This window comes from Pongo pygmaeus, chromosome 21, assembly GCF_028885625.2.
Source record: "Pongo pygmaeus isolate AG05252 chromosome 21, NHGRI_mPonPyg2-v2.0_pri, whole genome shotgun sequence".
NCBI classification, from domain to species: domain Eukaryota; kingdom Metazoa; phylum Chordata; class Mammalia; order Primates; family Hominidae; genus Pongo; species Pongo pygmaeus.
In genome coordinates this window covers 58,466,435-58,610,613 of record NC_072394.2, presented here as the reverse complement: position 1 = coordinate 58,610,613, position 144,179 = coordinate 58,466,435, and positions in this window count along the sequence as shown.

Here is a 144,179-nt window from a genome sequence, read left to right as displayed (position 1 = left end):
AAATAAATTCTTGATGTCTTAGGTTCCTTCCTTATCTAGAAATGATTAACATAATAATAGTACCTACCTCACAGCCTGGTTGTGAGAATTTAATAAGATGTGAAGACATATGTGAAGCACCTATCATGGTCCCTGGTGATTGCATTAGTTGTCTCTTGCCATGTAACAAATTACCACAGACCTTGCAGCTTCAAACAACACAGTTTATGAAGGCACAGACTAGGTAGGTCCTCTGCAAAGCCACCATCAAGGTATCAGCCAGCACTGGATTTTCATCTGAAAGCTTGAGTGAGGAAGGATACACTTCCAGGCTTACGTGATTATTGGCAGAGTTCAGTTTCTTGCTGGATGTCAACTGAGGCCAGCCTTAGTATCATTATACATGGGCCTCTCTTGAAATGACCTCATGCTTCATCAAAGCCAGCAAGGGAGCTAGTCTCTTTCCAAAGTGGGAATTACAATCTTATATGATATAATTGCGTGATCATTTCATCCCATACCTTTGCCATAGTCTATTGGTTAAAAACAATTCACAGGTAGGCTAGGCATGGTGGCTCGCACCTGTAATCCCAGTGCTTTGGGAGGCCGAGGCAGGAGGATCATGAGGTCAGGAGTTCGAGACCAGCCTGGCCAGCACGGCGAAACCCCGTCTGTACTAAAAATACAAAAAATTAGCTGGGCATGGTGGCAGGTGCCTGTAGTCCCAGCTACTCGAGAGGCTGAGGCAGGAAAATCGCTTGAACCTGGGTGGTGGAGGTTGCAGTGAGCTGAGATTGTGCCACTGCACTCCAGCCTGGGTGACAGAGTGAGATTCTGTCTGAAAAACAAACAGAACAATTCACAGGTCTTGCCTACACTCTATGATAGGGATCACACAATGGTGTAAACAGCAGAAGGCTGCAATAATGGGGGCCATCTTACAGTCTCCCTACCACATACATAATAGGTACGTTCTTACTTTAGGAAATGAATTTGGCAAGTGGGAAGCATCTGAAGGACAGGGGTGAGCTCATTTTTTCTTTGTATCCCATAGCACAGTGCCTTGCACATGGTGAGTTCCCATTAAATACCATTTGGACAGATGACAAATGTCCATTTCCAAGAATTCTTTCTCTGTTCAACTTAGGCTAGTGGGGCTCCAGAGAGGGTCATATTAAGTCAGTATAGGCTCGGTTTGCTGTAGTAACAAAACAATCTCAAAAATCTCAGTGGCTTAAATAATATAAATATGACATTTAAATAATATTAAATATAGCATTTAATATTATTTCTTGATAAGATAAGTAGATCGCCTACACACTCTTTAAGAACATACTGTAGAGGATACACAGCAATACTGTATAGGATAATAGTTATCCTATACAGCATATTCTTAAAGAGTGGGTAGGGGATACATTTCTTATCTTCACTCAGGGGCCTCTATCTGCTAGAGTAGCCATTGTCTAGAATACTTCCAGTAACTATGACATAGGAAAATGGGGGAGCTCTGAAGGATCTTAACCTGGCAAATAAATAATTGGTCCCAAAGTGCCTCATTTTACTTCCATGCTTATTGGCTAGACCTAATCTCATGGGCCCATCCACACCAGGGGACAAGGCAGTAAAACCTTTTCATGCACTCATGATGGAAGGCATAGAGCCAGGGGTATTTGGTGCCTATTACTGTTGACCACCCTAGATAATGTATAAATAAACCAAGAAAGAATGTTCCTAACTACTTAAATCTATGTAAAAGTGGCCTGGACATTCTCCATGTGCCATTCAGGTAGACTCACTCTCTACCCTTCTTTTGTTCTGTGCCCCGGGAGTATAAGCTCCTTAATCTGTGGCTTCTGGTTGGTTCAACCAAAAGAAGCACCTGTAAAAGATGGGAGGATAAAAAAGAGAAATTTGGGCTACTGATTTTCATAGTTTTCTTTCTCCTCATCTCTGTTTACAGCTCAAATCAGGCAGCACTTCTCCTATAGCTAGGGTTTTTAGGGGGTTCTACTAACTCTTAAGGTGGCAGAGTCCTACTTCCTTTGCTGGTGCATGGGGGCTTCACTGTCCTTTGTTCCTTCTGGAAATGCTGCCCACAGCTTTGCAAATAATCTTCATTGAATTCTCTTCCATCACCTTTGATTGGACTGTTATCTAGAATTCTGTCTGATTACTTTGACTTACTGCCTTTTGGCAACAACAGAAGGAGGCAAATACTTTATCTTTCCTGTGGTTGGATTTTAGGCATATGATTTAGGCATTAAAAACAAAATAAACACTGGCTGGAAACAGTGGACCGTCCAGTCAATCTTAGATCTAGTTTTTTATGGTGCGATTCCTGCTGAGCAATCTCTTATGTACTAGCTTCTCTGATTGTTTTTATGAGGCACCTATTTTCCTGACAGTAAACTCTAGTCTTTTTATATCTAGACTATCTGTCTAACTTCTGCAAGCTTGTAGCCAATTGGAAAGAACTAAGAAGGTTAAAGTGGTATGGTCAATTGCATGAATGACCCCAATTCTTCATGTCTCCCTGTATTCATGCCTTTTGCAGCAACTTTGCGGTTCACTCCTCTGGAAGAAAGGAACACATTTTGCTGCCCCTGGGCCCTGGGTCAATCTGTGTGATTTACTTTGGTTAGTGAAATGTTTGTAGGCATGCAACCAAAGTATTTAAAAAAATGCTTACATGATTTGTCTTATTCTCTGATACCTCAGTTATGAAAATTACATTTGGGTTGGCCTGCTAGTCCAGGGAGAGGAAGAAAAGAATGTAGAGCAGAGCCCAACTGCCCTCATCTATTTCAGTCTCATTCAGCTGAGCCCAGAAGTGTGAGTGAGTGAGCTCAGCTGAGGTTCATAGGGTCACCTGGCGGGGCTGGAATCCACCAAACAGTGAGAAGAAGCAGAATTACTTGTTGGATGCAGAATTACTGGATGCAGATTACTTGCTTGGCTATCATAAACCGATCCAAATGGTGGCGAGAAACAAACTGGTGTTTCGTTATTCTTCTCTTCACTCTACTAACAGGTATTGTATTAGTCTGTTCTCATGCTGCTAATTAAGACATACCCAAGACTGGTGTATTAGTCCGTTTTCATGCTGCTGATAAAGACATACCCAAGACTGGGAAGAAAAAGAAGTTTAATGGACTTATAGTTCCACATGGCTGGGGAGGCCTCACAATCATGGCGGAAGGCAAGGAGGAGCAGGTCACATCTAACATGGATGGAGGCAGGCAACAGAGAGCTTTTAAACGTAAACTCCCATTTTTAAAACCATCAGATCTCATGATACTCATTCACTATCACAAGAACAGTGCAGGAAAGACTCATCCCATAATTCAATCACCTCCCGCCAGGTTCCTCCCATGACACATGGGAATTGTGAGAGTTACACTTCAAGATGAGATTTGAGTGGAGACACAGCCAAACTATATCCACTGGATAATTTATAAAGAAAAGAGGTTTAATTGACTCACGGTTCCTCATGGCTAGGGAGGCCTCACAATCATGGCAGAAGGCAAATGAGGAGCAAAGTTATGTCTTACATGGCAGCAGTTAAGAGTGCGTGTGCAGGGGAACTCCCATTTATAAAACCATCAGATCACATGAGACTTATTCACTACCACGACAACAGTATGGGGGAAACCACCCCCATGATTCGATTATCTCCACCTGGCCCCACCTTTGATATGTGGGGATTATTACAATTCAAGGTGAGATTTGGGTGGGGACACAGAAAAACCATGTCAGTTATTAAACACATACTCTGGAGTGGAAGGCATCGGGGGAAAGAGCCATGAACAGGCTCAGGCATTGTTCCTAACTTCATGTCTACTTCTTTCTCAGCTTGCTCACTGCTATTCATACTTCAGAGTTTAGAACAATTACGAATAAAACCAAGACTTGCATCATATTCTCTCACATCATCCTGCATTTTCCCCTAGTGGCTGTGTTTAGTCAAGGTGTTTTTGATGGCAAGGGAAAGAAATCCAATCACATTGATTTAAGGAAAAAAAACATATTGAGTGGTGTAACCGAGAAGACTAAAGTTAGATAACTTCAGGCCTAGCTGGATTCATGTCATGAGGACTCCACTGATGGACATATTTCCAGCCTGCTTTCTTCTTGGCCATTCATCATTCTTATGTTGGCTCAGTTTTCAGGGAGACCTTTGGGAGAGCATTTCTGCACCAATAGTTCCCATGATAGTCTTGTCACTGGATAGATCTCGGTCACCTGCTCATTTTGGAACTAATCACAGAGGTTGGTGGCAATGTCTAGAACATTTGTGCACCCTTAGAGCCTGGGAAGAGCCCCAAACCATACCACCTATAAGTGGCTGAGGTAGTTTACAAAATGAAAGAAAAAGAAAAGGAAAGTGCTGGCTGCTATTTGTAACAGTAAATAAATGCTGGAGATGCAAAATCAGGAGTCCACTGGAGTAGAACATATCCCAAATTGAATTATTTAACAATTAATGCATGCCCCTTTATTATATTTGTCTCTGCCACTAAGACTACAGGCCTCACAAAGGGCAATTATCTCCTATTAGCTTCTATTTTGCCCACCTAATGGTCCCCAGCATCCTATACAGGCTGGTACATAATAGGGGATCAATAAATATTTCTTGAATGAATAAATGCAGCTTATAGTTTGTGGGGAACAGATTAAAGTAAAATGTGGTTAAACTCAATGAGTTAAACTCAGATTTTGAATGAAAAGAAAGGCAGAAAAGTGTTTATAGTCATGAAAGCCCTACATTGGAATGAGATTTATACATGACTATTTAAGAATCTATAAGCTTTGGCCAAAAGTACATCAGCTCCAAAAAAGCAGCTCCTTTTATATCTCCCTCTTTATCTTGGTGTTACAACTTGCAGGATATAATAGAAAAGATAAGTGTTCTGAGACAGGTGAGATTTGGCTATTTAGGCACACACATACACATCTATGAACAAAAAGACACATGTGGTGTGGAGGGTATTGTAGAACCATCTAGGGGAAAATATTGAGTCCCTGTCTCATCTATTCCTTTCGGACTGTTCTTGTTTATTGAGTCCATTGTGGCATGCCAATATTATAGGTTTTAAGAAGAGCAGCAGCCATTGAAACCAGCACGAAGGCTGGGCTGACTGTGAAATTCTAGAGCTGCTAGTTTCAAGGGCGTGGAGAAGAAAGGGTGCGGGGAAGAGCTGATATTGGGAGGGAAAGTTTGCCCTTTGCAATGGAAAGGTTATAATGTGTGAAAATATGAGTTCTCTTGTCCAGAGGATTTCCAGGGAGAGCTGTCTTCAAAATCAGAGTACCTGGACAGATCATCCCCAAAGTAAACAAAAAAAAAAAAAAAAAGTCAACAAAGCATCATAGGCCATCTCTCATCTTTGCTCCTTGCAGCTGTGCTGATATAACTAAACCAATCTCGGGCAGAATACAAGCCATGTTTTCATCAATTCACTAGAAATAATTCCCTAAAGATAAATTATATAGACTACTTATACTCTTAAAAAGAATATTGTCTTAAAAATAGAATAGCATTTTTCTCCCTTAAAGATGCGCAACATGCATATCACTCAACAATCAACTGTCCAGACTGTACCCTTTGATGGCATCAGGGGGTGGTACAGAGTGTGGTTAAGAGAACAGGTTCTGGAGCTACAGCTGAATCCAGTTCTCCTTCTTACTCACTATGTAATCTTGGCCAGCTGCTTCCTCTCTCATGCTTCAGTTTTCTCATCTGCAAAACAGGAATGATAATAGTACATATATAGAGTCATAAAGATTAAGTTAAAAAAATAAAGTACTTATAATAGCACTTGGCACATAGAGTTTGCAATGCATGGTAACTATTACTATCACATTCATACATGTAATAAGAGAAAAGATGTTTAGGATTTTCCACTATTCACTTTTGATCAAATTTGGTCATCTCTTCCTCCAATACAAGAATAGATGGTAAAGTAGGTCAAAGTGAGGGTGGTGGGATGGAAGCCCCAGCAAACATTATTTGCACAGAGAAATGCATGAATTCATCTCTCCCTTCCTATACGGTTTGGGCAGTCGTCATCTTTCCCTCAGTTGATGGCAGCAGGCACCTCACCAGGCTTCCTTCTTCTAATCTTATCTCCTAGTTCCATCTTCTAAGCTTCTACTGCTGCTTTATTTATCAAACATTGTAATTATGTCACTCCATTACTGAAAAAATCTCACATGTTTCCCAGGTGCCCATCAGTTGTAATTCCAAGCAGATAGCCTGGCACCTCACATTATTTTCAAAGTGGCTCCCGTCTCTCTTTTTTGGTCCTGTCTGCAGCCATCCTTCTCCCTGCTTCACATGCCCTTACCTGAAATGGACAAACTCTCATTCTTCCATATCTTTGCCCTTGGTGGTGTTTTTTATTTTGCCTGGAATGAAAAACAAAAACAAGATAACCACAAACCCATCCTTGTAAATTAAAATCTGAAGTCTTCCGAGAGTAGCCACAACCATGAATGCAGTCTTTACTTTGCCCTTACCTGAAAGAAGTCCTGTTAGAAAAAAAATTATCTATACCAATATCTCTAGAGAAGTACCAATTATGATGAGCAATTGATTCCTGGTTAAACCAAGAAAATAATTTGAATATATAATAATGGAAATAGAGATTATCCCAGAATGCTTACTACACACCAGAAACTATACAGTCTTTTTCATGCATAATCTCACAATCTTAGGAAACAGGTACAGTGTGGTCTCATTGTATTCATGGTTAACTTTCTGGTATTCAACTGTGAGCACTGTATGGGGTGAGTGGGGAAGAGAGGAGAAGGGTGGGTGTGGGGGGAAGAGAGAAAAAAGAAATTTAAATTGTGCAGCTGATACTGCCAGCGATTCTAATTACTGCATTTGTATCTCAAATGAGCATGCAATGGAAGCTTATCTTTCAGTCCATTTAATCATCTTCAAGAATTTTATGCATCTTTCTAGGACTTAAATATTTATACATTCCATACAGCATGGTTTCTATTTGTAAACTGCTGCTTTAGTTGGGAATCAACCAAAGAAACAGCAATTTGTTGCAGCACGGGAGGGAAAATCTACATTGGACTTGATGGGAGAGGTTCTTCATAGGTGGGGGACCACATGGTTTCTCATCCAAACTGAGGCAATTTTGAAAGAGGATACTTTCAATAACTGTGCATGGATGAAAGACATAGAGTTGGACTGTCTCAGTCAGATTGGGACCTATGGTCACCATTTATACGTACTAAAGCAGTTTTCAAGGATAACTATGTTCATATTTGGCTTTCACCTAATGAATTTAGATTAGAACTTAAGCCCAACACAAAATGATTCCTCCATGCTGTTCATAATTCCCATCAGATAAATGAGGAAACTAAGTGTTAGTGGGACGAGGAAGCTTAGACATAGAGTGATAATATTATTCAAGGCAAATTATTGAGCACTTGCTGTGAGCAAAATCCCATTGTATCTCAATTCTCATTGTAACTGTGAGAAGTAGGCAATATTGTCCCTGTTTTACACGTAAGGAAGCTAAAATTTCAAGCAGTACCTTTGTCAAAGCCAGGCAGATAGGAAGTAGTGGAATAAGAATTTGAATCCAGGGCAGAACACAGCTGGTGGTTTACGACTTGTTTCATACTGCCTCTTATAGGAATAACACCAAGGACAACCCCAATAATACTTTGTACTTGTTTGAGACTCTACAGTGTAGCAGTGTACTTCCCCATGACATGCCTTCTTAAAGCCTTTCATCAATGCTGTATGGTAGCCATGGAAGAAATCATCAGTCTTTTGACAGATGAGGATGCTGTGGTCAGGTCAAGTCTCTTGTCTCAGTTGCCCAGCTAGGAAGCTCCAGAACCAAGACTAGGATCCAGATTTTATTTCTAGTCCAGTGTACTTTCCATTTTTCAGCCTAGAATAGAGGTTATGGAATCCTCTGGAAGCCATGTAAGAAAGGCATGGATCATACCAGGACAGGAGAGCTTAGCTCAACTAGCTTGGTCATTGGGTACTGAGGGTCCGTAATGTTTTCTGTTCTTGAATTCATGGCTGAGTAGGGAATTCAAGTCAGTCCCAGTTGTATGGGACAGAAATCCATAGTCAAGAGCCTAGCACTAAAGGGAAGTCAGCACTGGTGCCTGCCTCTGCCCACGTCCATAGAGTCTAATGTTTTCATCCAAATCTATCTTTTCAGGAACCAGTATATTCACAAACAACTAAGAGAAGGAGTATTGGTAGAGTGGTTGAGAATGAGGGCTCTAGACAGAAAGACGGACCTTAGTTTAACTCTCAGCTCCAGCATTTGTGCCTCCATAACACTGGGATTTCAATATCATTGTAAACAGATGCCAGTTTTCGGGGGCAAATGAAGAGTCTGTGTTTGGCCATTAATACCATAAAGACAGTGGTTCTTATGATTTCTCTCCACCTGAAGTTTTTTGAGTCATTTTGCATGTAAAACTTCATACTTAGTCCAACTTATACAATTTATGTAGTTATCCATTTATTTTGGAAGGGGGTACTTGACTGAGATTTGCATAACATTTGTCTGGACATTTTTGTACTGTCAATTACTACCAGTGAAGGCTCACTAGTCAAAATCAATTTAACCGATTTAACATGACAGAGTACTATTTTTCTGAGCTTAACAAGAAGGTAGATCTAGCAAGTCTAAAATGGGGCACTGAGAATCTTGATCACTGACACTATTATGTTTTCCCACCAGCAGGGAAACTGGGGCCACCCTAACAGAACCTAAAATAGTGGATCAATAAATGGCCAGTCTAGTCCATGCACAGGAGCATATGGGGTGCCTGAACTATTTATAGTCCTTCTCTGTCATTTTCTTCTGGAATTAAATGTCAGTGGGACATTTAAGGGAATCAATTTACATTTTAACATATTAGTTGAAAGGCAGGGAGATTCAAGGCAAATTTTGGTTATAATTTACTACGTTAAAACCTGAAGAACTGTGTTCAGGTTCTTTCCCTTAGAAGGATCTTAAAAACATATTTTATGAAGTCATTTGACTTCATTGACTTCTCTGAGGTCCTGTGTATCTGTAATGACAACAGAGTCTATGGCACAGTTCCCAAACTCTGCACTTATGGTGCTCAGGGCTCCTGCGGTGACCTCTTGGGAGTGGGGCCATGTTTTAAATGTTGGCACCATGTAAATTAATAGGCACGTATAGCCCATTAGCAATCAATTGTGGTTATTCAAAAATAGAATTATTATTTAAAAATTTCAGTTTATGACCAAATGTGGTGGCTCATGCCTGTAATCTCAGCCTTTGGGAAGCTGAGGCAGGAGGATTGCTTGAGCTCAGGAGTTCAAGGCCAGTTTGGGCAACAAGTAAGACTTTGTCTCTATTTAAAAAAAATCAGTTTATGTGATTTTTTTTTCAAATGGTTAAGATTTTTAGAACATAAAAATTTAATAATTTGTTTGGACCTAGTTACTTAGTGAATGGAACTATTAGATATTTCTTTTGGCCTATGGGTTCTGTGACAAAATTACTGGCACCTAAGGGGATGGAAAAAGCTTGGGAACCTCTGTCCTACAGTGGGTCAAGGGTAGCATCATGAGAAGATCAGACTGCCCCACACATTTGCTTAGTACCCTCCTGTGGCTTCCCACTGTCCCACTGCACATAGCAAAACGATGCAAACTCTCTCCCATGAACTGCTAGACTCACCAGGCCATGGCTCCTACAGAGCCTTCCTGTAGCTCTCCTTTTCATGCATTCCTCTGGCCACACTGGACTTACTTTTGCTCCTTTAACAGACTCAATTTTTCCTTTTGCTTCTCCTTACATGCTATGGTTTGAACATGTTCCCCAAAAGTTGATGTGTTGAAAATGTGATTGCCAATGTAACCATATTAAGAAGTGAGGCCTTTAAGAGGTGATTGGGTCATGAAGGTAGAACCTTCATGAATGAATTAATGCCCTTATTGTGGGAGTGAATGAGTTTTCTTGAGTGCGAGTTGTTATAAAAGTGAGTTTGAGATGGTATCTCATTGTGGTTTTGATTTGCATTTCTCTGATGGCCAGTGATGATGAGCATTTTTTCATGTGTCTTTTGGCTGCATAAAGGTCTTCTTTTGAGAAGTGTCTGTTCATATCTTTCACCCACTTTTTGATGGGGTTGTTTGTTTTTTTCTTGTAAATTTGTTTGAGTTCATTGTAGATTCTGGATATTAGCCCTTTGTCAGATGAGTAGGTTGCGAAAATTTTCTCCCAATTTGTAGGTTGCCTGTTCACTCTGATGGTAGTTTCTTTTGCTGTGCAGAAGCTCTTTAGTTTAATTAGATCCCATTTGTCAATTTTGGCTTTTGTTGCCATTGTTTTTGGTGTTTTAGACATGAAGTCCTTGCCCATGCCTATGTCCTGAATGGTAATGCCTAGGTTTTCTTCTAGGGTTTTTATGGTTTTAGGTCTAATGTTTAAGTCTTTAATCCATCTTGAATTAATTTTTGTATAAGGTCACAATAGCAAAGACTTGGAACAAACCCAAATGTTCAACAATGATAGACTGGATTAAGAAAATGTGGCACATATACACCATGGAATACTATGCAGCCATAAAAAATGATGAGTTCATGTCCTTTGTAGGGACATGGATGAAATTGGAAATCATCATTCTCAGTAAACTATCGCAAGGACAAAAAACCAAACACCGCATGTTCTCACTCATAGATGGGAATTGAACAATGAGAACACATGGACACAGGAAGGGGAACATCACACTCTGGGGACTGTTGTGGGGTGGGGAGAGGGGGGAGGGATAGCATTAGGAGATATACCTAATGCTAAATGGCAAGTTAATGGGTGTGGCACACCAGCATGGCACATGTATACATATGTAACTAACCTGCACATTGTGCACATATACCCTAAAACTTAAAGTATAATAATAATAATAAAAAAAATTAAAAAAATGTCAGTCATAATAGCAACATTTAAGTCTCATTCTTTTGAGTTCTTTCATTGTCACATAGCTTTTCTAGTGCATTGGCAATAGAAAGCAGAAAGATGTGTTGATTTGGAATTATGTCCATCACGTTTCCTCTAGCTAAAAAATCTGTTAACTTCTTCTGGATCAGGGATCAGCAAACTATAGCCTGTGAGCCAAAGACAGCCTGCAGCCTGTTTTCCTGAATAAAATATTATTGAAACACACACACAAAAAAAGAAAAAGTGAGTTTGGCTTGCTCTTGCCACCTCTTTCACATATGCCGACTTGCCCTTCTGCTTTTCTGCCATGCTATCAAGCAGCACGAGGCCCTCACCAGATGTGGCTGCCTGATTTTGGACTTTCCAGTCTCCAGAGCTGTGAGCTAAACAAACTTTTTTCTTTATAAGTTATCCAGTCTTGGGTAGTTTGTTGTAGCAACAGAAAACAGACTAAGACCCTATACCTGGAATAGCCTTTCTCACTCCATATTCTCAAGGTGGATGCCTTTGAATACTTCAAAAATCGGTATGACCTCTCCTATCTAAAGTAGGTAACCCCCTCCATGCCCCCATAGCTTTCTGCCATCCACATATGCTATTTTTCCTATAGCCTTTAATAATGTTTGTAATTTAATTTTTTTGCTTGTTTATTTTTCCCCCCACAATGTGGACTATAAGCTTCATAAAGGCAGTGCTCATGCTGATACTTTTCACTTTTTGCCTAGTTAGGACTTTGTTCATAGTAAATACTCAAAACGTGTTTGTTGAATGAATATTCAAGGTCATATCAGGATCCCCAGTCTGTCACATAGAAACATGACTATACAAGAGTTATTTTAAAGACTCTTATTCAAGATCTGGTTATTAAAGAACTAGGTCTCTCCTCAAAGCAGGCCTGCAACATCCAGTTAGGTCTCATACCTACTAAAAGTAAAGTATCTGTGTCTTATTTAAAATTAAGAGATGAAGAAAAGATGGCTCTCCAATCCAACCTTTCTGCTCCTTTGCTGTCCATCAACACAGGACATGTTCCTGCCTTAAGATTTTTGCTCTTAATAAATCCCATTTATGCCTAGTGTTCCATTACTGGAATGCTAAGCATGTGGGAGTTACTTATATTCTACTGCTCAAGGTCATCACCAAGTCTGATTGCAAAAATTCAAAAAATTGCAACCTCAGGCGTAAATGGGTTAATACTCCTGCCTGTAACACACTTCCCTCAGATATTGCAATGACTTACTTCCTCACCCAAGTCAGACCGGTTCCATGAGGCCTTTTCTGACCACCTGTAACTTCTGTGATGTCAGATATGATTTTCCTGGCTGTGCTGTCTACAGAGGAGGGAATCTGAGGGAGCCTGAAGTTTAGCCCATGCTCTGCCCTTCGTTCACTCTTGGTGAAGGGCAGGAAAGAGAGAAACACCTTTTTCTAATTGATGCACCCAGGTGCCGGAGGGGCACCTTTGCATAATTCAAAGATGCTATCTAGGCTAGCTGCAGTCTTGTGGCTTATCTAAATGCCAACAAACTTGTTGCTTGCATACTATCTTTCCCTGTAGAGTGTAAGCTTCAGGATGGCAGGGATTTTTGTCTGCTTTCTTCACTGCTGTATCCTCAGCCTTTAGAATAGCACCTGACATCTAATAGGTGCTCCCAAATATTTGCTGAATACATGAATGAATTTAGGTATTTTTTTAAAAAAAGCAACAAAAACAAAGCTAAACTTTAGCTCTTGGATTTAAGTCTTATTTCTCCACAGTTAGTTTAGTTTTTATTTCTAGCTTAGCTGTTCAACTGTTATGATAAATTCACCAGGATCCTGGGATTTATTTGCCACATGGTTTTCATCTCACTTCACTTTCATTTAGAGATATGAAAATTGGCTGCTGCTTTTCTTCAATTCTTTTTCTTTTTTTTGAGGCTTCTCTCTTTTTCTTGCATCAGATTTAATGGAAACTCTAATAACGGGATGAAAATATCACCAGGTTATTTTATTGGGGCATAAGCAACATAAAAGACCCACACCTACATATAACTCAGATAAACCTGAAATTCCATCTCAAAGCCTCACATGGAAAATAATTTCTTTTCTAGGGCTCCCCCAGGGTTCTTTCTTAAATACAAGTTTACCAGGAAAACCTTGACTTAAGAATAAATATTTTCCAAGCAGCTTTTGGTGTCTGGCTTAGATGAGTTTTCCGAAGCTGAACTATTCTTGAAAAAGCCAAATTATTTGGATCAATCTTTATGCAACATTTTCAAATTGGCATTAATGGTTTTGTTTTTGGGGTCTTTTTGCATAATTTATGGCAACTCACATGTTTAAATATCTTAGTGTACACTGGTGTCGGGGAGTCGGATGCCGCTTTAATTATTCAGCATCAACCACCCTGAGACTGAGAAAGCTATTAAAACTAAAATTCATTGCTGGCCTGGACTGATGCTACTAAAATTGAAAGATAATTCCCCAGTTCTGGCAGCCTTATGGTTACTATTAAATTTCCTCCCAATGAAGAAAGGTGTAATTCTCAAACCCAGCTGACTAGAGACAGGATTACCTTGCAAAACCAGGTCTGAAACCCATGTGGTCTAAATCCTCCTAAACTGATTACCTTGGTGTCTTTTAAGGTTTTGGTACTAATTTAATTGACTGCTGTGTGCAACCCTAGGAAAGAGGGTACAAAATCCATTCAAATTCTCACTGTTAAATAAAACCTGCTAGCAAATTACTGGCAGTGGAGAGGGTTGCAGAGCAACAATCACCAGCAAAATCCTCATTCAAAGTAGTTGCCCCCAACCCCATTCCTTGATTAAATTAAAACATTTTGGCTTCCCCATTGGGTAGCCCAGTTATCATGTTTGGCCACAAGACACCTGATTTTTATGTTTTATTTCAAAATAATATTCTGCAGCAGTCATATCTGTAATGTGTTCATATGTGGTTGTTCTTGTTTGATTCAATCAATGCCATCGATTTTCCTTTAAATGCAAAGATTGCACAGTTCAGCTTTAATTGCGGATCTGGTTGCAAGGGCTGTCAATTGGAGGCAGGCTGTTCTATTTTTCTCCTAATAAATCACCTTTTACTGGTGAACATTGGCTGGGTTGGACCTTCCTCTGTTAGCCTGTTCCCCCTTAATGTCATGCACTGAGGTCTGTGAACCTGTAAGGGAAAAAGTGCACAGGAGCAGTTGATTGAAGACATTTTAGTACGGCTTTAATATCTAGGTTACATGTTTTATTATGTCTTAATAAAGGAGTTGAAGAGAAAATTAAGCTAAAGTGCCCTGGGGAATACTTTCAAGAGGGTGTAACCATGTTTGAGGGCCATGAATGTTTTGGGCTCATTAGTAGAGACCCATCTTCCCTTTCAGGACCTTTCCTCATAATTTACCAATACTTGCTTTATTTGGATCCATTTATTCACTGATATACTGATTCACTGATCTATAGGCAGACCCAGGTGACTTTAAATACTGACTCTAAGTCTTGTTAGCTCTGTGACCTTAGCCAAGTCTTTTCATCTGTGTTACTAATTTATCAAATGGGAATAATAACTACCTCCAAGGCTTTCCTAGGATTAACTAAAATAACGCATATGGAGGGCTTAGGATGATGCCTGGCAAATAGGAAGCATATCGTTAACACTAGCCTTATTGTGATATGGTGTCAGTGGAAAGCGAAGAAGTGACTGGTGTAGGTTTTATCCCTCAGTTGTTGAGCACTTACCTGGTGGTTCCTGTGTCTCAGGCACAATCCTATGTGCTTAACAATCACTCACTTAACCCTCATACCAATCCAACAAGGTAGGTACAATTATTATTATCCCCACTTTATAGGTAAGAAAATTGAAGCTCTGAGAGGTGGAGACCTGCCCAAGCTCTGATGACTGGTGCGGAGGGCCCGGTCATTCCTTGTGTCCATACTTTTTTTTTTTTTTTTTTTTTTTTGAGATGGAGTGCAGTGGCGTGATCTCAGCTCACTGCAAACTCTGCCTTTAAGGTTCAAGCAATTCTCCTGCCTCAGCCTCCTGAGTAGCTGGGGTTACAGGCACATGCCAGACTTATTTTATTTTTATTTTTATTTTTATTTATTTGTTTTTTTTTTTAGTAGAGATGGGGTTTCACCATCTTGGCTAGGCTGGTCTCGAGCTCCTGACCTCGTGATCCACCTGCCTCGCCCTCCCAAAGTGCTAGGATTACAGGCATGAGCTACTGCGCCTGGCCCCTTGTGTCCATACTTTTTAATGTTCTGCTATGATATTCCCTGCTGGGAAACCAGATACCTTTCCTTCACTTCAGATCTGGATTTGGGCATGATAGTTTCTGGGTACGAATTGTTACTTATGTGAAATGCCTAGAGCTGTCACTCCTTGTTCTCTCTATCCTGTGTTTTGTTCCTAAGGAAGTTCATGGGGCATTAGGTCTTTGGAGGTCCTTGCGTGGATGTTGTTCATTCACTGACTTGTGGAAGGGCAGCTGTGTGAGATGGGATGGCTAAAGTTACCTAGAGATGTGGAACCCTGAACAAATTATGGCATTGGTCTTTGATGTCTATTGCTTCTCCCCTGCTCTGTGCCATGGATTTCTCTCCTGGTGCTGTCATCTTCCTCTTACTTCATTTTGTCTTTATGTTATTTCATTATCTTTTTCACTAAAACCCGGATTTGGTAAAGTTTCCTCTCCTTCCCTCCTTTGCTCTCCCTCTTCTTTCTTCTTTCCTTCCCTTTATCTCTTCCTCCTTTCCTTATTTCTTCTTTCCCTAATACATAAGGAGCTTTTATTTTGTGCCATGCACCTTTTTAGGTATTAGGTATGCAGCTCTAAGCAAAATATCCATTCATTCACTCACTTGACTATTTGAGTCCATGTTTCGTTCCATGACTTATGGGAACATAACAGTCAATATACCATCCCCAAATCTTTCAAAGCCTACATTCTGGTGAGCCTACAGACAATAAAAAGGGGGACTGATCAGTGATACAAAGATAAATAAGGATATGTTAGGGGCTAAAGAGGGAAGGGGATGGTTCTTTTTTAGATGGTCTAGTGAGGGGAGGTATCTCTAAAGAAATAGCATGTTAGCAGTGTGTAAACTGTTAGGTGATTTATTATATAATATTCTATGTGGAAGAAACAGCGAATACAAAAGCCTCAAGTGTGAGTGGGCTTTGGTGCTTTGAGAAATACCACAGAAATCAGTGTGGTCATCTGCGGGCCATCTGATCTCTAATGCAACTACTTACTTCTGCCATTGTAGCATTAAAGCAGTGATAGACAGCACACAAACAGATGGTACAGCTCTATTCTGATAAAAGTGTATTTAAAAAGCATGCAGTGGGCTAGATTTGTTCAGATAACAAACTATAAGTTTGCTAATCTCTGGCATTGCAGTAGAATATTTAAGTATGATAATTAGATTGATCTGAAATAAACAAAAATCAGGAACAAAAGATTTAAAGTTTTCATTTACTTTTACCAAAGGTGCATTCATACCCTGAATCTTATAACCTCTCAATTCTGAATTAATTAATAATATTTGGCAGAGTTGACTTGAAAAAATTGGCAAGAAGTTAGGATTAATCTCTGTCATCTTTCTTTCTCTGTTCCTTCTTTGTTGACGCCTAGGTCTTCAGTACTCTTGAACCTACCCCAGTTTCAGGTAGCTGAGTTACATACAGTAGTGGCTCTATGAATTTCTATATAGGATAGATTTAAGAGAAACAATTGACTTTAAAGAGGGCTTAAGGTGACTTGTCCTGAAATATGTATTCACATAGCAAGCTTATTATCTTACTTATAAATTTAAGGAGGTTCTAAAGGGCTAAATGGGGAAGCCCTTGTAAGCCAACTTCTAGCTGAAAAAGGGAAAATGATGGTGTGGCAACATTTTTCCTATTTGCATGCTAACAAGTTAGCTTGCTACAGTCTTAAGGTTGCTGTTGAAGACACAAGACTTCTGGGTCAGAGACAAAGGTTGGTTTATTATTCATGGCAATAGTAGTAGCCAAAGTATCAATATTTGTGCTGGTTCTCTGAGCTCTAATACCTGCAGAGTAACAAAGAGGGCTAGGTCATACCTGCACATGCAACCATGCAATGGGTGTAGATTGCATTACAAGAAAGAAATTTCAAGTCTAGGGAACACAGATCTTTTATAATAGGCAATGCCTATGCTTTGTGCCAATGGGAGACATTATCTTAATTATTTTGGTGATAAAACAGACCTGAACTTTTCTCCAGAAGGAAATATCATCTCTACATCCTCCAAGACTGTTTGCTACACAAAATCTTTGAAAGGATTATCTGTAACAAAAGCAGTCAGTGCTTCTGCTCACAAGACATGAAGAAATGCAAGAAGCTCGTGAAGAATTGTCTCAATAGTAGGCTTCACATTTTAGATTTTAATTAGAATGAAAATAGAGAGCTGAACTAACTGTGCTGTAGTGGTGGAACTTCCAGCAGCAGTGAGGAAGTAGATGCAGTGAACAAGATCCTCTCTACAGCCTTCTTGGGAGCCCCCTTCATGTTCACTTTGCTTCAATGCATAGCTGTGTCCAGAGTCTCTATCCACTTGTCTTGGTGGTTAGAATTATTTGTATTGTGTGAAGGGCTGTTTTCACACACCCTGAGTTTGGAGAGAAACCTTCATTGTAAACACACTTGATAAATGATGCCCAAACATGCCGAAGAGTTCCAACTAAGAATGAGTCACTTTTGAAGAATGCCTCTGTAAAATGTTTTGGGAAAATAGCCTTTCTTTTTCAACCTGGATATTAAATCATTACAGAGTTATCTTTCACTGAACATAATGTAGCTGTGCTGTTGTGTGGTCACCATGATTTTTACGGTTCCAGTGACATGGGCTGTGGTGTCTTATCACGAGCCATTAACATATCATGATTTTTGCGTAAGTGTAAGATAAAACTCAAGGAGTTCTCCTCTTCCTTCTCCTCCTCCTCCTTTCTTTTGGAAAGAAGGTGAGATTCCCTTCATGTCAGGAGAGTTATCTCTTAAAATTTCAACAGATTCCTGGGTCAGAAATGAGCTAGATTTGGAAATTCAAGGGCACAAAATGAACTTAGTTATTTTGACGTCTCAGTGCCTATGCTAGAAATAAGTAGAATACATGGTATATTGAAGAAGCTCAATAAATGGTCGATGCAGTAAGTTGTTCTTGGTTGGTGGTAAACAATCATGTATTAAGCTGTTATCAAGTGTAAGCATGAATGAAATGCAGATTGGAATAAGAGAAAGCACTTCCCTAGGAAGGCACAAAAGATAATTGCTACAGGAGTAATATATATTACAATGGTGATTCTTCGATCACTGATCCAACAAGCACAAATTTTGCACCTACTGTGTGCAAGGCACTATGGTGCTGGAGAGTCATGGTGAGCAAGAGATCATGGCTTCTGCCTTCTCAGAGCTTAGAGTTTAGTGGAAAGGGAGAGACAATGGGATACTGGGAGGATGTGGTTGGAAGTTACATTAGTTAAGGAAAGTTTCTCTGAGGGAATGACTTGAAAGACTAGAAGAGCTGAGTTGTATAGGAATTGAGCATGAAAAGTCTCCAGCACTTGGAATAATCTTGGTTTGTTAGAGGAGCAGGGATAAGAACAGTGAGGCTGGGGCAGAATGAACAAACAATAAGTGGCATAAAACGAGGTTGGAAAGGGTGACATTGCAGGTCATATGGGTTATTAGGCCCATGTCGAAAACTTGGAGTTGACTGCAGGAGCATGGAGAGACATTGGAAGGTTTTAGCTTGAGTCTTGCTTCACTTGACTTATGTGAAACATGGCACATACCTACTCTCAACCCGAAATCATACTGTAGGTATTTAAATCTGACTGTGGCAGAGACTGCACACAGCCTACTAAATATTTGTTCTCTGTTTTATCTAACTAAAAGAACTAAATTTAGCTATTCACAATGGCACTACATATGAGTAGAGCTAAAGTCTATATTTCTCAGATTCCTTTGCTGCTATGGCTCTGTCAATAAATGAGATATAAGTGGAAGCATTGTGAGGAAGGATTCCTTTAAGAACCTCATCTGGGGGATAATGTTTTTGCCTTACCTTTTTTTTCTTCCGTCCTGTTCCTTGAAATACAGATGTGATGGTTTGAGTTTCCAGAGCTGTCTTGTACAATGAGGTAAACTTAGTGAAGTAAGCCATGCACTGGGATGATGGAGCAGAAAGAAAGCAGGAGCCTGGTCTATGATAGCTGGAACTACTTACCCACTCTGGACTGTCTACTTGTGAACCGATACTGCATATTTCAGTCATTGTTATTTGGGGTTTTTCAGCCAAATTCAATCCTTATTTATATACCAGCTCTGTAACTAGCCCATGGGCTCCATATGCTTCATTTTTTTCTTCTCTGTGAGTTGAGGGAAATAATAATATCTACCTCATATATTTGTTATAAAATGAAATGTGTTGAGTGTAAAGTGTTTAGGACATTGCCCGGCAGTTAAATATCTATAGATATCTAGATATCTACAGATATCTAGATACTATCTAGATAGATATCTGTATGTTTTTTATAAAAATAAAATGTGTTGAGTATAAAGTGTTTAGGACATTGGCAGTTAAATATCTATATATCTATATCTATGTCTATAGATTTATATCTAGATACATATCTCTAGAAATCTATAGATATATTGATAGATATCTATAGATATCTCTATCAATAGAGATATATAGATATATATCTATCTATAAATATATATCTAGATATCTATAGATATATACCCATAGATGTATATCTAGATATATGTCTCTAGATATCTATAGATATAGATATATTTTTTTAATGGAGTCTCGCTCTGTCACCCAGGCTGGAGTGCAATGGTGTGATCTCGGCTCACTGCAACCTCCACCTCCTGGGTTCAAGTGATTCTCTTGCCTCAGCCTCCCAAGTAGCTGGGATTACAAGCATGAGCCACCACACCCAGCTAATTTTGTATTTTTAGTAGAGATGGAGTTTCACGATGTTGGCTAGGCTGGTCTAGAACTCCTGACCTCAGATAATCTGCCCACCTCGGCCTCTCAAAGTGCTGGGATTACAGGCGTGAGCCACTGCATCCGGCATGCATGCATGTATATGTGTGTGTTTATATATATGTGTGTGTGTGTGTATGTGTATATATGTGTGTGTGTGTGTGCGTGTATATATATATCTACATCTATATATAAAATATATATATTTGATAGTCTCTCTCTGTTGCCCAGCTGGAATGCAGTGGTGCCATCTCGGCTCACTGCAACCTCTGCTTCCCAGGCTCAAGCGGTTCTCCTGCCTCAGCCTCTTGAGTAGCTGGGATTACAGGCATGCGCTACCATGCCCAGCTAATTTTTGTATTTTTAGTAGAGGCGAGGTTTCACCATGTTGGCCAGGCTGGTCTCAAACTCCTAACCTGAAGTGATCCACCCACCTCGGCCTCCCAAAGTGCTGGGATTACAGGTGTGAGCCACTGCACCCGGCTGAAATGCTAGCTAATTTTATTAAGTTTTAGAAAATGCTGGTTCCCATGGGATTGACTTGGAAGGAGGCAAGGGTAGAAGTGAGGCAAACAGGTAGGAGGACTGGGACAGTACCCAGCACAGAGAAGATGTTGGCCTGATCTAGAGTTGTGTTCAAAGTGTCCTTAATTCTTCCTGGGGGTTTCATGCAAGGCTCCCCAAAGGAGACATTTGAAGAAAAGGTGAAGGCATTTTGAGAAGAGTGGAAGGTGTTTGGGGGAAGAAGGAGTTGCTGAAAGAGTGACATTGTGGAATTACCGCTGAGTATAGTAAACAGCAGGTTCTCTGGTGGAGTGGCCAGGGTGATATATGGAGAGGTGGGAGAGGATGCTGACCCTCCTGCAGGTGAGTCAAGGAGTAATACATATGTCTCCCCAAGAAGTTGGGATGTTATCTTTGGGCCAGGGCAGATAGTGAAAGGTTTTTGAGAAGAACAATGACTATGTTATAGTATATCATAGAACAATATAGCATAACATAGCATATTAAGGTCTATAAGTGTATATGTCATATATTTATACATATGTATAGTCATAAGCTACATAATGACATTTTGGTCAATGACTGACCATGTGTATGATGGTGGTTCTGTAAGATTGTAATACCATCTTTTTACTGTGTCTTTTCTATGTTTAGATTCACAAATGCTCACTATTGTGTTATAATTGCCTCCAGTATTCAGTACAGTCACATGCTGTACAGGGTTGTAGCCTAGTACTATAGGTCATACCATCTAGCCTATGTGTGTAGTAGGCCACACCATTTAGGTTTGTGTAAGTGCATTCTATGATGTTCCCACAAAGACAAAATCACCTGATGATGCATTTCTCAGAATGTATCTCCATTGTTAAATGACACATGACTGTATGTGTACATAATTATAATGGTAGTTGTCGGTCATGTAGAGGCTGAAGGAGATGTTTGCTGGATTTGAAATAGGGAAGCCAGTGTTGTTATAAAGTCATTATTAATGATCAGGCAAGAGATGTGAAGAGTTTGAAATAGAACGGTGGACCACAAGTTTGTACAGCAACAAGTGCAATAGTTTGGTAGTTAAGAGCATGAATTCTGGGGTCACAACATTCTCAATAAGAAAAAAAAAAGATGAAATCTACAGAGTTAGCCTGCATATAGGCCCTTACATGTGGTTTACTGGCTTTATTGGTTATTATTATTATTGGTTCAGTTTTAATTAGTCAGGGAGCTTCTCACCTTGGAATGTCTCCTGAATGAAGACAAAGGATCCCAGAATTAACTTACCTGGGGTCCCAGAGTTTACCTGGAAAGACATAGCTTTACTCTCAGGAAAGTCCTCACCTCAAAGCAAGGCAAGGATTGGGGACATATAGCCTGATGTTCATTATTTGAAGCTATTTATCTAGTTATGAGTTTGAATCTATTGAGCCCTTCCTCACTCTTTGGCCAGAATGATACTGTGTCCTCAGGGATGGTTTAACGTACATAAGCCAATAAATGTGATACACCACATAAACAGAATTAAAAACAAAAATCACATGAAAATCTCAATAGTCACAGAAAAAGCCTTTGACCAAATCCAGCATCCCTTTATGATTAAAACCCTCAGCAAAATCAGCATAGAAGGGATATAACTTAAGGTAATAAAAGTCCTCAATGACAAACCCACAGCCAACATTATACTGAATAGGGAAAAGTTGGAAGTATTCCCTCTGAGATCTCAAACAAGACAAGGATGCCCGCTTTCACCATTTCTATTCAACATAGTACTGGAAGTCCTAGCCAGAGCAATCAGACAAGAGAAAGAAATAAAGGGCATCTAGATTGGTAAAGAGGAAGTCAAACTGTCACTGTTTGCTGATGATATGTTTGTATATCTAGAAAACCCTAAAGACTAATCCAAAAAGCTCCTAGAACTGGTAAATGAATTCAGCAAAGTTTCAGGATACAGAATTAATGTATACAAATCGGCAGCTCTGCTATACATCAACAGCAACCAAGCTGATAATCAAATCAAGAACTCATTTTACAATAGCTGCAAGAAAAAACTCCACAACTTAGGAATATACTTAACCAAGGAGAGGAAAGACCCCTGCAAACAAAACTACAAAACACTGCTGAAAGAAATCACACATGACACAAACAAATGGAAAAACATCCCATTCTCATGGATGGGTAGAATCAATTTTGTGAAAATGACCATATTCCAAAAGCAATCTACAAATTCAATGCAATTCCCATAAAAAATACCAACATAATTCTTCACAGAACTAGAAAAGACAATCCTAAAATTCATATAGAACCAGAAAAGAGGACACATAGCCAAAGGAAGACTAAGCAAAAAGAACAAATCTGGAGGCATCACGTTACCTGACCTGAAACTATACTACAAGACCATAGTCAACAAAACAGCATGATACTGGTATAAAAACAGGCCCATAGATCAATGGAACAGAATAGAGAAACCATAAATAAAGCCAGATCTTTACAGCCAATTGATCTTCAACAAAGCAAACAAAAACAAAGTGGGGAAAGGATACCCTATTCAATGAATGGTGGTGGGATAACTGGCAAGCCACATGTAGAAAAATGAAACTGGATCCTCATCTCTCACCTTATACAAAAATCAACTGAAGATGGCTCAAATACTTAAATCTAAGACCTCAAACCACAAAAATTCTAGAAGATAATGTTGGAAAAATCCTTCAAGACATTGGCTTAGGCAAAGAGTTCATGGCCAAGAACCCAAAAGCAAATGCAACAAAAACAAGTAGATGGGACTCAATTAAACTAAAAAGCTTCTGCACAGCAAAAGAAACAATCAGCAGAGAAAACAGACAAACCACAGAGTGGCAGAAAATTTTTGCAATCTATACATCTGACAAAGGACTAATATCCAGAATCTAAAACGAACGGAAACAAATCAGCCAAAAAAAAAAAAAAAAAAAAATCCCATCAAAAAGTGGGCTAAGGACATGAATAGACAATTCTCAAAAGAAGATATACAAATGGCCCACAAACATATGGAAAAATGCTCAAATCACTAATGATAAGGAAAGTGCAAATCAAAACCATAATGTGATACCACCTTACTCCTGTAAGAATGGCTGTAATAAAAAAAAATAGATGTTGGCATGGGCGTGGTGAAAAGGGAACACTTTTACACTGCTGGTGGGAAGGTACACTAGTATAACCACTATGGAAAACAGTGTGGAGATTCTTTAAAGAACTAAAAGTACATCAACCATTTGACCCAGCAATCCCACTACTGGGTATCTACCCAGAGTAAAAGAAGTCATTATACAAAAAAGATACTTGGACACACATGTTTACAGCAGCACAATTTGCAATTGCAAAAATATGAAACCAGCCCAAATGCCCATGGAATACTACTCAGCCATAAAAAGGAACAAAATAATGCCATTTGCAGCAACCTGGATGGAATTGGAGACTATTATTCTAAGTGGAGTAACTCAGGCATGGAAAACCAAACATCGTATGTTCTCACTCATAAGTGGGAGCTAAGCTATGTGGATGCAAAGGCATGAGAATGACATATTGGACTTCGGGGACTGGGGGAAAGGATGGAGGGAGGGTGAGGGATAAGGAACCACACATTGGGTACAGTGTACACTGCTCAGGTGATGGGTGCACCAAAATTTCAGAAATCACCACTAAAGAACTTATTCGTGTGACCAAAAACCACCTGCTCCCTAAAAACCTATTGAAATAAAAAAATTGTACTGTGTACTTCATCTGCATGAAGTCCTGTACTCCTCAAAATAATCCCATGAGGGTGTGCTATGGTCTGAATGTTTATGTCCCTCCAAAGTCCGATGCTGAAATCCTAACCCCCCAGGTGATAGTATTAGGAGATGCAATCTTTGGAAGGTGAGTATGTCTTGAATGTTCTGCCCTCATGAATAGGATTAATGCCTTTATGAAAGAGACTTCAGAGAGATTCCCTGCTCTTCCCCTATGTGAGGACACTACATGAGAAGATACAGTCTATGAACCATAAAGTGGACCCTCAGCAATCAGTAAATCTGTCAGTGTCCTGATCTTGGACTTCTCAGCCACCAGAATAAGATATAAATTTGTGTGGTTTACAAGTCACCCAGATTGTGGTATTCTCTTATAGCATCTTGAATAGACTAAGACAGGGTGGTACTACTAGTACTGATATTTACAGATGGTGGAGTTGGGGCTAGAGAAGTTAATTACTAGTCATAATGCCATAATCAATAAATGGGGAAGGCTGGATTGAAACCCCATGGCCTGCCTCCAGAGTCGTGCTGCTTCTCTATTACTCAAGTTTTTACTTTATCACCAAAACACAGGTGTGTGAAGAATGCACCAGACAATCTTCATCTCCCTTGAAAATGGAACAATATTCCAAGAAGCAAATTTTATGATAATAGATCCCAGTGATGTTCAAGGTTATTGGAATTTTATCAGTTACGGTGAATGAAGGGATATAGTTGCTTCCTGAGACTCTTGTCTTAAAGTACAGAAAATCGAGGTGTATCAAGGCCAACAGATCAGGAGATGATTAACAGTGAAAAGGTAGTTTGTTCATTGTGGAAGTCAGTGTGGCAATTCCTCAGGGATCTAGAACTAGAAATACCATTTGACTCAGCCATCCCATTACTGGGTATATACCCAAAGGATTATAAATCATGCTGCTATAAAGACACATGCACACGTATGTTTATTGTGGCACTATTCACAATACCAAAGACTTGGAACCAATCCAAATGTCCAACAATGATAGACTGGATTAAGAAAATGTGGCACATATACACCATGGAATACTATGCAGCCATAAAAAAGGATGAGTTCATGTCCTTTGTAGGGACATGGATGAAACTGGAAACCATCATTCTCAGCAAACTATCGCAAGGACAGAAAACCAAACACCGCATGTTCTCGCTCATAGGTGGGAATTGAACAATGAGAACACATGGACACAGGAATGGGAACATCACACTCTGGGGACTGTTGTGGGGTGGGGGGATGGGGGAGGGATAGCATTAGGAGATATACCTAATGCTAAATGACGAGTTAATGGGTGCAGCACACCAACACAGCACATGTATACATATGTAACAAACCTGCACATTGTGCACATGTACCCTAAAACTTAAAGTATAATAATAACAAAATTAAAAAAAAAAAAGGTAGTTTGTTACAATCCTCATGCGAGGGGCATGTCATGCCATGGGAGGCCTTGTGGGGGAGCACTAGGGCTGATCAGAGGCAGAGGGAGAGGAGAACGGTGGGTAGAGCCTTTGTTGTGGTTTCCATGGGAAGCGACAGGGAAGGCAGGGTCAGCAGGGTCAAGATTGGCTAATTTGAATAATTTCAGCAGACCCTGGGCATGGAGGCTGTCTTTAGCTGTCTGATACCTGGCTCTGGGGTAATTAGGGGAGGTGAATAGTGGCCTGAATGATGTGATCCTGATAAGAGGGATTATGGGAGTGTGAACTCTGAACTGGTGGGTTTGCATTTGAAAACATGCCCCAGGAGGAGGACTCCTCCCAAGGAGGAGAGGTGTTGATGATGAGGGAAGTAGGAGACCAAGGCAAGGTGACTTGGGCATATCACCTTGTTGTCCAGAACAAGTGGTGTCAGCATATGCACATAGGGCAGATGTTAAAGCATGGAGCTTACAAAATCTAGAAACATAGTTAGGAAAGCCCTGAAGAAGAGATGTATAAAGGGGTAAAACAGTGGACTGGGGAACAAAAGGAGGAAACATAGAAGAACAGAGTCATGGACTTGACTCTTCTAGCCTATCCACGGGATTGTGTGCTTTCATTTTGCTTTACCAAGACCCAATCTCCTATTTATAAAGGCGAGACATTTTACTAAACCAATACTTACCAAGATACGGGACATATCACTAGTGCTGCATTAGATGGCTTCAGGCAAAAAACAGACATGGCATTAAACAACATTACATCATACAAGGTCATTTACCTTCCAGTTTCTTTCAGTCTTTCTAATTGCCCCATGGGGACAGTCTCAATTTAGCGCTGCTCTGCTGTTAAACAGCTCTTTAACCCTTGCTACTTTCATTTCAACAAAAAATAGATTTCAGGCTCAGATACTTTGACAGGCTTCTGGTGGCTCCAGGCATTCCTTGGCTTGTAGGTACATCCCTCCTATCTCTGCGTTTCTCTTCACATGGTCTGCTCTGTGCATCTCAGTGTCCTCCTGTCTTTTAAGGATTGGATTTAGAGCCCACAACATATTCAGCATTTCATCTTGGGATCCTGAACTAATTATATCTGCAAAAGCCCTATTTCTAAATAAGGTCACATTATGAGGTACTGAGTGAACCTAAGTTTTGCAGGGACACTACATCAGCAACCAAGGAAAGCCAGGAATCTGACAAATTAAGTAAGAAATGTCATGAGACAGGCCTGCATGGGCACTGTGGGTGGCAGCTGGCAGTGCACCACACACTGCAGTGTGGGCGTCTCAGAAATTCATCCTTTTGTCTTTGGTTCTTTCCTTGCAAGGCTATGAGCCAGAATATAGGGTCACTTAGAGTTAGATGGGGAGCAGAAATCTGTATCCTCCTTCAGCATACATTTGAAAAATCAAGACCCTGCCCTGTAATTTGGACTTCCTCGTAAAGGAAGGATTTTCAGAAGTTTCAGTATTAGGGTTCTCTAAAGGGACAGAACTAATAAGACATATGTATATATAAAGGGGAGCTTATTAGGAGAATTGACACACACAATCACAAGGTGAAATCCCATAATAGTCCATTTGCAAGCTGAGGAGCAAGGAAGCCAATCTGAGTCCCAAAACCTCAAAAGTGGGGAAGCTGACAGTGCAGTCTTCAGTCTGTGGTCAAAGGTCCAAGAGTCCTAAAGCTGAAGAACCTGGAGTCCAGTATTCGAGGGCAGGAAGCATCCAGCATGAGAGAAAGATGGAGGCCAGAAGACTAAACCAGTCTAGTCTTTCCATGTTCTTCTGCCTGCTTTTATTCTGGCCGCACTGGCAGCTGATTAGATGGTGCCCACCCAGATTGAAGGTGGGTCTGCCTTTCCCAGTCCACTGACTCGAACGTTAATCTCCTTTGGCAACACCCTCTCAGACACACCCAGGAACAATACTTTGCATCCTTCAATCCAATCAAGTTGATACTTGATATTGAACATCAGAGAAGTCAAATATGCAAAAAACGACAACTGTGTACAAGAGCTAGTAATCAGCTAGCTTTAATATCTTTTTCCTCATTAGCTCTATTTTTACCATTGTGTTTTATTCATGTGATACTGTTTTTTCACTTACGGTACTACTTTGTAAATTAAATTTATTTAGGTAAAAAGTAGTACTGTTTTACAAATAGATATGAAGTTGACAACAGTATAGAGATGCTATGTTGCTACAGCCAGATATATAGTGATACCCAGATATGATAAAATTCACAAAGGTTTTAGGGGAGGGAGGAATGTCCACAGCCCAAGCTGAACTGGAGTATTTCCAGCCCAGACATTTCCAGACCTTATGATTCTTTGCACTCACAGCTATTTGTTTAGAAAGACTTAGATGTCATGAGCCTTGAGGTTATATATCTATAACTCAGCATTTCACAAAGAACTGAGAACAGATAATTCATAAGCTTCAGAGGTTTCAGCAAAGCACTGCAATGCTTGTGTGTTTTAGGTGAGTTTTTCAGCCAGTGCTATTTTAACAAATACCAGGAATTCTATTTGGACTGGCTCCTATATCTTCAACAACCTACTGGGCATTGTCACCTGTATATCTTGTTGTTACCTCAAATTTAGCAGGTGGAGAAACAAATTCATCATTATGCCCCCCAAACTTGTATCTACTCCTGACTTCTCTGACATACACGCTCAGCCTGCCAAGCCTGCAGCCTTGGAGAATTCCTGACTCACTCTTCTCTGGCATCTCCTAAAGTTATCCACTCACTGCATCTTATTGAATTCTCCCTGGAGGGTTTCTTGTATCTTTCCTTTCCTTTCAGCTGTTACCGTCTTATTCTAGGCATGTACCTGCTCTTTTTCTATAGCTGGGGTCTCTAATCCTCCCTTCATGTTACTGCAATGTACCTTCAGTTTGGTTACAGCTGTCTCTTGTCTGTTATCAGTAGTGCCAAGAGGTAGCTGGGGTGAAATTTAGCCTCTTTATAATTTCTAACAGCCCCACAATCCTAAATAAGCAAATGGTCTAGTCCAAAGAGTGTCCTTGCTCAAGAACTCAAGAGCTCAAGAACAGTTCTCTTGCACAACCTTCCAAAAATATCATCACTCTTCCAGTTTTCCTACATGGGTGTTTTGGAGCCAGCCTTGCCTCTTAGTGTTCTTTGAGTACACCACACTTAGGGCTTTCTCCTTCCATCCCAATTTTCTTCCCCTTTCCATTTGGAATTCCCTTCTATTTCTTGATCTTTGTTCTTAATAATCACATGAAGACCTAGTATAAAAAGAACATTAGCTGTGAACTCTGAAGAAATAGGAATATTTTGAACTTCGCTCTCATTGCCATTTGTTCCTGGAGAGTATTTTTAAGACAGAAAATTTTGAGTGGCTAAACATTTGCATTTTTTGTTTATTTTTTCCCATTCCTTCCCAGTTAATTTGCATTAGGATGCATCTGTTAAGCAAGCATACCCAAGGCCCAGGACTAGTTACAGCCCTTGGTAAACAAGGTAGGAAAGGCAGAGAACATCTGTTTGCCTCTAGCTGGTAAGATTTCTGAGGTTTGGTGTGGGACGCCAGCTGTCTTGCAATGTCCCGATTTGTCACTGCTTATGGAAAGATGCTAATGCTCCAAAATTGACTAGAGCTGGCAAGGATAAGATGGAAGGAGACAGCACTTTGGACCAAGGGCAGAGATGGTAGCTGTAGCCTGTTTCTTAGGAGAAAGATTCCTTCCCTCTTTTCAGCCTCAAGAAGATACAGCGCATCAGGGCCTGTGTTGGGAAGGGGAAGAACAAACAGGCATGGACTTGGGAGTTTGGAAACTAAGATCTCTGTGATTGTGTCTCATATTAATTCTGAGTTGACCTGGGGAATTTCTGGCACTCCTCGTTATGGGATACACTGGAAAGATAATAAAATTTCCTGCTATTTGGCAGGCAAATGGGCTCCCTTTTATTAACATTACTTCAGGAACCTAAGGGCCATCACTCTAGGTGTTTTCAAGCAGTTTTAACTAATTCTGACCTGTCTTAGGTTGGTATACATTTAAGCTTCTCCATGATGCCCTTTCTGGATATTCCAGAATTCATTGTTTCTTACTTCTCCAACTTCTGTAACTTTGCCACTCTTATTCATGAGTAAACCATTTGGCTGGCCTATCCCACCAGAAGTCCCTCTGGTCAACTCGACGTGACCAAAAACATATAATTTAGTACTTAAATCGAGTACTCAAATGTACTGGCTTATGTTGTTAGTTTCATTTTCTCACTGTGCAGAGTTTGGTCTCTTCAAATAAAATACGACTTCTTTAAGGGCAAAGATGATGGCATTTGATCCCATGCCTTTTACAAAATACTCCCTACTTCTTAGCGAAGCGTTGAATACATAGCACAGAACTCAATAAATACATTTCTAATTCATTTACCCTACAAATAATTTTTTCTGTCTCAATTGTATCTTAGCCATTAAGGTCAGTACTGGGTCTATAACCATAAACAATACAGAGAAGATTCCTGCTGTCATGGAGGACAAGAATAACAAGCAAAAGCACACATGAATCGTATAATTAAAGTTTGTGATTTTCACTCTAAAGAAAATAGAGTGGCTGTTCCAGCCAGGCGGGGTGGCTCATGCCTGTAATCCCAGCATTTTGGGAGGCCGAGGCTGGCAGATCATGAGGTCAGAAATCGAGACCACCCTGGTCAACATGGTGAAACCTTGTCTCTACTTAAAAAAAAACACAAAAAATTGGCTGGGCGTGGTGGTGCCTGCCTGTAGTCCCAGCTACTCAGGAGGCTGAGGCAGGGGAATCACTTGAACCCAGGAGGTAGAGGTTGCAGTGAGCCAAGATAATGCCACTGCACTCCAGCCTGGTGACAGAGCAAGACTCTGTCTTTAAAAAAAAAAGAAGGAAAAAAGAAAAGAGTGGCTGTTTCAATAGGCAGGGCCTGGATTAGAGGGTGTGGCAAAGGAAGGCGCTGCGTGGAGGTGCTATTGAAGACAAGTTCTGAAGTGTGAAGAAGACAGAAATGCAAAATTCCAGGGCAAAGAACATGTCTTAGGAAAGAGGTTGTTTCCTAGGGCACAATGGATGGTTCGTGCAATTAAAATGTGTTGTTGAGGGGCCTGTCATATAAAGTGTGGGAGTTATGCAGGCTCTAGTCCCACAGGGCTTGCAGACCCCAGGGAGGAGTTGGGAGTTTAATCTAAATGTAGTGGAAAGACCTAAAGGATGAAAATCAGGAGCGTAGCATTGTGAAAAATAGTGGGGGATGGCAAGCATGAAATGCCGAGGATGGTGAGGAAGGTGCTCCCATAGACCAGGTGAGAGGTGACGGTGGCTCACAGCTGGTTGGTGACAGTTCAGATGAAGAAAAGTAGATGGATTTGAGAGAAAGTTTGTGACAGTTCAGATGGAGAAAAGTAGATGGATTTGAGAGAAAGTTTGGAGGTAAAACAAATAGAGCCTGTAAATATGGGGAGTGGGTAGTAAGACAATATGTTTGGGATGCTGGTTTCATTTACTAAGATACAAGAAAACTGGAGGAGAGAGATTTGGGAGAGCAAAATCATAAAGGTTTTATTTTGGACATGTTAACAGTTTAAGATGCATGTGAGTCATCAAAGTAAAGATGGTGCAGGGGCAGTTGGTTATGTGAATCTAGGGCTCAAAAAAAGAGATCTGAACTAAAAATACAAATTTGTGTAGCTAAAAGATGTTATCTGAAGCCATGAGAATGGGCAAAATCAGCAAAGGGGATAGAAGAAATTTCTTGTGGTTTTGAAACCACATACATGAATGCAAACTGATTCATGTGCTTCCAGGCTCTGAAAGAAGGGTTTATGAGAGTGGAGGCCTCGTAGAGTTGACAGCATGGATTAAATGGCAGACCTTGTGGGGCAGAGATAGCTAAGAGCCTGATGGGTGGGGTGACCCGAGAGAAGGTGCAATTGTCCCCATGTTATGAGTCCCGAAAAACCGTATTTTGGAGACAATGCTCTGTCTCACATAGGATATTTCCACCATTAAGGTCACATTTCAAGGATTTTATGCAGACTATGGATTTAAACTGGGTGGAGGTATTAGATGAAAAACAACAAAATTCATCAGTGTCATTGTGAAATTTTTTTTTGAAGAGAAAAGAAAGTTGATGATAATTTCCCAACAATATGCAACGATTGTGCCAAACCTGTTTTTTTGTGTGGCAGGATCATTCAACTGAGTGATGATATTTTGAAGAAAGATAATTGCACTGTGTGTATGGGACACAGCCAGTTAAAATAAAAAAAATTTAAATCATAAAAAAATTCCAGTCATTTTGCTTATTTCTCACCCCTTTGTTTTATACCTTGGGAAGTGGCTGAATATGTCTTTTTCCTATTTATTCCTGTTTATTTTAGCACTGTGTAGTAGGATCAGTTTACTTTTAGCTTGAAGCAGTGCGAGGTTACTTTCAGCTGCCTCGAGTGTTTCTTTATTGTTAATTTTTAATTGCGTAAGTAATTCATGACCAAAATTTTATCGTTAAAAATTAAAACAGCAGATACAGCTGGCTTCTCTTTTGACCCCACACTCAATTCAGTACTTATACTGTGGGTTTGGTATGTGTCCTCACAAGACTGTTTAAAAGTACATATACATGTATTATTTGGAAAAAGACTTGCCTGTTCTATGGAAATGTATATATTGTTTCATTCTTTCACACAAATCATTGCCACTTTTTTTTTCTGCTCGAAAATAAGTCTTATAGGTCTTGCTGTATCAGGGCATACTGAGTTAATGTTCATTGTTCTTTTTAAATTGCTAAGTAGCATTCTATAAGCAGAGATGTGCTTCACTTTGCCATTCTCCTACGGGTGAGTCTTTACATTTTTTCTGAGTTTTTACTAGTACAGACGGGCTGCCTGGAACGTCCTTGTTTTTTTTGCACTCCATGTGGGCTTCCCTAAAGAACTTTCCAATCAATATTTTATCTCAGAAGAGTTCGATTTGTTCCCACAGATTCAATCTTTTTTTTTTTTTTTCCAACTTTTATTTTGGATACAGGGGATATAGGGGCAGGTTTGTAACATGGGTATATTGCACCCAGGTAGTAAGCATTGTACCCAATAGGTAGTTTTTCAACCCACGCCCACCTCCCTCCCTCCCTCCCTCCCCCCATCTAGTAGTCCATAGCGTCTATTGTTCCTGTGTTTATGTCCATCTGTGCTCAATATTTAGCTCCCATGTTAAGTGAGAGCATGTAGTACTTGGTTTTCCATTCCTGCGTTAATTCACTTAGGATGCAATCTTAAGCTTTTGTCTGACTCTTTCTTTGTTTTGGATTTAGTGTTAGATGTGCTTGAATCCATTATACCAGTTAATCCTTCTGAAACCACCTTTGCAAAATTATGATTGAGACAGTGAAAGAGATCTAACTTAACTGACTCCAGCTTGCTTCTAACCTCCAAGCTATCCTTGTTCATTCCTGGGCGTAGGCTGAAGCAACTTTGGGAGAAACTTAGTTTACAGTGTATAATTTAAACAAAGATGATAACAGCCCTTTCCCGAAGCAGACCTCCTTCTTGCCTGGGGAGTAGACTGCCTTTGTAGGACCAATATTAGCCACAAGATTAGAAATTATGGTTTAGGAGTCATGCAGCTGGAGGCTACAAGATTCTGACCCTACCTAAACTGCTCCTAAGATTAGTGCTTGAGATATTTTGCAGACCCTGCACTTGATGGATCAGCTGACACCACCCAGATCAATAAACTGGCTCATCTGATATTGTGGCCCCCACCTGGAAACTGACTCAGTGCATGAAGACAGCTTCAACTCCTTGTGACTTCATCCCTGACCAATCAGCACTCCTGGCTCACTGGCTTCCCTCCATCCACCAAGTTGTCCTTAAAAACCCTGCTCCCTGAATGCTTGGGGAGACTGAATTGAGTGAGAATAAAACTCCAGCCTCCCGCACAGCTGGCTCTGTGGGGATTACTCTTTCTCTGTTGCAGTTCCCCTGTCTTGATGAATCGGCTCTGTCTAGGCAGTGGGCAAGGTGAACCCCTTGGCTTGGCGGTTACACTTCAGTCTCTTGTGAGGCAAGGACTGTGATCATGCTGGTTTTAGACGCGGGGACCAGAAGGTCCAGAAGACTGCATAGTTGTCTCAAGGGGAAATAGGGAGCATATCGCTGGGCAGTGCCTGTGGCCAGGTGGCCAGCAACAACTCACTACACTGTGTTGCGCCCATATGTGCTCCTGTGATCATCTTCTATAGTTATGGAGAAGGCAGCACTTAGAAGTCAAGCTCCTTGGATTTTGGTTTCAGATTCCTGCTCTTTCTTCCCCAAGGGTCTTGAGACTATCATGTCACATAATCTCTTACGTCTTCAGCTTCCTCATCTGAAAAGTGGACTCTGAGTAGCACCTTGGTCAAAAGGCACGTAACTCTCAAGTTACTGTAGGCATCCAATGATGAGCTTTGAAAGGTAAGAGGTGGCAAATATGCAGAGCTTCATACTGTACAGAATAGGATGAATGAACAAAGTCTGTATACTCGTGGAAATTGAACTCTGTGGCAGTGATGGCTAAGCATACAACCTTGAGAGAATGCCTTCCAGATTCCCAGGCAGCTGATCAAAAGGCCACAGTCATTCGTTTCTTTTTCTCCTCTTCCTCCTCTCAGAATTGCTAGGGCTTTAAACATCTCTAGGCCTTTTTATTAGTTTTAAAGAGATGATCTAAACCTAGAACATTTGCTTTATTTTGCGCCACATAAAAAACTAGTAAATGGAACTCCTTTCCCAATCATTTGGAAAATAAACATGGCTTGAGAATAGGGATGAGTATTGGAGTATGTATGTATGTATGTATGTATGTATTTATTTATTTATTGAGACGGAATTTTGCTCTTGTTGCCCAGGCTGGAGTGCAATGGCACGATTTTGGCTCCCTGCAACCTCTGCCTCCCAGGTTCAAGTGATTCTCCTGGCTCACCCTCCCAAGTGGCTGGGATTACAGGCACGCGCCACCATACCCGGCTAATTTTATATTTTTAGTAGAGACGGGGTTTTGCCATGTTGGCCAGATGGTTTTGAAACCCTGAGCTCAGGTGATCTACCCGCCTCAGCCTCCCAAAGTGCTGGGATTATAGGTGTGAGCCACCGCGCCTGGCCTGGAGTCTTTAATAACAACAACAATAAGAAGAAGAGTGTTTATTAAGTGCCTTCTAAGCATTGCAAACTATACTGAAGCTTTAAAGTACTAGGACTCTTAGCTGGAAGTTCCAGAAGCCATACGTAAACTATCACAAGCACAATAGGTAATTAATTGGCTCATAAAACAAAGAGTTTTGATATCTCTGCCTTTGGGCATGGCTGCATTCAGGATCTCAAACAATATCATAAGGACCCAATAGTACTCTCTTCAAGGTTTTGGTCTGTATTTCTCTGCTTGGTTTCTTTCTTAATCAAGTCCTCCCCTTTTGGGGTGATACAGCTATTCTGAGCTGGCTTCTTAATCTTTTGGTTTTTTAAACTGAGCATCCTTATCTTTCCAGAAGGTAGCAGAAAATAACTTGAGTTGGGCCTTATTTAGCCTGATTGGCCTTGCTTGGGTAATATAACCATCCTGAAACTGATCACTGTGGCCAGGGGATGAGTTGCTTTGATTAGCCAAGCCCAGGTTAAATGCCCATCTTTGACGCACAGGATGGAGGGTTAGTTCTGATCCCAATCACTTGATCTGAGAGCAGAAAAAGCAATTTGTAGAGGAAAATCAAGGGAAGTGGTAGTAACGTTTGGGTGGGCCAAAGTCTCAGATGCCCTGTATAAATTAGTATCAGGTTTAGTTCTCATGATAATTCCACACAGCAGTACCATTGTTCCTGGTTAGATAAAAAAGTGTATACTTTAAGTGGTCAACTTGCTTGCCTGGGGCTACCAAGCTAGTAATTGGAGGAGCTGGCCTTTGAGTCTGGATTTGACTGCACATAATGATTTTACTTTAACTCTGACACTGTTCTAGCATTCCCATCCTACCCCTGTTCCCCAACTTCCCCCAAGCACAGACTATGATGCATGTCTACAACAAGAGCTCCAGGACTCATCAAATTGCATTAGCATTGCTCCTGCCTAGTTTCTCTGACTGGCACACTCAGTGAAGCAGCAAAGGCAGGTTGGCTTGCAGTCTTATTAAGGGAAATCTTTACTAAATCAATCCATGGAGTCCACAAAACCATTGGTCTTTCCAACTTCCCATCAAGTGGCCTTGTGCTCAAGGGGAAAGCAATGGGCTTATAAATCACAGGAAAGGTTCCCTTGACATATTCCTCACAGCTGGAATATGAACGAAGTGTTGTTTACTTTGTTCAGCTCCACGATTAGTGAAAATCAAAATGTCTACAGATGCATTCACTGTAGTAAATTATTAGGTAATTAACCTTAATGCTCCCTGCTCTGAATAACTTACTTACTTCTGTTCTGGAGTTGTTGAGAGTATTTTTTCAGGCATCATAATATATGACCGCACTGCAGCTTAATGCTAAACACAACAAAGTTTAAATACAGTGGATAGGACTTAAAATGGAACAAATTCTGAAAGAGGAAAAAGAAGAGTGTTGCTTACTGTTGCAGGAAAAATACAGACTTATAATCTAAAGACTGAACTGACAAAATGGGGAAGAGAGGTGTTCTTTTTAAGCAATTTCAAACTCATACTTTCTTTTTTTCTACTAGCCAAGTTTAAGCTCTTATCATGTCATGCTTGAGCTATTTTAATAGAGAACTTCAAAATGGTCTTTCTTTCTCTCCTCTCTGATCCATTGTACTAGATTAATCTTCTTGAAGCACAGAACTTACAGCACCACCTGACTCATAAGCCCTCAGTGGCTCTACCTTGCCAATAAACAATATCCGACTACCTTCGTTTAATTTTTTATTCTTCCTCAATATAGCTTTCAAACCACCTCCTCTGTCTGGTCCACTTGCTGTCTTTGAGCATCCAGCTGCTGCCCTGAGCACCCTTCCAGGGTTGGTTGGGTTTTTTTTTGTTTTTTTTTTTGCTTTAGCTTATGCTTCTTCCTAGAGCTGGAAGGATGTAAATGGGTGATGGGTAAAAGCAAAGGCTCTGAAGTGAAGGTATATGGATTTTAAATCCTGCTTTGTCAGTGACTGAATCTGTGACCTTGAACATGCCAGTTACCCTCCCTGTGACTTGGTTTCCCTATTTATAACATGTGCAGGCTAATGGAAATGGCCTCACAGGGCTGTTGTAAAGATTAAGCGGCATAATGCATGAAAATACCTGGGAAATGGCTCAGTAGACTTTGCAAGTTTTATTCCTAGAAGGGTATACCCTCTCATTGTTTATATATGGGAGCCTCTCCCTGTTTTAATACAACCTGTTTTCATGTGTGATGATGCTGATAATACCCTTTTCTGTGCTTAGCTTATTTACCTCAAAACAATGCACCGAAATAGAGTTTGTTGTCTCTAGTCAAGAAGAAAGCTGACAATCAGAGAAGATGGGTATTTCATATAAGATCACACAAAACCTAGTGAGTAGCTGAGCTGGGATTGGAACCCATGCTTCCTCTTCTGAGCCCAGATACTTACTCTAAAGAGATGACCCCCAACAAAAATGCCCCCCTCCCCACAAACATGGCATCCATCACTCTTTGAGAACTTGTCACTAGCCAACACATGCCTGTTTCATGTGATCTTTTTTTGCTTGAGCACAATCATGGGGTCTGTTTTTGTTTGTTTGTTTGTTTGTTTGTTTTTTAAACATGAGCTCTTCACAACAACATGCCTAGTACCTTGCACATAGTGGATTCTCTATACCTATTTGTAAAAAATCATTGCTTTTCTTTATATGAACCATATATGGATGGTTAATATTGAAAAAGGATAGAAAATATTCAAGGTAGACCGAGACATATGATCTTGGCAACAAGGATCAAAATTATAAATGACAAGTTTAGGAGGGATTGAGAATATAAATGAAGCCAGTATTAACTTTTCTTTTCAGAAAAATCTTAGCAAATGTGATCTGCGTCTTTCTTTCCTCCTCAAATTATGTCTGTTATTTGAAAAATCCTTCATGCTAAAAAACACTTAGAGTCTCAAGACATCAGAAGGCACCTATGGGGTTATGATGAGAACATGCCATCAGGCCATAGTGCACACATTTAATGAGATTCCTTTGTCACTCTGCTTAAAGAGACCTTCAGGGTATGAAGGACATCCTGGGTGTGGAGTCAGGTGAAGCCATAACATTTGATTGAGTTTTAACTTCTATTTAGGAAAAATTTTGTGACCTAGAGTGTTTGGTCCCATGCAATGAGAGTTGTTCCCACTCCACTAAGATTGGCAGTTTTGAAGGTCAAAGGATGGTTTGATGAAAAAGAGTCTGCACTCTTCTGATGGGCAATATGGTGGTTTCATTTGATTTTGATTATGTGGTCATACTGTAATATGAAGACCGGGGTACCTACATTTAGACTATAGACATCCAGATAGGTGGCAAACCAGGAGTTCAAGTCTCTGGCTCTAGAATCACACAGGCCCAGGTGTGACACCAGATCCATGATTTCCCAGCTCTATGATATTTGTCAAATCATGTAATCTCTTCAAGCTTTTACCTTCTTTTGTGAATTCGGAATAATAGTGTCTACTCCAAAAGGTTGATATGCAACTAAAAAAAATAGTCAAAAATGTTTCAGGTGTTGAGTGTACACAGTGCACCCTCATTACTTGCGGATTCAGTATTCGAAAATTTGCCTACATGCTAAAACTTGTGGGTAACCCCAAAGTCGACACTAGCAACATTTTCACGATTATTCGCAGACATTAGGAAAGCAACGAAAGTTGAGTTGCCTGACATGCACATGTACATTCTCCAAGTTTTCTTTCTCTTTTTTTTTTTTTAAGACAGAATTTTGCTCTGTTGCCTAGGCTAGAGTGCAGTGGCATGATCTCAGCTCACTGCAACCTCCACCTCCTGGGTTCAAGCCATTCTCCTGACTTAGCCTCCCAAGTAGCTGGGATTACAGGTGCATGCCACCATGCCTAGCTAATTTTTTGTATTTTTAGTAGAGACGGGGTTTCACCATGTTGGCCAGGCTGGTGTCTAACTCTTGACCTCAAGTGATCCATCTGCCTCGGTCTCTCAAAGTGCTGGGATTATAGGCATGAGTTACCATGCCTGGCTGAAATACACATTCTCAGCTGAGGTTAAACAAGGCAATGTTCTGCCTTCTTGTTTCAGCACTTATACTGTAAACAGTGTTCATTTCCAGTCTATTTAGTGCCATTTTTTGGCATGTTTGTGCTTTTTGTTGGTGATTTTGATGAAAATATCCCCAAGCATAGCCCTGAAGTGCTCTATAGTGCTTCTAAAGACAAGAAGGCTATGATGTGCCTTATAAAGAAAATACACACATTAGATAAGCTTTGTTCAGGCATGAGTTATAGTAGTGTTGGCTGTGAGTTTAATGATAATGAATCAATCATATGTATTAAACAGAAACATATAACAGGGTTATATATTAATTGGCTGATGAATATATTGTGACTAGAGGCTCTTAGGAGCCTAGCCTTCTATTTCCTCTAGGAACAATGGTCCATTATTTGTTAATTCAGTGTTTATATCAGCTTTATGAAACATAACTACCATGAGTGATGAGAATCAACTGTAGTAATATCTCAAAGATTGATGGTTAGGATGAGGATGATGATGATTATTTTATTTTAGGAACATTGTAAACTCACAGATTTGGCTGCTTTCATCAGACTGAATTCTGCCTTTGAGTATCTAAAAATTGGTCAGTAAATTCAGTGCTTTTTAGATTTTAGCAAATCACCAATTACTCACATTTTGATCTCACCATTGTTCATCATCTTGTTAGAATCATAGTGTCCTTGGATTAGGGGCGTCCAGGAGCTATACAAGGGCTGGGTTCTGGCATCCTGGGAGTGGGCACAGCGTGGGCAGAGAGAGAGATGAAAGCTAGCATGAGCCAGTGTGATCGGAATGAGAGACGTCAGAATGGAGCAAGTGGCTTGACAAGAATGAATGACCAGGAGGAAGAGCTTGGTGAGAGTCCTACAAGGCTGAGCATAGTGACAGGGGCTTTTAATGGGGCAGCTCTGCCTTTGCTTATCGATGGGAGGGTTACTGATAATGAAGCTGAACAAGACAGGCCCATGTGATCATCACCTACTCAACGCTCTTTAAAAAAGTATTTTAATTGCATAAGGAAGATATAAATTCCCCATATAACAAATAAAACATCACACATAATGCTACCACCTCCTTTGACCCACTCTTCAACTCCTTAAAGGTAACTTCTATTAATTATATAATTCTAGATATCAGCTGTGTGTGGATATGCATACCCATAGAAATATAGATTAAAAAGTTTTTGTTTATATACATGGCATCATGCTATTTAATGTTGTCCTGAAATTTTTTCACTCAGTAATAATACCTATGTACTTCTGAGTTATTATTTCTCCATGCCTATTATTATATAGAACTATTATATGCCTCCTGTTTCCTTAAATAGCCACCTAGCATTCTAAACTACGAACATGTCTTAGTTTTTTCAGCTATTGACTCACCTATGGGCATTAGGTTGATCTATTATGTCTTTGCATGTTAGCTCTTAAGCCAAAGCATTCATTTTGATTCCTACTGCAGTAATTCCTTCATTTAGTAAGTTCTTATTGAGCATCAGGCACTGTGGTAGCTGCTGGAGACCAGCTATCACTGGCTCTACAGTCTCATGAGCAACTGATTCAGGGAGCAAAGGAGCACATTCTCAGGACAGGTATGATGGGTTTCTCCTTACACAGGGCTGGGTTCTGAGGCCGGTAAGCACACATGGCAAAAATCCCGAGGCATCAGAATTAGCCTTGAAAATCCCCTGAATTGTTTAAAGAAGAGCATTCAAGGTTTTCATGCAGTCTTTTATGATACAAGAGGAGATAAACAGGGAATTCTGAAGTATTCCTCTTGCTTTCAGGATTTATTTTCATTCTTTTAAATGTGAGGCCTCCATAACCTTTATGTAGGGGTGTGTGTGTGTGTGTGTGTGTGTGTGTACAAAAGAAATAATGAAATTTTGGTAAGTATTGGGGTGGCAGATGGTATGTGGCTATTAGATTCTCAGATTAGCTGTAACTTAGATTCACATAAATGATATGATTCCACTTTATAGAAAATGGCCACAAAAGCCAATGGCCATGTGATGGTTAATACTGAGTATCAACTTGATTGGATTGAGGAATGCAAAGTAGTGTTCCCGGGTGTGTCTGTGAGGGTGTTACCAAGAGATTAACATGTAGAAAAGTTGGAATCAAAGGTTCATCAGTTGTATTAGTCCATTTCCACACTGCTATAAAAAATACCACCTGAGAAGGTGTAAAGGAAAGAGGTTTAAATGACTCACAGTTCTACAGGGCTAGGGAGGCCTCAGGAAACTTACAATCATGGCAAAAGGGTAAGAGGCACATATTACATGGTGGCAGGTGACAGAGAGTGAAGGAGGGAAAGCCAGACACTTATCAAACAACCAGATCTCATGAGACTCACTCACCCTCATGAGAGCAGCATGGGGGAACCGCCCCCATAATCCAATCACTTCCCTCCCTCAACACATGGGGATTACAATTCGAGATGAGATTTCGGTGGGGACACAGAGCCAAACCATATCACCACGGAACTCCCCCAAATTTAGATAGCATGTGGTCACAAAGCTTTTATATGGATGTGGGTCTCATTTAAGTCCTGTCCTTTATAGCCAAGGCTAGCAATAAAGATAAGTCTTAAAGCTAATTAAGAAGATGATATTTGCATGGAGTTTGTATATTCAGAGCAAGAATACAATATGGATGGTAGAAAAAACAGAATTGATCCAGATGTGGTAAATTTTTACAGATTATCTATGATGTACCAAAGTGGTTCTGGGCATTTTGACTTATATTGCCTCACTGCAACTTCACCAAGAATTGTCCCCTTGATTTCAGATCTACTAATGTCTCCTATTCCTTTTCTAAAAAAAACTTACTCTCTTAGAATCTTATTTTCTATTTCCTATCTGCTCATTGCTATTTGGGGCAAAGGGAAGAGGAAAGAACTCCTTTAAAACTCCCTCCTAGCTCACTTAATGTGGTTACCTTACTATTGCATATAAATAATTTGGTAAAAAGAAGGAAGAAAAGGAAGAACCTTGCAAATAAGAATCTATAGTGACATGGTTTCTACATCTGTAGTTACATGTTGCAAATGCCATGAATCCTGCCACATTTTAAAATTATATAAAAGTTGTTTATTTTTACTATTACAACCACTGCACACTGTGCATTTATGAGTCTGCTTTTTTGTCTTCATCTTTGAGTATGACTGTAGGGTAAATATCATGTAGTAGTTTTGCTGGGACATAGATTTCATAAATTCTAAATTTTAACCGACATTGTCAAAATGCCCCCCAGTTTTATTAGGAGTCTGTGAGAGAAACTGCAGGCCCATGGTTTCATGAACACTTTGTATTTCAAACTTTAATTTTTTTTGTCAATCTGTTGGGTGTTTGTGCTGACTTCTTATTATGGGATGGTCAGGGGATGGTGGCTTAAGGGATTTAGCATTATCTGCAATATTTGAACTTTACAAGTAGAAGAAACTCATGCATTACTTATAAAATTTAAACTGCCTTTTAAAAAATATACTTTAAAATGCATCTGTGTCATTGATGTTTGATGTTGACCCTCATGATACGGTGGTGACCATCTGAGCTGTCAGCACCAAGATAGTGAGAGAGAAGCCAAGGGCAGGTTGAAGTTAGGAATGAGAATGTTTTTAAGCTGGTGGCCAAAACCTAGGCATAGACTGCAACTGAAGTCAGGGTCCTGCTGAGATGTGATACTGAGTCAATAGCAGAAAATCTGCCAAACTGGAAAAGCCAAGTGAGGAAATAAGAGTCTGAAAGCAAATCACCAAATCATAGCCCCAGAGTTTGATGAGAAAGCATGGCAAGGCAAGAGGTTAGGAAGGATGCTGGGGGTTCAGATAAATTTGTGTGGATGAAGCTTCCCTGATGCAATGGGGAGAGAAAAGTAGAAGAAACTTCCTTTAAAGCCTAGAGTCTCCTTTCTGGGGGATGCTCTCACTGGCTTTAAAAAATGATAGAGGCAGGAGGCAGACAAATGCCTAGGCAGATAGGGACAGGTCCCTGATGAAACCTGACCTTCAAGCCCAAAACAGTGCTGGGTAAATCCTCAGACCAAACTGAAACCCACCTTCCCATTTGGCATGCTTTCCTCTGATTGATCCCCATCCTTCATCTACTTTACGTATACCTCCCCTTTCCTAATTGGTTTACTACACTATTGTGCCCACCTTTGATGTCTTCACTTTAACCTTTTTTGCATACTCACAAACCAATTAGCATACACTCCCTATTCTGAGCCCACAGAAAGCCCTGGGCTCAGCCATATTGGGAACTCTCCTGCTTTCAGGTAGTGGGACCACCCTTGAGGTTCCTCCCTACTGAAAGCTGTTGCACTACTCAATAAAACTTCCTTCCTGACTCACTTTCTGAGTGTCTACATGCCTAATTCTTCCTGGGTATGAGACAAGAACCAGGACCTAGCTAAGCTACAAAGCAAAAAATCCTGCATCAAAAACACAGAACTCTATAGTAAGCAAATAGTATTACTGCTGTCTTAATAAATTCATATAGTGTCTCTTTTTATTCCTTTGTAGAACTGAAACTAATTTGTAATTAGAAATTTATGTTTTGTTTTTTAAGCCTCATATCTAGGGGTTGGCAAACTTCTATAAAAGGCAGCGTAATAAATATTTTAGGCCAGACAGTCTCTAGCTCAACTACTCAATTCTGGCATTCCACTGGGAAAACACTCACAGACAATACATAAGTGAATGGGCATGGCTGTGTTACAAAAAAGCTTTATTTTTTTTTTTTAAAAAGAGATAGGCTGGATTTGGATCATGGGCTATGGTTTGCTGATCCCTGGTCTAGTTTGTTAAATGGGGATAATGATAGTACTGATCTCTTTTGATTTGAAGATTGAATAAGAACATGCAAGTAACCTCCTGCCTTAATTACATTTGAGATTGATAATAATAAGCTTTATTTTTTGTATGTTATTAAATGTTTAATAAATAGACATGAGTTTTGTTATAATCACTGTAATTATTCTTTATAAGCTTGCTTAATGTATCTGCTCATGAAAATGTTGTTTGGGTCTGGTTTCTCATCATGAACTCTACCTGCTCAGGTCATTCATTTTTGTGAGATTCTAAGCACATAGAATTTTCTTCCCTGAGGTGCCCAAACGATTTTAATAAAGACTGAACATATTCCTTAATGCAAACCAATGATTCTCCTTGGTAAAAGAGGTAAGGAAGAACCAACTTTGCTAATTGTTCTTGGTCAAAGACATTACCTGGCATTTGATCTTCAGACAGGCCTCTTGCAGTAAATGCATTTCAAATTCAATTGGGAAGCTTAGCGATCTCATAGAAGCATAATAAAGGCATCACTTGCCCAGAACCCCTGAGGTTAGAGTGTCCTAGAAGGATTAAAAGCCATTTCACTGAATGTTCTTCTTCAAAGTGAATGAATATTCCAATGAGTACAGCTGTTTTTTTAAGTGGTAGCTTGATTTACTGTTTTGATAAGTCTGATGAAGTGTGTTTGAATATTATCAGAGATTTAGCAGGCATTCCAACTTGTTTGCACAATCTTCCCCAAATTGCAGGTATTATCCTATCATTAATACTGCTGTCACTATTTGGGCTAAGGCATGTAGTGGGTGCATTATAGTTGAGATAAAACTGAAACCAAATAAACAGATTAGTTAATTATCACAAGTGAATTTGCTCCAGAGTCATTTTATATCATATCAAGATGCAGAAGAAACAGTTAAAGGTGACTGGGTACCATGCTTTTGATTAATTAGATTTGAGCTTGATAATGTGTGGTGACAAATCTATATTGTTAGCATTTGGTATCTTTTGAGAACACAACAGAATGTCATGCCATTGGCCATGAAGAAGAGGGGTTCAGAATCACACAAAAGAGTATAATCTTCTTGACCAAAAAAAGTTGAAGTCCTTTTGATTCCAAAGTGAAAAATTGGGATATTTTTCTAGTTGTAGTTCTTCTCTTTGAAACAAAAGAGTAAATGTCTAATTAGGATGGTGGTCAGGAGGTTAAGCTTTGGAGTACCCAATTTTATTACAAGCTAACACTTAGCCATCGTGGTGTGACATAGTAGAGACTGTGGGCTTTAGGAATTGAAATATGTGGGATAGTACCCTAATTACTCACTAATTACTCATGTAATTAGTGAGTGTCCTCGAGTCTCATCTGTGAATAGAGTGACCAACTTGTCTCAGTTTTCCCAGGTCTTTCCTGGTTGGAGCACTGAAGTGCCATGTTCTGGAATCACCTCAGTCACAGCAGAATGGGATGATTGGTCACCCTGTATCTAAAATGAGAACCAAAACACTATTTTTACTGGAAAGAGGTCCCAGTGCAGACCCCAAGAGAGGGTTCTTGGATCTCGCACATGAAAAAATTCAGAGAGAGTCCATACAGTCAAGTGAAAGCAAGTTTACTAGGAAAGTAAAGGAATAAAAGAATGGCTATCCATAGAGGAGTCCCAAGGGCTGCTGGTTGCCCATTTTTATGGTTATTTCTTGATGGTATGCCAAACACAGGGTGGATTATTCATGCCTCCCCTTTTCTGACCATATAGGGCAAGTTCCTGACGTTGCCATGACATTTGTAAACTGTCATGGCACTGATGGGAGTGTAGCAGCACAGATGACCAGAGGATGCTCCTGTCACCATCTGGGTTTTGTTGAATTTTAGCCGGCTTCTTTACTGCAAACTGTTTTATCAGCAAGGTCTTTATGACCTGTATCTTGTGCTGATCTTGTATTTCATCCTGTGACTTAGAACGCTTTACTCTCTGGGAATGCAGCCCAGTAGGTCTCAGTCTCATTTTACCCAGCCCCTATTCAAGATGGAGTTGCTCTGGTTCAAACACCTCTAACACTGTCTTATAGGATGATTAAAAGGATAAAGGATAATCATGGCTCAGCAAAGGTCTGGCTTGGTGTGGTTGGGTGAATTACTTAACCTCTCTAAGTTTTCATTGCCTTATCTGTAAAATGGGATGTTAACATCCACTTGGTGGTGTAATTGTAATGCTTACAAATAGGGTGCAAAATAAACTATCAGGGTACATGGCATAAAACTAGCAAAAATAACTGGTAGCTATTTTACTATCAATAAAATATCATATTGGTAAGGCCTAAGGAAATTAGACTGACCTGGGGATGGTGTGTATGTATTTTGTGTATATTTTTTAAAAACGAATTTATACTTTCAACAAACGTGTCAAACACTGTCCTTTTTTTCATGAAGCTTTTAGTTTCCAGAGGAAGACAAATACTATTTTAAAATCACACAAAATAAGTGGAAAATTGCAATAGTAATAAGGCTGCAAAGGAGAATGGGGTGATGCTATGGGAGCATTTGGTGGAAAGATTGAACCTGGTCAGGAGGAGTTGGAGATGGTTTCTCTAACAAGGTGTTAGCTAGGTGGGCCAGGAGAGAAGCGATGACCATTCTGAGCAGAAAGAAGTATTCTAGCTGTTCAGGAGCTTGGTGAGAGAGAAGTAATCAAAGCATGCCAGAGGTATCAGGAGAGAGAGAGACAATGAAATGAAAGACTAGTGAGAGTGAAGCAGGCCATGAGGAGGGAGGGGTTTGTGTTAACTGCAAGAGCACAGTGGGAAGGCATTTACATGGAACCAGTTGCAAACAAACAAACGAAAACTGACCTTGAATCTAATCAAGACCCTAGATCAAATTACCAGGCTTCAGGAAATAAGAGGGACAGAAGAACAGGATAAATGTCACCACAAGGGAGCAACCAGCTGAATCCAGAATGGGGGATATTCTGCAGGACAAATGACATAGTCTGGCTGTCTCATAATGCAATGATCTGAAAATAACAGAAAGTAGGGGGGAAAACTGATATAGAATAAAAGGGCCTTAAACATCATGACAATGCAGTGTGCAGACTTTATTATTCAAACAAACCTGCTGTAGAAAGACATCTTTGAGTCAATCAAGGGGAAATATAGACACGTACTCATAGTGATATTAAGACATTATTAACAGTGATAGGTATGAAAATGACATGGTGGTTAGGCTTTTATAAAGTCCTTATTAAATATTCATATGAAATATTATAACATTGCAGGTTTGCTTTGAAGTTCTCTGACCATAAAAAGTGTAGAGGATGGAGGGTATGGATAAAATACATTTGGCAAATGGTTATAATTTTTGAAGCTAGGTGATAGATTTATGGAGGTTCAATACATAATTTCCTCTACTTTGTGTAAATGTGAATATTACCATAGCAAGAAGTTAGGGTAAATGGTGGTGGCAGAGAAATGATAACACATTCAGACATGCATGAAAAAATTTTCTCTGGCCCATATAAAGCATATGTTAGTTTAAATGCATTGATTTGACCAAATGGCAAGAGGACTCATTTTGGGGTAAGGAATAGCTGAGCAGAGATGGAAATCCTTATTTAATTAAGATTAAGATTAAGAAAAGGAGAGAATGAGAACAAAGTCTGGTTAGGTTCACTGTTCACCCAGAGAGCTTTTGGCATCCAGGCATCTCTTCGTATTTCTTCTGGAAGCACCAGCTCAATTTCCCTCTGGAATCTCAGCCCCTATAAATTAGTGGATGATAACCCTAGCTCCAGATGAGGGCATGTAACTCTTGGCCAATCAGAGCACAGCACTACCCTGGTTACCGCAGAGATTGGTTCAGATAAGGCAATTTGACTGTCTTTGAACCAATGAGAGTCAGACCTGAGACTTCCTGAAGCTCTTAGAAAAAAAATCCACTCATCTTCCACTGGGCTTCCTCAGCTTTGAGGATGTGAATCTGGTGTATCTGACAGTTATTTCTTTCCACCATATGGGAAGTCCCTGTCTGAGAAAAATGACCATTGAGAAAACCAGAATTGGGTATTGTAGGTAGCAGGAAGTTAAACCTTAGTGACATTATTTCAGACTCTGGATCCTGCCAGACCTGAAATTAGTTATTCTTGAACTTTTTATTAGATTTTTGAACTAATAAATCTTTCTCTTTTTCTTTGACAATTCAGATGTGCTTCTTTCACTTGCAACTGGATGAGTTATAAATGATATCAAGTTTTGAAAAGTCTTGTGACTTTGCCATATTAATAGTTATGCGTATCCCTCCCCAGAAGTAATTCATAACTTGTTTTAAAGCTTTCTCAATTTCTGCCAATTGTTTAGTTTCTATTAGATGATCAGCCAATGTTCCCCTTTCTCTCCACTATAAATCTTCCACAATTTCAAACTTACATGCTCACAAACTACTTTTTAATGACAACCTGGGTATTCTGTTGAAATCATTGCATATGGTAATTAGTAATCTGAAAGATAATTCTAGTTAATTTTAAATTTAAAATCCATCATGCAAAACGAGTCAGATCAGAGTGGAGCTACCAACAAAAGTAATGAATCAGAGTGTGAGAGGAGCTGCACACAACCCTGGAAATAAAAATGTGCAAATTTCTCAGGGAATGATCATTGTCTCCATTTTTACTTGTAATTATAATTTAATTATGAACCTACTTTTGCAACATTTTAAAAGTACATAGTTAGCATTTAAGTACTTTCCATATAATTATCTGTTATTGAACCTGCTCATTATATACGAGTTGCTGCATAAATTAATGTGCTTTGTGTTAAAATATTGTTCACTTCAGGTTGACTCAAAATAAAAAAAGACAAATCATTTCAGTGATACTTAGTGGCGCCCCAGTATTGCATAACAGCTTTGAACATGGCCATTTTAAAAAATGAAGTACAGATGAATTGTAGCTTGTTTTTCCTTTTTTCCTAAGAATTTATTTCTTTTCTACTATTTTTAAAATTTCAGTAGTTTTGGGGATACAGATGGTTTTTGGTTACATGGATGAATTCTCCAGTGGTGGATTCTGAGATTTTAGTGCACCCATCACCCGAGCAGTGTACACTGTACCCAATATGTAATCTATTATCCCTCATCCCCCTCCCAACCTTCCTCCCCAAATACCCAAAGTCCAATATATCATTCTGTATATTTTTGCATCCTCATAGCTCAGTTCCCACTTTATAAGTGAGAACACATGGTATTTGGTTTTCCATTCCTGAGTTGCTTCACTTAGAATAATGGCCTCCAGCTCCATTTAAGTTGCTGCAAAAGACATTATTTCATCCCTTTTTATGTCTGAGTACTATTCCAGGGTGTATATTTACCCTTTTCTTTATCCACCTATATTGGTCAGTGGGCACTTAGATTGATTCCATATCTTTACAATTGTGAATTGTGCTGTTATAAACACGTATGTGTTTTTTTCATGTAATAACTTCTAAGAATTCATTTCTTTCCCCATTGTTCCCCTTGAGACATTCTTAGAGAATATATGAAACTACTACTTCAGACACCTCCCTAGATCCTTCAGTAAAATAGAAAAAAAAGATTCACTGAATACTCCATTGAGAGCCTACTGTGTTCTCAGCTGCCTGTTCTAGCCCCTGATGGAAGGAATATAGGTGGGGGAAGAGTCAGCAGTGACATTTGAGCACCATCCCTATGTGTCTTTTCTAATTCAAACCTCCCGTCAACCCTGAAGGAATATAATAGCAAGACATATACAAATACTACTCCATATTACAGAGGATGAGACCGAGGCACACAGAGGCTGATAACTTGCAGAGGGTTGCATGGTTGGAGGAAACCAAAGCAGACTTGAGACCTAGGCAGTGTGACTCCAGAGATTGCACACCTAACAGCTGCAATGCCACAGCTCAGAGGGTTGGTAGAAGATGAGGCCAAGGCAGGGAATAGGAGGCACTGAGTGTCACAAAGAGAGAAGAAGTCCTCCTATTTGGCATGTGAATGGCTTTTTAGTACCTACATTCCAAAAAAGGAATTATAAGCCAATCTGGGGCAAGAGACTATTAGAGGACATCTGGGCATCAACCTCAATGGATCCCTTTCTGCTCTCCTGGAAAAACCAGGTAGTAGGTAGGATGCGTTTTGCAAATTGTTAAGTGCTACAGGAGAAAAGGGGTCAGTGCTGTCACTTCTGCTTGTATTTGTATGCAGCATTTTTTGGAATCCCTAGGACTTGAGAGTTTGCTCAGGTATTAAAACATAAAGTTAAATTCAAACCACTTTTGTTGCTAACTTCATTTATTCATGTGCATAGATCAATTAAAATTAAATGCTGCCATAATATTTGAACATTATCCTGTAAATAATTGTTGCATTTGGAGTTCTAAAAGAAAGGAACAATGCCTTTCAATTATGTTCAGGCCCATGTAATCTCTTCAGGTTCTTGGTGCTGGGTTGAAAGGCCATGGAAAGTGAAAAGAAAATTAACAGTAACATTTCTCAACTGTTTACTCTATGCTGGGCATTGTGAGGGGTGCTCACCAATGATGATCTTATTTAGAACAGATGCCCCCAAGGATTAATTTTGATCTCCCTTTTGCTTATGAGAGCACTGAGGCTTAACTAATTTGCCCAATTCAGTGGTGGGGCTGGGATTCATGTAGAGGGAGCCAGGTGAGGCCGTCTGATTCCAGAGTGAGCCTCCTGATCAATATGGGAGAAACAGAGGAATATGCCTCTTTGGGTATGAGGGCTGGATTAGGATGGAACCTTGGGTCTCCTCTTCTCCAAGTCACACAGGCCTGCTGCCTTCTTGTTCACAAAGGACCCCTGTGAGGCTGAGACCAAGCAAGAAGCACCAGAGGCTGTTCATTTCAGCACTGCTCACAGGGATAGTTACCGGGAGAAGGACACACACCAGATCATCAGTGACCACATTATAAGCCCAAACATATCATGCAGGAGACCTGGTGGTGCATAGGAGGCCCTGTATACCAAAGATGAAATGGAGTGAAAGCAAAACTGGGAGCCAAGTGGAATGAAACCCAAATCCAGACCAAGAGCTGCAGCAACTGCTCATATTCTCTTACCCGAAGAGGGAAGGTGTTTGCTCTGTAGCATGTGGGCTGCATCCTTTCTTTTGTTCCACCAGGTTCTCCTTCCTGTCCCCACCCCACGAAGACATGAATGCTCTTCAGGGTTCAGCTCAAAGTGCTCCTCTTCTCTGAAGGCTTTTTTTTTTTTCTTTTTGAGACGTAGTCTTGCTCTGTCACCCAGGCTGGAGTGCAGTGGCACGATCTCAATTCACTGCAACCTCCATGTCCCAGGTTCAAACGCTTCTCCTACCTCAGCCTCCTGAGTAGCTGGGTTTACAGGAATCTGCCACCACTTTCGGCTAATTTTTGTTGTTGTTGTTGTTGTATTTTTAGTAAAGATGGGATTTTTGCCATGTCGGCCAAGCTGGTCTTGAACTCCTGACATCAGGTGATCTGCCTGCCTCGGCCTCCCAAAGTGCTGGGGGTACAGGCATGAGCCACCAGGCTGCCTGGCCTTCTCTGCCTTTAAAAAATTCCTCTATTGTCTTTTCCTAAAGATTTCAGCGGAGACATTGATTATAGCCCCCAGCACATTCTATCATCATTGTGTGTTTGTGCTTTCCCGGGGGAAACATGGGCATGAACTCTGTCCCTCCTCTATTTGGGTCTGTGTCTACCCAGTACTGGTAGGTGCCTGCATTTGGTAAATATTCAACAGAGGGTTGAGTAAATGAATTTTCCTTCTGCTTGGTTTGTTCATTTCCTAATTTCTCCCACTAGAATGAAATATCACTGACAGTAAGGAATTTGTTTTATTCATCATGATCATCCCCAGGGCCTAAAACAGAGCCCTCAAACTGACATACATGAGGTGCATAATAAGTGTTGGGTGACAGAATCAATTATTCCTTTACTTCATGCATGGGTCAGGATGGGAAGTTTTAATTTGTTTATACCAGGAAGGGGCTCAGCCCGCTGAGTCACATTTAGGGGACAAACTCACCAATAAAAAACCAAAGGGAAGCATAAGCAACCCACATATCCATCAACAGAAGAATGGATACATAAAATGTGGTTTATCCATACAATGAAATATTACTCACCCATGAAAAGGAATACAGGAGGCTGAGGCAGGAGAATCACTTGAACCTGGGAGGCAGAGGTTGCAGCCAGCCGAGATCGCGCCACCACACTCCAGCCTGGGCAACAGAGCGAGACTCCGTCTCAAAAAAAAAAAAAAAAAAAAAAAATTAGTGATCCACGCTACGACACGGATGAGCCTCAAAGACACGGTGCTAAGTGAAAGAAGCCACAAAAGACTATCTATTTTATGATTTCGTTTATAGGAAATGTCCATTTTATATGATTCCATGTATGTAAAATCTATAGAGACAGGAAAAGGATTAGTGGTTTGACAGGGCTAGAGGAGGAGTAACATGAGTCACTGCTAATTGATATGAAGTTTTGTTTTTTGGGTGATTAAAGTGTTCTAGAATTAGGGGATGTACAACCTTGTGGATATACTAAAAACCACTGAAAAATTACAGTTTAAAAGTGGATATTTTGTAATATGTGAGTCACATCTCAATAAGGCTTTTATTTTTCTTTTAAGTAGAAGAACTAAAGGAGAAAACACACTTAATCGGAGCCTGTGAGAGTTCTCTGTTTCCTGGGAGCCATGCTCTGGAACTCTTCCTTTCAGGTCCTTAAGAGACCTCTAAAACTGCTTTGGAGAAGGATGCACCTTGTCACCAGCTGTCCTGCAGCTGAAGAAATGACAGCAGTGGTGTTTGCTAATTGCCAAGGGAAAGGGTCAATAAGGAATAGGGAGATTAGAGGAACAAAACTTTTCATTACCTTTTGAGTACTTATTCTAGAACTTTAAAAATATAATTTGATTACAAAGATAATATTTGCTTATATTTGAATTAATTATATATTATAGTGATATATATCACTATAAAATAAAGAATTATAGTGATAGATAATATCACTATAAAATAAAGAATTATAGTGATAGATAATATCACTAGAAGAGAATTATAGTGATAGATAATATCACTAGAAGAGAATTATAGTGATAGATAATATCACTAGAAGAGAATTATAGTGATAGATAATATCACTAGAAGAGAATTATAGTGATAGATAATATCACTAGAAGAGAATTATAGTGATAGATAATATCACTAGAAGAGAATTATAGTGATAGATAATATCACTAGAAGAGAATTATAGTGATAGATAATATCACTAGAAGAGAATTATAGTGATAGATAATATCACTAGAAGAGAATTATAGTGATAGATAATATCACTAGAAGAGAATTATAGTGATAGATAATACCACTAGAAGAGAATTATAGTGATATATCACTATAAAATAAAGAATTATAGTGATATATCACTATAAAATAAAGAATTATAGTGATATATCACTATAAAATAAAGAATTATAGTGATATATAATATCACTATAAAATATAGAATTACAGTGATCTATATCACTATAAAATATAGAATTATAGTGATCTATATCACTATAAAATATAGAATTATAGTGATATATAATATCACTATAAAAATGAGTTTTATATCACTATGAAAACGAGCAACTGTAACTGTGAGGTGCCTTCTACCATTCGGCCCAGGAAATGTATGTGATTATAAAACACTGATAGGATTGAACAATTAGTCCTTTTAATTCCAACACTTGAATACCTATGCATTTTGTCTAATTTTTTTTTGACTCAGAACTCAAGCAGGAGTAAATTTTCCCCACAGGGGACTTTTGGCGATGTCTAGAGACATATTTAGCTGTCACACCTGGGTGGATATTTAGCTGCCACACCTGGGTGGATATTTAGCTGCCACACCTGGGTGGATATTTAGCTGTCACACCTGGGTGGATATTTAGCTGTCACACCTGGGTGGATATTTAGCTGTCACACCTGGGTGGATATTTAGCTGTCACACCTGGGTGGATATTTAGCTGTCACACCTGGGTGGATATTTAGCTGTCACACCTGGGTGGATATTTAGCTGTCACACCTGGGTGGAGGTGCTGCTGGTATCTAGTAGATGGAGGCCAGGAAAGCTGCTAAAAATACTACAATGTACGAGATAACCCCATAGTGTGCACACACCCACCCACCCACACGCACACACAAATAATTTTAGTTCAAAATTTTAATAGTGCTAAGGCTGAAAAACTGTCCTAAAGCCATTATCAACTTCCTGGTCCAAACTTCCATCATCTCTCAACCAAACCATTTCAATTGTTTTCCAGGAAAACTCTCTCCTTTCACCCCATACCATTGCCAGAACAACTTTCTAAAAACACATATCTGATCATTTTTCATTGCCTGTTGTTTTAGTTTCCCATTGCTGCTGTAACAAAACACCACAAACAGGTGGCTTTAAACAACACAAATTTATTATCTTCCAATTCTTGATGTCAGAAATCCTAGAGTTGAGGTATCAGCAAGACTGTAATCTTCCTGGAGGCTTCTAGAGGAGAATTTATTTTCTTTTCTTTATTATTATTACTATACTTTAAGTTCTAGGGTACATGTGCACAATGTGCAGATTTGTTACACAGGTATACATGTGCCATGATGGTTTGCTGCACTCATCAAATTGTCTTTTACATTAGGTATTTCTCCTAATACTATCCCTCCACCAGCCTCCCACCCCCTGACAGGCCCTGGTGTGTGATGCTCCCTGCCTTGTGTCCATGTGTCCTCATTGTTCAACTCCCACTTATGAGTGAGAACATGCAGTGTTTGGTTTTCTGTCCTTGTGATAGTTTGCTGAGAATGATGGTTTCTGGCTTCATCCATGTCCCTGCAAAGGACATGAACTCATCCTTTTTTATGGCTGCATAGTATTCCATGGTGTATATGTGCCACATTTTCTTAATCCAGTCTATCATTGATGGACATTTGAGTTGGTTCCAAGTCTTTGCTATTGTGAACAGTGCCACAGTAAATATACATGTGCAGGTGTCTTTATAGTAGCATGATTTATCATACTTTGGGTATATATTCAGTAATGGGATTGCTAGGTCAAATGGTATTTCTAGTTCTAGATCCTTGAGGAATCGCCACACTATCTTCCACAGTGGGTGAACTAATTTACGCTCCCACCAACAGTGTAAATGCATTCCTACTGAGGAGAATCCATTTTCTTGCCTTTTTCAGCTTTCACAAGTAGCTTGAATTCCTTGGTTCATGGTCAAGCCAGAGCCAAGGAATGTAGCAACCTCAAATCTTCAAAGCCAGCAGTGTAGCCACCCCAAATTTCTCCCTCCCACTTCTCCATCTTGCTTCCCCTCACCCCTGACCACTTCTTTCTCCATTACATCTCTATCTCTATAAACTTGGACACAAAGAAACCCATACAATGCCTTCAGGAAAGGATGCTTTTGACTCTCCTGACTTCCTGTTTCTCATATTAGGACCCTGATTATACTGGACCTACCTGGAAAACCCGGGATACTCTTCACATCTCAAGATCCTTAATTTAATCACACCTGCGATGTCTCTTGCCATGTAAGGTAATGTATTCACAGTTTCTAGGGATTACGATGCATACATTTTTGTGGGAAGGGGACATTATTCTGTCTACCTTACCCAGCCTAAATTCCCTGGATGACTTCCCAGTGCTTCAAGGAGGGAGATCAAGTTCCTTACCAGATGTGCAGAATCTGATTCTTCTCTGCCTCTTTAGCTTCATCTTAAACCATATTCCCTTTTGAATTTTGCACAGCAGCTGTACCAGCCCTCTTCCACTTGCTTAAATGTACGAGGCTCCTCGTGCTTCCTGGCCTTTGAATATGCAATTCACTTTGCCTGGAAACTTCCCTTCTTCCCCCTTTCTTATAGTTTTCAGCTCAACATCATTTTCTCTGGGATGCCTTCCTTGCACCTCCTAACCTCTGCTTTGAAGCCTAGATTGAGGCCTCCTGCTATACATATCTGTAGCATCCTCTTCTTTTCTTTCACAACACTCACTACAATTTCTAAAGATAATATCTGGCCCAACATTATATTGTAGCTTCCGTAAAGATTAGGATTAGGTCTCTTTCGTTCATTGTTCATCCTTAGTGCTTACCCAGAGCCCTGATCTCAGTGGGTGCCCAATAAATATTTGTGGAATACATCTGAAAGCATAGCTAGGCTAATTCAATTAAGTTGGGGGAAAATACTTTAAATAATGATTTAAAACATTTCAAAGAGTTCAGCTAATGTATAAGTCACATTTGTAATTATTTACTTGTTTTCTTTCATTTGACTTGTGTTGTCATGAGCTGAGCGAGTGTTAAAACTCATCATTAGATTCTTATATTTGAGCAAGTGGAGCTTTTGCCTGATAAATATTTAACAGAGAAAAGAATGAATAAAATACACCTTTATGCTGTTCTAAGGAGCTCTGTTGGTTATTCTCATTGCCATATGGGATGGGATCCGTGCAACCGTCAACCACACACCAACCATCCTCATGCAATCTATACTTAGAGGCTCATCTATACTTAAAGGCTGTTCAGCACATTTAAGCTTAACACTTAAACTCCCAGGTAAGCCTTCTTTCTTTCCATCACCTTATCTCTTGTAAGCATCCTTCCTGTTCTCAACACAGGGTTGGTCCTGGAACCCAGAAGAGAAAGCCCTGCTTTAATGTGCAGGAGAATTCTCTCCACTTTGTAATCTCTTATTCAGGTTGATGGAGGAAGGCTAGGCTGAATCAACAGTAAATTAACCAGGCAAGCTGGGGGCAGTGGTGAAAATCCACTCACATTATAAAGTGTTTGAAAAACAATATACAGTGTTATTAAACGCAAATTGTTTATGGCCAAAAGACTGATGTTCTCATTTTCAGACACAGATACAGCAGGTATAAGCCATGTTCAGGTGTTTCTCCTCATACCACCCTTTCATGCAAGTAGTTACCAGTGAAATCTAGAAATGTTGTCTTACATATTAGACTTTTATGTATATATTCTCAGTGCTGTGGGTTTAAATATGCGAGCCCCGACATTGGCTGCATGTTTTAACTTTATGGCCACGCAATGTTTTGCTGCAGATTGATGTATAGAAGGATTGGTATCTGTTGGTGGTACAAGAGCAAGGCTGAGGTTTTTCTCTCTCTCCCCTCCAATTATTCTAAGAAGGAGAAAAGTTTTAGGCAAAGATAAATGGAAATTATCCAGTAACTTAAAATATATTACTTCCCAGATCTCTTGTCTGGGTAAATCTGGGTAAATCACAACTATAGATAATAAGATAATTAAAAACTAGTAAATATAAATACTAGTTTATACTAGTGCTTTCTACCATTAAGGTGCTTTCTACCATTAGGCTCAGGAAATGTATCTGATTATGAAACACTGCGTATTTTGAAATGTCATATCAATTATAAGAGACTTCTACAGATCTCCCTAAGAAATATTTACATAGAACTACATTTTTATACACTATGTAAAATACTGAAGTATATATTTTATTAAAACTGTAAATAAGACTAAAGGTACAGTATAAGCATGAAATATGCAAGCATAAAAAAACTTGGCAAAATTTTAAATCAATTTCACTTTGAATTGTATTGGCTTTCCTGTTACTTGCATATCCATCAACACCCCTCCTCCTCAGCACCCCTCATCATCTTAATACTATTTCACTGGAGAGAAGGCATTTTTTGGGGAAAAAACCCCTTCTAAGTGGTTTTGTGTTCCTGTGTTTGTTGGAAAAGGGATGTAAACTTAGAAAGTATATTTCTTTCTATATTCTAAGTTAAGGTATTTAGTCCCTCCACTGCTTCCAGGAGGCCATGCGGATAACAGTATGAATCCAGGCTTTGGTGTTGGGCTGAGTCTTGGGTTTGAATCCTGCCTCTGTTACCCAAGCTGTGTGCCCTGGGCAAGTGACTTTATTTGTCTGGGTTTGAGTTTCCTCATTTGTAGAGTGGGATTCATGATACTAACCTCTGGTGGGGTGGTAAGGATTGAAGAAGAGGATGCAGAACAGTCTGTAGCACATACCAGGCACTCAGTAATTGCTCTTGCAGTACTGCAATATCCCTCTTGTTTCTTCTTATTTCTGGTTGTAGTTGAGGTACTGACTCTCTGATCTCAGCGTTATGGCTGGATGGAGAAGGATCGTGTGTGAGGAACATCAAATAGTCATTGTTGCCAATGTGTGCCAATTGTTTCAGAGTCAGAAGGGGCTCCTTGTGTAGAGCTTCGTTGTTGTATTCTCTTCAAATCAGAATGTTTTACAGACTTTGATTTTTAGGGGTGTCCCTTTGTACAATGTCTTTGCCTGACCTACCAAATCAGGCCACCCCATTAGGCGGAGGTCAAAAGAAACGCAAGAGGGGAAAAGGAGATCTGAAAGTTTTGGCTTACAAAAAGCACTGTGGTCAAATGACCGACTTGCCCTGGTCTGCCCAGGACCATCCAGGTTTTAGCACTGGACAACCCATGACCCTGGAAATCCTTCAGTCCTGGACAGACCAGGATGATCACACTACACTATGTATGGCCAGCAGTTTTAGTTCTGGGATACGCAGAGATGGAAAGATTTGTGGTTAAACGAGGCTGGGGGTGGAAATGGGGAGTGACTGTAAATGGGCACAAGGTTTCTTTTTGGAGAAATGAAAATGTTCCAAAATTAGATGGTGGTGATGACTGACAACCCTGTAACAATACTAAAATTCATCTACTTGTATTCTTAAAACAGGTTAATTTTGTAGTATGTAAGTTATAGTCAATGAAACTTTTAAAAATAGATTATTAAATGGTATCTTCATAATAAAGCATTTGCCTTTTTGGACAGAAAAATAATAATACTCTGTCCATAAAATAAATATATGCATTAAGAATTTGAAGTGAATTGCCCATTGGATTAGAAAAGATTTTAAAAGATTGGCAAAACTCAGAATCGATGAGGATATGAAAAAACTGTCAGTCTCATGCTCAACTGATCAAAGGTGTGAATTAATAAAATATTAAAAAATAGGATAAATTGGCAGTATATAGCAAAATGTAATATGTGTGTACTCTTAGAAACTTCATTTAAAAAACTTATCCCACACAGATAATTTTCAAGTGTGCAAAGATGTACGTGAAAGGATGTTCATCACAGATGGTTTATAATAGAAACAGTGGCTTAAAATTAGAAACAACCTAAATCTCCACTAGTGATTCTGTTTAAATGAGTTATGGCAAATCCATAAAACGAAACACTCCGTACTATGACACCACTGAAATGGTAATATAAACCTACATCTACATCTAGGGTGACCAACATCCTAGTGTGCCTGGGACTGTCCGTGGTTTAGTACCAAAAGGCCCAAGTTTAGAGAAATCTGTCAGTCCTGGATTAACAAAGTTGGTTGGTCATGAAAACACTTATATAAAAACAGGTAACAGGATGTCACCAAAAAGTTTACTGGGGTTGTCTTGGAATGGTAAGATTTCAAAAGCTGAACTTTCTTTGTTATGGTTTTTGTTTGTTAGAATTTTGTTTTGATTCATTTGAATTTTTTAACAAAAAGTGTTTACATTTGAGAAAAAAATAAAAGTATTTGCATTATAAAACAACCTCTATATAGGCGCACCTCATTTTATTGTTCTTTCTTTGATTGTGCTTCATAGATTGCAATTTTTACAAATGGAAGGTTTGTGGCAACCCTGATTTTTCCAAAAGCATGTGCTCACTTCTTGTCTTGTGACACAGTTTGGTAATTCTCATAATATTTCAAACGTTTTCATTATTATTATATCTGCTATGGTGATCTATGATCAGTGTTCTTTTGTTGTTGTTGAGACAGAGTCTCACTCCACCGCCAGTGCAGTGGCACGATCTCTGCCCACTGCAACCTCTGCCTCCTGAGTTCAAGCGATTCTCCTGCCTCAGTCTTCCAAGTAGCTGGAATTACAGACACGTGCCACCACGCCTGGCTAATTTTTGTATTTTTAGTAGAGATGGTTGCCATGTTGACCAGGCTGGTCTCAAACTTCAGACCTCAAGTGATCCACCCACCTTGGCCTCTCAAAGTGCTGGAATTACAGGCGTGAGCCACTGCACCTGGCCTATGATCAATGTTCTTTGATGTTACTACCGTAATTGTTTTGGGGCACCACCAACTGTACCCATATAAGATGCCAGACTCAATAAATGTGTGCATGTTCTGACTGCTCCACTGACCAGCCATTCCCCCATTTCCCTCCTTCTCCTAAGGCCTCCCTATTTCCTGAGACACAACAATATTAAGTTAGGCCAAATTAGTAACCCTGCAATGACCTCTAAGTGTTCAAGTGAAAGGAAGAAAGAGTTGCGTGTTTCTTACTTTACATCAAAAGGTACAAATGATTAAGCTTAGTGAGGAAGGCATGTTGAAAGCTGTGACAGGCTGAAAACTAGGCCTCTTGCACCAGTTAGCCAAGTCATGAAGGCAAAGGAAAAGTTCTTGAAGGAAATTAAGAGTGCTACTCCAGTGAGCACATGAATGATAAGAAAGTGAAACAGCCTTATTGCTGATGTGGAGAAAGTTTTAGTGGCCTGGATGGAAGATCAAACCAGCCACATCATTCCCTTAAGCCAAAGTCTAATCCAGGGCAAGGCCCCAACTTTCTTTAATTCTATGAAGGCTGAGAAAAGTTAGGAAGCTGCAGAAGAAAAGTAAAAGCTACTGAGTTTGGCTTATGAGGTTTAGGAAAAGAAGCCATTTCTATAATATAAAAGTGCAAGACAAAACAGCAAGTACTGATGGAGAAGCTGCAGCAAGTTATCTAGAAGATCTAGCTAAGATAATTGATGAAGACAGTTAAACTAAACAACAAATTTTAAACGTAGACAAAACTGCTTTATAGTGGAAGAAGATGTCATCTAGGACTTTCATGGCTAGAGAGGAGAAGGCAATGCCTGGTTTCAAAGGACAGGCTGATTCTAACACAGCTGGTGACTTTAAGTTAAAACCAATGCTCACTTACCATTCCAAATATCCTAGGACCCTTAAGAATTATGCTAAATCTAGTCTGCCTGAACTCTATAAATAGAATAACAAAGCCTGCATGATAGCACATCTGTTTACAGCATGGCTTACTGAATATTTTAAGTACATTGTTGAGACCTACTGCTCAAACAAATTTCTTTCAAAATATTACTGTTCATTGACAATGTACCTAGTCATTCAAGAGTTCTGATGGAGATGTACAGGGAGATTAGTGTTTCCATTCCTGTTAACATTCATTCTGCAGCCCATGGATCAGGGAGTACTTGTGACTTGCAAGTCTTATTATTTAAGAAATATATTTCATAAGGATATAGCTGCCATAGACAATGATTCCTCTAATGGATCTGGGCAAAGTAAATTGAAAACCTTTTGGAAAGGATTCACCATTCTAGATGCCAGTAAGAGTATTCATGATTCATGGGAGGAGGTCAAAATATCAACATTAAAAGAGTTTGGAAGAAGTCAGTTTCAGCCTGCATGGGTGACTTTGAGAGGTCTAAGACATCAAGGAGGAAGTAACTGCAGATGTAGTGGAAATGACAAGAGAATTAGAATTAGAAGTGGAGCCTGAAGATGAGACTGAATTGCTGCAATCTCATGATAAAACTTGAATGAATGAAGACTGGCTTCTTACAGAAGAGCAAAGAAAGTGGTTTCTTGGGATGAAATTTACTTCTGGTAAGGATGCTATGAACATTGTTGAAACAACATAGGATTTAGAAAATTACACAAAGTTGGCTTGGGGGGAGGAGCCAAGATGGCCGAATAGGAACAGCTCAGGTCTACAGCTCCCAGCGCGAGTGACGCAGAAGACGGATGATTTCTGCATTTCCATCTGAGGTACCGTGTTCATCTCACTAGGGAGTGCCAGACAGTGGGCGCAGGTCAGTGGGTGAGTGCACCGTGCGCCAGCCGAAGCAGGGGCGAGGCATTGCCTCACTCAGGAAGCGCAAGGGGTCAGGGAGTTCCCTTTCCAGGGGTGACAGACAGCACCTGGAAAATCGGGCCACTCCCACCCGAATACTGTGCTTTTCCGACGGGCTTAGGAAACGGTGCCCCAGGAGAGTATAGCCCGCACCTGGCTCAGAGGATCCTACGCCCACAGAGTCTCGCTGATTGCTAGCACAGCAGTCTGAGATCAAACAGCAAGTCCGCAGCGAGGCTGGGGGAGGGGCGCCCGCCATTGCCCAGGCTCGCTTAGGTAAACAAAGCAGCCTGGAAGCTTGAACTGGGTGGAGTCCACCACAGCTCAAGGAGGCCTGCCTGCCTCTGTAGGCTCCACCTCTGGGGGCACGGCACAGACAAAAAGACAGCAGTAACCTCTGCAGACTTAAATGTCCCTGTCTGACAGCTTTGAGAAGAGCAGTGGTTCTCCCAGCACGCAGCTGGAGATCTGAGAACGGGCTGACTACCTCCTCAAGTGGGTCCCTGACCCCTGACCCCTGAGCAGCCTAACTGGGAGACACCCCCCAGCAGGGGCAGACTGACACCTCACACGGCCGGCCAGGTACTCCAACAGACCTGCAGCTGAGGGTCCTGTCTGTTAGAAGGAAAACTAACAGAAAGGACATCCACACCAAAAACCCATCTGTACATCACCATCATCAAAGACCAAAAGTAGATAAAACCACAAAGATGGGGAAAAAACAGAGCAGAAAAACTGGAAACTCTAAAAAGCAGAGTACCTCTCCTCCTCCAAAGGAACGCAGTTCCTCACCAGCAACGGAACAAAGCTGGACGGAGAATGACTTTGACGAGCTGAGAGAAGAAGGCTTCAGACGATCAAATTACTCCGAGCTACAGGAGGATATTCAAACCAAAGGCAAAGAAGTTGAAAACTTTTGAAAAAAATTTGGAAGAATGTATAACTAGAATAACCAATACAGAGAAGTGCTTAAAGGAGCTGATGGAGCTGAAAACCAAGGCTCGAGAACTACGTGAAGAATGCAGAAGCCTCAGGAGCCGATGCGATCAAATGGAAGAAAGGGTACCAGCCCTGGAAGATGAAATGAATGAAATGAAGCGAGAAGGGAAGTTTAGAGAAAAGAGAATAAAAAGAAACGAGCAAAGCCTCCAAGAAATGTGGGACTATGTGAAAAGACCAAATCTACGTCTGATTGGTGTACCTGAAAGTGACAGGGAGAATGGAACCAAGTTGGAAAACACTCTGCAGGATATTATCCAGGAGAACTTCCCCAATCTAGCAAGGCAGGCCAACATTCAGATTCAGGAAATACAGAGAACGCCACAAAGATACTCCTCGAGAAGAGCAACTCCAAGACACATAATTGTCAGATTCACCAAAGTTGAAATGAAGGAAAAAATGTTAAGGGCAGCCAGAGAGAAAGGTCGGGTTACCATCAAAGGGAAGCCCATCAGACTAACAGCGGATCTCTCGGCAGAAACCCTACAAGCCAGAAGAGAGTGGGGGCCAATATTCAACATTCTTAAAGAAAAGAATTTTCAACCCAGAATTTCATATCCTGCCAAACTAAGCTTCATAAGTGAAGGAGAAATAAAATACTTTACAGACAAGCAAATGCTGAGAGATTTTGTCACCACCAGGCCTGCCCTAAAAGAGCTCCTGAAGGAAGTGCTAAACATGGAAAGGCACAACCGGTACCAGCCACTGCAAAATCATACCGAAATGTAAAGACCATCGAGACTAGGAAGAGACTGCATCAACTAACGAGCAAAATAACCAGCTAACATCATAATGACAAGATCAAATTCACACATAACAATATTAACTTTAAATGTAAATGGACTAAATGCTCCAATTAAAAGACACAGACTGGCAAATTGGATAAAGACTCAGGACCCATCAGTGTGCTGTATTCAGGAAACCCATCTCACGTGCAGAGACACACATAGGCTCAAAATAAAAGGATGGAGGAAGATCTACCAAGCAAATGGAAAACAAAAAAAGGCAGGGGTTGCAATCCTAGTCTCTGATAAAACGGACTTTAAACCAACAAAGATCAAAAGAGACAAAGAAGGCCATTACATAATGGTAAAGGGATTAATTCAACAAGAAGAGCTAACTATCCTAAATATATATGCACCCAATACAGGAGCACCCAGATTCATAAAGCAAGTCCTGAGTGACCTACAAAGAGACTTAGACTCCCACACATTAATAATGGGAGACTTTAACACCCCACTGTCAACATTAGACAGATCAACGAGACAGAAAGTCAACAAGGATACCCAGGAATTGAACTCAGCTCTGCACCAAGCGGACCTAATAGACATCTACAGAACTCTCCACCCCAAATCAACAGAATATACATTTTTTTCAGCACCACACCACACCTATTCCAAAATTGACCGCATACTTGGAAGTAAAGCTCTCCTCAATAAATGTAAAGAACAGAAATTATAACAAACTATCTCTCAGATCACAGTGCAATCAAGCTAGAACTCAGGATTAAGAATCTCACTCAAAACCGCTCAACTACATGGAAACTGAACAACCTGCTCCTGAATGACTACTGGGTACATAACGAAATGAAGGCAGAAATAAAGATGTTCTTTGAAACCAACGAGAACCAAGACACAACATACCGGAACCTCTGGGATGCATTCAAAGCAGTGTGTAGAGGGAAATTTATAGCACTAAACGCCCACAAGAGAAAGCAGGAAAGATCCAAAATTGACACCCTAAAATCACAATTAAAAGAACTAGAAAAGCAAGAGCAAACACATTCAAAAGCTAGCAGAAGGCAAGAAATAACTAAAATCAGAGCAGAACTGAAGGAAATAGAGACACAAAAAACCCTTCAAAAAATAAATGAATCCAGGAGCTGGTTTTTTGAAAGGATCAACAAAATTGATAGACCGCTAGCAAGATTAATAAAGAAAAAAAGAGAGAAGAATCAAATAGATGCAATAAAAAATGATAAAGGGGATATCACCACCGATCCCACAGAAATACAAACTACCATCAGAGAATATTACAAACACCTCTACGCAAATAAACTAGAAAATCTAGAAGAAATGGATAAATTCCTCAACACATACACCCTCCCAAGACTAAACCAGGAAGAAGTTGAATCTCTGAATAGACCAATAACAGGAGCTGAAATTGTGGCAATAATCAATAGCTTACCAACCAAAAAAAGTCCAGGACCAGATGGGTTCACAGCCGAATTCTACCAGAGGTACAAGGAGGAGCTGGTACCATTCCTTCTGAAACTATTCCAATCAATAGAAAAAGAGGGAATCCTCCCTAACTCATTTTATGAGGCCAGCATCATCCTGATACCAAAGCCTGGCAGAGACACAACAAAAAAAAGAGAATTTTAGACCAATATCCTTGATGAACATTGATGCAAAAATCCTCAATAAAATTCTGGCAAACAGAATCCAGCAGCACATCAAAAAGCTTATCCACCATGATCAAGTGGGCTTCATCCCTGGGATGCAAGGCTGGTTCAATATACGCAAATCCATAAATGTAATCCAGCATATAAACAGAACCAAAGACAAAAACCACATGATTATCTCAATAGATGCAGAAAAGGCCTTTGACAAAATTCAACAACCCTTCATGCTAAAAACTCTCAATAAATTAGGTATTGATGGGACGTATCTCAAAATAATAAGAGCTATCTATGACAAACCCACAGCCAATATCATACTGAATGGGCAAAAACTGGAAGCATTCCCTTTGAAAACTGGCACAAGACAGGGATGCCCTCCCTCACCACTTCTATTCAACGTAGTGTTGGAAGTTCTGGCCAGGGCAATTAGGCAGGAGAAGGAAATCAAGGGTATTCAATTAGGAAAAGAGGAAGTCAAATTGTCCCTGTTTGCAGATGACATGATTGTATATCTAGAAAACCCCATTGTCTCAGCCCAAAATCTCCTTAAGCTGATAAGCAACTTCAGCAAAGTCTCAGGATACAAAATCAATGTACAAAAATCACAAGCATTCTTATACACCAATAACAGACAAACAGAGAGCCAAATCATGAGTGAACTCCCATTCACAATTGCTTCAAAGAGAATAAAATACCTAGGAATCCAACTTACAAGGGATGTGAAGGACCTCTTCAAGGAGAACTACAAACCACTCCTCAAGGAAATAAAAGAGGATACAAACAAATGGAAGAACATTCCATGCTCATGGGTAGGAAGAATCAATATTGTGAAAATGGCCATCCTTCCCAAGGTAATTTACAGATTCAATGCCATCCCCATCAAGCTACCAATGACTTTCTTCACAGAATTGGAAAAAACTACTTTAAAGTTCATATGGAACCAAAAAAGAGCCCGCATCGCCAAGTCAATCCTAAGCCAAAAGAACAAAGCTGGAGGCATCACACTACCTGACTTCAAACTATACTACAAGGCTACAGTAACCAAAACAGCATGGTACTGGTACCAAAACAGAGATATAGATCAATGGAACAGAACAGAGCCATCAGAAATAATGCCACATATCTACAACTATCTGATCTTTGACAAACCTGACAAAAACAAGAAATGGAGAAAGGATTCCCTATTTAATAAATGGTGCTGGGAAAACTGGCTAGCCATATGTAGAAAGCTGAAACTGGATCCCTTCCTTACACCTTATACAAAAATCAATTCAAGATGGATTAAAGACTTAAATGTTAGACCTAAAACCATAAAAACCCTAGAAGAAAACCTAGGCATTACCATTCAGGACATAGGCATGGGCAAGGACTTCATGTCTAAAACACCAAAAGCAATGGCAATAAAAGCCAAAATTGACAAATGGTATCTAATTAAAGTAAAGAGCTTCTGCACAGCAAAGGAAACTACCATCAGAGTGAACAGGCAACCTACAAAATGGGAGAAAATTTTCACAACCTACTCATCTGACAAAGGGCTAATATCCAGAATCTACAATGAACTCCAACAAATTTACAAGAAAAAAACAACCCCATCAAAAAGTGGGTGAAGGACATGAACAGACACTTCTCAAAAGAAGACATTTATGCAGCCAAAAAACACATGAAAAAATGCTCAACATCACTGGCCATCAGAGAAATGCAAATCAAAACCACAATGAGATACCATCTCACACCAGTTAGAATGGCAATCATTAAAAAGTCAGGAAACAACAGGTGCTGGAGAGGATGTGGAGAAATAGGAACACTTTTACACTGTTGGTGGGACTGTAAACTAGTTCAACCCTTGTGGAAGTCAGTGTGGCGATTCCTCAGGGATCTAGGACTAGAAATTCCATTTGACCCAGCCATCCCATTACTGGGTATATACCCAAAGGACTATAAATCATGCTGCTATAAAGACACATGGACACGTATGTTTATCGCAGCATTATTCACAATAGCAAAGACTTGGAACCAACCCAAATGTCCAACAATGATAGACTGGATTAAGAAAATGTGGCACATATACACCATGGAATACTATGCAGCCATAAAAAATGATGAGTTCATGTCCTTTGTAGGGACATGGATGAAATTGGAAATCATCATTCTCAGTAAACTATCGCAAGAACAAAAAACCAAACACTGCATATTCTCACTCATAGGTGGGAATTGAACAATGAGAACACATGGACACAGGAAGGGGAACATCACACTTCGGGGACTGTTGCGGGGTGGGGGGAGTGGGGAGGGATAGCATTGGGAGATATACCTAATGCTAGATGACGAGTTGGTGGGTGCAGCGCACCAGCATGGCACATGTATACATATGTAACTTACTTGCATGTTGCGCACATGTACCATAGAGTCTAAAGTATAATAATAATAATAAAGGAAAAAAAAAAGAAAATTACACAAAGTTGATAAAACAGCAACAGGGCTTAAGAGGCTTGACGCCAATTTTGAAAGAAGTTCTAATATAGGTAAAATGCTATCAAACATCATTGCATGCTGCAGAGCAAACTTTCATGAAAGAGTCAGTCAGTGTGACAAAGTTCATTGTTGCCTTATTTTAAGAAATTGCCACAGTTCTCCAGCCTTTAGCAATGACCACCCTGATAAGTCAGCAGCCATCAACATCAAGGCAAGACCCTCTATCAACAAAGTGATTATCACTTGCAGAAAGCTCAGATGATCATTAGCATTATTTAGCAAAAACCATTTTTAAATTAAAGTATACACTTTTTGCTTTTTAGATATAATATTATCACACTCTTAATAAACTACAATGTAGTGTGAATATAACTTTATATGCACTGGGAAACAAAATTTGTATGATTTGCTTTATTGCAGTTGTCTGGAACTGAACCTGAAAGCACACAAATTCAGGAGATTCATATCTCCTCGGTTTTCTCTTATAACACACCCATCTAGTACAGTGCTTGTCTCACAGGACTAGTAAATATGTACTTATTAAAATATAATAAAAACCATCAAAATTGGAATAAAATGTCAAAGCAGTACCTTTAACATATTTGGTCAAAGCAGCGAACAGGTTGTTATCTTTAAATAATGCCCACTGATTTGGCTCTTTTAACTTTCCTTCCTAACGAATTGACTAATGGCTTGATTACATTGACTGATTTTTCTTCCTATGGGGTTTTTCATTTCTGCTTTTCCCCTTGTGATAACACAATGTGTGTCCAACTAAAGTCAGAAATTGTTGTCAAGCAAAAATATAAAAATAGTAAGCCTCTTCAAAGATAGCCACTGCTAATGCCTTTATCATACCGACTTTCCCACCCTTTTCTGCACATAAAGACATACATGTGAATATATGTATATATAAATGCGTATGTGAAACATTTAATTAAAATAAGACCATCTTACAGCCTTCATTCATTCAATATCATATTGTAGTTTCCATGTACACCAATGTACACACAGGTTTCACACTATTTTCAGTCTCCATAGCATGCCATTGCATAGACAGACCATGCTTGAATAGAACTGACTCACTTTAAAAATATTTTCAGGTCGGGTGCAGTGGCTGATGCCTGTAATCCCAGCACTTTGGGAGGCTGAGCTAGGAGGATTGCTTGAGCCCAGGAGTTCAAAACAGGCCTGGACAACATAGTGAGACCCTGTTTCTAAACAAATTTTAAAAAATTAGCTAGGCACAATGGTGTGTAGTGTAGTGGTATCTTCCCAGCTAAGGCCAAGGCAGGAGGATCACTTGATCCCAGGAGTTCCAGGCTGCAGTGAACTACGATTGTGCTGCTGCACTCCAGCCTGAGCAGCAGAACAAGACTGTGTCTCAAAAAGAAAAAAAGTTAAAAAAAATTACACGTTGAGAGTTTCACTCCAGACCTAATGAACAACATCCAATGGGGATGGGGCACAGGAATCTTTAATTTTAGTACTTGTGCTCAGTTGATTCTGACGTACCTCATAGGTGAGAATCACCATGATTTTAAGTTTGGGGTAGGGAAAGTCCTGGGCTAAAATAATACCTAGCTTTCAGGGCTGTTGTACAGATCCCATGCTGTAAGAGTTTAGACAGCTAAACTCTTTTTTTTTTTTTTTTTTGAGACTGGTTTCGCTCTTGTCACCCAGGCTGGAGTGCAATGGTGGAATCTCGGCTCACTGCAACCTCTGCCTCCCAGATTCAAGTGATTCTCCTGCCTCAGCCTCCCAAGTAGCTGGGATTATGGGTGCCTGCCACCATGCCCAGCTAATTTTTGTATTTTTGGTAGAGACAGGGTCTTGCCATGTTGGCTAGTCTGGTCTTGAACTCCTGACCTCAGGGGATTCACCTACCTCAGCCTCCCAAAGTGGGATTACAGGCGTGAGCCACCACACCCAGACTAAACAGCTAAACTCTTACATGAAAAAATCCAAATCTTCACCATCCATGTGTGTTTTCATACATGCATAGGAACTCATCCATAGGTGACGTGACTTGTAAGAATAAAATATTTTACCTTTGTAGATTTCTTCATTTTCGCCATAGCTTGACTTACCTGGATAGAGACAAGGCATAATTAAATGGTTGTTTTTAAATGCCTTGAGTCTGTGAAACTCTACTAGTTTTCACACAAAGAAAATGTATATTAATGAAATATTACTTCAGCGCCTTAGAAATCTACAAGAAAAGCCTCTGTGATAATATAAATACTCTTTGTCTAGCTGCTATTTTGGCCAGAAGCAAACATGTAGCTCAATTACAGAATTGGGGCAGAAGGTATCAAAATTACATGGTTGGTGACTGTCACTCACAGGGCAAAATAATCAACGATTCCAGGCTTCCCTGTGGTTCTCAAGCTTTCTATTGTTTAGCAGGTTGTCCTGCTCTCAGTTTAGGTCTCTGCAACTAGTGTGTCTCATCTAAGAGCTCGTATTTATAGACAAGTCTGTGACAATTTCTTAAGAATTTTACTTGTTTACACAGTTTTTAAAATGTAGGAAAAACACACGTTACTTACATTATTCCAACTATATGATTCATTTATTCAACCAATTTCTATTTTTTCTCTGAACAATTTAATATATTTTTTAAAATTTTATTTTAAGTTTTGGGATACATGTGCAGAATGTGCAGGTTTGGGTTACATAGGTATACACGTGCCATGGTGGTTTGCTATACCCATCAACCCGTCACGTAGGTTTTAAGCCCCTCATGCATTAGGTATTTGTCCTAATGCTCTCCCTCCCCTTGCCTCCCATCCCCTGACAGGCCCCGGTGTGTGATGTTCCCCTCCCTGTGTCCATGTGTTCTCATTGTTCAACTTCCACTTATGAGTGAGAACATGCGGCATTTGGTTATCTGTTCTTGTGTTAGTTTGCTGAGAATGATGGTTTCCAGCCTCATCCATGTCCCTGCAAAGGACATGAACTCATTCTTTTTTATGGCTGTATCAACCAATTTCTATTTAAGTGCCCACTATGTATGAAGGATGTTATTTGTGCCGGGTGCCGGTAATGTAATGGTGAGAAAAGACAGTCATGGTACTGAATTTCATGGGGCTTATCATCAAGTAGGAAGAGACATTAACAAAATACCTATACATGTATATATTTATATTACTGTATATAATGCTAAATTTGATAATACAGTGAAAGAGTGGTCATGGAGCCAGGAAAGCTTATAATAATAGTAGAGGGAAGGTAATTTAATCAATAGAGTTATGGAAATTACCCCATGGAAATGAAGATTGTGCTAAAGTCTAAAAAATGAGCATGAGTTAGGAAAAGAAAGGTAAGGCAAGTGCTAAGGGAAAAGGGGGCAGCATGTACTGTCCTGTGATAGGAGAGCATGGTAAGTGGGGGGGATTGAAGATCTTGGGTGAGACTGGAGCAGAGAGAGAAAGCAGGAGGGGAGCTGGGTAGCCCACACCTGTAGAGCTTTGGAGACCATTTTCAGCATCTGGATATAATCCCTGGAACATCCAAAATGTACCAAAGGGTTTCCAGCAGGCATGTCTGTAAGCGGAGGAGAAGAACAGAGTAAAGAGGGCAGTGTGGGCATGGATAGTTCATGTAGGAGGCTTTATCAGCAGCCCAGGGGTGAGAGGCGCTGGAAACTTGAGCTGAACATTGTGTTAAAACTGTGGGGATTGATGGAGAACCATTTTATTCTAGGATCCTGGAGAGTATTTGGGGACAAAACTTGCTGATGGATGAACTGGCACATGAACAACATAAGATGGTGTAACAACAAGTGGTGTGGTTTGCAACAGGGGTTAGAGCAGATTGGAATGGCTTCTTGGGATTGCAACTTAACATGGGCTGTGAAACAGAGGGTATTTCATATTGGTGGGAGTGAGTGAACCAAGCCCAGAGAGGGGAACTTGCATAGTTTGTATAGAAAAAGCAGAGGAGGAAAAAGAAGACAAACAAAAACAAACAAAGGAAACACTGAGAATAGTGGTATACAGCAGCAGTTTTAACAAAGTTCCAAGATATCTGTCATGTTGGCCTGGCTGATTTTATGAGTCTATTCTTGAACCAGTTACTGAGACTAGGGTAGCCAATGTTCTCATCTGCCTGGCCTGTATCATATACTTTTTTTCAGCAGAACTAGGAAATGGGCTCATTGTCCTCTCTCCTAAGGCAAATGGATTGGAAGAAGGGAGGAAAGTTTCTCCTTTGGAAAATCGAATGCTGTTATGAGAAGAAGAGAACATGTTAACTGGGAAGGTCAACTAACAAATAATATGGACGTTTATTATATCACATGATGCTAAGTGGGTAATTTGGTAAACTTAAAGGAGTGTCTCATTTGAAGAGATTCTTTTTGACTTAAGAGAAATTAATAATCTTGGGGTACATACTAACTTATAAATACACTTAAGAGCCTCTTTTTTTTTTTTTTTTTTTTTTAAGATAGAATGACAATGTCTGTATTCTATCCTTGAGGTTAGTGGTGTTTCCTAGAAGGTAGAGAATCTTCAAATGTATGAATCTAAGACTGCAATCAAATACCTGGCTCACACCCAGACTCTCTGTTCACAAGTTGACATTGATTTGTTCGTCTGGTATTTTATAAAACAGCATGAAAGTTGTCATAAAATTGGGAATTGAGTCATATCTGGAAGGCGAAAGAGAACTTCAGTCATTCTTTTTCATTTTCTGGTAGAGAGAGATTGATATGGGTTTTTGATCATAATTCAAGTAGGATGTGTCCTTGACAATGATTCAAGAAGAGTATCTAATTTAGAGTCCTTATTCTCTCATAAGTTATTTTTCTCATGTTCTCTGAATTATTTTGTCTTTTAGTAGATTTTTTTTTAAATTTAATTTTATGTTCTTTTCATTTTATCTTGATTAAGCTTTGAAAGGCCTTTCTGAGGAACTTATTCTGGCTGATAATTAATTTTAAGGTATTCTTTCCTGGTTCGTAATAGCTTTTGTTATTGTGTAATTTAAAACAAAATTAAAATATTTCTACCCCCTCACTTTTGTGAAGCCTATAATCCAGCTCCTAGCAATGATTGGGATGTCGTGGTCGGATGCAGGGCATGGAGACCTCACTATCTGTTACCACTAAATTAAAACTCCAATAAAAGAAAACAAAGTAAATATTAAATCATTTCACAGAAACAATAAAATTTTTCACAAATGAATTCACTTATGAATTCAACACTCATCTTTTGCCTATTTAGAGTTCTTGGACAAATGGATATCAGGGTTAAGTTACTGTTTCCTAGGACAGCACTCACTGCCCTCACGGGGCTTGCAGGACCCTACTGAAGTGAAATAGTGCCCAACTTCGAGCAAAGGAGAAAGCCATAAAAGGAAACTCCAAAATACAGGGTTACTTCCCCTGCCCCACTCTCAGATTTCCAGAAGGGTTGTAGGAGGTCGAATTCTAAAGATGGTTCCCCTAAGATTCCTGTATCCCAGTTATTCAAGGAAACACTCATCTAGGTACTCTTGTGAAGGGATTTTGCATATGTAAAGACCTGAGTCAGTTGACTTCAAGATGTGGAGATTACTTGGGTGGGTTTGGCCAACCAGGTGAGCCATTCAAAATTAGAGAATTTTCACTGGCTAGTGGCAGAATGGGAAGTCAGATATCCAAGAGTCTTCAAGAAAGACTCAACACACTGTGTCAATCCTGGTTTGAAGGTGGAGGGGGTCATGTACAAGGACCAGCAAGTACCATGTAGCAGCTGACAGTACTTCCTGGCCAACTGTTAGCAGCAAAGAAAGGCGACCTCAATCCTTAAACCACAATGAACTGATTTCTGCTGAAAGCCTGAATTAGCGTGCAAGTGGATTCTCCCAGAGCCTTCAGATAGGACTGCAGCCTGGCCAACAGCTTCACTTCAGCTTGGTGAGACCTTGAGTAGAGAATCCAGAGAGACCACCCCCTCATTCCCACCCCCACCCCCACCAGGTTTTGCTACCTCCAGACTTAAAAAAACCATGAGATAATAAATAGATGTTGTTTTTAGCAGCTAAGTTTGTAGTAGTTTGTTACACAGGATAGAAAACAAATTCAGGAGTTCAAAAGACAAGTATATAAGGTCAGGAAGTAATTGGGCACCAGGCCTTGGACATAGGTCTCTAAGGCTTCAAGGTCAGCCTCTCAGAATGGTGGCTGTAGAACTATCTTTTAACGGTTCAGGCAACCAGAATGCAAATGATGTCACATACCTCTGTCTCAGTACTTATTCTGCAGCAGTCTTAAAAATGTACTATTTTTTTTTCAATAAAGAGATAAAAGAAAAATTGAAACCTAATATACTCTGTTCAAGTAATCGAGCTCTCCCACCTACCTTTAAATATTTTAGTGACACTATGCCCATGAGACCAAGAGCAGACTAGTGAGAAAAAGATAATATAAACTCTTGGATGCACGTTTTATGATGGGAGCATTGTAACCATCTAATTCTTTTCATATCCCTGGTGCAAAATAATGAATGAAAAAAAGAGAGGAAGACATTTATCAATTCCTGGAAACATTTTTGGTTGTCACAGCTGAAGAGGGAGATGTTATTGGCATCTAGTGGATAGAGACCCAGACGCTGGTCGACATCCTATAATTCACAGACAGCCTCTCCCCCAAGCCTGCACAACAAAAGATTATCTGGCTGACATTGTCAATATTGCTGAGGTTGATGGATCCTAAATAAAAGGACCTTTACTTCTCAGTGGGATGAACTTGTTTTCTCCTGCTTCCTTGTCATGACCCCAGTTTTCATAGATAGCATGTTTTCATAATTTTCCAAAATATTTTATCGCCTGCCTTGATTTCAATCTTTGGAACCCATATGATTTTTTAGATCATGTCCATTTCCTATGATATCCAACCCACTCATTCCCACGCTGGCTCTGAATACTCATAACAGCTAACACTGATGAGCACTGGCTCCATGCCAAGCACTGTACTGCACAATTGATAGCATTGCCTCATTGTGTCCTAATGGAAATTCTGCAACATAAATTCTATTGTCCCCATTCCACGGATGGAGTAACTTGAAGACTAGAGAATCTAGGTAATATTCCCAGCATCATAAAGCTAGTGAGTGGCAGAGCTGTACTCTGATTCCAAATCCCGTGATCCTTGTAACAGTGTTTTCTGCTGCCTTCTTTGCTCATTGTGACTGTGCTGGCTTCTACTTTTTGTTTTAGAAAATGCTTTAATGGTTTTTCCTTCTGTGAATTTTTATTCTCGTACTGTTAACATTGCTTATCTATTAGTATTCCTTACTTTCTTTCCATTACTTCAAACGTGATGCCATTTACTCCTTACTATGGCATATCTCGGAAATATCTTATTGTTTTGTTACTTCCTTATCTAATCTAGTACAGGGGCAACCTAGCAAAGTAAAATGGAAAGCTGGAGCAATTTATAACTCTCTATAGAGTAACCAGAATCATCGTTTCAAAATATACATTTGATCGTGTCTCACTATCTTGCGTAAAACCCCTCAATGGCTCCCCATTTCTTAGGAGAAACCCCAATATCTTTTCTTTCTTATCTTATCTTTTTTTTTTTTTTTAATGGAGTTTCACTGTGTCACCCAGGCTGGAGTGCAGTGGCACAGTCTTGACTCAGTGCAACCTCTACCTCCCAGGTTCAAGCGATTCTCCTGCCTCAGCCTCCTGAGTAGCTGGGATTACAGGCACGTGCCACCATGCCCAGCTAATTTTTGTATTTTTAGTAGAGACAGGGCTTTATGATGTTGGTCAGGCTGGTTTCAAACTTCTGACCTCGTGATCCACCCACCTCAGCCTCCCAAAGTGCTGAGATTATAGGCATGAGCCACCATGCCCGGCCTAAACCCCAGTATCTTTAATGTGACACACAAGCCCCTGCACAATCTGGCTCACACTTATCTCTCATAGTATGGGTAGGCCAGGCTGAAGGGATAAATAGTTTCAAAAGTATATAATGATTCAACAACAACAGAAATTTATTTCTCACGCAGGCAACAGCCCTAACAGTGAGTTCAGGTTTCCTGGAAGACCTGGGCTCCTTCCATCCTTTGGCTCCTCTTTACCCCGGGGTCTCATCATCATTCTTTTCCTGTCCGCTGAATGGGAAAGAGTGTGGAAAAACAACAGCTGCTCCTTTAGAGTCAGGTCACTTCCTTCACATAGCATTGGCTGGAACTCTGTCATGCAGCCACATCTAACTGCAAGGGAAGCTGGGAAATGTAGTCTGGCCATTTGCCTACAGAATAGGAGGGCATGGGCTCTCATGAGCACAGGGCAGTCTAAGTAATCTATGGTCACTCTTTGTGCGCTACAGCGGTGCTGTCCCACATTGTCCTTAAAGGCTCCGTGTGTATTTTTTCAAGGGGCCATTGCTATGAACCTATAGACATAACCCACTGCCTTGATCTGGTTAACTGTTACTTTCTTTGGCTCTCAGTTCATGTGTCACTCCCCCAGGGAACACTTCCCTGATCATTCCCCCAGACATACCTCACCAACTAGACTCTTCCTTGTTATACGCTATCATAAAACCTCATTTCCTCCATACCATCTATCTTCATTAAAAAGAATGCCCACATTTATGTGATAGTTTTATTATTGTCTCCTTAACCATTAGACCATAAGCCCCAAGACAGAAGTGGCTGTCTTGCTCATATTGCATTCCTAAGAATCTAGGCAATTTCTATAGCCACTTAATAAATATTTGTTATATAGATATATGTGTGTGTGTATATATATATGTGTGTGTGTGTGTGTGTGTGTATGTATGTACACATACATATATATGTATATCAGAATCCCATCAGTAGTTTCAAGCAACGATTTATAAATTACACTCTTATTCTGGGACTGCTTTACTGAGTTTCTCCGGAGACGATTGAGAAGTGGAGTTGAAAATATTCCTTTCAACACATAAACAGATGGCTTTTTGTAGATCTCTCTCATTATTTTTCTTTACCCTCTTTCTGTTTATTTATTCATCAAACATATCCTGTGTCTATATCAGCCATTATAGTGGGTCCTGAGTATATGCAAATAAGCCACATTTTTTATCAAAGGATTCTGGATAGCAAAGGAAATTGACACGTATTCAACACACTAGACAATGCTATTATTCGTGATGTAATAGAGGTATGAATGAAAGGCGACGTTTTGAGCATGGTTGTTAGAAAATAATTGTGTTCCTAGAAGAAATACTCCACATTGGCTTTGTTGACAGGCTCTAAGTTGGGGGGAAAAAGATGTTAATTGTCTTATGTTGGCCACAAAGATTCTATTTTGCAGGGTGCTTTCAGATATGTTATCTCCTCTCATACTCCAACAAATTCAAGGCCAGGTAGGCCAAGTAATACTGATTATGCTTCAATGACTAAAGAGAAGCTCAGTGAAATTACGAACTTTGTTGAGAAACTACAGGTGCTGGGGTATTTTGAGGAGCGGTTCATTCCTGTAGTGGCACTAGGACTGCCAGGCTGATGGAAACTTTGAATGTGTTCAGAGAAATGGTTATTTCTCAACTGCTCCAGACATATATCAACATTTTAAAAATAGGCATGATCTTTCCAGCAGGATGCCAGCTGACCATCAGCCTAACTTCCAAATTGTGTTATATCTACTTGCCCATACATTTTTAGTCCATAAATTTTATTAATTTTCTTTAAAAAATGTGTATTTTATAGTTAACAATTATATATACACAGTAAAAGAGTACAAAAATATAAAAGGGAAGTGAACTTTTCTCAATTTCCCCAGAAAACCAGTCCCTCAATCCTTTCTCTAGAGGTAATGACAAATTCTGCATCATTTACAAATATTGCATAAAACTTGTACATTGTTAAATACAAACAGGAGTGTACTATTGTCATGGTTCTGCTACTTGTGTTTTCTGCTTAATATATCTTGGAGGTTTTTGTATTATAACTTGCAGGTTACCTTATTCTTTTTCACAGCTATAACGTATAATCCTGTAGAAACTATTATTTAATAATATCCATGTATATAAAATACCTAATAGGGATAACATAACATATATAATTAAATCATGTATGGAAGATTTATCCATAAAATTCACAATCTATATATCCAATTCATTAATAAGTATGGATCACTCACTTATCCATAAATCATTAAATCAGAGTGGAAAAACTACAGCCCAAGGGCCAAATCTGGCTTGCCATCTATTTTTGTAAATATAATTATATGGAAACACAGGCACACCCATTTGTTTCTGTAACAGCAGAGTTGAATAATTGTTAATGAGGCCAGATGGTACACAAACAAAGCCTAAAATATTTACTATTTGGCCTTATACAGTAAAAGTTTGCAAACCCTTGTACCTCATGTCCTTTATCATTAAATTATTTAAATCCTGTTTGTAAGAAATACATAAATAAACCTTGTATGGATTGTTTATGTTTGTTTGCTTGTTCAACTATTTTCTTACCAGGAGGTATGTAGGTTGTTTCCAGTCTTTTCTAATCAACGTTGCAACGAACATCCTTGTCCATATACTTTTGGACAAACAAAGAGCATGCTACACAACAAATACTTAGCATTGGATTGCCACCATCATTCTGTGCATTTTATATTTTTATAAATACTGCCAAGTTGCTTTCCAGAGAGTGTGCACCAATCTTCACTCACATAATAGGACCTGAAAAATCCAGTTTCTTCCCATCCTCACCAAGTACTATATGTTGGTCTTTTTTACAAAATTAAATTGGCTGGGCGCGGTGGCTCATGCCTGTAATCCCAGCACTTTGGGAGGCTGAGGCGGGTAGATCACGAGGTCAGGAGTTTGAGACGAGCCTGGCCAACACAGTGAAATCCTGTCTCTAGGAAAAATACGAAAATTAGCCAGGTGTGATGGCACACGCCTGTAGTCCCAGCTACTCGGAAGGCTGAGGCAGGAGAATTGCTTGAACCTGGGAGGTGGAGGTTGCAGTGAGCTGAGATTGCGCCATCGCACTCTAGCCTGGGTGACAGAGTTAGACTCCATCTCAAAAAAAAAAAAAAATTATGAGTGTTGTTGAATACCTTTATGGTTGTTCATAAGTCATGTTGTTCCTCCTACAAACACCATGTTAAAGTTATTTCTCATTTTTGTAAATTGGGATGATCTTTATTTTTTGGTCACTAGAAGTCCAATGTGCTATCCATTGCGCTGTGAAGCCACCTTGAGATGTTGTTTCTTTTAAATTAAGTGTTCTTGATAAAGTAGAGAAAGTAGTATTACACGAACTTTAAATACTTTTACCTTGTTAGTCATTTGTCTCTCCACAATAAAAGCAAATAGAAACGTTTGAATACAGTAAGATTTATAATCTGTTTCTTAGAAAGATAGTCCTTATTTCAAGATTAGAAAGAAATGTTATTTTTTTAAACTCCCATGTTTTCTTCTAGTGCTTTTAAGGCTTTGTATCATTGACCCATTTGAGATGATTTTTGGTGAAAGAAATAATGTAGAGATTCAATTTTTGTGTTTCTTTAATTTTTGTTTTTGAGACGGGGTCTCGCTCTGCCTCCCAGGCTGGAGTGCAGTGGCGCGATCTCGGCTCACTGCAAGCTACACCTCCTGGGTTCACGCCATTCTCTCACCTCAGCCTCCCGAATATCTGGGACTACAGGCACCAGCCACCACTCCCAGCTAATTTTGTTTTTGTGTTTTTAGCAAAGACAGCGTTTCACCCTGTTAGCCAGGATCGTCTCGATTTCCTGACCTCGTGATCCACCCACGTTGGCTTCCCAAAGTGCTGGGATTACAGGCGTGAGCCACCGCCCCCGGCCTGGTTTTATGTTTAGAACACTTCCCAGGTGTCCCAAATTCATTCATTGAATAATTTGTCTTTCCCCGCTGATACAAAATGCAAACTTTGTCATAAATTAAATCCCCATCTGTATTTGTCTGTTTTCTTTATTCAGTTTTGTCTCATTAATCTTTCCATTCCTGTGTCAAGCATTGTGCTAAGCAATTTACATCTATTATCTCATTAGATTACTCCAACTTCATAATGTTTTCTCTTTCAAGGTTAATCCTACCACCTACTTACGTTGCCTTTTCAAAAATTTTGTGTGTGTGTGTGATTATTTTTTCCTGAGACCTTAATTAATTGGCTTCCTTCCAAAAAAAAAAAAAAAAAAAAACAACCTACAACTCAATGAAATACACTTTTTGGAATTTTAATAAGGATCATACTACATTCACATATTAATTTAGGGAGCGTTGACTTCTCAGTAAGATTGAGTTATCTTAGCCAAAAGTGGCAAATATCTTTTAATGTATCAATACTGTCTAAATCCTAGTAATTCATGTTTTATAGGCATGGTAGTTTGCCTGGGCTGTAATAACAAAATACTACAAAACTGGTGGCTTAGACAACAATAATTTATTTTCTCATGGCTCTGAAGGCTGGAAGTCTGACATCAAGGTGTCAGGGCTGGTTTCTGGTCAGGCCTGTTTTCCTGGCTTGTAGATCGTCACCTTGTCCATCTGCACACGCACAGTGGTCCTACTGTGTCCTCTATACGTGTACTGAAACACATCTCCAGGGTCTTTTCTTCTCCTTATAAGGACACTTATCCTATTCATTAAGGTCCCACCCTTATAACCTCATTTGACTTTAGCCTTTTGAAAGTCCTGTCTTTAAATGCAGTCAGTTGAGGGTTGAGACTTCAACACATGAATTTTAGGGATCAAAATTCAGTTCAATACAATATATTTTTAAGATACTATATATTTCTTATTGAATTTATGTGCTGACTTTAAAATATATATTTTCAATTTTGAAATAGTTTATTATCCCTTTATATATTCTAATTGTTTTTATATCTACATATGTCTTCAAAAATTGTTATGAAATTATTCTTATATAACAAATATTTAACAAAATGTCTTTTTATTATCTTTACAACATCATAGGCTTTATAGCCATTGAGCACTAAATATGTTAGTTATCCTTCAGGTTATAAACCTCATTTGGGCATAGAATCATTCTTTTCATGTGCTAAGTGTTTGTTTCTTTTGTTTTTGTTAGCATTTTAAGACTTTTCGCATCAGTGTTATATGTCAGATTGTTCTTTTCTTGTGTTTCGTCAAGAATTAGTATCAATGATGTGGAGGCTTCAGAAAATGATTTTAGGTGTGTGTGTGTGTTGTTGAACATTTTAAACAAATTTAAAGTTATCTGTTCATTGAATTAAGGGTCATTGAATTCCCTTGTAAATATCTCAGCCCTTAAGTATTAGATAGTGAGAGGTAATGGGAGCGTCTTAGGTTGAGCTCCTGGGAAGCAGAGCCTGAAAGAAGGGTTACTGTGAAAGTGATTTATTGAGGGATTGCTCCCAGACAGATGAAGGGGAAGCACAAAGGAGCAGGAGAACCTAAGCAAGGATGTGGTTCCAGCAGGACTTGAGCCTCAGGCTAACCCCATGGGAAGCTCTGGGGCATAAAAGGCTCCATAGGGTCGGTTTACTGGAGGCCAGGAACTGGGCACTCAAACCCCCATGTCAGCAGGGCATTGGCCACTGGCTTCTCCCCTAAACGGCTCAGCCTCTTTGGGGAATGGGGTGAAAGTGCAACCTCTTGGAAAGGCAGGAAGCTCTCAGTTGGCAGAGAGAGATTATCTGGAGAAACGAGCATCTGTGAACTATTAACAGCCCCTGGAGCTTGGTGCCCAGGCCCAGTGAAGGGCCCTAGCAGCACCAGTAGCAGCCACTTCTGGGTAAGAAGCTCTTTGACAACCAGAGGACTTGGATTTCCTGTTTTCCTGAAGATGGTTTTCCTATCACAATATATGAAGCATATTCAATCAAATTCCTCTCAACAAATCCTTATTCTTTATACCAGTGATTACCATGAATTATTGCACTTTCTTAAAAGTGGCTTTCAAACTTAGGAATATTTGCTATAAAACAAAGAATTAGGGTTTAAAGTAAAATGCTAAAATATCTTCACCTCCATGTCCCTGTTTCTTCCCTCAAATCACATTGATCTCCTTAGAAATGGCCACAATGACCAAGTTGCCATGTGTGTATGTGTGTGTGTGTGTGTGTGTGTGTGTGTGTGTATGCATGTGTAGGTATATGTACAGTATGTATGTATATGCATATATATGTGTGTATATATATTTGCTACGCATTTGCATAACACTTACTTTTAGGAAAATTAGGAAGTTGATTTAAAAAGGTGACCACACAGCCAGCATGATTGTCACATTTTTCTGATGTGGACTTTGATTCCTTTCTCTAGTGAGGAGTGATGAGCTGCAGCTCAGTCTACATGTGAGAAATAAGAGTTCTGAAGTTTGAAAGAAAATGTGAATTAACAAGATTCTGTGAAGTCTAGGACATTCAAAAGGGGAGTTAAGAGCATAGAAATGAACAGTGAATCTCTCAAGTGTCAGTGGCTGAAACGGTCTCTTTCAACTTAGAAAAGTCATACTATTTAAAATCAATTTAATAACCTTTTCTTTATCATCCTTATTTGACTATATGAATCCAGTAAGCATTTTCTCAGTGTGTTCTTAGTGTCTCCTGGGGCAGGTTACTTAACAATATTTCTGAACCCTAGTTTCTTCACCTATCATTTGGGAACAATAATATGCCTTTTTATAAGATTGTTGTAGGTTTAAATGAGATGATGATTGTAAAGCACTTAGCAAAGTGTGTAGCATATAGTAAACACCCAATGAATTGTTGATTTGTTACATGTGTGTTTTCCTAGCCCACCAATTGCTTAGGGAAGTCTTTATACCTTACCATTTTCTCTTCTTAAATGTTAAGGGAGGCTACCAGATTTACATGGACAAATACCAACCTATCCTCCCCAAAAATAAAACATGAGAAAAAATAAATGTCTGCTGTAACTCAAATGTTCCAGTGTCGTGCTGGCAGATCACTCAGGTCTTAGTGAAGCAATTTCTTCTTGTAAATGAATAACTCAGAATAGTCGACTCTTGCCTGGAGCTGTTCCTGTCTTTTAGATACATGAAAGATGAGTATTGATTGAGAAATCACACAAAAACATGGCAAATGAAAAATCCTCACTGATTGTAGTCCAGCCAGTTACTTGAGAAAAAATAAACCAGTAAACAAATGCCTAAAGCAACTGAGCGGCATTTTAAATAGTTTTCTTTTTGTCTAGTTTATCACCCCTTTTTGTAGTGGGAGTGCAGTGGGAGGCTGGGGAGGTGAGGGTTAATGTTCTTTCCTGCCTGTCCTTTCAATGGGCTACTTTGAGTCAGGTGGCATGCTTGAAGGGGAAGGAAACATTTGTGGGGACAAATGCCCTTGCCACCCAATTCCAGCTTCTGCTAATCAGCAATCCCATCTTATCCTTTTGAGGATCTTTGAAGTGCATATTTTCTCAAAATTGTTAATTGTGTATGCCCTCCTTGGGGAGATGCCAACAGAGAGGATTCTCCTGCTGCTTCTCATAGAAGAAACCCTCAGGGAAGCTCAGAATGAGAGGAGACACCTTTGGGTTTGGGGCAAGTGAAATGTGTTTCCTCCTCCTGGCTGCTCTGAAGGGAAAGCCACAAAAGAGCCTTAGGTATCTCTTGGCAGTGCGTCATTTGGAGAGACCCCAAAATGTACCTGAGGAGTGTGCCAGTCACCACTCACTAAGGCTTTGCATAGAGCTGGATGGCCTTGACTTGAATTACAATTGTGCATCCATTCTGTGCCTGGCTGCTAAACCTCGTAGCAGATCTTTTGATGTGTGTGCATTTTCCCAGCTTGGAGATTTTGCTGGCAAACTGCTCGGTTGGCAGTAGGCGCAGCGCCGGCCCTCTGCAGAGCTGGCAGGGAATAGGGTAATGTACTCAGCACCCACAGAGCCCAAAGTCACTTGAAAGAGACAGTGATGGTCTCTGGATGAAGCTGGCAAAAAGTTTAAAGGGATATATAGGGTCTCAATCTTGGCCACATTGTTTGGTTTCAATTGCTTGTCCCAATAAACATTTAATCAGTTTTCAGTCTTAGAGATGAAAATGTTCTTCCCATCCGTGTCGAGTAAGATGTGAAAAGATGCGGGGAGAGACCCTGAGAAAGGGAAGAATAGAAGAATGCATATTTACAGACCCTCAGCAGTCAGATTTTCCAACCTCCTACTTGCTACAGAAATTCCCATTTAATAGACCTGAGAGTGCATTAGATTTTTCTTGATTGCCTCCAGTGATTGCAGGCATAGTGTTTGCAAGGTCATCTCTAATTGTTAGCCAATGATTGTGTTCAACAACTTTTCATTGAGCTTCTCTTCTTTGAAAACATTCTTTTTTTTTTTTTTCATATAGTAATATCTCTTCAGTCTTCTGGAAAAGAAACCACAGGCTACTTAGTTTTTTACCCTAGTAGCGTCCTTTGTTTACCACTACTCACTGCTTCTTCTTGGTTTTATGATTTCCTCAGTACATGAGTGTTTTTCAAAACAGAAAGTTGCATTTTTTTTTTGCTTTATTCTCTGTGCCTATACTTATAGGGCTGGTTATATTCACTAACCAATATCATAAAAGGAGCTAACAGTTGTAAGCAGTTATTATTATCTGTCATGCACGGTGCTAAGCACTTTACATAGATTCTTAAGTTACCTTCAAAACAATTCTATGAGGGAGATATTGTGATTATTTTCTATTTGCACACAAGAAAACTGAGATACATAGAGATTAAGCAATGAGTTTAAGAACATATATCTGAGCCAGTAGGGAAGTTGTATGATTCTAGGACCTTATGCTTTTAACCAACCAACAAAATCTAATTGCCCAGAATCTGACAGCTTAAAAACAATGCGGTGTGTCTATGACTTGCTCAGGACTGAGTGGTTTTGGTGGTTCTTACAACTAAGGTTAGCAGTATAATTTAAATTATTTATTTATTTTTGAATTACAGTCAGACCTCCATATCTGTGGGTTCCACAGTTGTGAGTTCAGTTGACTGTGGATTGAAAATATTTTAAAAATTTGCATCTGTACTGAACATGTGCAGACTTTTTCTTGTCATGATTCCCCAAACAATATAGTATAACAATGATTTACATAACACTTACATTGTATTAAGTATTATAAGTAATCTAGAGATGACATAAAGTATATGGGAGAATGTAGTTCATATGCAAATACTAGATATGTCATTTTATATCGGGAACTTGAGGATCGATAGATTTTTGGATACGAGGGAGAGCCTGGAACCAATTCCCCAAGGGTACCAAAGGATGACTGTATTTACTCTGAAATAATTTCGGACTTGGAAAATATTTGCAAAAATAATCCAAATAATTACATACCTTCACCTGGTTCCCAAATATTTACATTTTATAAAACCTCAGTAAAATTACAAAATAACCATATAATGAATATTAATATAATACTATGATCTAATCTACAAATCTTATTCAACTTTTACAGATTACCCTAGTAATGTCCTTTTTTCTAGTTCAAGATCCAACTCAGGATTACATGTCTCCTTCCTAGGTCCTTTTAATCTGGAACTGTTCCTCAGCTTTTCTTTCTTCTTTAGGACTGCATTAGCTTCTTAGGGCTGCTATAGCAAATTGTCACAAACTTGGTAGGTTAAAACAACAGAAATTTATTCTCTCTCAGATCTGAAGGCCAGAAGAACAAAATTAGGGTGTCATCAGGGTTGCTTCTCCATGGAGGCTCCGAGGGAGAATCAGTTTCATGCCTCTCTTCTGCCTGGTTGCTGGCACTCCTTGGCTTGGGGCTTCAAAATTCCACTTTCTGCCTCTGTTCTTACATGGGTTTCTTCTATGCTCTTGTGTAGTCTCCCTTTTTAAAGACACCTGTTACTGGATTTAGGGCCCATCCTTAGGCAGAATGATCTTATTTTGAGATCCTTATCTCCATTACATCTGGAAAGACATTTATTCCAGATAAAGTCACGTTTTGGGGTCTTGAGTTGTCATATATTTTGGGGACCACAGTTCAACCCACTACAATGACCTTGATGCTTTTGAAGCATACTGACTAGCTATTTGTAGAATGTCTCTCAATTTGGGATGTTGTGGTGTTTGCCTGATACTCCCTCATGATGAGATTTAGGTTATATACTTTTAGGAAAATACTACAGAAGTGCTCTTGTGTCTCCAGAGCTTTGAATCAGGAGGCACGTGGTGTGAATTTGTTTTATTACTGATGATATTAACTTTGAATATCTAGTTAAGGTAGTGTCATGCAGGTTTCTCCACTGTAGTTACAATTTTACTTTGCAATTTATATGTATCTTGTTACAAGATGCTTTGAGGCTATGTAAATATCCTGTACCTTCTCACTCTCTGTTGACTAATTTTTATTATTATTTTGCATTGAGATATAATCTACATACTATAGAATTCACCTTTTAATATATATAGTTCAGTGGCTTTTATTATATTCACAAGGTTGTACAACTGTCATCACTGTGTAATTCCAGAACATTTTCATCACCCCAAAAGAAATCCATGTTCATTAGCCACCACACCCTATTATTACCTCTTCTCAGCTTCTAGTGACCAATAATTTACTTTCTGTCTTTCTCGGTTGTTCGTTCTGTTGCCCACTAATTTTAGCAACCATTGACAATTTTTACTTGCAACAATTATTGCTGTGGTGTTTGCCAAATGGTGATATTTCTAAGCCATACACTTTTGAAGACTAAAAGTTATGGTGACCCATCCAAAGTGATTAAATTACATACGCTATTATTCCATGACTTGTATGCCCAGGATAGTCCTGTTGTCCGTTGACATTTATCATTTGTCTCAGACAAAAGCATCCTGTTTGGATGATAAATTATATGGTCATTCCACTTACTATCGCTCAGGTTGTTTATGATAATGTTTAACCGGGTAAATCCACTGCTGTAGTCCTATGTGGGTCTTGCACATGGAAAGATTTGTAGGGGACTTATCCCTTTTCTTCCCCCTCAGATGTGAAAGAAATCATTGTTGTCCTGAACACATTCTCTTACACAATCAGGAAGCAAAATTTTCTTTGCATTTCCTTGTATTTCTTTTGTTCTTATTTGTGCATGACGTTATGGTGGTATTTCTCAGCAAACTACACCTGAGTCTATACCGTGTCAGATGACACACCCAGCTTATTTATATCATGTATTTATTTGTAATTGCATGAGTGTACCTTCAGTTGTAGTAATATATTGTATATAGCAGGAATCCCAGACCCCCAGGCCATGGACTAGTACTGGTTCGTAGCCTGTTAGGAACTGGGCCACATGGCAGGAAGTGAGTGGTGGGCGAGCGAACGCGACTGCCTGAGCTCTGCCTCCTGTCAGATCAGCAGCAGCATTAGATTCTCATAGGAGTACGAACCCTATTGTGAATTGCACATGTGAGGGATCTAGGTTGCATGCTCCTTATGAGAATCTAACCTAATGCCTGATGATTTGAGGTGGAAGTTTCATCCTGAAACCAACCCCCTCTAACCCTGGGTCTGTAGAAAAATTGTCTTCCCCAAAACTGATCTCTGGTGCCAGAAAGGCTGGGGACCGCTGGTATATAGTGAATAAAATTTCATGGCACACTTTGATGGTTCATGGCCTGGCACTTTTGCCATGTTGAAATCTGCAGTTGTAGAAGAATGCAGACATTGATTGCTTTACATTTACTTCCAGCCATGTTCCCTGCATCCCTCAATGGTTCATAAGCATGCTTAAGTTTTCTTCTCATGAATCACTGCTAAACTGGATCTCTAGATCTTATGTTGCTGCAGTTGATTTTTGAATATTAGGCAAAGCAAGATTAATCATTTTAGTTCATGCCAACAATTCCAGATCTTAGAGATACATTTCGCTAGAGTTTTTGGCTTTGTGCATTCTATGTGTTTACACATTCTTTAAGTTTGTTGAACAGTTCTGCTTAATTGCATTAGCTATTTTACATAGGCTATTTCATTGATACAACGTTTCTTGCTCTGTGTCTGTTACTTTATCAAACAACAATGGCTAGGTTGATTTGCATGAAATCTGGGAGTTTGTTAGGGATAGTTGTACTTTTATTATGGGTTCTGTAGACTGGGGGAAGGGATCATTTTCAAGGGACTCTGGGAGATGACACCAGGGCAAGAACAGTTGTCCTCCAGAGAAATACAAGGATTGGTTTGTAATGGATTGTGAAGTATTGCTTTGCATAAACCATGCAGTTCTTCATGTGTATTCAGGGTAAGAAGTAACACATAGATTTACTCATTACTGTTTTCAACAATGTTAGGTAGATCAATTAAATTTGATATAATAATAAAATGTCCCGTTATTGCAATACTAGGGCTAGGTATTGTTATTATCCATAGTTTATGGCTAAGGAAATTGAGTCATAGAATGGTCAAACTGTATGATTGAAGTCACATGCTTACAATGTGGCATTGCAGAAATTCAGTATGGGATCAGTCAGATTCTAGAACCATTGATTTTAATCTTTATGGCTAAGTGTGTTAGAACTATAGTAACTAGTTTAGGCATGGGGGCTCATGCCTATAATCCCAGCACTTTGGGAGGTCGAGGAGAATGGACCACTTGAGGTCAAGAGTTCGAGACCAGACTGGCCAACATGGCGAAACCCTGTCTCTACTAAAAATACAAAAATTAGCCAGGCGCAGTAGCAGGCACCTGTAATCCCAGCTGCTCAGGAGGCTAAGGCAGGAGAATCACTTGAATTTGCTACACGGATGTTGCCGTGAGCCAAGATTGCACCACTGCACTCCAGCCTGGGTGACAGAGTGAGACTCCAACTCAAGAAAGAAGAAAAGAACTGTAGTAACTATATATAAAGTTTGCTCATGGCAGTCCTGGTGTCCTGAACAAATGGCATTTATAATTTTTCCAGACAAAATAATCTCATTTGGATGATGATTGGTCACTGCAGTTATCACTCAGGTTGTTCTTAATAAGGTTAAAACCATTTTGCCACTTCTGTGGCGCTATGTGGGTCTTGCTGAGAGGAATGACACGTAGGGGATCTATTAGGCTCAGTTTTATCAGACTTTTAGCCATATTTCGTAGCTCAGAAATAGGATCCAAGCAAATAGGTGATGAGGGTTACTCATGGCTGGGCACTGGGCTCAGGAGAAATGGTAGGGGTTCAAGATTGTGAGGATGTGCCATCATTGCAAACAGTTCACCAAGACCATTGGTTCTGGTGTTGGGAGGAAAGCAAAGTCACAATAGAGAAAGAGACTGAAACACTTGGAATGTGTTCAAGGGTCTAGACGTCAAGATGTGATTAAAGAACAGCATCAAAAGATTTGAGTGAATGGTAATGGGGAAAGATGAGTACTTGTGGACAGAATTATTTCAAATGTCAGCTCTCCTAGTTGGGGCACTTTGCAATGTAGAGCGTGATGATTTAACGTGTGGGCTTTGGGGGTGCACACAACTAGGTTTGAATCTTGGGGGTAGATGTGATTTTTACAATGGAGGGCATACTCATGATGAGTTATATTTGTATATTATTATAACTATCTTGAGTTACATCATCTTACATGATAATCTGTTTTGGGGTTGTTCTGGAAGTGTATGTATTGTTTGTGTTTAGTTTGAACTCAGTACCACACAGTTGGATAGCCTTGGTCTTGGTTATTGCTCTACAAGGCACCAGCTTATTCTGAACTTGGCAAGGCTGCACTTGCTATCTTGGGAGCTGTGCCCATTCACAATGTGTCACCAAACTCCACTCAAAGAAGACAATACTTCAAAAAACCCCACAATGTCAGTGCCTCACTAAACACCTTCCCTATGGAGTACAGAAACAACTCATGCTTGTCTGGATGGGCAGGCAGCAGAGAAAGTCAAATGGGCTTAGAAATATTAGCGTAATTTATGCAACAAAACTTTTTATGTTCTAAAATAGAATCATAAATCTCTTTTAATTATTCCTATGCAAATGTTGAAAGGCTCCAACACTCCTATAATGGATGGGAGTCCATAATGACTCGTGTTCTATTCAAGTTTAATGGAGAAGAAATAAACACATAGAAACACTTACACAACCAGGAATTTTTGAGAGCTGATTACAGTATGGAGATAAAAGGTGTTGGTGGAAGACATAGGCCCTTTAGAGTATATTCACCATAGTCCACTCTAAAGGTTTAATAATGAGATAATTATTTATATTTAATGATTCTCAATTATTTATGGACTTTGCCTCACTAACTCCTACCATTAGGTGATTTCACTATTTGCTGTCATTAGATTGTGAGGAGGGAAAGTAGCTGACAATAATAACTGCATTTTGCTCTTTTGTTTTTGTATAGCACATTTACACATTTCAAATTGCTTTGAGACTCGTACTAATTATTCCTCTCAACACTCTTGGTAATAAATTAGCTTTTACGGGATTGCTGAAACCAAATGACTTATTCCATAGCAGGTAAGTTAAAGAAATAGGAACCTGGTCATTTAATTCTTAATGAAAACCTGGTCATTTAATTCTTAAAACGAATCAGTTTTCTTTCACTTGTCAGTGAATGACCAAAGCTCAAGACTCAGGCTCATTTAGCCATCTTTAAGCTCTTCTCACCTCTGCGCTGGCCCCATTTCCAAGCAGGCTGTCCCTTGTGGTGACATGATGGCACCAACAGCTCTAGGCCTGCATCACAACTTCTTGGAAAATCTAGAGGGTAAAACGGTGCTTTTCTCCTTGGTGTTTCTAGCAAAATTCTTAGGGTCAGATTTGATTGAGTCACGTGGTCATCTCTGAGCCAATCATAGTGGCCAAGAGAATGCAATGTTCTGATTTGACAGGACTGTACCCCATGGAATCCTGGGAGCTGGCAAGGGAGAAAATTCACCTGGACTTGTGGACCTGCGGCCTGAAAGCTGGGCAGACGTGGATTCCCAAGGAATGTTAGGAAGCTGTCATCAAAAGACGGGAGGGTGAGTGCTGGTCAGGCAGATCACAACCGTACACTCTACTGGGTCAGTGAGTGGCAGATGGTGTATGTGAATTCACCATCTCCAAGAATCTGTGGAGGAGATTGTAAGGATCACCTGAGCTGAAAACAACTCACTTCATATTTCCCAAAGGTTTCTCCTAGTCACCATCTGTATTCGTTTCACTGTAGTCCTTATAGTTTTAAAGATATTTTTCAAACAAATTACACTTTTTAAAGTAGTAATTGATTTTCTTATTTCTATTAAGACTTATTGACTAGTACAGTTTGAACCACACAGAGTGACTATAAAGTAACCCAAATGGGGAAGTTATATAACATCATCAGCAATGCAATATTATACTTCTATGCAAAGTTTCTGAAAAGATTTTTGAAATATTGAAAGTAATTCACAAAACCCAAGGATCTATTGGACATCTAGGAATGCAGTGCCCCGACTAGATAAGGTAAGAGTCTTGGAGTCTTTCTGTACCTGTGGACCCTATCTCCAAAGCGTATTATAATTTCATTCTTACATAGTTCTGATGAAACATTTGGTGGACAAAGGAGGTTGAGAGTATTGGTATAGATACTGTTTGAGGACCTGAGTTGATTTTGACTATCCAACCTTTCTCTTTTCTCGTTATAAATAAGCTAGTAAATTGTTCAGATGGACCATAAAGGTGGGTCTCCTGGGGAGAATATTTAGGCTGCCTAGGGCTCAGAATTAAGTGATAAAGGGACAAGGGAAAGGAAGGCTGTGGGTGGTAGCACTCCCCAGGTAACTTCCATTTTTACCAGATGTCAGAAAACCCTTTCAGCTCTACCTTGAAAATAGATTCCAGCGTCAATCATCTCCTCTTGGATGAAGGTCCTAGCAATCTTAGTTTGTTCCCTAAATTAGTGTAGTAATTCTCCAACTGTCCCACTGCTCCTTGCCTTGCCCCCCAACCCAACCCCACAATGTCTTCTAATCTCACAATCAGAATGATTCTTGTACAATGCACCTAGAGACCCACCACATTCAACTGCCCTGACCCATGCCATCATTACCTTTCACCTGGACCATTAGGAGAGCCTCCTATCTGATCTCCCTCATTCCGCATTTGCTCTCTGCAGTCTAATCTCAGTAGCAGCCTGAGTAGTCCTCTTCAACGTAAGTTCCATCATGTCATTTCGTTGTTGTTGTTGAAAACCTCTTCAGTGACTCATTTGAGGTAAAAGCCAGAATCCTTACGACAGCCCAGTTTGCCTGATATGTGTCTGCTTCCTCTGATAGTCACTTCTGACTTCACTCCCTGCTGCATTCCTCCTCCTGACTCCACTCAGCTGCACTGTTCTCCTGATGTCACTCCAATGTGCTGGTTGTGTACCTGCCTCAGGGAATTTCACTTGCTGTTTCCTCTGCCGGGAATGCATTTTCCTCAGATATACACATGGCTTGCCCCACTTCTCCTTTATATATATATACACATTTTATGTATATATATATTTTATATTTATACATTATATATATACATTTTATATATATATAATGTATATATAAATACATGTATATATAAATATACATGTATATATATACATATATGTATGTGTATATATATATGTGTGTGTATATGTATGTGTATACACACACATATATATATAATTTCAACTTTTATTGCAGATTCAGGGGGCACATGTGCCCCCTGAGTACAGGAGTTACATAGGTATACTGTGTGATGCTGAGGTTTGGGGTATGAATGATCCAGTCCACACAGGTAGTGGGTATAGTACCCAAAAGTTTATTCAGTCCTTGCCCCCATCTCTCCCCTCATAATAAGTCCCCAGTGTTTATTGTTGCCATCTTTATGTTCATGAATAGCTGGTATTTAGCTCCCACTTATAAGTGAGACCATACGACCATACAGTACTTGGTTTTCTGCTCCTGCATTAATGGCCTTAGGATAAGGGCCTCCAGCTGCATTTATGCTGCTATAAAGGACATTATTTTGTTCTTTTTTATGGCTGTATAGGATTTGATGGTGTATATATACCACATTTTAAAAATTCAATCCACCATTAGTAGGCCCCTAGGTTGATTCCTTGGTTTTGCTATTGTGAATAGTGCTGCAATGAACATACAAGTGTATGTGTCTTTTTGGAAGAATGATTTATTTTCTTTTGGACATATACATAATAATAAGATTACTGGGTCAAATGTTAGTTCTTTTTTAGGTTCTCTGAGAAATCTTTAAACAGCTTTCTACAGTGGCTGAACTAATTTACCTTTTCACCAACAGTGTATAAGTGTTCCTTTTTCTCTGCAGCTTCCCCAACATCTGTTGTTTTCTGGCTTTTTAGTAGCAGCCATTCTGACTGGTGTGAGATGATATTTCCCTGTAGTTTTGATTTGCATTTTCTCATATGTTTGTTGGCCACTTGTATGTCTTCTTTTGAGAAGTGTCTGTTTCTGTGTTTTGCCCATTTTTTTAAATGGGATTATTTGGTTTTGCTTGTTCAATGGTTTAAATTCCTTGTAGATTCTGGATATCTAACCTTTGTCAGATGCATAGTTTGGAAATATTTTCTCCCATTCTGTAGGTCGTCTGATTACCCTGTTGATTGTTTCTTTTGCTGAACAGAAGCAAAATTTAATTATGTTCTACTTGTCAATTTTTTGTTTTTGTTGCAATTGCTTTCAAGGAGTTAGTCATAAATTATTTCCCAAGGTTATTGTGCAGTGTGATGTCTCCTGGGTGTTCTTCTAGGATTTTTATAAGTTTGAGGTCTGACGTTTAAATCTATAATCCACATTTAGTTGATTTTGGTATATGGCAAACGGTAGAGGTCCAGTTACATTCTTCTGCATATGGTTAGTCAGCTATCTCAGTACAATTTATTGAATAGGGAGTCCTTTACTCATTGCCTATTTTTGTTGACTTTGCTGAAGATCAGAGAGCTGGAGGTATGCAGCTTTGTGTTTTTTAAAATTCTGTTCTATTGGTTTATGTATCTGTTCTTGTACCAGTACCATACTGTTATGGTTACTGTAGCCTTATACTATAGTTTGAAGTCAGATAATGTGATGCCTCTGACTTTATGCTTTTTGCTTAGGATTGCTTTGGCCATTTGGGCTCTTATTTGGTTAGATATAAATTTCAGAATAGTTTTTCCTAGTTTTGTGAAAGATGATGTTGCCACTTTGATGTAAATATCAAATTGGTAGATTGTTTGGGACAGTATGGCCATTTTAATGATATTGATTCTTCCAATTGATGAGCATGGAATGTTTGTCTATTTGTGTCATCTATGATTTCTTTTAGCAATGTTTTCTAGTTCCCCTTGTAGAGATCTTTCACCCGCTTGGTTGGATGTATTTCTAAGTATTTTATTGTGTTTGTTATTATTGTAAATGGGATTGTATTCTTGATTTGGCTCTCAGCTTGAACATTATTGATGTATAGAAATGCTACTGATTTTTGGACATTGATTTTGTATCTTGAAATCTTACTGAAGTTGTTCATCAGCTCCTTGAGCCTTTTAATTGAGTATTTAGGATTCTCCAGGTATAAAATCATATTATCAGAGGCAAGAGCTACTTTGACTTCTTTTTTTCATTTTGGATGCATTTTATTTCTTTCTTTTGACTGCTTGCTCTGGCTAGGACTTATAGTACTATGGTGAATAGATGGTGAGTATGGGCATCCTTGTCGTGTTCCAGTTCTCAAGAGGAATGCTTCCAGGTTTTGCCTGCTCAGTATGATGTTGGCTGTGAGTTTGTAATAGATGGCTCCTATTATTTTGAGGTATGTTCTTTTGATGCCCAGTTTGTTGAAGGTTTATAACAGGAGAGGATGTTGGGTTTCATTGAAGGTTTTTCCTGCATCTGTTGAGAAGATGATATGGTTTTTGTTTTTATTTCTCTTTATGTGGTGAATCACTTTTATTAATTTGCATCTGTTGAACCAACCTTGCACCCTAGGGATGAAACCTACTTGATTGTGGTGAATTAACTTTTTGATGTGCTGCTGGATTAAGTTTGCTAGTATTTTGTTGAGGATTTTTGAGTCCGTGTTCATCGGGGATATTGGCCTGAGGTGTTATTTTGTTTGTTGTATCTCTGCCAGATTCTTGGCATTAGGGTGATGCTACCTTCACAGAATGAGTTATGGAGGAGTCCCTCTTCCTTACTTTTTTGAAATAGTTTCAGTAGGATTGGTACTAGCTTTTCTTTGTATGTCTGATAAAATTCAGCTATAAATCTGATATGGTTTGGATCTATTCCTCTGCCCAAATCTCATGTCAAATTCTAATCTCCAATGTTGGAGATAAGGCCTGGTAGGAGGTGATTGAATCATGGGGGCAGATTTCCCTTTGGCTCTGTTCCTGTTACAGTGAGTGAGTTATTGTGAGATCTGGTTGTTTAAAAGTGTGTAGCACCTCCTGCCTCACTTCTTCCTCCTCTGGCCGTGTGAAGAAGTGCCTGCTTCCTCTTCACCTTCCACCATGATTGTAAGTTTCCTGAAGCCTCCCCAGCCATGCTTCCTTACAGCCTGTGGAATCATGAGCCAATTAAACCTCTTTTCTTTATAAATTATTCCATCTCAGGTATTTCTTCATAGAAGTGCAAGAACAGACTAAGACAGAATCCATCTGGTCTGGGCTTTTATGGTTGGTAGGTTTTTATTACTGATTCAATTTCAAAACTTGATATTGGTCTGTCTGGGGTTTCAATTTATTCCTGATTTAACCTTGGGAGGTTGTGTGTTTCCAGGAATTCATCCATTTCCTCCAGATTTTCTAGTTTGAGTGTATAGAGGTGTTCATAGTAGTCTCTGAGGATCTTTTGTATTTCTGTGGGATTGGTGGTAATGTCATTTTTGCCATTTCTCATTGTGCTTATTTGGATCTCTCTCTCTCTCTTTTTTTGTTAATCTAGCTAGTGATCTATCAATCTTGTTTTTCCTTTCAAAGAAACAACTTTTTCTTTCACTGATTGTATAGATTTTTGGGTCTCAATTCTGTTCAGTTCCACTCCAATTTTACTTATTTTATTTGTTCTCCTAGCCTTGGATTTTATTTGTTCTTGTTTTTCTAGTTCCTCTAAGTCTAATATTAGGTTGTTAGTTTGAGATCTTTCTAACTTTTTCACATAAGAATTTCGTGCTGTAAACTTTCCTTTTTTCCCCTGGTTTTTCTGCGTCCCAGAGACTTTGCTACGGTGTGTGTCTGTTTTCATTTATTTCAAATATTTTTTAAAAATTTCTGCCTTAATTTTTTTGTTTATCCAAAAGTTAATTAGAAGTAAGTTGTTTAATTTTCATGTAGTTGTGTGGTTTTGAGAGGACTAGAGTACTGACTTTTTTTCTTTTTATCCCACTGTGGTCCAAGAGTGTGGTTGGTATGCTTTTGATTTTTTTGAATTGATTGAGACTTGCTTTATGGGTGAGCCTGTGGGCGATCTTGGAGTATGTTCTGTGTGCAGATGAGAGAGTGTATTATTCTGTGGTTGACAGGGGGAGTATTCCATAGATGCCTTTTAAGTCCAGTTGGTTAAGTGTTGAATTCAAGTCTAGAATTTCCTTGTTAGTTTTCTGCCTCTGTTTAATGCTGTCAGTGGTGCGTTGAAATCTCTCAGTATTATTGCATGGCTGTATAAATCTTTTTTAGGTCTCAAAGTAGTTGTTTTGTGAATCTGAGTGCTGCACTGTTGAGTGAATATATATTTAGAATAGTTAAGTCATCTTGTTGGATTGAACCTTTTATGATGTAATGTTCCTGTTTGTCCTTTTTTTAACTATTGTTCATTTAAAGTCTGTTTTTATCTGATATAGGAATAGTGATCCCAGCTCTTTTTAGATTTTGTTTGCATGATAGATCTTTTTAACCCTTTATTTTGGGCCTATGGGTGTTGTTACATGTAAGATTGGTCTTTTGAAGACAAAAGATGGATGAGCCTTTTGTAAAAATCCAGTTTGCATCTCTGTGCCTTTTAAGTGAGGGTGTTTAGACAATTTACATTCAATATTAATATTGATATTTGAGATTAATATTTGATATTGAGTTTTTTTTTTATTATTATACTTTAGGTTTTATGGTACATGTGCGCAATGTGCAGGTTAGTTACATATGTATACATGTGCTATGCTGGTGTGCTGCACCCAGTAACTCGTCATCTAGCATTAGGTATATCTCCCAATGCTATCCCTCCCCCCTCCCCCCACCCCACAACAGTCCCCAAAGCGTGATGTTCCCCTTCCTGTGTCCATGTGTTCTCATTGTTCCGTTCCCACCTATGAGTGAGAATATGCGGTGTTTGGTTTTTTGTTCTTGCGATAGTTTACTGAGAATGATGATTTCCAATTTCATCCACGTCCCTACAAAGGACATGAACTCATCCTTTTTTATGGCTGCATAGTATTCCGTGGTGTATATGTGCCACATTTTCTTAATCCACTCTATCATTGTTGGACATTTGGGTTGGTTCCAAGTCTTTGCTATTGTGAATAATGCCGCAATAAACATACGTGTGCATGTGTCTTTATAGCAGCATGATTTATAGTCCTTTGGGTATATACCCAGTAATGGGATGGCTGGGTCAAATGGTATTTCTAGCTCTAGATCCCTGAGGAATCGCCATACTGACTTCCACAAGGGTTGAACTAGTTTACAGTCCCACCAACAGTGTAAAAGTGTTCCTATTTCTCCACATCCTCTCCAGCACCTGTTGTTTCCTGACTTTTTAATGATTGCCATTCTAACTGGTGTGAGATGGTATCTCATTGTGGTTTTGATTTGCATTTCTCTGATGGCCAGTGATGGTGAGCATTTTTTCATGTGTCTTTTGGCTGCATAAATGTCTTCTTTTGAGAAGTGTCTGTTCATGTCCTTCACCCACTTTTTGATGGGGTTGTTTGTTTTTTTCTTGTAAATTTGTTGGAGTTCATTGTAGATTCTTGATATTAGCCCTTTGTCAGATGAGTAGGTTGCGAAAATTTTCTCCCATTTTGTAGGTTGCCTGTTCACTCTGATGGTAGTTTCTTTTGCTGTGCAGAAGCTCTTTAGTTTAATTAGATCCCATTTGTCAATTTTGGCTTTTGTTGCCATTGCTTTTGGTGTTTTAGACATGAAGTCCTTGCCCATGCCTATGTCCTGAATGGTAATGCCTAGGTTTTTTTCTAGGGTTTTTATGGTTTTAGGTCTAACGTTTAAGGCTTTAATCCATCTTGAATTAATTTTTGTATAAGGTGTAAGGAAGGGATCCAATTTCAGCTTTCTCCATATGGCTAGCCAGTTTTCCCAGCACCATTTATTAAATAGGGAATCCTTTCCCCATTTCTTGTTTTTCTCAGGTTTGTCAAAGATCAGATAGTTGTAGATATGTGGTATTATTTCTGAGGGCTCTGTTCTGTTCCATTGATCTATATCTCTGTTTTGGTACCAGTACCATGCTGTTTTGGTTACTGTAGCCTTGTAGTAGAGTTTGAAGTCAGGTAGTGTGATGCCTCCAGCTTTGTTCTTTTGGCTTAGGATTGACTTGGCAATATGGGCTCTTTTTTGGTTCCATATGAACTTTAAAGTAGTTTTTTCCAATTCTGTGAAGAAAGTCATTGGTAGCTTGATGGGGATGGCATTGAATCTGTAAATTACCTTGGGCAGTATGGCCATTTTCACAATATTGATTCTTCCTACCCATGAGAATGGAATGTTCTTCCATTTCTTTGTATCCTCTTTTATTTCCTTGAGGAGTGGTTTGTAGTTCTCCTTGAAGAGGTCCTTCACATCCCTTGTAAGTTGGATTCCTAGGTATTTTATTCTCTTTGAAGCAATTGTGAATGGGAGTTCACTCATGATTTGGCTCTCTGTTTGTCTGTTATTGGTGTATAAGAATGCTTGTGATTTTTGTACATTGATTTTGTATCCTGAGACTTTGCTGAAGTTGCTTGTCAGCTTAAGGAGATTTTGGGCTGAGACAATGGGGTTTTCTAGATATACAATCATGTTGTCTGCAAACAGGGACAATTTGACTTCCTCTTTTCCTAATTGAATACCCATTATTTCCTACTCCTGCCTAATTGCCCTGGTCAGAACGTCCAACAATATGTTGAATAGGAGTGGTGAGAGAGGGCATCCCTGTCTTGTGCCAGTTTTCAAAGGGAATGCTTCCAGTTTTTGCCCATTCAGTATGATATTGGCTGTGGGTTTTTCATAGATAGCTCTTATTATTTTGAGATACGTCCCATGAATACCTAATTTATTGAGAGTTTTTAGCATGAAGGGTTGTTGAATTTTGTCAAAGGCCTTTTCTGCATCTATTGAGATAATCATGTGGTTCTTGTCTTTGGTTCTGTTTATATGCTGGATTACAGTTATTGATTTGTGTATATTGAACCAGCCTTGCATCCCAGGGATGAAGCCCACTTGATCATGGTGGATAAGCTTTTTGATGTGCTGCTGGATTCTGTTTGCCAGTATTTTATTGAGGATTTTTGCATCAATGTTCATCAAGGATATTGGTCTAAAATTCTCTTTTTTGGTTGTGTCTCTGCCCGGCTTTGGTATCAGGATGATACTGGCCTCAAAAAATGAGTTAGGGAGGATTCCCTCTTTTTCTATTGATTGGAATAGTTTCAGAAGGAATGGTACCAGCTCCTCCTTGTACCTCTGGTAGAATTTGGCTGTGAATCCATCTGGTCCTGGACTCTGTTTTGGTTGGTAAGCTATTGATTATTGCCACAATTTCAGATCCTGTTATTGGTCTATTGAGAGATTCAACTTCTTCCTGGTTTAGTCTTGGGAGAGTGTATGTGTCGAGGAATTTATCCATTTCTTCTAGATTTTCTATTTTATTTGCATAAAGGTGTTTGTAGTATTCTCTGATGGTAGTTTGTATTTCTGTGGGATCGGTGGTGATATCCCCTTTATCATTTTTTTATTGCATCTGATTCTTCTCTCATTTTTTCTTTATTAGTCTTGCTAGCAGTCTATCACTTTTGTTGATCCTTTCAAAAAACCAGCTCCTGGATTCATTAATTTTTTGAAGGGTTTTTTGTGTCTCTATTTCCTTCAGTTCTGCTCTGATTTTAGTTATTTCTTGCCTTTGCTAGCTTTTGAATGTGTTTGCTCTTGCTTTTCTAGTTCTTTTAATTGTGATGTTAGGGTGTCAATTTTGGATCTTTCCTGCTTTCTCTTGTGGGCATTTAGGGCTATAAATTTCCCTCTACACACTGCTTTGAATGTGTCCCAGAGATTCTGGTACGTTGTGTCTTTGTTCTCGTTGGTTTCAAGGAACATCTTTATTTCTGCCTTCATTTCGTTATGTACCCAGTAGTCATTCAGGAGCAGGTTGTTCAGTTTCCATGTAGTTGAGCAGTTTTGAGTGAGTTTCTTAATCCTGAGTTCTAGTTTGATTGCACTGTGGTCTGAGAGACAGTTTGTTATAATTTCTGATCTTTTACATTTGCTGAGGAGAGCTTTACTTCCAACTATGTGGTCAATTTTGGAATAGGTGTGGTGTGGTGCTGAAAAGAATGTGCTGGTTCAATATATGCAAATCAGTAAATGTAATCCAGCATATAAACAGAACCAAAGACAAGAACCACATGATTGTCTCAATAGATGCAGAAAAGGCCTTTGACAAAATTCAACAACCCTTCATGCTAAAAACTCTCAATAAATTAGGTATTGATGGGACGTATCTCAAAATAATAAGAGCTATCTAGGACAAACCCACAGCCAATATCATACTGAATGGGCAAAAACTGGAAGCATTCCCTTTGAAAACTGGCACAAGACAGGGATGCCCTCTCTCACCACTCCTATTCAACATAGTGTTGGAAGTTCTGGCCAGGGCAATTAGGCAGGAGAAGGAAATAAAGGGTATTCAATTAGGAAAAGAGGAAGTCAAATTGTCCCTGTTTGCAGATGACATGATAGTATATCTAGAAAACCCCATTGTCTCAGCCCAAAATCTCCTTAAGCTGATAAGTAACTTCAGCAAAGTCTCAGGATACAAAATCAATGTACAAAAATCACAAGCATTCTTATACACCAATAACAGACAAACAGAGAGCCAAATCATGAGTGAACTCCCATTCACAATTGCTTCAAAGAGAATAAAATACCTAGGAATCCAACTTACAAGGGATGTGAAGGACCTCTTCAAGGAGAACTACAAACCACTGCTCAAGGAAATAAAAGAGGATACAAACAAATGGAAGAACATTCCATTCTCATGGGTAGGAAGAATCAATATTGTGAAAATGGCCATACTGCCCAAGGTAATTTATAGATTCAATGCCATCCCCATCAAGCTACCAATGACTTTCTTCACAGAATTGGAAAAAATTACTTTAAAGTTCATATGGAACAAAAAAGAGCCCGCATCGCCAAGTCAATCCTAAGCCAAAAGAACAAAACTGGAAGCATCACACTACCTGACTTCAAACTCTACTACAAGGCTACAGTAACCAAAACAGCATGGTACTGGTACCAAAACAGAGATATAGATCAATGGAACAGAACAGAGCCCTCAGAAATAACACCACATATCTACAACTATCTGATCTTTGACAGACCTGAGAAAAACAAGAAATGGGGAAAGGATTCCCTATTTAATAAATGGTGCTGGGAAAACTGGCTAGCCATATGGAGAAAGCTGAAATTGGATCCCTTCCTTACACCTTATACAAAAATTAATTCAAGATGGATTAAAGACTTAAACGTTAGACCTAAAACCATAAAAACCCTAGAAGAAAACCTAGGCATTACCATTCAGGACATAGGCATGGGCAAGGACTTCATGTCTAAAACACTAAAAGCAATGGCAACAAAAGCCAAAATTGACAAATGGGATCTAGTTAAACTAAAGAGCTTCTGCACAGCAAAAGAAACTACCATCAGAGTGAACAGGCAACCTACAAAATGGGAGAAAATTTTCACAACCTACTCATCTGACAAAGGGCTAATATCCAGAATCTACAATGAACTCCAACAAATTTACAAGAAAAAAACAAACAACCCCATCAAAAAGTGGGCGAAGGACATGAACAGACACTTCTCAAAAGAAGACATTTATGCAGCCAAAAGACACATGAAAAGATACTCACCATCGCTGGCCATCAGAGAAATGCAAATCAAAACCACAATGAGATACCATTTCACACCAGTTAGAATGGCAATCATTAAAAAGTCAGGAAACAACAGGTGCTGGAGAGGATGTGGAGAAATAGGAACACTTTTACACTGTTGGTGGGACTGTAAACTAGTTCAACCCTTGTGGAAGTCAGTGTGGCGATTCCTCAGGGATCTAGAGCTAGAAATACCATTTGACCCAGCCATCCCATTACTGGGTATATACCCAAAGGACTATAAATCATGCTGCTATAAAGACACATGCACACGTATGTTTATTGCGGCACTATTCACAATAGCAAAGACTTGGAACCAACCCAAATGTCCAACAATGATAGAGTGGATTAAGAAAATGTGGCACATATACACCATGGAATACTATGCAGCCATAAAAAATGATGAGTTCATGTCCTTTGTAGGGATATGGATGAAATTGGAAATCATCATTCTCAGTAAACTATCGCAAGAACAAAAAACCAAACACCGTATATTCTTACTCATAGGTGGGAACTGAACAATGAGAACACATGGACACAGGAAGGGGAACATCACACTTTGGGGACTGTTGTGGGGTGGGGGAAGGGGGGAGGGATAGCTTTAGGAGATATGCCTAATGCTAAATGACGAGTTAATGGGTGCAGCACACCAGCATAGCACATGTATACATATGTAACTAACCTGCACATTGTGCACTTGTACCCTAAAACTTAAAGTATAATAATAATAAAACAAAATAAAAAAAAAAAAAAGAATTGCTGAAAACAAGCTCCCAATCCTCTCCTGGCTTGTAAGATTTCTGCTAAGAAGTCTGCTATTAGCCTGATCAGGTTCCCTTTGTATATGATCTGGCATTTTTCTCTGGCTGCTGTTCTGGTGACTATAATATGCCTTGAGGACGTTCATTTTGTATAGTTTCTCTGGATTTTTTGGATCTGGATGTCTACCTCTCTGTCAAAATTAGGGAAATTTTCTTAAATTATTGTCTGACATATGTTTTTCAGGTTATTTACTTTTTCTTCTCTCAGGAATGCCAGTAATTTGTAGGTTTGATCACTTTGTATAATCGCATATTTCTTGAATACTTTGTTCATTTTTCATAATTCTCTTTTCTTTATTTTGTCTAAGTTAGTTCAAAAGACCAGTCTTCAAGGTCTAAAATTCTTTCGTCTATTTGGTCTAGTCAAATAGAAGATATAAGCAAATATAAGGTTTCAATTATATTTTTAAATTTAAATGAGTTTTTACATTCCAGAAGTTCTGATTGATTTCTTTTTAACGTTTTTATCTCTTCCTTCAATCCAGGAATTGAAGGAAGCTTTAGAAGTTTCTTTGTGTTGATTTTCAACCTTCTCATGGATCTCATTGAGTTTCCTTGCAATCCATGCCTTAACTTCTTTATCTTCCATTTCTGAGTTTACATTTTGGTCAGGGATCATTGGTGGAGAGCTAGTGTGATCCTTTGGTAGTGTCACTACAAGCAGAATTTTTATGGTGTCATAGTTCTCATGCTGGTTGTTTCTCATTTAGAGACGGTGGCAATTCTTTTTTTTTAATTTTTTTAAATTGTACTTTAAGTTTTAGGGTACATGTGCACAACATGCAGGTTTGTTACGTATGTATACATAATTTTCATAATTATTTTCATGCAAGTAAGACTTTTTTCTTTCCCTATAATATTATTGTGTTTATTTTCCTTTGACTCTACCCCTCCCTGGGGGGTGTTACTATAGACAATGTTGGGTAGAGTTTCTGGCTTTGCCTCTATAGCCCTACGTACTTCTTTTAGCAGGTTTTTTATTGGGCTGTGCAGTTCAACCCATAAGTCAATAGATGATGCCTACGGGTAAGAGCCAGCTGCAGCCAATGTGGCTGGGTATATACTTGATTATTTTTTACCAGGAGAATCTCTCTGTTGCCTCAGACAATGGGCCGATCCATAAAGTGAACAGTAGTCTGAGCTCCCTGCTCAGCGCTGGGGGTTATGGAGCAGGATGGGTGGGGCCAGTCTGGGCAGGCCCACCTACAGGTCCCCAGAGGCAGGCACAAGCACCATTGTCAAGGGAGAATTCAGTGGGAGAGATGTACCTAGTAGTGAAGCTGGGAAACCTCCTCAGTCCCTAGTGATCTGCATGGGTGGAGTAGGGGTCGGGGCAACCTAAACTCCTAATCCAGGAGAGTGGATGTTGCAGATGCCTGGAGACCTGACTAGGCATGGAGTGTAGAAGGCTCCACATCACCACAATCTCTGCACAGGAAGGGTGCTACCCCTCCTTTTAGATCTTTGTCCAAATGTCCACTTTTCAATGAAGCCTTCTGTGACTATCATATTAGTTTCTTCTGGCTGCTATAACAAATCGCTACAAACTTAGTGACTGGAAACACCACAAATTTATTATGTTATGTTTCTAGAGGTCAGAGTCCCACATGTTTTCCCCTGGGCTAAAATCAAGGTGTCAGCAGATCTGTGTTTCTTCTGGACACTATAGAGGAGAACTGGGGTTTTTGTTGTCGGTTGTTTGTTTTGTCTTTTCCAGCTTCTAGAGGTTGCCCACATTTCTTGGCTTGTGGCCCCTTCCAGAAGCAGTGATATTTCTTCAACATCTGCTCACATCTCCACATCTTTTCTGCCTCCTCATAAGGACCCTTATGACTACATTGAACCCATCCAGATAATCCAGGATAATCTTCTCATCTCAGGAGCCTTAACTTACTCATACCTAAGTCCCTTTTGCCATATAGGGTAACATATTCATAGGTTTCTGAATTACAACATGGACATACTTGGAGGACAGCCACTTTGTGTAAATTAGCATGCCTTTGCCAACACACTATCCCTCTCTCTGACATGCTTTCTATTTTATTTGTTCATTGACTCAACTTAGTAGCTTAGAAAGTGAGCAATGTGAGATGGGGGCTTTATCTGCTATATTACCAGGGGCTGGAATAGAGCCTCACTCATAGTAAGCATTATTTGTATATGTACATACACACACACACACACACAGATATATATACACACACACGTACATACATATATACACACACACGTGTGTGTGTGTGCGCACACGTGCATTTTGAGACAGCATCTTGCTCTGTTGCCCAGGCTGGAGTACAGTGGTACAATCTTGGCTCACTGCAACCTCCACCTCCCAAGTTTAAGTGATTCTCATGCATTAGCCTCCCAAGTAGCTGGAATTACAGGTGTGTGCCACCACACCTGGCTAATTTTTTATATTTTTAGTAGAGATGGGGTTTTGCCCTGTTGGCCAGGCTGGTCTCTAACTCCTGGCCTCAAGTGATCCACCTGCCTCAGCCTACCACATTGCTGGGATTACAGGTGTGAGCCACCATCCCTGCAATCAATATATATTTTTAAATGAATAAATAAATAAATAACTTCATAAATGCATCATTTCTCCCCTGCAAATAGTATGAAAGAGAATTTCACAAGGCTATTTTGGACTCCTGTTAATGCTGACAGAGACCAATACTGCAAATGCCATTACTTACTAAATACTCTGATTTCCTGCTTCATACAGACAACAGGGAGGGAGATAACCAAGCATCACATACCTGTGAATGTCACTCTATGGCCCTGCTGTGCACAGTTTGAATCTAATGCTCAATATATACCATTTGACACTTCTCTGATTATACTCTCCATCTGTGGTACAGTTCCTGTACCTGGGAGTGAAAATAAATGTTAAAAAAGCAATTTATTATTAGCCTTTGAAGCAAAACCAGGGCTTTTTATTTCATCATTATAATTAAAATGTGCCTTACATTATTTTTAAATTGTTACACTTGCTGTGGAGAGAACAACCTATGATAATATTTCTGAATTTAGCCACTTAAAGGTGTGCTTGTGATTGTAACCCTAGTAGCAGCAGATGAAAAATGGGTAATCTTTTTGAAGTTTCAAATACAAATTATATAAAACAATTAAAACATTACTACTTAAAATTTAAATGTATGATAATTAATTTTGAATAATTAATACATACACATAATACAACATTTTGAAGGTCAAAAGGTTGTGTGAGCTCCTCTCCCAATGATGTAAATGTTCTGTATTTGTGCTGTCCAGTATGGTATCTACTAGTCACGTGAGCTACCTGCACATTTGAAATGTGGCTAGGACGACTAAAGAAGTGGCTTTTTAATTTTAATTTAAAAACTCCATGCCGGGCGCGCTCACGCCTGTAATCCCAGCACTTTGGGAGGCCAAGGCGGGCGGATCACAAGGTCAGGAGATCGAGACCATCCTGGCTAGCACAGTGAAACCCTGTCTCTACTAAAAATACAAAAAATTAGCCAGGCTTGGTGGCGAGCACCTGTAGTCTCAGCTACTCGGGAGGCTGAGGCAGGAGAATGGCGTGAACTCCAGAGGTGGAGCTTGCACCACTGCACTCCAGCCTGGGTGGCAGAGCAAGACTCCATCTCAAAAAAAAAAAAAAAAAAAAAAAGAAAGAAAAGAAAACTCCATATAGCTGTAGTATTAGATAACACAGCTCTAGCCATTAAGCCTCTCATTTGCCAAGTTACTTCTGTTCCCAGGTTGTGTGTATTCTTTTGTTTTCCGTGGTGTGATCTCAGTGCATAAACGCTATGCAATATGGGTCAACAGGGGCAGATCCTGTCTCTCTGATTGACCCCATCAACTTAGCCTTTGCTGGAGGGATTACTGACACAGAGCAGAAGGATATGAAGCTCCAATGGTGGCCATCTCCCTCAGGGTCACAGACTAGGAAATGCCAGCTCTTCCTGGTCAGTATTTTCCCTGAAGATTTCCTGGATGTATCCTAAAAACGCTTCTAAACAAACTCAAAGCAGAAAGAGACTGTCTGGGGATTTCATCATGCATGGCAATGAAGCAATGAATCACTTTATGTATGAGGATAATACTATTGAAGTTTCACTGCCAGTTGAGGTGATGGGTTTTTCCTATGCCATCACATTCCATTGCATGTTACTGTGAGTTCCTTTTGTGAAAAGCTGGTTAGTGATAAGGTGCAGTTTGACAAGAATCCAAAGAGAAAATGCTACCCCTTCATTTTTCTTTTAAAAACATTATAGATATCTAGTATCAGAAGTTCTCTAAGAGGTTATTTGAAATGAGTAATACACTTCTCTTTATTACATGGGAAGTTTAAAAGACAGTAGAATACATTTTATATATGTACGGGAACATCACACTGTACCCCATAAATATGTGCAATTATTATGTATCAATTAAAAATAAAATTAAAAAGACAGTGGTACAGTAGCAAAGGAATGGCGATACAATTTTCTTTGTGGTCCTGATGAGCAAGGAGACCATGCTTGTATCTTTTATCTTTGAATAAGATCTCTAAAGACAGATGACCCTGATATCTTTTATTCCCAGTCTCTGTCTCCAGCCCCATCTGACGAATATTTGAATAAATGTTAAAGCCTCTCTCTATATACCTTAACGGTTTCTCTAAGATGATATCTTGAGAATACAAAGCAAAGAGTGAAATACAGTGAAATGATCATGATATGAGAGCAACAATTCATTTTCAGAACTTCCTTCCAGATAGCTCATGTGCACACAGCAATGTGAAATACATGCAGGGCACTCATGGGTATGACATCATAGTCGGTCTGTGTTTCCGCAGCTGATTTCTTTTAACTCAGAAATGTCAATATGTCATGACATATTGCCATGTCAAAAATTATTGTGATAAGAACAAACATCTATTAAACGTTTACTTATTCATTTAATAAAAGTGTTTTGAGGCTCCACCAGGCCCTGTGATAAGCATTTCAAATGCATCACCTCACTTAATTTCTACAACTCTCTGAGTCAGTTACTTCTGGAGAGGAGATATAACTTACTTAAAGTAATAAAGCTAATAAATGGGAGAATGGGGATTTAAAGCTTGGCTTATCTGATACCAATGTTTGTGACCTTAAACCCTGTGTTACACTGTCGACATGATTGTTTTTAATGGCTCATTTGCATTCCATTGTGTTATGTCTCATAATTTTTTTAGGGTGGTTGGAAAAATCTTTTATCACATTCAGCTACCTAACTCTGTAGACAAGATACAAATCCCAAAAATAACTGATCTATTCCTTGGAATCCAATTCCTTTTTTTTTTTTTTTTTTTTGAGATGGAATCTCGCTCTGTCACCCAGGCTGGAGTGCAGTGGCATGATCTCGGCTCACTGCAACCTCTGCCTCCCGGGTTCAAGCGATTCTCCTGCCTCAGCCCCCTAAGTAGCTGGGATTACAGGCATGTGTCACCACACCTGGCTAACTTTTGTATTTTTAGTAGAGACGAGTTTCACCATGTTGGTTAGGCTGGTCTTGAACTCCTGATCTCATGATCCTCCCACCTCAGCCTCCCAAAGTGCTGGAATTACAGGTGTGAGCCACTGCACCCGGCCTGGAGTCCAACTCTTATGCTTCATCTTAGAGTTTTCTAGTTTTAAATTTTAAACTTTTCATTGTACCAAGAATTTGCTAGAAATATTCTTGGGATGATACGAAAGTGAGTGGTTACCTTGAGCTGCATCTGGGTTTTGCATGTTTTTATCATTTGTGTTTACAACTATAAATATATACATACATAAATGCATAAACAAAACCCTTAATGCAATGACTTGTAGTTCTCCATTGTTCCACCTCTGAACATTCAAAACAAGCTCCCAAAACACAGAATTACCAACTCATCATTCAAAGATGGGCAAATCTTTGTCTCCAGATAAAGCTGTTAATTGTCCATTTATTATTCTCCAATAATCCCCAATTGTTTCATTAGCTGACAGGAGAAAATGCCAGTTCATTCCCTATTAAAAAAACAAGGCCAGTATGAAGTTACATACTTTTACTCAGGGAACATGTTAGCCTGTTGTTTTATGAATAATGTCTTAGATAAAAACAAAATCTCTGCCCTCATTATTCTCTCTCTCCTAACCCTGGAAAATAACAGACACACACAAAAAAAATCTCATGTTGATTTATCTACTTGGCAACCAAAGATTTTATATTTTAGTTAGTATGTAAGAAAGATTTTGAAGATCAAATTATATCTAGACAATTGAATACTTATCAAGAGTTTATCCCCAAACTATTATACAATTATTTTACTTTTAACTTGATATTTTATATAATAATATCTAAAAATGCTTTATAGGTATTTTTACCTGTGTTCTGTGATTGAAGGACAAGTTTATTGCATTTTACATGAATTGAGCCAAAAAACTGTAGACCTTATGAAAGAATAAAAAGTATATGATTGATTTTCAAAGTAGGTCATATACTCTCATTGGCAAAACTTTAAGACAACTCAAGTTCATAGGAATGAGAAAAGAGGGAGTTTATTTGTATGTGCCTATATGCATCTTAGGAAATAAATTGTCCTTCTCAATGTAAATATAATAGGCCTTTAATTTTAAGAAGTATTTCAAGGCTGGTATCCTTTTATTAAAGTAATTAGATTTTAATGTATTTTTTATAGTTATATCTAAGTCAGGAGATACATTCTTAATTTTTGATTAAAGCCTAAAGTTAAAATGCCCATCCCCTTTCAATGAAGAGAGATTCAATGAATTTCCTCAGAGATGAGCCCTTATTCTAACACGTCTTAGCTAAAGCTTTGATGGCTATTTGAATATCAACAGTATTATTGACTGTGATGAGTAAAAATAAAAATAACCTGAAATAAGTTTCCAAATTTAGACTTAGTTACAATCTCTGATCATGTTGGTATTTTTTTCCACTTTGCTTTTCTCACTCTTTCAAACCTTCTCTCTGATCATTTTTCTTTTTCCAGAAATTTGTTAGAGCCATACAAACAAACCAAAAGTAAATCAACAGACATAAATGTGAAACACCTATGACTTTTTTAACCTAAAATTCTCTAGAGTTTTTAGCAATCACTTTAGCTCTTTCCTTATCAGTCAGAATCTGAAACGCTACCCATTGTAGGAAAGCTGGAAGCCATCAACAGGCAGAAGTTATGGAAATATTTAACAAACATAGTCTTGTTGATGTGATTATTGTTGCTTTTTATTTTTACAGTATGGTACAGCCAAATGTAAAATTTCTTTTGTAAGTGTTGATGTTTAACACTTAGAAAATGTAAGTTGATGATAAACCAACTGTAGATGCGTGAAATTCAGCTCATTCCCTTAATAATGTCTATTTTTTGAAAACCATGGGACTTTATTAAAGGATAAAAAGGATGTGTTGAGAAGACAAAAGGGTAGTGTTGGTGTAAGCAATGTGTTCTACATCATTTAGTATGAAGTTTTCATATGAGTGCATATATACACTCACATTCATTTCAACCTGTAACAATTAACTAGAACGCTTATACATTAATGAATATTCTATACCTAGTTCTCTTTAAGTAAGGAGATAATACACATTTGTTCAATTATAAAAGTATATGTGTACTTGTGGTTTATTGTACATACATATATGTATAATATCTATTTATCTGTCTATCTATCCATAATCTGTCTGTAGAGACTTGCAAATTATATAGATTGAGGTTAGAGATTAGATTCGTTCCTCGTTATATCAATATATGTAATGTACCAGCCATTCTTCTAGAACCTAGCAGGTATTGCATAAATATTTATTGGTTGAATAAATGAATGACTATTCGTAGTTTTATTACAAACTATCAACTGTTTTTCACTAAGATGTTAGCAAAACTCTTTCCCATAAAAGATAAACAAAAATCAGCTTTTAATAGTGTGGAGAAGATGTTTAAAAATTTCATTATAAAACAGCTTTAAAAGGTCATGGGCATGGCTTACGTCTGTAATCCCAGCACTTTGGGAGGCTAAGGCAGGAAGATTGAGGATTGCTTGAGGCCAGGAGTTTGAGACCAGTGTGGGGAACATAGTGAGACCCCATGTCTACAAAAAATAGAAAAATTAGCTGGAGATAGTGGCTTGCACCTGTAGTCCCAGCTACTTGGGAAGCTGGGGTGGGAGGATCGCTTGAGCCTAGGAGCTTCACGTTTCAGTGAGCTGTGATCATGCCACTGTACTACATCCTGGGTGACAAAGACCTTGGGTCAAAAAAAAATTAAAAAGTCCATATACTCTTACTAAAAGCCTTTTTCTCTTCTGTTCCTCTGTCTTTCTTGTGGAGTGTAGTAGAAAGAGGTTTTAATAAGCTTGTTACTGGGAAAAGTTTACCTCAAGGATATAGGCCTCCCTTTAAAATCAACCTATTTCAAAATCATGTGTATTTTGGTACTTTCTGAAAACTTATATATCTCCATCCCAGCATCCCTGAAGGTTTTGCTTCTTACTTGATTTGTGATTGCTTATGTGTTTATTGGCTAAAGAGGTAGTGGTTGTTCCTGAAATTCAAAATCATGATCCATCATCTGTCATCTTCTGGGTAACATGTGACCAGAGTTCTAAAGTCTTCAGGATATGACCAGCTGAAGATAAAAATGGGAATAATTTTAGAACTCAGGAAAAGGCCCTAAATATGGTAGATATTTTGAGTACTTTTAGCCACATAGAGTGCAGACAGGACTAGCCTAAATACTTGTGAGAACTACAATACAATTTCCAGGAAATAAGTAGATGAGAATAATAAATCAGGCCTTTACTTTAGAAGGTGGAGGTGAACCAGAAAAGGGGCCTGCAGGTACACAAAACTAAAAGCTGCTAAAACAGAAATTGTTCACAAAAGAGTATATTCAATCTACTACAGTTTTAAGTCATGAATAACCATAAAGAATTAAGGGAAAATGCCCCCTTTAAAAAATAGATTGGCTACAAAACTAGGAGAATATTTGAAAAACTATTTGCATTGTTAAGATTTACTTTATGAGTACATTTACAGAGTGAGAATAAGTAGGAAGAAGGAATAATCTGTCACTGAAATGTCTGCAAGGAAATTTAAGTAATGATTGAACTTAGGTGGGGATAATGAACTGCAGAGTGGGTACTGAAAAAAATAGAATTTGTTCCATGGAAGGCAAGTCAAAAAAATTACCCATAATTCTAAGGCAAAAAAGAAGTCTTAAAAATGATGAGCGAAAAAAATAAGAGATGAGGATAGTTCCAGGAAATCTACAAAACAAGAATTGCAGAAAAAGAGAACACGGGCATAGTGAGTCTAAATCTCAAACATTAAAAAAACCCAACCAACCAAATAATTAAATCTAAAAATCAAAAAGACCAACAATTAGTCCTGCCAAATGAAATAAGACAAACATAGTAGTAAAATATTTACATTTCAAGGATAAAGAAATAATCTTTCAGAACTGTAGATTTTCAGATAAACAGATTGCCAAAAATGAAGAAAAATCTCTCAAATAAATTAAAGTCTTTGAACAAAATAACAATAAAACAAGAGATTAGAATATATGGAGCCTCACTAAATCTACTTTTAGAGAACAATTTATTTATCTGAATGCTTTTATGATTAAGGAAGAACAGAAATTGTTGAACTACTTGATAAATAATAATTTAAAAAAATCGTAAGCCTGAGCATAGTGGCTCACTCTTGTAATTCTAGCACTTTGGGAAGCCAAGGCAGGAGTATTTCTTGAACCCAGGAGTTTGAGACCAGCCTGGACAACAATGGTGAGACCCCATCTCTACAAAAAGTTAAAAAATTAACCAGGCATTTTGGTGTGCACCTGTGGTACCAGCTACTTGGGAGGCTGAGATTGGAGGATCGCTTGAGCCTGGTAGGTTGAGGCTGTAGTAAGCTGTGATTGTGCCACTGCAGTCCAGCCTGAATGACAGAGCAAGGCCTTGTCTAAAAAAAAAAAAAAATCTAAGTACAAAAGCAATGAATATTCTTGTACCTGTGTTTGGCATTTCCTTTTCATATTTTTCGCAGTATATCTGAGGAAGATTCCATGAAGTGGAATTTCTGGGTTAAAGGATAAATTTGTATGGATTCTTGATAGATATTGCCAACTTCCTCTCAGAGAAGGTGAATCACTTCGCAATCTCATTGTCACCATTGGGAAGAGGCTCTTTTTTCAGAGGTTCCTCAACAGTGTGTGTTGCAGAGCCTTTGGATTTTTGCCTATCTGATGGGTGAAGAGTAGATGGTAGCATGCTATAGGAGCTCATTATTCATGAGCCAAGGTGAGTTTTTATTCCCCACACCTTTAAGGATCAATCTGCTTTCTTTTCAGTGAACTATGAACTTTTATATCTCTTAGTACAATTACAAAAAATTATTGTTTGAGGATAGTATATCCATCTGAGGAACTTAGAGAATCATCTGGAAATCTATGAGAAGAAATAAGAGCTTTTAGTAAAAAGGATTATATACACAATAAATGCACACAAATGAAGATCTTTATATATAACAGTAATATATACTTGGAATATATAATAAAATGTATTAAATTTGCATTAGCAATTAAGAAACTCCCCTACACGATCCTAAAGGAAATGTGTATTTTTAAAATAAAGATAATGGAAACCTTAATGGAGACATAGAATACTTAACTCTGATATAGAAAATCATATTTCTAAATGGTAAAGTTTAGTATTCTGAAGATGCGAAGTCTTTCCCAATTAATTTGTAGCTTTAAATGAATTTTAATCAAAATCTCAGAGGAATTAATTTTTTCCCTTGTAGCAAAATCTGATGCTCATTTGAAAGAATGATAGAGAAAGTTGATTAAATTTTCTAAAAGCAGCATAATTAAATGAGACTTTGTTGCCAGTTATTTAGGTTCTACTAAAGTTATAGCAGTTTACACAGCATGATTGTAAACCAAGAAGAAATACGTAGCTCAACAGACAAATCAGATACACAGACCCAAGTGTTTGATGTGTTGGAGGGGCCACTTCAAATCGAGGAGACAGTTTTTTGGCTGTGTGCTTTCAGGTGTGAATTTTATTTTTCTCAAAAGTAGAGGGACACTACAAACATAAGACTGGATATACCTCAGGCAGTCAGGAATATTAAGGGGCCATATAACTAAGGTGTTGAAACATAACTTTCCTTATTTCTTCATAAATGATACTAGTTCAATTCGTACATCCCTATTTCTTTTGATAGCAAAAAAACCTTTAAATTTGCCATATTAAAGCAACTCAGTCTCTTCTGGTGTTATATGATTCTTACCTTCACCGTGGGGATGATCTGAGATCTGGGATGTGTGGGATGTGTGTGTGTAGTTGTCCTGTGCCAGCCTGGCCTCTGGGGAGGGGGCGTGTGGTCCTTGCCAGTGCTCTTTTCTCACCCTACCAAGCTTCCAGGTCTTTGCTGTGTCACCTCTGTACTGCCACTGATGTCCACACTTTCATGGTTTACTGCTTGTACAGTTTAACAGTGTATCCTTTAAAAGTATCCTCTTGTCATTCCTGAAAGTCGTCTTCTAGTTCACCTACTCTCTCATCCATTTCTTCACTCATCCTTGGGTATTCCTTAGAAGCTTACAGAAGTTCTTTTCCATCATCCTCACGTGTGCCATACTGGTTGCGTGCCTGTGGCCTTCTGGCCGTAGTTTTTATCTGGACTGTGACCTAAGAATATGTTTTTAATTTTATATTTGTTGAAAACTAATCTCACAAAAATTATATGACATGCAAAAATTACATGAAATTCAAATTTCTGAGTCCACAAATAAAGTGTTACCAGAACACAACCTGGCCCATGTGTTTGCATGTCGTCTATGACTGCCTGCTCATTACAGTGGCAGAGTCAAGTAGCAACAGAGGCTAAAATATTTACCATTTGGCTCTTTGCAGACAAGGTTTGCCAAACCTTGGTCTATAGGACTGTGTGAGACCATACTCAGGCTCTCTGCCTTTATCTTTTCACCTAGCTCTGCTGCTCTGCCACTCTACGGCCTGGTTAGGATGAGGGGGCAGGGAGCTCATGAAGGGCTCTTCAGTCTTTGTGGGCTCTACCATGGGAAAAGAAGTCCCATCTCTCTGTTTTGTACACCTTTTCTGAGATTGCTGCCATCTTCCCTCTAAGGTCATGGCCTGGCTGAAATACAGGGTAAAAACAAGAGGTAGAAACCTCATGTCTGCCTTTAAGTTATCTTTTACTCTTTCTTTTCAAATTTTCCCTTACCTCTTCCCAAAAAGGGTTATTTCCATGCTGTGTGGTGAGAAAATTGTATTAGCTGTTATAAACTCTTCTTTGAGACACAAGTACACCTTTGAAATTTAAAAAAAAAAGAGAGAAAAACCTTTTTTCTAGTGCTCAGCTCTTGCAATCAAAAGACAAGGCTTTCCAGACTTTGCTATTGTTGGGTTCTTTTATGTCCTGAATCTTTTTGGGCAGTCTGTTCCAGAATGGGTCCAGTTTTAATGGGGGCAGTGGTCTCTAGGTTAAAACAAAACACCTACTTATGCATGTATACATACAAATGTGTATATGTCTCTCTCTGTCTCTTTACTCTCTCTCTCTCTATATATATATTATATATGTATATATAGAAAAAAGTATATAGGACTATGTATATATATATAGAGAGAGAAATTTATATATATGTATATAGAGAGAAGGCGAAAGGCAACACTTATTAGTTCAAAATATTTCCCTGATGTATATTAATCATATGTTAATCACATTTACATTTACATCCTGTAGACACCAGTGAATCTTGTTATATTAATAAAAATCATGAAACAACCTAGTAACAGTTGCAGCATGAACATGTGACATTTTGTTACTGTTGGAAGGTTGTATAAATGAGTTTCAAGTGGCAACCTCTAAAAATTCATTTGGGAAGGAGGCATTGTTTTTCTCTAAGAAAATGTGTTATTGTTTTTAAAATAACAATGTATTTTAATGCACATTAAAGGGACATGAAACTACATCAGGTGAAACTTTATTTCCAACTTGTGCTAATCATGAGAAGTGTGATAAGATAATTAGCATCTGTTACCTCTGACTATGACACACTTCCTCCTAGTCTCATATTAGAAACAACTTGACATATTAGTTAGAGAAAGTTGTGCCATATAACAGCAAGAAATAATAAAAAAAATTATTAAAAACAGAACCTCTGAAAAAATGAGTTTTCTTTTTTTTTGGTGGGGGGGCGGGGTCTTGCTCTGTCACTCAGGCTGGAGTGCAGTGGTGCAATCTCAGCTCACTGCAGCCTTGGTCTCTCAGGTTCACGTGATTCTTGTGTCTCAGCCTCCTGAGTATCTGGAATTACAGACATGCACCACCACACCTGGGTAATTTTTGTATTTTTAGTAGAGATGCAGTTTCACCATGTTGGCCAGGCTGGTCTCGAACTCCTGACCTCAAGTGATCCACCCACCTCAGCCTCCCAAAGTGCTTGTATTACAGGTATGAGTCACCATGCCCAGAGAAAAATGAGTTAATTTTCTTAGAGAAAGTGAAACCCCATCTCTACTAAAAATACAAAAAAAAAAAAAAAAAATTAGCTGGGCGTCGTGGCGGGGCCCCTGTAATCCCAGCTACTCGGAGGCTGAGGCAGGAGAATTGCTGGAACCTGGGAGGCAGAGGTTTCAGTGAGCCAAGATCACGCCACTGCACTCCAGCCTGGGCAACAAAGCAAGACTGTCTCGAAGAAAAAAAAAAAAAAAGAAAATATATGAACATAAATTTCAGATGGCTTAAAGAGTTAAAAGTAAAAAATAACAAAAACAAGAGTGGCAGCATAGAAAGACTTGAAAGGATGACATAAAAAAGGCAGAAAGAAGATTTGATGGCTGCTTAGCAAAAGGTATACTGTGTGCCTTTGTCAAGACCCAGAACTTCTGTAGGACAAGAAATAAACATCATAAAATTCAAATTCAAACAATAAATCAGGAAATATATTTTCAGCCAAGGAGTAATTTTAAAATAAAAAGAATTCTTAAGAGCCATTGAAGAAAATGATACCTTAATGGAAAAAATGGGCAAGGGATATGAAAAGAAATAGAAATTTACAGAATAATATACATTATGACTGGAGAATATATATAGGCCTTCATCTTCACTAGCAATCAAAAAGTTCCATCTTAAAAAGCAACATGTACTTATTGCTTATCAAATTAGCACAGAATTTCTAGAAGTTTACCTTAATTGGCACGATCATACATTGCTTAAGGAAATAAAAAGTTGTTATCCTTCTGATGGACTGTTTGCCAGTATGTGTGAGAATTTTAAAAAGGCTGATACCAGTTTCACAAGTAGAAGCTATGAACCATCTGTCTGCATAAGAACTGCTTTTGGGGCTTACTAAAAGATGCATATTGTCTGATACCTAATGAATCCAAACACTTGGGGTGGAGTGGCAGGTAAATCTGTAATTCGTAGGTGTATCAAGAACACAATGGTGAGGTTTATAGATACCAGTGTATGGAATTGCTAGTTGTCCTAAACCCAATTATTCTCTTTAACAATAAACAACCCCCCCCCACATATTAATACATTTTTACATCTTTATAAAAGTGAAAAATTAAGATCAATCTAAATGTACAAGATAGACATAGTTAAATAAAACATATAAATTTATATAACAGGTACTATATGTATACACAATAGAACTGTTTCTCAAAAATATATATTAGAAATGCCCATGATACAATTTCAATTTAGTTTTAAAAAGGGCATAAACCTTTATGTATTGTGTTAATTTAAGTTCATAAACCATGCATTTACACAGATAAGAGAATTAACTAAAATATTCACATTGTATCAATATAATTTTTTTCCAAATTTATTTTTTTGTTTTCTAATAGTTGTCTTCAAAACTATAGTTTTAAATATAAAATCATAAATTGGCATTTTCACAAAAAGTGTTATTTAAAACAGATTAGAGCTCTTTTTATGGAAAAAAATGAGATGTAGAACCTTTTAGTAGATCCTGCAGTGCAGGGAGGTCTCACTACCATCTTCCTGGGGTGTAGGTAATAGTAATATATGCTTAATTCTTCATTCACCCACATATTCTGCTACCTTTAAGCAGAACTCTTCCATCAACCTTACTAATCATATGTGTTGTAATTACACTGTTTGTGCATTTTTAAATGTGTATCCTGAGATATTGGATGATTACATTTTGGTCTATTGCACCACCTCATCTATTCTAAGTTCATCTTATAATACAAGGTATACAATTAAGTGTACACCTAATATGTAACTATGCACCCTGGACAGCTAAAATATATACCCCTTGCTTGCTGAAAATTTACCTTATCAAATAATTTGCCTGATGACATCTTTGATAGAAAAGTTTGTGTAATTACTGAGTTTATTCTCGACTCATCCTTATAGACTGGTGCTTCTCAACATTAGTTCACAATAAATTTACCTGTAAACTTAAATATCTATACAACCACCCTAGACAAATTGGGTCAGAATCTTTGGGAAAAGAGCCTTTAATTAATTTTTAATAGTGATAAACACGTAACATGAGATTACCCTCTGATTTAAGTTTTATGTGCATAACACACTATTGTTAACTATAGGGACAATGTTGTACAGCAGGTATCTAGAACTTATGCATCTTGCACAATGGAAATTTTATCTCATTGATCAGCAACTCCACATTCCTCCCCACCTCCAGCCCTTGGTAACCAGCATCTACACTCTGTTTCTATGAATTCAACTATTTTAGATACCTTATTTAAAATCTCATGTATTTGAACTTCTGTGATTAGGTTATTTCACTCAGCATAATGTCCTCCAGCTTCATACATGTCACATATAATGGATTTCCTTTTTATACAGCGGAATAATATTCCATTGTATGTATATGCCACATTTATGTATATTCATTTATTGATGAACATTTGTTTCCATATCTTGGTTGTGAATATTGTGAATAACACTACAATGAATATGGGCATTCTAATAACTCTTCAGGATCCTTATTTCAATCTTTTGGATATATACCAGGAAGTAGGATTGCTGGATCATATGGTAGCTCTATTTTAAAATTTCTAAAGAACATTATTACTGTTTCTATAGTGCTGTTTCTATAGTACCATTTTAGATTCCTGCTAACAGTGCACAAGGGTTCCAATTTTTCCAAATCCCACCAGCACTTACTATCTTTTAAAAATGATAACAGCCATCCTAATGGGTGTGAAATAATATCTCATTGTGTTTTTGATTTGCATTTCCCTAATGATTCATGATGCTGAGAATCTGTTCTTATCCTTTTGGCCATTTGTGCAACTTATTTGAAGAAATGTCTTTTCAAATCCTTTGGCTATTTAAAAAATCAGGTTTTTTTTTTGGCTATTGAATTGTAGTAGTTCATTACATTTGTGGAATATTAACCCCTTATTATATATATAGTTGTAAATATTTCTTTCCATTTTATAAATTACCTTTTTCACTCTGTTGATTTTTTTATTTGCTGTGCGGAAGCTCTTTAGTTTGATGTAGTCCCACTAGTCTATTTTTTCTTTTGTTGCTTGTGCCTTTGGTGTCATATCCAAGAAGTCACGGACTAGAAAAATTTTGCTTTTGTCTTATGTTTTCTTCTAGGAGTTTTATCGTGTCAGGTCCTTTAAGTCTTTAATCCATTTTGAGTTTGCTTTTGTGTATAGTATATGAAAAGGGTGCAATTTCATTCTTTTACTTCTGGATATTCAGTATTTCTGACATCATTTGTTGACAAGACTATCCTTTCCCTGTGTATTCTTGGCACCTGGTCAAAGACCAGTTTCTGTATATGTCTGCATTTATTTTTGGGCTTTCTGTTCTGTTCTATTGGTGTATACATTTGTTTTTATCAGTACCATACTGTTTTGGTTACTGTAGCTTTGTAATGTATTTTAAAACCAGGAAGTGTGATGTCTCTAACCTTGTTCTTTCTCAGTATTGCTTTTGAGTATTTTTGTGGTGTCTTATGGATTTTAGGACTTTTTTATACTGCTGTAAACAAATGACACCAGCATTTTGATAAAGTTTGTATTTTTTAGACATTTTAATAGATAAGATTGATTTTTTAGACATTTTAATAATATTAAATCTTCCAATCCATGAACATGAGATGGCTTTCCATTTCTTTTCGTCTTCTTTAATTTCTTTCATCAATGTTGTGTAGTTTCCAGTTAATAACTCTTTAATCTCCCAGTTTAAATTTATCTCTAAGTATTTATTTTGTTACTATTGTGAATAGAATTGTTCTTGTAATTATTTTGGATTGTTTATTGTTAGTATATAGACATGAAATTGATTTTTGTATGCTGATTTTGTATTATGAAATTTTATTTAATTCAGTTATTCTAAGAGTATTTTTGTGTTGTCTTTAGGGTTTTCTAGGTATAAGACTATGTAATCTGCAAACAGAGAATTTTACTCCTTCCATCAGGATTTAGGTAATTTGTATTTGTTTTTCTTGTCTAATTGCTCTGGCTAGCACTTGCAGTACTATGTTAAAGAGAAGTGGTGAGTGTGGGACTCCTTGCCTTGTTCTTGATCTTAGAGGGAAAGATTTCAGTTTTTCACTGTTGAATATGAAATTAGCTGCAGGCTTTCTATTTATGGCCTTTAATGTTGGGGTAAATTCCTTCTGTATGTAGTCTGTTGAGAGTTTTTATCATGAAAGGATGTTGAATTTTTTCAAATTCTTTTTGTGCATCTCTTGAAACAATTATGTGATTTTTGTCCTTCATTCTGTTAATGTAGTATATCACATTATTGACTTGAGCATGTTGAACCATCCTGGCATCCCGAGGATAAATGCCACATGGTCATAATATATGATCTGTTTAACGTTCTATTGAATTTTGTTTGCCAGTATTCTGTTGTGGATTTTTGCATCTATGTTCATAAGGGATATTGACCTGTGCTTTCCTAGGCTATCAACAGATTTTTCAGAGACATTTTTCAGGACAAAAGGAAGTTGGATAATATATTTAAAATCATGAAAGACAAAAACTGCCAACCACTAAAAACTATACCCAGTAATCTCTTCTTCAAAAAAGAAGGGGAGATAAAGGCTTTCCAAAACAAACAAGAGCTTAGAGAGTTCATTGCCCCTGGACTTAAGAGAAATGCTACAGACAATTCTTTTTTTTTTTTTTTTTTTTCTTTGAGACGGAGTCTTGCTCTGTCGCCCAGGCTGGAGTGCAGTGGCACGATCTTGGCTCACTGCAAGCTCCGCCCCCTGGGTTCACGCCATTCTCCTGCCTCAGCCTCCCGAGTAGGAGTAGCTGGGACCACAAACGCCTGCCACCACGCCTGGCTAATTTCTTGTATTTTTAGCAGAGACAGGGTTTCACCATGTTAGCCAGGATGGTCTCGATCTCCTGACCTCATGATCCGCCTGCCTCAACTTCCCAAAGTGCTGGGATTACAGGCATGAGCCACCGTGCCCGGCCAGGAAATTCTTCAAGTTGAAAAAAAAGATTGCTAAATAGCAACACAAAAGCATATGAAAGTAAAACTCATTGGTAAAGTTTAGTATATATACACAGAATACTGCAATGGTGGTATATAAATCACTTTTAATTCTAGTATAAAAATAAAAAATAAAATTATTAACTGTAACTACAAAAATTTGTTATTGGATACACAATATAAAACAATAAAGATTATGATATCAATAACATAAAGTGTTGGAGGGAGGAAGTAAAAGTGCAGAGTTTTTGTATATGATTGAAGTTAAGTTGTTACTGGCTTTAAATAGACTTTCTAACTGTAAGATATTTTATGTAAGCCTCATGGTAAGCACAAAGAAAATACGTATAAAATCTACACAAAAGAAAAAGAGAAGGAATCAAAGTATATTAATACAAAAAGTCAACAAATCACAAAGGAGAAGACAACAAGAGAGACAAACATAGACAAAAGAACTACAGGACAGATGGAAAACAATTAGCGAAATGACGATAGTAATTCTTACCTATCAATGAAAAAGTTGATCTCATAGAAGTAGAGAGTAGAATAATGGTTACCAGAGGCTGGAAAGAGTATGGAGGAAGGGCAGATGGGAAAAGGTTGGTAACAGTATCATTATTAAGAGGAATATGTTCTAGTATTCTATAGCACAGTAGGGTAACTATTGTTAACAATAATTTATTGTATATTACAAAATAGCTAGAAAAAATTTTTGAATGTTCTTAACACAGAAATGATAAATATTTGAGGTGATGGATATACCAATTACCTTAATTTGATAATTACACATTGTATACATGTATCAAAATATTACATATACCTCATAAATGTACAGTTGTTATAAGTCAATTAAAAATAAAAAATAAAATCACCAAAAATTTGAGGAATATACTTTAAACATGAATGCATTTTATGATATACATTTGTCAAAACGCATAGAAACGTATACCATAAATAAACCTTAATGTAAACTATAAATTTTAGTTAATGATAATGTACACTGTTGATTCAACAATTTTAACAAATTCACTGAACTAATGCAGGATGTTAATAATAAGCAAAACTATTTGGAGGGTATATGAAAACTCTACTTTTTGCCCAATCTTTCTGTAAATCTAAAATGTTTCTATAGTCTCTAAAAACAAAACAAAATATAAATGGGTTAGATTTCCCAATGAAAAGATATAGAGTGGTTGAATGAATAAAAAGATTAAATCAAACTGTATGCTGTTTAGAAGAGACTCACTTTAGATTTAAAAACATACATGGGCTGAAAGTGAAGGAATAAAACAATAATATTCCATGCAAGTGGTAACCCAAAAGAGAGCAGGGATGTCTGTACATAGACAATATAGACTCTAAATCAAAAACTGTAACAGGAGAAGCAGAAGTTCAATACATAATGATAAAGGAAAAGGTCAATTAATCAGGAAGATGTAATAATTATAAATATATATGCATCTAACATCAGAGCTGTATATATAAATCTTATATATATATATAAATACTGTATATATAAATCTAAATATATATCAGCAAACATTGACAAAGCTGAAGGGAGAAATAGAAACACAATAATAGTAGAATAGTTTAATCACCACTTTCCATAACGGATAGATTATCCAGACCAAAAATTAACAAGGAAACAGCAAACTTGAGCAAAGCTATACACCAAATGGACCTAACAGAAATACGCAGAACATTCCACCCAGCATGGAATGTACATTCTTCTGAAGCACACACAGCAGGATGGATCATATGTCTGGGCTTAAACAAATCCCAACAAATTTAAGAAAATTGAAATTATACCAAATATCTTTGCTAATCACAATAGAATGAAACTGGAAATTAAAAAGAGAAGGGAAAATGGAAAATTCACAAATATGTAAAAATTAAACAACACACTCTTTTTTTGAGAAGATAAAGTATTCAAACCTTTAGCTAGATTAAGAAAAAAGAGAAAAGACTGAAACAAATAAAATCATATATGAAAGAGGAGACATTGCAACTGATGCTGTAGAAATACAAAGGATTATAAGAGACTAATATGCACCATTATGTGCCAACAAATTGGATAACCCAGAAGAAATGAATACATTTTTTTGAAATGTACAACCTACCAAGACTAAATCATGAAGAAACAAAATTGGAATGGACCAATCATGAATAAGAATATTGAATCAGTAGTCAAAAATCTCCCAACCAAGAGATGCCCAGGACTAGATAGCTCCATAGCTAAATTCTACCATTTGGATAATTTACACCAAGACCCCTTAAATTCTTCCAAAAACTTGAAGAAGGAGTACTTCCAAACTAATTGTATGAGGCCAGCCCTATCTTGATACCAAATCTAGTCAAAGACATTGCAAGAAAAGAAAACTACAGGCCTATATCCCTGTTTGTTTTTAATAATCTCCCCTAAGTGTTTGCAGTAAGAGTTGGGATCTTTTCATTTACACAAATGTGTTAACGGCGCAGGATTTGAGGTTGGATAAATGGAAACAACTAAGTGTCTATTTGCTAAGTACAGTGGAAAGTTAAATATTAGGTCAACCTAGAAAGCCTAGGATGATATTTCTGTATTAGGACTTCTTTATAAGCCTCATGTATGAGAATCAAAGCCTGCAAGAATGAGAAGCAGTTATTAAGAGAGGTAGGAGTAATGTAGTCAAGAGCATGTTTGACAAAGGCATATACCTATGGGAAACTTTGGAGGAAATGAGGTCAAAGGGGTTAGTTAAACTTGAAGGAGAGGAAGTCAAAGGGGTTAGTTAAACTTGGAGAAGATGGGGTCAAAGTGGTTAGTTGAGAGCCAGATAAACATGTGAGTTATGTTATGCCATCTAACTCTTATTCAGACAGCAACTGGGAAGCCATTGAGGTGTGTTAAATGGAAGAGTTCAGTAATTATATTAAGGTTGCACCAGTGGCAATATGAAGATCAGGTGTGCTGGGGACAAGAATGGAATCACCAAGACCAGTCAGGAAGCTAAGGCACACAGTAAGTGAGAGATGATTAGCTTGATTACAGAGGTAGTGGTGTAGGTGGAGAGAAGAGGCAAATTTCAGAATTATTTCTTAAGTGATTTTTCAGGTCTAGAGTTTCATTTTTGAGTTATTCTCTACCCACCTAAAGAAAACGGGCTGAAATAATAATTTTTATTTGATAGATGTCTCACCAAAAACACCAAGACAGAAGGCTACATGGCTATCTCAAGGTCATGGAAAGAATATGGCCAAGGAAAATGAAAACAGATTGGCAAAAGCATATCAAGGAGTCACCTTTCACTGGCCACCAGACAGGACTATAAACATCTCACTGTCACATTATTTAATTCATTTTCCTTCATAACCTCATATGTATTTGATTTAAAGTCCTGTCTTAAGTAAAATATATTTCTCCCCTGTTTCTCCAAAGCTCAAGGTGTTTTCAGGCTGTTTGCTTTCTCCAAAGCAGTGCTATAAGCTTATTCAAAACATAGTTAAGAGGAAATTGATCTGATTATTTACTATTTTTGGTGAACACTTTAAAACATTCAAATCCATTTTTTAAAATTTTCTTGAACTTCTCCATCTAGTACAAACATTTTCAAATAAGAATATGGGGATAGTTGACCAGAAGTGTCATAAAATAGTGTCATAAATCAGTTGTTATAAATTGGTGACCAAGAGGATCTGACTTCCAAGGTCAAGCCATACTGTATTTAATAACTGTATGGGTTTGGACAAGTCAATGAGCTGTTTTTGGGCCTAAATATCATCTGTAAGATAAATCTCCTGCTGTGAAGATTAGAAGAAATGAGCCCTATAAAGTTGGACAGCACTTTGCATAATGCCTAAGACAACATTGGTGCCCAAAAAGGGGCCAATAAATTGTAATCAGTAGAAACGTAGAAGGTAGAAGACGGTAGAGGTAACAAAGACAGTTTCATGCATCTTCCACTGATAGGCAAATGACTTGGTGTGAAAACTTGTTGTCAATGTGAAGAATGCTGCAATTTGAAGAAAACATTGTGTCAAAATACATTTTAAGAGAGAACTGGTACAGTAAAATGGAGGGAGCATCAGGAAAAACCTGTGTTCTAACCTCTTTATGCTTCTATGTCTGAGATATGCCTTTACAACGTTTGCCTTGTTATTTGTCTTGGTTTTCCTGAATGTGTGAGCCAGTATCTTCAACCTGCTATGGCTTGAAGGTTCTTCGTTCTTTTGAGGATGGAGCCTGTGGCACGCTGATAAATGGCCCCTCAAAGATGTCCAGGTTCTAATTTCTGGAACCTGTGCATGTGTGGTGGTGAAAAAGCCTTTGCAGATGAAGTTAAAGAGCATGAGAAGGATTGATGATCCTGTAGTATCCAGGTGTGTAATCACAAGGGTCTTTATAAGAGGGAGGCAGGAATGTCAGAGGGAGAGAGACATGGAAGATGCTACACAGCTGGTTTTGAAGATTGAGGAAGGGGACATGAGCATGCAGAGAATGCAGGTGGCCTCCATAAGCCAGAAAAGGCAAGGAAATGGATTTTACCCGAGACCCTCTAGAAATCACACAGTTCTGCCAACACCGTGATTTTAGCCCTGTAAGATCCGTTTTGAACTTCTGACCTTCAGAACTGTAAGATGATAAATCAGTATAGTTAGATGGCGCTATGTTTGTGGTATTTGTTACAGCAGCAATAGGAAACTAATACTGAGCTGAATCATCTTAATAGAGTTGTAAATTTCACCAACAGCAGTGCTCAAGCAAATAATCCAAATGAGTCAGTGCAAGGATGGCAGTGGGTAATGTGGGCGTCTGTGGCAATAGCAGCTTATGCTCCAGTTAATAATCAATACATAGGAATGCTGCTAGAGTTTCTGATTTTTTGAGGAGCTAAGAAATCTGGATTCTTAAAACTATGAGTTTCTCTGTTTTTGTGTATTGGCAGCTAATTCAATGTTTTAAAAATATTGGGCAAGCAAAACAATCTACGTCTAGGAAGAGGTCTTGCATTGGAGAGTATTTTACTTTAATTGTGTGATAGTTTATCTCTGATGTTTTGGGTTTTTTAATTTGTTTGTCGATTTGTTACCAGCTTCTTTGCGAATGGGTATATCTATTGGTCTCTTATATGTATGTGGTCCTCTGCCAGTGGGAATTAGTAGGATTTCCTTTAGAAAATAGAGAAAAGAAATGTATATATTTTACCTTAGTTTCCTTAGCAAATACTTGGCATTTACTAGTTTGGAAAATAGAATGAGCCATTAGATCATTTGGTGCTATAACAAACACATACGGAGACTCAGCAGGGATTAGAGTACAGTTGTGGTTCATCACCCCCAAAACAGTGATTTTATGTATCCTACACAGGAGATCTTATGATTGTAATGATCTTGTACTTATTGGCAAAATGAGACAAAAATTAATCATCTATTTTTCCTTGTGTCCCTTCTTTGTTTCCCCTTTGTTCTTGTCTTGGTCTTGCCTCTTCTTAATTCTGTCGTATTTTTTCTTCTATCCTGTTTTTCTTCCACTGTGTTTCTTTTGTTTTCTCATTATATTTATGCCACTCACCCTTTTTCTTTCATTATTTAGAGTTGTTCTTACATTTAACAGCCCTTGTTTTTATTTCACCCAAGAAGCTTGCGCCCTTGTTCAGAACTATTCAACAATAAGTAAAGCTTACCTTTCTTTTTGAATGGTAGAAATGTATTGCAGATTTATTGCAGAAAATTTCCACTTTATTAAACTGACAGATTTTGCTTGAAGGCATACTACCCTGTGAAATTCTAAATTTGATTTAAAGGTCAGAGGAAAAGCCTGGCACCTACAATCTGCCTTTGAATTGTTTTTGTAACACTAAATAGAGTTTACAGGGAGAGGAAATTGCAATTGATCAGCAGATGACATGCCAATCACAGCTTCTCTCAATAACTCTTTGCCTTTAACCAAGCTAAGAGATGAAGAAAATGATGAGATTAACATGATCTTGTGGAACGTATGAAATTTCAGGTTCAATTAGGTGTACCAATTGGATGAACTACTTTGCGGGAAGAGAGGGAAACACTATTTCTCTGAAAGCTGGAGAGAAACCTTAATTACAGTTGTCAACCACAGGGGTATTTTCATTTGCATACATAAAATAACTTTCTAAAAGGATATATGTGTGTATGTATATATATGTATATATAAAATAAGCTTTATTTTTGTTTGTTTCTGAATACATAATAGCTTAACTTGCTGCTAGTGATAAACATAGGTAATTTATTTCCAAATGCTTTCTGTTACCACAGCAAAAATATATTACCTTCTTAATTGAAATTATTTTGTATATAATCAAGTTGTACATTTTAGCAGTGGGGCAGCTTAATGAAAATTTTAAATTTACCGTGTTAATCCTTTAAAATGTGCAAATTTTAGTTATCTGATAATAAATACTTGGTAATGGTATGAAAGAGAGAAAATAAAGCAAACATCTAAAACTTCTAAAAGCTGTTAACATCAGAGTTGCCAGAAATCAGGAGTAAGACTAAAATATGAATGCAAAATTGTCTAATATTGTTTTGATGGTTGTGGAATGACCATTTTTGGTGACCATTGTACTTCTTTCTACTAAAGGGTAACTCTTCAAAGGTCACCTTGAGGTAGAAACACATTAAGGTCTTCTAGAGTCCTCTAGAAACAATGTAGACTGCTGGCTATGCAAACAAAACAGTAGCGTGTAACAGAATCTATATTTACCTAATTTAAGTCTTCTGCCCGAAATTGGTCCCTGGCAAAAAAAAAAAAACCAACTGTTATTGACAATGTGGCTGGTAGAGGTAGCACATTGGGGCTTTCGTGGTGATGGCAACGACCATTCTCCTTCTCCTGTTTTTTTGCCTGATGTCCTCAGCTATCAGTGGGAACTTCCATAGGCTTTAAATACAGTTATTAATATGGTCTGCAGGTTCTTGTTTTTTAAATAACATTTTTTTTAATCAACTATAGTAGTAACACATGCTCACTGTTTAAAGTTTGGACCATTCATAATAACCTAAGGAAAAATGGAACTATCTCCACAATCTTACTACCCAGAAATAATTACTTTTCATATTATTAAGTTTTGAAAAACCTGGCTTATGATAACTGACTAATATTCCATCATAAGGAAGAAGCATCTTTGTTTATTTGTGTAGGGTATTAAGGTTATCTCTAATTTTTCACCATCAGAAATTGTCCTGTGGTAAATACCTTTGTACCTAAGTCTCTATATATATCTCTGATTTTTTTTTTCAGGATCTTTTCCCGAAAGTGTAATGCCAGCTTCAAAGGATACATGAATGACCCTGAGGCTCTCAATCCATATTGCTGAAATACAGCAGTGTCCACACTGTGGGAGAGGTTTTGGGACCTCCCTTTTCTTTTTTCATGTGGCTTTGGCCGCACAGCCAGAAAGCGGGGCTTCAGGCAGGAGCTGAATCAGCGTCACTGGAGCAGGCTTCCTCTGTGCTTTCCTCTCCTGCCAGGATCCTAGTCACATCTGAGTTTGCTGACAATATACATTTAGATTCTTGTTACTTTCTCAGAAACAGAAAGGCAGAAACTTGGTCTGATCTGGAATTATATATATATGAAATATATACACACTATGTGTATATATATATGTGTGTGTATATATTTACACCCACCATGCAGGTAAATAATTAAAATGGCTCAGAAAGTTTGTAAGTCTTAAGACACTTATGAAACAAAATCACTACTTTTTGAAGGGATGGGATGCACTATATTAGAAGCTCAAGAGTAGAGTAAAAATATTTCAATTGGAATTCTTAAGCAATTAACAAGTTCATTTTGATTATGTTTAAATAATGCATCAATAAGGATAATATTATAAACATAATAAAAAATAATACTGACTAATCAAAATATGTAGTAATTTGTATTATTTCATTTACCCACAAACTAGGTATTATTATTATCTATATTTTATATATGAGGTAATGAAATTAGAAGCATTTAAATTTGCCCAGATAGCAAGGAACAAATCTGGCATTAGAACCATGTGCAGTGACTCCCAAACATGGCCTTCAACTACTTCCTTGCAGTACTTTACCTTATTACTTTATCGAACGATAATTCTATAGTTTATCTACAGCGATTAAATATTGTTAAAATATAATTTTCAAAAAAAGTAAATTATGACTCAGATAAAATGAACATGTGTTAGATATTTTAACTCAATCAACGAGGAAACCAAGTGGATCTTATAATTGGTGCAAAGGAGAAGTATGAAATAAAGGAATGTTGAAACAAATGTGCAAATGGAGGCAAAATCAGCTCCTTCCACAGTGGCAGAAGGAAGTCAATTGAACTGCTGAACAGGGCAGAATTTGGATGTCTATAGACAAGAATTATTTTACTTTGCTATTAGCTATCTGTCATTTACAGAGTTGTAAAATAGCTCCCATAGAATAGATAATTCTCTGGGCTACACAGTGCTTAGATTTCCATTGACACATGATTTTTCTGGTGTACCCTTAGAACACAACAGGAAAATGTCTTGCCATAGAGCAAGATAGTTCAGTCCTTCAAGTGCCTCTAGCTGAAGTTACACAGGTACTTGAAGTAAGAGGAATTCACGTGAATTATGTAAACATTCAATTTTGTTGGTGGAGACTTGACCAAATCCACATCGTGCAATGACTTCAGCAAAGCCATTTCAGAAGAAGATGGGTGAAAGTTTTTTATTAATTCTCTGACTTGCATCTTCGAATTTTCTTGGTTTATGAAATCACAACATAATTTTTCTAAATGCCAGTCTTGCAAATTCAAGCTGGGAATGAGATTCAAGCTGTGTTTTTTCTGCTTCTTATAGTCCATCATCACCAGTAATAAAGAGCCTGCAAATTTGTCAGCCAAGTCCTGACAGTAAAATCTTTATTGCTGGTGATGATGTAAGAGGCTAAAGGGACACAGCTTGAGTTGTAGATCCCAGAATATAGAAAGCTGATGTCAAAAAAAAAATCTTACACCAAACAAATTTGATCATTAAAGCAAGATAAATGTGGAACCCAGCAAGGCCAATTTTATAGCCATAGAACAGCCATAAGTACTGTTAATTGTTAATCAGAAGGTGAAGAAATTTAATGTAGGGACTAACTAGCCAAATAGAAAGAACTGGAAAAATTAGAAAATTAATTTAAAGCAATAGCTAGCAATACAAGTCAGAGTCAGTGTACAGCTGCAGGGAAAAATTGATAAAGCAATTTCTCAGAAAATCTATGAAGTACTACAGAATTGCCTTGTGATAAGAGTTGGAGAAGAAACAAACATTTAGCCTATTAAGAATTGGAGCATTGTTTAATTAAAATTAAGCCACATCCAAAGGGTTGGTTAATTACCACAGGTTGTGATCAAGCAGCATTAATAAAAAGGCAAGATCTAAATTGGGTAACAAAACGAAACAATACAATATAAAACAAACACCAAAAATGTACTTTATCTGTAACCTCTCTAAACAAAGTGAAATGGAGGATTGCTGTAACTATGCCGCTGACCTGAGGTAGATCTGAGATCCCTTCTCTGCCCGCAGTTCCAGAAAAAGAGAAACTTTTCCAAACTTCTACTGTGCCCTGTCCTTGCATTGCTGTATTGCTTAGAGCTGGACAGGAGGCTTGTGTTATCAGTCCTGGGATGTCTCCACTCTTCAAAAATGTATCCTGCCAATCACAGTGCTACAAGTGTTATGAAATAGCTGCACATTGGGGATTGATTGACAACTGTCGAGAGCATAGCTTTTTTTTTTTTTTTTTTTTTTTTGAGATGAATTCTTGCTCTGTCGCCCAGGCTGGAGGCTGGAGAGTGCAGTGGTGCGACCTCGGCTCACTACACCCAACCCCCACCTCCCGGGTTCAAGCAATTCTCCTGCCTCAGCCTCCTGAGTAGCTTGGGTTACAGGCGCCCACCACGACGCCTGGCTAATTTTTGTATTTTTAGTAGAGACAGGGTTTCACTGTGTTGACTAGACTGGTCTCCATCTCCTGACCTCAAGTGATCCGGCTCCTTGGCCTCCCAGAGTGCTGGGATTACAAGCATGAGCCACTGCACCCGACCAGAGCTTAGGTTTTGATATGGTTTTGGTGTTTGTCCCTCCAAATCTCATGTTGAAATGTAATCCCCAGTGTTGGAGGTGGGGCCTAGTGAGAGGTGTTTGGGTCATCGGGTGTGGACACTTCATGAATGGCTTCGTGCCCTACCCACAGTAATGAGTGATACTGAGTTCAAGTGAGACTAATTGTTAAAAGAGTGTGGCACCTCCCCACTCCATTTCTCCTGCTCCCACTTGCCACGTGACATTCCCGCTCCCTGCCACCTTCCGCCATAATTGTAAGCTTCCTAAGGCCTCACCAGAAGCACCATGCATCCTGCACAGCCTGCAGAATAGCAAGCCAATTAAACCTCTTTACCTTATCACTTACCCAGTTTTAGGCATCTCTTTATAGTAATGAAAGGACGACCTAATACAGCTGTGTAAAATAATGAAAAGCAGAACTGAAAATGTGAAGCCCCTTAAAAAAATTAAGAATTTCAAGATAGTAATAGCAGGGCATTAAACCAAACGAGGGGTGCTTCTGAGCATGGGGCCCCAAATGACTTGTGGGTCACATACTCTTGAAGCTACCCTTGGGTGCTTTGAAAAATCTGTGTGAGAATATGAAAGCCGAAACCAAAACTAGTACACGAATTGAAGGTAAACAACCGGTAAAAGAGAAAAGAAAGAGACATTTCTAACATATATTAAATGTTGAATACTTACAACGTATCAGGCTACTTATTTAATTCTCTCAACAGCTCTATGAATATGGGAGGTTATTTCCATCCCCATGTTGCAGATTAGGACACCGAGTGACTTAATGAATTACACAAGGTCATGCACCCTTTAAGCAGTTGAGCAGAACCTCAGAACCAAGTCTCTGGCATGAGTACCCAAACCACTGCTCTTAGCCCCAAGAAAGAGTTGGACTGGATCCAGTTTCATTCCTCTGCATTTGGTTAATCAGTTTCCCCAGTACTATTTATTGAACAAGGTGTCTTTTCAAAATGGCTACTATTAAAACGTTAAAAAGCAACAGATGTTGGCGAGGTCAAGAAAAAGGAACACTTGTACACTGTTGGTGGAAATTTAAATTAGTTCAGCCCTTGTAAAAAAAAAAAAAAAGTGGTTTGCGGATTTCTTAAAGAACTAAAAATAGAATTGTCATTCAACCCAACAGTCCCATTATTGGGTATATACCCAGAAGAAAATAAATTGTTCTAACAAAAAGCCACCTGCACTAGTATGTTTATCACAGCACTGTTCACAATAGCAAAAACACAGAATCGACCTAGATGCTCATCAGTGGATTGGATAAAGAAAATGCCCATGTACACCACAGAATACAACACAGCCATAAACAAGAATGAAATAACGTCCTTTGCAGCAACATGGATGCAGCTAGATGCCATTGGCTTATATGCTTTAATGCAGAAACAGAAAAGCAAAACCCACATATTTTCACTAGTAAGTGGGAGCGAAACATTCGATATACATAGGCACAAAGGTGGGAAAAATAGACACTGGGGGTTGGGCATGGTGGATCATGCCTGTAATCCCAGCGCTTTGGGAGGCCAAGGTGGATGGACTGCTTAAGCTCAGGAGTTTGAGACCAGCCTGGGCAACATGGCAAAACCCATCTTAAAAAAAAAAAAAAAAAAGACACTAGGAATTCTGAAGGAAGGGAAGGAAAGGGGAGGCAAGGTTGAAAAAATACCTGTCAGGCACTGTGTTCACGGCCATTAGAAAGCAGTCAATCAACTCCTACCTGAAGCTATGGGTTTCTCAGGTTTCTACTCTTTCTAACACTGGCTTCTTCAACTATTTGAGCCATCACATACCTTTTCCTTTGTTCCCTATTTGTTTAACTTTGTCAGAATTCATTTCTGTTGTTTGCACCCAAAGGCTCCAATTAATATATGTGACAATTATTGGAATAATTGTAGCATTTTCATTCTGAATTTTCTGACCTCTCTATGCCTGAAAGCCCTCATGAGTGTCCAGCAAGGGCTTGGGTGGGAAAAGTAATAAATAGAATGGAAGGATAAATAAAGGTAACTACAGGGAAGAACAGGACAAGAACAGACAGAAGAAGGGGTTAGAGGAAGGAATCAGTTGTGTGCCATTCAAAGTTAAACAAGGTACCAAATTTGTTTTTCTTTCATGAGACAGTCTGAATTCTTTTGTTTTTTAAAGGGCTCTGTTGATCATCATCTTCACACTATAGCAGGGGTGTATGGATTCAGTGCAGTGGTCCAATAGCCTCATCAAGCTGACTTCCAGAACTATGTTTGCAGCGTTTACCTTAAGTCAGTATCAGGAATGCTCACCTCTCTCAGCATGGGGCCTTCACGCTTACAGTAGGCTTTCTGTACATATTCGTCAAGGTCTGTAAAAATAGATGGATACATACACATTTGTGAGGATACAGTTCCTGAAATTACTACCCTGGAAGGAAACTATCTTCAAGGTAGTGATACCATTAACAGTGCAGTGGAAAGGTTTTTATGATGCTCCCATCCCCACCTCCTGGTGTTCATGAGCTTGTGTGATCTCCTTCTATTAAGTGTAGGGGGATTGTGACTTGCTTCTTACATGTAGAATGCAGCAAAGATGATGGGAATGTACATGATTACATGACGTCATACTGGAGTCTGTCCCTTACTAGCTTTGGGGAAGCAAGTGGTCATGTTGGGGAGCCCCTTGTGGCAAGGAATCGTGGAAAGCCTCAAGGAGCTGGGGCAGCAGCAACTGTGGACTTTGGTCCTATAGTGTCAGGAAAATAAATTCTGATAACAAACTAATTAATCGTGAAAGCTAATCTTCCCCTATCCCAGCCTTAGATGGGACCACAGCCCCATTTGACACCTGGATTACACCCTTGCGAGACTCTGAGTACCTTGGTAAGCTGTGCACAGGATGTTGTTTTAAGCTTCTAGGTTTCTAGTAATATTGCTGCTTAGTGATATATAACTAAGACAGGTAGCTTATGTCATAGATGAGAGCCTGGATTTGGAAAGCCATTGGAACCAGTAGAGCCTCACCTCTGCCCTTTCATACTTGTATCCTTGGATGACTTGGCTAACCTAAGGCAGAGTTTCGCAATAGGCATAAAGCAAGGTTACTCAACCTTGGCACTATTGACTTTTGGAGGTGGGAGACTATCCTATGCATTGTAGGATGTTTAGCAGCCTTCCTGGCCTCTACCCATTAAAGCATCTCCCGCCCCCAATCCGTGATCACCAAAAATGTCTCCAGACATTGCCAAATATTGCCAGAGGGATAGGGTAGGGGAAAAATTGCCCCCAGTTGAGAATTACTGGTATCAGGATTAGTGAGGATGATAAGAGTGATTACACCTAGTTAATGGTATCATTAAACCATAAAATGGAAGCTTTAAATGAGGTGGTTAGACAAAAACTTGAAAATCTTAATAATAATAACGAATGTAATACGTTAAGGATACTTTTGTTCTCTTAGTTGCATCTATTGCCAGAACATGGATTTTGGCTGACACTAAATCTGTCGAGAAGGGAGCAATATCTCCTAGCATGAGATGAGAGAAAATGCTAGCTTCTGAGAGTGAGAGAGGAAAATAAGAGATGGAAAAAGGAGAGGAAGGTCAAAGCCCTAGGTGGAGCCATATGCTTCATGGAACTTCCGGGTTCACCAAAGGTTGTACATATATGGTTTAGAGTGGGAGGCTGAGAGCAGAATCACATGGGCACTAGCAGTCACGTGGATGAGACTAGGACTCCCAAAGGCTCCATTAGGCTGTGACACTGGGATTGGGAGCAACCCTGCTCAGATCTCGAGGGATGTGGGACCCCAAGTGATGCCTGGATTGCATTGCTGTTATTGCCATCATCATTATGACTACAGGTATAAATGGGTACCAGCTAGAAGCATTTCTTTTTCAAATCCAGACATTTTAAATTTTTTCCCAATTGAAAGCAAAAGTGTTACAGTTTCATATAAAAGTGAGTGAATGAGCACCTTGGGCCTCCTGGTAATTAGTTTAAGCTGGAACATCACTGGCCAAAAATAATAAAAAGAGAATCTCCTATCTCTTTATAAAGCTTGGTTATGGTGATTGGACACAGTTTAAACCAGCCTAAAATGATGGAAGATTCCCTGAAGGAAGAAAACAGAATGCAGAAGAAGCTATCCTTGCTAATCAGTCACAAAATAGTTCAGTAAGTGCCTCTTGTATCGATTTCTTTTTCTTTCTCTTTTCCCTTTTCCTTTGTCCTAATTTCCATCCTTGGCCTCTTAACCCTGCACAATATTTGGCCTTGTAACAAAAAGGCCCAAAATGCACATAAGTCCACGAAATCGATAGTGGAGGGTCAGTGAATACAACAGGTGCATTTGAACGCTGTCTTTACAATAATGCCTCCAAGAGATGAAATAGCAACAGTTAGCAGTTGCACCGTTTTCACACGTGTGGAAATGCTTCTAAACACTGCATGTGCACTAACCCCTCTGACTTCAGAGAAGCCCTCTCATGCTATGAGGTGATATTCTTATGTTCACTTGTGAGATAATAACAGTACTACTAATGAACATCTATCTAGTGGCATGTTCTGGTTTGAAGACTCTACACTGATTAACTCATGTAACAACTCTCTGAAATTGTCATTATCCAACTTTAAAGCTGGGAAAACTGAGGCATTGAGGGGTGAAAGGGCTTACCAGGATTTTTCCAGTAATGTTATCCTAGTGTACCTGCCATCCCTACCTTCACCTTCCCATCTGGTAGACAGCTCCATGCAAACCTGGAAAGTTTTAGCTATGTCTACAGTTAACTCAGAACAAAGCAAGCACTAGAAGTGGTGTGTGCATGTGAGTGTGTGTGTTCCTCCAAAATGAAAGATGAATATTTAGGTAAGACTAGAATCCATTTATTTTGTGGTACATCTTCAGCCCAAATAGAATTGCTCACTGCATTTTTGCATGCTGTAGTAGATGTTGAAGTTTGTTTCCAGTAATGAAATACTGCAATTATATATACTTGTGAGACAAGTCACAAACCAAGAGATAAGCATTACTGTTTAGATATCGACAAAAGAGTGTAACTGCTAAAAGCTAGGTTCCATTTTAGCCCTGTCTAATTAAGCCTGGAATGTGTGTAAAATCACTAGCATAGAGTTTTGCAAAGTACGTTATCAGGCTCTGGTTTGAGCTACACTTTGGCAGCTTGTGACAGCCAAAGACAATTCTGTGATATTTGTATTGTTAAATGTGATCTCCAGCAGCATCTGTAAAGTAAAGCAATAAATAGCTCGTGTCTTTTGCTGGAGGCAGCAAGCGACTGTTTGCATGGGTAGTAAAATCACAAAAGTTGCAGGTACATCAGGAAGCAGCAGTGGTGTCAGATGGAAAGGATTCATACCTGAATGAGCAATTAGCATCAAACTTATCTGAGGGGAGATGACATATGCACATCCACTTTATTCTGAAGAAGCAGAATTTTTATTTCCATTGCTAAAGATATCTCTCAATCAGGGGTTCTTAACCTTTTAGAGGACACCAAGTCCTCTGGGATTTTCATGAAAAGTGTGATCTCATAACCAGAACAATCTACATAGGCATATGTGATTGAAGGAGAGTTTTTATTCCTTGTGTCTCCCCTACCCATTTTTCTGCCTTTTAAAAATCATTCAAGCAGGATGATGTATCCTGGGCTTCTCTGTCTCATAGAAGGCTTCACTTTCAAAAGGCTAAGTGTGTAAGAAGAGGAACAGAGTTCATGGGGTTAGTCTTAGGATTTGCTCAAATCAGGGATGGCTCTTCTCTTTGCATCAGACTGTACCTTGAAAGAACTACAGAGAGAAATGGTAGATTCCAAGGAGTCAGAGAAAATTACAGAGTGCCACATTCAGATTACTCCCTATGTAAGTTACATACAGACATTACAGAGCTCTTCTCATGGTGAGCTTCTTCAGTGGTCTGTGCAGTTCTGCTCACAGGGGTTGGGTGACTGGCTTGTCCATGGGAATGAACACAAAGTCCATAGCCAAGACCCTGGAGATTGGCCGAGACTGATGGGCCCAAGGGATTGGGATTGGGTGGAGTATTCTACCTGCTTGTATACTTTTGAGGCATATAGTGACATCTAATCTTGAATCTTGTGTCTCATTGGAGATATCGAGGAGCCAGTTTCTCTTTTAGTAGAAATTAAAAATGGAGAAAGCAAAATTTATGAACAAAGGGATATTGAACAGGGACACTAGAGATATCTTCTACATTGCTGCAGATATACTGCCCAGGAAGGGACTGACAGTTGCTAGTATAATTTATTTTGGTAATAATCATAGTCTGTTCATCCCATCTGCTTCTCTTAAGAAGGAAGAATGGGATACAGTGATGGCAAAGGGTGTGGAGGATCATGAAGGAAGTTTCTCAGGGCCTTCCTCATAAGGAGGAAGGAGCAAGAAGAGATGTGTAAGATGATGTGGAGTTCTCTGCAAGAAACAAGGACATGAAAGGAGTTTTTCACAGGTTCTGCACATATGCAACACATGCACATACATTTGCGACAGACATATACTCAAAACACACACACCACACACACACACTCACAACATATTGAGAGAGAGGGAGAGAGAGAAGCTGGGACCTAGACCCAGAGTGAACTTCTGTGCAGCATCCTAAGGCTTTGTAAAGGCTAAGCCACAGCTTACACATGCATAAAAGCACACAGATACAGGGGACCCATGCTCCAGAATTCATTTGCTCTGAACTAGTTATAATTTGTAGAATTCGTCCTGTTAGGTTAGGCCTCATGTATATTGTTCCCTAGGTCCACAATGCCTACTCCCAGCCCCAACTCTTCTTTATTCAGCCAATTCCTACCGTTCTTCAAAACTCAGCTCAGGCAACAGTTCCTTCAGGAATTCCATCCTACACACCAGGGCAATTCGGGTAAGTCTCTTCCATGATCTTATAACCCACGTGCTGACATTTTAAGTTGTGCTGTACTAATTGGTTTAATTGTTTCTTTCGCCTCTGAATTCCAAGTTTCTTGAGGGCAGAGGCCATATTTCATTCAACTTTGCTTTGCATAGTGTCCTTCATAATATATGCATGCACAGGTGAAGGAATTGATGACTGAAGAAAACCAGGATGATGAATATTGGATGAAGAGTTTGAATGAAGTGGAAAAACTCAGTAATAGCTGGCTTTTGAAAAGAATACCTTTCAAGAAAAGTGGCTGATTATGTTAACAAATGTAGGGGAAATAAAAATATGAATCAGGAGCTTGCATTTGGCCCTAGCAGTTGCAGAACTGCCAGTGGTTACCAAGGGGCAAGATGTATAATGGTTAGGAGCTTAGGATCCTGAACCAAAAAGTCAAGGGTTCAAACCCAAGCTCTCACCCTTACTAGCCATATGAGCATGAGACAGTTATTGAACTTTTCTGAATCTTCATTTCCTAATCTGTTAAAAGAGAGAGAGAAGTAGTCACCTTTTTTAGGTGTTGTAAAGATTCAATAGAAAGATTGCAAGTACAGTGGTTAGTTGGGTACCTGACGCATGGCTCGGGTAACTCATGAATGTTAACATTGTGTAGGTCTATTTGAAGGCAGTTGCATTTGCTTGGGACTTTTTCCCCAAGCTGAAATTTTAGGACAGTACTGGAGTATCAGCTCATAACAGTGCTATCCTATGTTCTGCTTAATAAATGCTTAATAAATTAATTTTATGGTCTCTATTTTGAGTAAAAGCATGCAATTTTCATTCATTAGTATTCATGAGCATGGTCCATAGTAATAACATTTCATAAACATTAAAGCATTTAATGTCTACAAATGCCACTTTTATCTATCTATCTATATCATCTATCAACTATGTACATACACACAGACATCAATAAAGTTTGGGTGGTAATTATCACTAGCAATATTTTCTACTCATGAATTTTTTTTTCAGCAAGGGTCATCAAACTTATTTACAAAGAAGCATTCTAAGAACATTCCTGTTTTTTCTATTCTGGAATTTATGACCACAGTCAGACTTCTGAATCCTTATTTATTTGAACTTTGCATGTCATAGGAGGTCTAGAACATTCATGTTAATGTACTTCACTAGCTAGAAATGAATATAAAAAACTGAATTATGGCAATAGTGGCATAATTATAGTATGACAATAGTAGGGAATTAATCTTAGGACAACTTCCTAAGGCATTGGAAAACACTGGTCAACCACACTGTCTTTAGTGATGGACTGAGGTAGTTTCAATTAATTGCATTAGCAGCTTTAGAAGAGCAGAGAGGCCTGATAGAGTCCAAAAATAATAATATAAAAATTATTTTCAGCTAGATTGAATCTAAAAACAAGCAGCGAGGTTGCCAGAATTCCCAAATTCTTATCTCGACTTTGATCTTAAAAGCTGCATGACTTTTGGACCTAAGTTTCTTCAATACGTACAGTAGTCATCACAGGAGGAAAGGCATTAAAAACATGGGGTCTATGAATATTCATCAAAAAGTTTGTGAACTTCTTGTAGCTTTTCTGTGTAGATGCATTTTTCTGAATCTACTGTACTACTGTCATACTATAATTATGCCACTATTGCCATAATTCAGTTTTTTATATTCATTTTTAGCTAGTGAAGTACATTAACATGAATGTTCTAGACCTCCTACGACATGCAAAAATCTATTTTCATCAGATTTTTAGAGGGTTCATGAATGCAAACATAATCAATAATCACTCCCCATACTGTACAATGTAAAATCTTAAGGATTTTAAGATTTCCTCTCAGATCCAAGATTTTATGATTCTCTTAAGCTTGCTACTAAAACCTAATAATGTAAAAATATAAAATACATAAGAAGTTTTGTAAAGATAATATCTTAGTTCTAATGCTTTTTTAGGAAAATAGCAGGGTGTAACAGTCAAAGCTCAGTGGATCCAGTAAAATGTATTTTAAACTGTGTTTAAATAATTGTTATGGTATGTTAATAGTTGTACCTTGAAAAATTGATTCTATGTTCAAATACATTTTGAAAAAATATACTATATCTCTCTCAGAGATTCATAGAGCACATTGGCATATAGTAAGCTCTAAGCAATTCTGCACTTAAGAACCTGCTTATATTTTTTAAACAGTGTATTCTAATTTACTTGATTATAGAGCTTCTTATCCAAAAAAACACCTGTTTACATCTTAAAAGATACTTCTTCTGAGGAATGCATTATTCGTAATACTGAGCTAGTCCATTTCAGCTTTAATTCTTCAAGGAACGTTGGTGGCCTTCACTGGGTTCTTTGAGATCTGATAATGTTTACTTAATGACATACATGCATTTCAGTTCCCATTTCATGATGTTTTAGGAAGACTTAAATAAGTGTAGGAAAAAGTGACCCATTTTCAAATGACAGAAGGGAGGTATAATTAGAAAGAGCAGAATATCGTGCTAGATAAAGTCAAAAACGCAAAGGCAAGGGAGGGTGTGTGGAGAGTTGTGGGTATCTGTGATTAGAGGTTCATTCATTCATGCATTTGTTTATTTATTCGTTCTAGAATAAGTATTGAAAATCTCCTAAGTAATGGGTGTCACAAGAGTTCCTGATAATCTGAAGAAGAGTAGGAAACAATGTCTTTAATTTTATTTTTTATTTTTATTTTTTGAGATGGAGTCTCGCTCTGTCACCCAGGCTGGAGAGCAGTGGTGCAACCTCGGCTCACTGCAAGCTCCGCCTCCCGGGTTCACGCCATTCTCCTGCCTCAGCCTCCCGAGTAGCTGGGACTACAGGCGCCCGCCACCACGCCCGGCTAATTTTTTGTATTTTTAGTAGAGACGGGGTTTCACCATGTTAGCCAGGATGGTCTCCATCTCCTGACCTCGTGATCCGCCCGCCTCGGCCTCCCAAAGTGCTGAGATTACAGGCATGAGCCACCGTACCCAGCCCAATGTCTTACCTTAAGGTACTCAAAATCAAATGATATTGGGAGGCAGGAAATAATTATAATACAGAGCGATGCATTCTAGGGTAGATGTAGATACTATTGCTCCAAAAACACACAAAAAGGAGCCAGTTATTTTGGCAGATCTGAAGAAGGCTTCAAGGACCAGATGATATTTGAATTGGCTTTAACAGTCACAGTTGAATAAATTAAGTCTATTCTTTCATAGGAAGGCTTAAAATGAGTATAGGAAAAAACAGCAGGAAGGTGTGCTGCTTAATAAGTGAAAATTATACCAGTTTAGATTTTGGCTAATGGCATTTTGGCTGCAGTGAAAAAAAACCTCAACTCAAACCAGCTTAAACAATAAAGAAGTATATTATCTCTCTAATAGCAACTCCAGAAGGAGGCCTTCAGGGTCATTAACTTAACTTATTTCTTGCTCCATTTTGCCATCTTCATTCTGAATTTATTCTCAGCAAGATGATGCAGAAGTTACAGCCTTTACATCTACAGAAACAATGTCTAGAAGCAAAGAGACTTTTTTTCCCCCTTTGGTTCCTCCTTAGGAGAAAGAAAACCCTTCTTAGGACTCTCTTAAGAGATGTCACTTTATGTTTTATTGGCCAGATATGAGTCACATGACAAGTCCTAAGCCAATCTCTGGCAAGGGGATCTTTACACCAATAAAGTCCACCCAGAATGCTGAGAGTGATGTCATCTTACCCAAGGCACAGGGGTTGCACAGAAAAGAGGTGCATACCTGTTTAAAGTGAGAATCCTATCAGGAACTGAGAAGGGGTAAGGAGATGCTCAGCAGGCAATCTATAGCCTGTTCCAAGAGGGCTATCAAAGAACATTGCCATCTGCAAGATGCTTTTTCAGTAGCAGATATATTGTCTTTCCCAATTTCAGGGCCAAGACTAACACTCTGAACATAGGTAGTTGCCTGGGGTGCTTCTCCGTAATCTTATCTATATTTTAATCAAAAAGAGCATGTGTTATTGTAATTTAAAACACTATGCTTTACAATATTTCCCACACTGGCATACCATAAGGTGTTTTGGAACTATTCAAATTAACATCTCCCTTGAGGCTTTGTTCTCTACTAGAATTTAACATGGCCCTTTCTAAGAACATGAACTATAATATTAGAGACATGCTCAAAGTCTCATACAGTGTGCTATGCAAAGTGACATTTGTAGAAAATTATTAGATGATGATGATGATTTGACAGTAATTGTCATTTCAGCTAATGACAAACATAAAAAGGTGATGAACTAATTCAAATAAATAGAGTTGCAGTTTCTTTATTGTACATAGAGAAAGAAAAGGCCCTACCACATCAGTCTTTTTGTTTTCATATTGATTAACATTAATTGCTTAAAACTCTGATGCCAGCAATATATTACTGATTTATGGTTTGTGAAAGCTATTGACATATGTGGAGATGCAATAAGGAATCTTTTTAGGTGTGATTATAATAGATTGCAATGGGGATTATCTAATTATTGAGTAAGCACTAGTGATGAACTTTGGTAATAAAAATACCGTATGCTCACCAGGGGGCTGTGGGACTAAAATAATGGCTGACTCTGACAGCATAAATTAGTTTTTCTTTTTCTTTGCTCTTAAGTAGAAATTCTCACTAGTGTTCTTTTGGAAGCAAAGAATGAGTGAGTTGAATAACTGTTTTCCACTCTTTCACCTCAATTTTCCTTTTTTAAATTATTAGTCATTTGAATTTCCAATTGAATTATTCCCTGTTTCTTTCTAAATAATTCATTTTTAAGCATCCAACAATAGAAATGACAAAATCTCAATGTAAGGCACAGTGTCATTAACTATTTTGCACCCATAACTTATATTTTTAGTACATTTGCTGTATGTCAGGGCCTTGACAATTATCATCCACAAGCTCTAGTGGACCCTGAGTATGACCAATTCCCCATGTTCAATCCCCATAATTGTAATACCTAGTATGGTTTCTGTTTTCCTAACTGGTTCCTGGCTGATGTTATGTATTGTTATTTTACCCACATTTCAGGTAAAGAAACCCACAGAAAGGAAAATTACAGCTAATTGGATAGAAACCGTGTTTGAACTAAGGCAGTTTGACTTCAGTGTCAAACTCCTTAACACCCCATTGTTCTTCTGGATCTTAAATTTAGAGGTCTGAATTGGGTGAGATCATAGGAAATGTTTAATACAACTAATATTGTACTCTGTGGTGAGAAACTGAAAGCTTTTCCTCTAATATCAGCACAGGATAAGGATGCCCACTCTCAACACTTACATTCAACATAGTACTGGAAGTCCTAGCCAGAGCAGGCAGTCAAGAAAAAGAAAGAAAAGGCATCCAGCAAAATTCTCCTTGTAGGTGACATAATCTTATGTATGGAAAACTCTACAAAAACACCCTCTTAGAATTAATAAACAAATTCAATTAAATTGCACGATATGAAATCAACCTGCAAAAATCAATTACATTTCTATACACTAACAGTGATCAATACAAAAAGGAAGTTGAGAAAATACCATTTATAATATCAACAAATAACCATAATAAGCTTAATCAAGGATGTAGAAGACTTATACATTGAAAACTACACAAAATTGATTAAAAATAATTAAAAAGACACAAATAAATGGAAAGACATCTAATCCATACTATGTAAAGCGACCTACAGATTCCATACTATCCTCATCAAAATCCCAATGGCAGTTTTTCAGAAATAGTAAAAACAATCATACAATTTCTATGGAACTCCCAAAGACCAAGAATAGACAAAGCAATGTTGATAAAGAATAATAAAGCTAGAGACATCACAATTATTGACTTCTAAATATATAATAAAGCTATTCTAATTAAAAGACCATGGTCCTGGCATAAAGACAGACATATAGACCAGTGGAACAGAATAAAGAGGCAAGAAATACATACATATACGATCAACTGATCTTCAATGAGAGTGTCAAGATTAGCAGTGGAGAAAGGACAGTCTTTTTAACAAATGGTGTTGGAAATAGTGGATTATCCACATGCGAAAGAATAAAATTGAATCCTTGTCTTACACCATATACAAAAATCAACTCAAAATAACGACTTAAATGTAAGATCTGAAACTATAAAACTCCTAGAAGAAAATAGGAGAGAACCTCCTTGAAAATGTCTCATTTTCTAGAAGGAAATTTTAGAAATTTAAAATTTTAGAAAAGTGAAATACTTGCCAAACTAGGTCACACTCAAAGAGCAGTATTTTCCTTTATTCATTCAATTCACTGAACAAAAGTTGATCCAGCATTTTCTATTTTGGGTACTTGCAATACAGTAATGGAACAAACTAAGTTTTTACTCTCATGGAGTTAGGATATTTATAAGTTAAGAGACCGAAAA